The sequence below is a fragment of the Lycorma delicatula genome, chromosome 2 (genome assembly GCF_047948215.1).
Source record: "Lycorma delicatula isolate Av1 chromosome 2, ASM4794821v1, whole genome shotgun sequence".
NCBI classification, from domain to species: Eukaryota; Metazoa; Arthropoda; class Insecta; order Hemiptera; family Fulgoridae; genus Lycorma; species Lycorma delicatula.
In genome coordinates this window covers 219470358-219594384 of record NC_134456.1, presented here as the reverse complement: position 1 = coordinate 219594384, position 124027 = coordinate 219470358, and the positions used below count along the sequence as shown (strand labels likewise).

Below are 124027 nucleotides of genomic sequence, written 5' to 3'. Positions count from 1 at the left end.
ACAAACACTACATCTAGGTAGTTATGTCTACCCTAACAAGAGTGGTATCCAGAAAAAGTGAAAAGTATAACTATGTATAGTTATAACCACAGTGCAGCAGTAACTCAATTCTTTCATGTTGCAACTTATTTGTCATTCTACCAAGTTCTCAAAATCAAATATACCTTTAAGGTGTCTGGCGACATTGTGAAGCATAATACAGCTCTCTATTAGTTTTGGTACTCTTTCTAGTGATACTCGCACTCGCACACAGTTACCAAGAATTGGGAACCTGTGTTTGAGCTTACCAACAGCCTTTCTATTATGACTCTTTCTTTAGCACGTTTGCTGTTAAATTGATACTGAATGTCGCTTTCAGGTGTCTTTGGCTGGTGTGATCAGCGATCGAGACATACCATAGCCAGAGTCACCAAGCAAACAAGCAGTGCTGTCATGTTGGGAGATTATGTCCTGAATATCACTTCTCCATATTCTTGCATCTTGTGCAGAACCTGGCTGCTTGGTACTAATGCTTGTAAACTTTTCCTCTGCATCACCTGTAGCCTGATCACTTACACTGGCATAAACCTTGCGATTAATATATTCGTTCCTGAATACTGATGACTTTTTTTTTATTTCTATGTGGATGTAATCTAGTGCACCAACAAAAATTTGTAAATGATAGTGCATTTGCCACAGTAACTTTGCATTATTCATCTTTTGTGCTGTACTGGGAAAATGAATCCAGTTATGAGCTTTTTCAAGAGTACGACCCATAATGTTGTTAATACTTTTACACACTGTTGATTGGTTTCCTCCAAAATCTTCTGTCACTCCACTCTGAAATCCAGGATCAGCAGTATAACATAAAAATATTTCAATGTGATTTCTTGGGTTTAGTGCTTTTCCCAGAGTTTCTTCAAAATTTGACATAAATTCTGAAGTTTGAAAAATCAATACTTTCAGTCTCAAAACACATCAGTTCCTTGCTTCTAGTCATCAATCTTCTTTCTATATATGTTTTTCCCTCCCACACATACTTGAACATTGCCATGTCGAAGACAACTGACATGTACTGTCAAGTGGAGTGTGACCTACCTAAGACTGAAATAATAAAGTTGTAACTACACTTAAGAAGTTGTATTTTCACTTTATTCACGTGAAAACTTCACTTATTCAAGTGATATTATCACTAGCTTCTCAGACAAACAAAGTTGTAACTTACTTTTATTCACACCCAGGGAAGTTACAACAGAAATACTGTAGTGGTAGCATCAATTCCTTTTTATTCACTACCTGTTGAGGCAACAGAAACTTTCCTGCTGTCAGTCCAGCGCATTTATTGATATTTTTAGGTAAGACAAGTGAAATTTCACAGTTTGAAAATCATCTGATTTTCTTTATGAGTAATTTGTGAGTCAAAATGAGTGTAATTAACACAAAAGAGGAATACAAATAGATGTTTTACATAATGTTAACAATTTAAAAAATAACAAAATACTTTGGTTTAACCTTTTAATAACTATGAATGTTCTGGTACATTGGGACTCAAGTGTCTCTGCAAGGCGACGCATGAACCAGTACGTTGCGATAACACCTTATTTATAACACCTGTACATGAACGTTTGTTTTGTTAGTACTAGAAATGAACTCTGTTATGAATTTACGGTACTTTTTTCTATTTACAAATGATAACACATTCAGATGGCTGTGTTTTTTGTTAAATCCTTGAATCATATTCACCTTGCTATTTGAGAGAAGCATTTTGGTTATGTTTATGTTATTCAACGTGTAGCAAGTACTTTGTGTTGTAATGGGAAAAATTTTTATTTGTAATGATGAAATAATTCTGTGTCATTAATCCTGAATCAGACCTTGAAGATTCAGAGGAAATTAGTAGTAATGATATTACAAGGGATATCTCTGAAGTAAAGATCGCTGGGAAATTTCTCTCCTCAAGGTTGGTGAACCTGTGTCATTCATAGCCACAATAGTAATGTACACACTACCCCCCGGGTTGGTCTAATGGTGAACGCGTCTTCCCAAATCAGATGATTTGGAAGTTGAGAGTTTCAGCGTTCAAGTCCTAGTAAAGGCAGTTACTTTTAAACAGATTTGAATACTAGATTGTGCACTCCGATGTTCTTCGGTGGTTGGGATTCAATTAACCACACATCTCAGAAATGGCCAAACTGAGACTGTACAAGACTATGCTTCATTTACATTCATACATATCATCCTCATTCATCCTCTAAGTAATACCTGAACGGTAATTCTTGGAGGCTAAACAGGAAAAAGAAAGAAAGTAATATACACACAATGTTGTCTGTAAGTTGTCATGTTGTAGTATCTTTGATTACATGTGAGTTATTACGTAATAAAATGATTAGGAAAATTGATGTTGCCACAGACTGTGAAATACATATACGTTTTTTAAACCATCAAAACGTTATGCTGGCTGAAATTCATAGGCTTTTGATTAATGCATATGGTGATAATATAATGTAATGAGTGAAAGAAACGTCTGAAAATGGTGTCAAAGGATTAGAAATAACAAAATTAACGTGCATGATGAAGAAAATTCGGGGTGGCCCTCGATAATCACCAAGCTTGAAATATGTTGATGATGAAATTAGAAAAGAATGTCGCTCAACAATTTCTGACCTGGCCCTTCATTTTCCTGAGATTTCAAGAACTGTTATCGGTCGCATTGTTCATGACCATTTAGGCTTTAGAAAGGTTTGTGAACGTTGGGTGATGCACGTCTTAACAGTATGTCACAAAAATATCTGAGTAGGATCTGCGCTACACAGAAAAATGTGATGAGTTTCTTACAATTGTTACTAGTGATGAAACATGGATATTGTATTACACGCCAGAAATTAAGTGAACGACATCCTTAATCACCAACCAGACTGACAAAGGTCAATCTACAGCCATTTGGACACAAACTGAAGGCCTCAGTCTTTTAGGATCAGGCTGGTATACTGTTGATTGATTTCATGTCACATGAAATGACTATAAATGCAGAAGCTACTGCAAAACTCTACGTAAATTATGGCGTGCCATTCAAAACTGGCAATGTAGGTGGCTGACCAATGGTGTCATCCTGGTGCACAATAATGCACGTCCACATGTTGCAGGACATGCAACTTACTGATATGTATTTACTGATAACATTTGGATGGGAAGTTTACAAATCACCCTCCATGTAATTTGGACTTAGCTCCTTCTGATTACCATTTGTTTGAGAAGTTGAAAGAATTTTTGAGTGGTAAGCAACTGGTGGGTTACGATGAACTTAAAAATGCTGTTAATCAGTGGCTAAATAGACAGGCGGCAGAAGAATATGACAAGGGTATACTGAAGCTGACGTGTCGCTACGATAAATGTTTTAATACATGTGGTGATTATATAGAGTAGTATAAGGTATGCAGTTTAAGAAAAATAAAAAAATACCTATAAAGTTTTCAGAATAAATCTTTTACAATAAAACAGTCTTTACTTTAGAGGTAACCTCTCCTATAATATTAGGTGCGAGTGACAGTAACAGTTTCAACACTGATGAAGTAGCTTTTCAGGTTGGACCATACGACTACTTTGTGAACAAATTACAATTCGTGTGTTTCATAAACAGATTTGTAAACAGTGAACAGTTTAGTTTATAAATAAAATATTATGTCTTTAGAATAATTGAAGTTGATTTTATTTTTATAGGAAATTATACTTGAATTTTATATGGTTGCTGTTTTGTTATTAGAATGTGGTTTCCTGCCCTCAGGAAGTGTTGTTTTATTGGCTAAATTTTCTATTTAGTAAGTATTTAGTAGGTCTACATATTAATTTTTATTTTATTTTATGCTCCTTACACAAAGGAAGGAAAAACAGTACTGGTAAGCATACCTGTACAAAAATATTTTACTAATCAGTGCAACATTTATTTATAATTATGGATTCCACCTTCCTTGGGTTATTTGTGACCTTTTGTACAATTATTTAACAATAAGCAGACCCTAAGATAAAAAGCAGTAGAATTAGTTATAAGTATTATTAGGGGGAAAAATAAAAAAAACTCAGGCTGCAGGCATAGTTCACTTTGGAAATACCAGGAGATTAAAAGGTTAAAATTCATGTTTAGATTTTTAGGGTTGAATGTAGGCTTAACCAATTGCTACGGTTTAGTTCAAATGAAAATCTAAACAAACGCTAAGTTAAATCACAAACGCTAAGTTAAATCACAAACTATGTTAAATTACCTTGAATAATACGACTTCACAGAAATACAAACAGGAATAACAGCAACAAGACTATCTTCTGAAAGTTTATCAATAACAGTAATCTTTATTATCGGAGATTCCTTTAAGCTTATTTTCATCAGGCACAAACAAGAAACCTACAATAAACAAAAATATAAAAAAATATTTTACCCACTCTTAATAAAATGCACTCCAATCAATGGAAAAGTTTAACAGACTTCAAGAATTTTGATATTTAGCAGTTTTATATTGTTCTACACCCAAAATAATTGAATAGTTCAGTTTTTAAGTGCATGAGGTTATACAAAAATGACAACAAAAATCAGTTTTTTGTGAACTATCATTTGGAATTCATTTTTTGGCAAAAAAGTAGGTGCAAACAAAAAATAGACTGCAAATTTTCTACAAAGCAAATCTGTACATTTTTTGCTATTAAAGTGTTTTGTACTGGGTAAAGACAGAGATTTAATTTTTATTTTCTCACAGAAAGGGTTAACATTAATTTGTTGCTTTAAAAATGTATCACAGTCTTTCTTATGGTTAGACACGTGTAAAGCACCTGAATTAAGTGGCATGTATCACAGTTGCTTTTACTGAAGGTAATAATGTTCATTATACAATCAGTTCTTGTAGTGAATAGAATTAAGTTGTCACTTACAACTAAATATTACATGCTTTTAAGTGGGCTTGACAATGCTGATAATAATTTTTAGAGTCTGAATACATTATATGAAATCTGTGGCTAACCAATCAACTATACAAACTTATAAATTAAATACACTATGTTACACTTAGAATTCTATTTTGTATGATGTGTGTATGAATGTGTATTGTCACCTGAGGAAGCTTAGAGAATTCTAAGTGAAACGTAGTGTATTTAATTTATAAGTTTATATAGTTGATTAGTTAACCGAAGAGATTAATAAAGATATAAGTAAAATAAGTATTTTTATTATAATTCTATCCGATCAAGAAGAAAATAAACTTAATTACATTTAAGTTAATATTCACAAACACACACACACACACACACACACACACACACACACACACACACACACACACACACACACACACACACACAAAATCAATTTTTGTTATTGTATTTGTCCATATCCCCCTCTGTAGTTAGTATAGTACTGTATGAGTGGTTGGCCATATGAAATATTTTATTTTGATTTTTTGACTACATATTTTTATAATATGTGACAATTTTAATGTTTTTAAGTTTAATATGTTATTTTAAAAATCTTTATTAACTGACTTTGAGGGAAAGCCTCGAATGCGCTCTTAAAATAGAAAAACAATAAGCATAAGGTAAGAGGTATTATTGAATTCTGTACTGTAGGTGGAAAATTGTATTATACTTTTTTCTTTTGTCTTGGATATACATATATATATATAAAATATAAAGTAAGTTATAAGACTTAATATATTTGTTATACTATTATAATTACTATTATATTATAATACATATTAATATACTTAAAATAAAAACCTCCAAGTACAGAATATTGAGATAAGATATATCTTACCTTAATTTTGCCATGAAAGTATTTTTGCGAGATCTCGCATCCTCAGTCGATTGAAATATTTCAATTACTGCATAATAAAAATTAAAAATAATACTAAAATAATGAAAATTATGCGTTAATTTATTATACAACTGCTGCTATCTGTTGCAGTTTTTATCAGACACCAAACCTTTTCTCCCTCAAACACTGTCTGATTGTTTATCAGAATGAAATTTTGTTTATATTTATATAAACATGTATTTATTTTATTTATATAAAAATATATTTACTTTTATATCCTCTTTATTAATTTCTAATATTTCTAAATTTATGTTAATACCAGAAATAGAATGTTTACTGTTTATTAGGTGTTCTACCATATTAGATAAACATAATTTATTATTTTTGCAATTTCTATAATGTTCAAAAAATGTAGTTTTAAAAGACCACTAATAAAAAAAACTTTCCAAAAGACTGTAAAGAAACAGTAATGTGTTGGGACCTACGTGACCAGACCATAAATAACATCTCCCAAAATCATATTAAACAATTAATCACAGACTTCAGTGCTCAACTAAATACATCAACATCATCAGAAAATGGGCTGCCCAAAAGAGAACAAATTAAAACAGTCAAGAGACTCGTGGATCTCTGCAGAACCACAACCTAATCACAAAATCCATATATTTCAAGAGGAAACCTCAAAAACTCAAAAGCCTGGAAACAACCTGACTACACTAAAGGAAAATGGCAACTAATCATGTCTTCATGGACAAACACCACCACAAAGAGATCTACTATGTAAATGTCCTCTGAGGAGTAGACACTCAGATCACTACATGGTCAAAATTAAAATTAAATTCACACCCTAAAGTAAGCAACAAAACCAAGCCCCTAAAACTAAAAGAAAAATAGATGCTACTCAATTAATCAAGAATGAAAATTACCAAAAAGCAACAAAAAAAAATAACAATCACAGATAAACTCGAAAACTTAGTCAACAACCTTAAACAAATCGCAGAAGAATTGGCCCCAATAAAGCTCTGTAAAATGCATCAACAGTGGAACAGCGAATGTGATGAAACAGTGAAGATGACACATCAAGCATGGCTATTACACCAATTCCAAAAATCAGAAACAACTTTCCAAAATCTAATAAAACAGAGAAAAACTACCTGAATCCTAAGGAAAATATAAAGACATCATAAAGACACAATGAAATCAATATAAGAGGAATTCAACAAAATGCAGTTAAGAAACTACCACAAAACCTTTAAAGATACAAACCCTCAACCCTACTAATGAAAGATGAAAACTATAATCTGGTCCATAATAATACAGTGAACGTGAAAATCCTAGTAATTTTGACACCAGCACCCCAATAACAACACCACTGGAAAATACCAACCCTCCCACAATAAAAGAAGTCTACCAAGCATTAAGTGAGATGAAGAATTATAAAGTGGCAGGAGAAGATCAGACCTTCGTAGAGATCTGGAAAAATACAGGAAGAACGGCAAAAATTGCACTTCATCAACAGCTTATCAACATCTGGATCAAAGAAAAACTATGTGTACCGGAACACTGGATAACAACCCTCATCCACCTAATGCAAAAAAAGTGGCCAAAACAGACCCTAACCATTAAAGGGGGCCGGCCTCTGTGGCACGAGTGGTAGTGTCTTGACCTTTCATCCGGAGATCCTGGGTTTGAATCCCGGTCAGATCATTTATCTCATCCTCTGAAGCATGCCTAACAGCCCAGAGGTTTAAAAAAAAACCCATTCAAGGGTAATCCCGCACCCAGACACAACATACAAAATTCTTTCAAGAATCATTTTCAACAGGACCAGTTTACTACTCAAAAAAGAATTAGGAGAATACCAGGGTGGTTTCAGACCCTGGAGGAGCTGCCCAGACCAGATCATAGGTCTCAAGCTAATAATGGATTACAACAGAAAAAGATGCGGAGAAATGGTGATAACGTTTATAGACTTCAAGAAAGCATACAATTGCACGCACAGAGAATCTCTACCAAAAATTCTAAGACACCTTGAATTACATCCCAAATTAATAAGCATGATAAAACTGACCCTCATAAACACTAAGTCAAAAGTGAAATGCAGATGCGAACTCTCGGAACCATCTGAGATCAAAACAGGTGCCAAGGTGATGGACTCAACACTATTATTCAACTGTTCTCTAGAATTGTAACAAGGGAATGGATCAAAATATGCCACCTAAAATTAAAAATAGGCCAAAATATCAAAACAAACTGCCTTGGTTTTACCAACGACTTGACACTACTAGCAAACGAATTGATGAAGCTAAAATACATATTAAAACTTCAAAACATTGTTAATAAAATTGCCTCAAAATATCATTAAAAAAGACAGAAATTATGCTTCAAAAAAACAATACAATTAAAAAAAGTAAACATAAACAGTAATAAAGTCAAAACAGTAATCCAATTTAAACACTTTGGAGAAATAATAACAAACAACCTAAATGAAAAAACCTCAATGCAAACAAGAACAAACTAGTTAAAGGACAAAAATTAACCTGATACATTTAAAGTGAAAAGTCAATCCATAAATGCAAAAATAAGAAACGACAACACAGTTATAAAACTGGAAACACACATGCAGCAGAAACACTCTTCCAGCTGAATGAACAATCAAAGACCGACAGATTCCAGAAAATCAAAAGAATTGGAAAAACCTGCATCTATAAGTACCAAAAAGAAGGCCAGTGATGGATAGTATCCAACAAAATCATGTATAAAGAGTTAGAACCTATCACTTTACTGACATCATGCATAAGAGGAGACTAGGATACTTTGAATACATCATGAGGATGCAAGATTTGAGACTTCTGAAACATCTGGTGCAGTACAATTTTTGTTACAGTGTGCACACCTATTTTTGTGATTGTAAGTGTTTACGAAAAAAATCCTAACTAAAAAATTATTGGTTCTGAAAGGATGAAACGAAAAGCAATTTAATTATATTTTCTCAAGGTAAAAGAATGTGCAGTGGTTTATTTACATATATCTCTTCTTTCTATGAGAAAATTACCAATAAATTTGAACATGAAAAACTGTGAAATTCCACTTTTGGTCATTTTTTTCAAGAGACGGGGATGGCGTACACAGTTTGATTATTTTTCTATATGTAGGTATATGTTAGTAGTTTTACCAGAAATAATAATAATGGTGGTATACTTACCCCTAAATGTAATTTTTTAAAAAAATTCAAATTTTGGCTTCAAATAACTCTGAAGGACTGCTGATAAAAATCTCAAATTTGCACAACTTGCAGTGTTTTGCAGATATTCATGGCAAATAAAAACGTTTCTTGTGTATTGTATTAATAAAAAAGTTAAAACCTCTCAAAAATTATGAAAAACCTATTAAAAGCGATACCAATTTGACTCACTAAATAAGTGCTCCAAGGGGGTTTCTTGTCTTCTTGGCACTTAGTATTTTTATACTTATATTTTTTATATGTTTACTTGTAGTATAAATATAAATGTAGTATAAATATTTTTATACTACAGTTTACAAAGTGTCTCAAATTTCATCCTGTGTTTGGAAGTGTTTATTAAATAAATAAGTTATACTTAATATTATACTTGCAAATTTTAAAATCAGTTAAATTTTTACATTATTTTCATGTAATCTCACATAAAATAATGGAAGAACATGTTCCATAGGAAATTATGTGGATGAAGAGTGTCATTAAACAGTGTAAGGTGCAGCGCCAAAAGAACTCATTAAAATTTGTGAATTTGGCGATGAAAACCAATAACTTATTTTTTTATGTGTTAATTCAAGTGTCACTAATGTTTGTAAATATGAAAAAATGTTTTTGTCAAAATTCAGTCACCTGTATCGACAGTTTTGTTGTGACCCTTTGAGAACTCATAAAAAAACAGTTAAGAAAAACTTAAAGACAAATATTAGAGCAAGTTCTTAGAGAACACATTTTTCCAAATTTAAATTTAGTTTCTAGAAAGTCCCTTGTGTAAACTGTTTAAAAAAAAAGTATTTTTTCTCAGCAGAACAAAGAACTATATGAATGCAAAGACCAAGAAAAATACACTACCCCGCATTACAATATTGAACAAGTGGATGCTGCTTGCAGCATTTTAGGTGTACCACCTCCATTATGAACTAACTATAGTGACGGGTTGTTCTCACACAATTTCAAGAGAACTATCAGAAGAGATATCACAGCTGCTGGATAACCGTACTAAATAACTTTCATTGAAAGCTACAAAAACAGGGTATTTCATTAAAGAATAATTAAAATTTTACTATAATTTATTTTTTCTTCAATAGTGTTTACAAAAATAAACCAATATAAAAATGAATTCTTGTAAAAAGATGTAGCTACTCGTTGAAATCTCAGTTTGGGTACATTTTACAAGCATTTTTGAATAAAAAATGTATTAGGTTACTGGTACTGGTTAAGTTATCATTAAATTACGACCTATCATTAATAATTTTTAAAAAAATATTTGAAAAATATTGAAAACATAAACTTCAACAACATAGGGGTTAAATATAAAAAATGTAAAGTGTAAAGAAGACAAAAACCCCCTTTGGAGCACTTATTTAGCAAGTCAAAATGGCATTGCTTTTAACAGGGTTATAACTTTTTTATTAGTACAATACACAACAAACTTTTTTATTTGCCATAAACATCTACAAAAACACTGCAAGTTGTGAAAATTTGAGATTTTTATCACCAGCCCATCACAGTTATTTGAAGCCAAATTTTGAATTTAAAAACAAAATTAGTTTTCAAAAATTCATAAAAATTTAGGGGTAAGTATACCACCATTAATATTGTTAATAAACAATATTAACTAACATATGAAACTACTACTAACATATACCTACATGTAAAAAATAATTCAAACTGTGTACGCCATCCCTGCCTCTTGAAAAAAAAAATAACCAAAAGTGAAATTTCACAGTTTTTCATGTTCAACTTGGTAATTTTCTCATAGAAAAAGGAGAAATAGGTAAATAAACCACTGGATCAATCTTTTACCTTGAGAAAATATGATTGGTTTTTTTTTCATCCTTCTAGGACCAATAGTTTTTTAGTTATGATTTTTTCTGTAAACCCTTACAATCACAATAATAGGTGTGGACACCACACCACAACAAAAATGGTCACCACAGGAAAACTGCTTAAATAAAAAACTAAAAAAGAATAGTTAAAGGTGGTGAAACAAGTAAGAAATAAGTGGGTAAGTTTCAATTTTTTTTAATTGTTCGGCTTATGTTTGTTTGAGACACTTCAAATGGACTGACCCTTTTTATTATTTTAATATTTTTATTTTCAATTTTCATTATCCAATAATGGAATTATTTCAATCATGACTGAAGATGCGGGATCTTGCGAAAGTACTTTCATGCAAAGTTAAGCTAAAATATGTCTTATCTTAATATCAATACAAGGTGGTTTATATAATAGAATTTATAAATATATATTTTAAAATCAATTCTTTAAGAATCATGTGTGTGTGTGTATATATATATATATATATATATATATATATATTCATATATATATATATATATATATATATATTCATATATTAATGATAAATGCATTGTTTAAACTCAATCTGTTTTACTTTTTGCGTGTCAAGTGTTTTACCCTAGATACACATGGAATGTGCATATGTGTGAATATTATATATAAAATGCAAAATTATATTTAAGAACAATAAGCAGTCTTTTAAATACATCATAACATAATTTCACGAGTAAGTATGTTTAATTTCATAAATTGAATAATTTCATACAGAAGGTCAAACATAATTACAAGTATCATTACACAATCAACAACATGAAGAAAAAGTGGAAGATAAAAAGAATTAAAATATCAGATGTTTATCTCTTAATATTCTTCAACAGGATAAAAAGTCTGTAATGAAATTATTCCCTGAGAATGTCCCTAATTCTTTTATTGAAAGGTCTTGAATGTGAATGACAAGTTTATTAAATAGTTCAATTCCCATAAATTTGCTACTGGTCATTATTTTGCAGCCTACATTTAGGAACATACAATAAATTTTTCTGTTCCATATTACAGTATTTCATCTACTTTTGTATCGTTAGTCACATATTTTTCTATTTTCTTTCAGAAAATCTTATAAACTAAGGAGAAAGATAAACTTTCCTGCTGTTTAATCAACAATAATAATTTCTTTATTATCAAAACATAACAAAGGCAATCAATACCATTAATTATAAATTATAAAAATTAAAACAACCTATATTATTATTAAGGATAAATAGATTATTGAAACTGCAGAAAAATTTATTTTTTTAAAAGACATATTAGAAAACTCAGGTATTCTTTCAGTCCTTGTGATTTAAAACACTAATAAGAAAGTCGGGCTGAGATTCTCCTAAAAACTTCAATCTGAAGTCAGTTAAAACTGTATAAAAAGCTAAGAAATGGCAAACACATTTTTTTAAGCTGCAAAGAGAACAAAAGTTTTCTGATGTAGTAAACAAATACTTGTATAGGTAAATCATCTTGGTCCCTGTCATGATTACTAGTTCTACATGCGACAGTGATGCGTTAGGTACGTTTTTTGTTGGCTCCACAAAATTTGTGTTTATTTACTACTTTTACAATTTATGCCATTCATTCTTATTGGATGTTTTTTTGCATGGGTTGGATTTGTTTATTGTGCTAATAATTCAGGGTGTGACTATAAGATTTTAGATATTTATGGATCTCTACTGGTGGGTAGCCTACAGGCTATCCTAGTCATTAGGTTAGTAGGTGGTTACTTTGTTTCACCATCCTTACTGGGACTGGGCTTGTGCTGTATTATACTTTCTTTGTGTTGTTTTATTACTTATTTTTGTTGTTTTGTTCCTTTGATTAATATTTTGTTTCAGATAACTGTTGCTAGGAAGACATCTTATTTGTTGATTTGTTGCTAGCCTGTCATTTGCTGTTTGGTGGCTCTGGTTTGTTTACATTTATTATACTTTGTTTTTGAATACTAGTTTTTTTTTGTTGAATATGAACAAGATATATGACAGGGGCAAGACCAGGTAAGTAAGATCTTCTGGTGATGTGGTATCCGAGGAACAACAACAATGATGATTCTTCATTGTTGTCTGGTGATGAGGGGCTAAGGGCTGGACTGTCAGGGGTCTCTGCTCGTGGGAATACGGACTATGTGGTCCAAGATTTCCAGGAGGCTATTGGGAGTGCTGGGAGTTCCAGTCCTCTTTTAAGAGCTTTTGATGAACATTATGTGGCAGTATTACATGTGTTAGAGGGTTCCAGTAGGACCAGTAAAATGACCTTACGTGTAAGTTGGTTCAGAAAGAATTAAAGGAATTTTAAATGATCACGACTGCTTTGGTGAGCAGTTATGAGACGGTTGTGCCTAAGTCTTCTGTGGTTAAGGAGGTTTTTAATGTTCCTACTCGGGTGCCGCAGTCAGTGAAACCACGTGATGGAGTGAAGTACTTAATGGAAAGCATGAGGCCAGTTCATTTCATCAGCAACCTAAGGTCCTGTTTGTAAATTTAAAAGGAAGAGGCTGCAGCAAAGACTAGCAAGCAGATAAAGGATAACTTTCAAGTCGTTCTGTGTGACAAGAGATCGAACCTGAGGATTTGAAATATCAGAGACTCAAAAGGCGTTGGTCGTCGCAGATGACAAGGAAACTGTGAAGGTTATTTCAGACTCTCTAGAGGTTGGTACATCTGATATGAGAGTTGCTCCAAAGTGACTGAGATGCCCAAGAGTTATCATATACAATATTGATTGATGGCTGTCTGAGGATGAGCTACTGACTCTTTTGAGGCTGTGGAATACTCAGATGGATGAGGCTGCTTTCAAGGCCAGGTGTCTGTTGCTATTTAAATTGGGTAGGTGTGAGGCAGAGGTTTAGCATGGCGTGTTCGAGGTTACTCCTGAGATTGTTGATAGCTTCATGAATCAGGGCAGGTTTCTTCAACTTTTCTTTGTGTAGGGTTAGAGACTGACTAGTTAGATGTCTGGTGCTGCTTCAAGTGCTACCAATATGATCATATGGCCGAGAATTGTAAACAATTGGCAGTGGTTTGTGCACATTATAGAGATAAAGGGCATCAGCGTGAGGGGTGCCATGAGGGGTCTGAGTGTCCTATTTGCATTAATTGCAAGCGTTTTTACAAGGACTACTAGCACTCTGTGAACAGCAAGGAGTGTTCGTGTTATCAGAGAGCTGTATACATGTACATGTACTGTAATTTGATAGGTTTACATGGTTAGTTTTGGTCAGTTGAATGCACAGAGTGCATACACTATTCAGGTAGGGCTTGGTGAGGTTGCTTTTCATAGGATTTTGGATATTGTTTTATTGCAACATCCCTACATTGTTTCTGGTGATCTGCAGGGTTTCTCTCATTGGAAAAAGTTTTTTCATGGTTCTAATAGTATGTCTGCTGTTCTGTGCAGAAGAGATTTAGATTCTGTTTTTCTTCGACAGTTCTCTAATGAACATCATTTTATCGTTCATTTGGATATTCCGAACTTGCACCTTTATTTGCAGGTTCATATTTTCAGTACCATGACCCTGCTGATTGTCATCTTGGGGTCTGGGATAGGATCCTCACATTTTTTGGTCTGAGTCCAATTCTCATTGGTGCAGTCGTCAATGCTAAGTCACACTTGTGGCATAGTGGTCTCACCGATGTTAGTGGTGAGTTGGTTGAGGGCTTTATAGTCCAATATGATATGGAGGTTTTTAATGAACCTGGCAAGTTGCCCACCTATGTGGGTATGGTGAATGGATGTTGGTTGTTTGGTGGAATGAACACCGATGTTACTGTTGGTGGGTATATTCCTGCCAATGTTTGCAACTGGAGAGTGGTTGTAGATTTCTCAAGTGATCATCGATTAATTGTGTTGAGATCATTGGTGGTTTGCATAATCGTAACCGATGTGACATTCTGGTTGGGCGAAGTTGGCTTCTGCACAGGCATGCAGATTATAGGAAGTTTGTTGTCATTCTTTTGTCAGCTAGACTTTGCATTTTAGATCAGGGTTTGGACACAATTGGCCTAGAGGACCTGGGGGAGAGGTTAACAATGGCTTTATGGATGCTGCTGAGTACTTGATTTCCCGCAGTTCTGGTCGAGAGAGATTGGCTCCTTGGTGGAATACGAAGTTATCTAATATGAAGAAGGCTGTCTGTCATTTACAGAGGGCCTCTCAACGTGAGGGTGATCCTGAATGGTGGGAGGTTTTTATGGGCGAACAAAGGGATCGAAGATCCAGCTATTTTCATAAAGTCCAGACAGCCAAGAGGGACTCTTGCCATTCCTTTGCGGACGAACAGGAAAACAAGAATCCCTGGGGAGACGTGTATAAGGTTCTAGGACATAAATGTAGAAAGGACATTCTTCTGTCTGCTCTCTCAACCTGGCAGGGCATGGTTTTGGATATCTCCGAAATTTAACGCTGACTACTTGAAGATCTTCTCCCTGGTGATAGCAAAGCTGGAGAGACCGCATACCATCTTTGGGTGTGGCGTGAGGTTGCTTTGTTTCGCAGGGATGTATTAGCTGCAGAGATTGGTGAGGTCGAGGTGTGTTGGGCTATATGTATTCTTGGTAGAAGTAAGGTGCCTGGCTTTGATGGATTGATGGCTGAGCTCCTTGTTCGCTCGTTGGAGTTAACGTGAGAATTATCACACACGTATTTAATAAATTATTGTTTGGTGGGTTCTTCCCAGTGTGCTGGAAGAAAGGGATTGTAAAATTGTTGTTTAAGGGGGATGACAAGGATCCGGCTGTTAGTTCATCGTACTGGCCCCTGACGTTGCTACTGATTATTGGCAAGGTCTTTGAGAAGGTGTTGTATCTTCATATAAATGAGAGATTAGCCTTGCGTGGGTTGCTGATGGAAAACCAATACAGGTTTTGCCCCAAAAAGGCACCGGGGTTGCCATACTTCATGTGATGAATATAGTATTTGCCAGTGAGGCGGAATATGTCTTGGGGATCTTCCTGGACATTTTCAGAGCGTTTAACAATCTATGGTAGCCATCTACCAATTACAAAGGTGAGGATGCACTGAAATTGAACTGCAGGTGTTAAAAAGTTATTTCAGTCATCGGGATGTGTTGCTTTGCAAGGGCAGTGATTAAGTAGGGAAGACGCTGCCTAAGGGTTGTTCCCAAGGCAATGTGTTGGGTTCTCTCTTGTGGATGGTGGAATTTGACTCTCTTCTGCGGCTGAGGTAGCCCAGTGGGTGTCTTGTTGTGGCCTATGTGGACGATGGGCTCGTGCTGATTGAAGGATGCTCATGGAGGGAAGTCAAGCTCAGGCCCACTCGTGTATGAAGGGTGCTTGAGCTGTGAGCACTTCAACACCAGATGACTTTCAGCCCAGAGAAGACCACGATGATCAAAGGTCGTTCGGTGGAGAGTTGGTGAATTTGAGTATTGATCTCAGGCCATCGAATAAAGTACACTCAGGTTCAGAAATACCTCAGGGTGTATCTTGATGAGAAATTTTAGTTCAAAAGGCACCTTCAGTGCGTTGCAGAAAAGGCTTGTAGTGCCTTTTTCAGAATCCGATGTGTGGTCAAACCAGATTGGGGTCTCAATTTTAGGATCCTAAGCATCCTGTACACGGGCATGTGTGAGCAATTATGTTGTATGCTGTGCCAGTTTGGGCGAATTGGATGAAATTCTGTAGTTATAGATATACTACTGAGGGGCAATGACTATTAATATTGATAGTAACGGGTAGTTACTGGATGTAACTAGTAGTAACTGGTAGTTTCACAGGAGGCAGTCTTGGTAATTGCATGAGTGGAACTGGTTGATATTCTAGCTCTTGAGAGACAGAAACAGTATGTTGCTAGGAAGTTGGGTGAGTTGACTTCTGAAAAGATTCAGGAAATCGAGCAACATGATTATGATGTATGACAGGCTAAATGGGATGAGACTACTGATGGGTGATATATGCACGATCTCTTCCCAGACATTAGAAGCTTCTGGAGTGTCTCATGGGTTTCCCCTAACAAGTAGGTAACTCAGTCACAGGGCCTTCAGGAGCAGGTTGGCTGAATTCGGCCTGCTGGGATCGACCTGGTGGATTTGGGTCTGTGCCCGCAGTGTGGGATGCAGGACGATAACTTCCATGTGTTGTACGAGTGCGCAAAATACAATCTGGAGTGCACCACAGTAATTTGTCGACTGGATACAGTCAGAGCAATGCTTGACATCAGTCAAAACTGGAAGGGCCTGGCTGAATGGTCAGTGGTTACAGAATTTCTGCACTATTTGGCTAGGGAACGGATTGTTGAGGGGATCTAGGGTCCTGCTTGGTCTTGTTCCTGCGTACTTTGTTTTGTTATGGTTTCTTGTTAGTGTTGTTTTTGTTTTGTTAGCGTTATATCGGTTTTGGTCTTGTTATTAGTTTTATTTTTGTTTTGTTGTTTTCCCGTGTTTGTGTCGCATGTGAACTCATTATCTTTCAAATAGGTAGGTGATTCAGTTCCTTTAACAACTATAGTTATAAGTCTTGCTTGATATTAGAGACATGTTTTGTTATTTTTATTAATTATTACACCGATGGGAATGTCGCTTATGGCATTCTCATCAGTAGCATCCTGGGCAGAGGCGACAGAGATGTCATATGCCGAGGTTTATAAGCTAACCTCCGGTAAAGCCTATCAGGGCTAGGCATGGAGAGGGTGTCTTCCCCTATGGGATCAGGATGTATGTCATGATCGCTCCACCAGTCCACCATCTTTATCTATACTTTGGTATAAACTGGTTGACTACTAGATTTATTTATGTATTCATTGCATATACTTAGACACTTACATCAACAACTATTTTATTATTATAATAGTTCATATCCATTTTTAAGTTTCTAAAATATGATCAATATTATTCTTCTACAAACAGAACAGAAATATATTATAACTATTACACACAATTATACAACTTTCATACCACAATGTTTTCCTTCTTAATATTTGGAATACAAAGATTATTTGACACTGATTATCATTTAGAAATAAGCATTACTGAAAATAACTTATTCCCAACAACATAGTCCAAACAAATTGCAAAAGTTAGGATTGAATTAATGTATTTAAAATATGAATTTCTCAAATATTTTTTAGATACATTTTACAAAAAATCTTATATAAATAGAACTGATGATAATTTTCATGCATGTACACATAAGTATGTTTGTCTTGGTATAGAAGGCAATAAAAAACCCTTCATTTCCCACTTTTCTTAATAAACCTAGTTTGGGATTCTTGTCATTCTTGGGAATAGCAATCTCATGTATGTTAGTGATTGTCTTAACCCAGTCACCGATGATTTTTACAGATTTGGTGAATGACATAGATATACTGCAGTCCACAATATTGGTCTCTCACTGCAAAAAGTGGCAACTTTGAGATTCAGTTTTAAAAAAAATTGATTTATCATAAAAGAGGTTTTTTTTTTAGAAAAAACTCACATCATAAAACGACTGGTTATTTTCAATTTTTTACAGGTTCTTGCAATTTCTTGTCTAAAATGCTGTGCAGTGACATGATTTCCATCTCAAGGAGTTGCCACCAGTTTATCAGTGATTCAGAATCACTGATAATTTTCAGTACAAAATCAGTCCCTACTGTTCTTGAAATACTTGTGTGATTTTTCTTTGTCATCTAATTTTGTTTCTGCGCTAACAAAAAAAGTTGGTATCCCACTATGACTGGTTCACTGATTTTAAAAGATAATGCTTTTTAGTTTTTTATTTTCACTGAAAAATCAATAAATTTTCATTGTTAATTATAAAAATCATAATACTTGTTCTACTGACCCAACAATTTTTTTTTGTTGAGGTTTTCTTTTTTATTAGAAATTATGCAAAGTGTCATCATAAGGCCACTTTCTTACAAACTATAGCAGATGAGGGAAATCCAATGATTTACAGTGGTGTATATGATTATTTACATACCTGAACAGTTACACTTTTTCCAGATGGTCCTAAATTACCAGTCAGTGGTGTTACTTTAAATATTTCATTGGGATCGAAAGTAATCCCTGGAACTTTTTCCAGCTTGATACTGAAAGAGGAAATGAAAAGTTTAAAAATAAAATATAACTAAATAAATAAAGGATTTATAAATAAAGCATATTTATAAAATATATATTACATAAAAAAATCTAACAGGATTGAGCAGAAACACCTTACCGTTTTTAAAATAGAAAATGTTAGCACTGTGAATTAGGAATACTACTTTGGTAGAACTCTGATGGAGCTCAATTCATAAAGGAACAGTGACCTACAAACGATCATAATGTAACTGCGAATTATTTATTTAATGATTCTTCAGTAATAGTTTTGAAATAAATACAGCAATATAATTTTCCATCTTGTAACACTATCTTTAAGTAGTAATAAACTTTTAAGCACAGTCTTTCTTTTGTATTAGATATGTGTGTTCATTAATTACAGTTTTTATTATGTTGTAAGCGTAAATTCAATACCAGTTTTTAGTCAGAAATCGTATTTGATCATAAGCTGCTGTGATTTTGAATTTTAATAATTTTGATAACTTAAACATTTTATGTTCTTTTAACATAGAAGTAATGAGATTAAAATAAAACTGTATTTTTTAACTGGGACCAACTTACTACAACAAAATGATATTAGCCACAAAACAATGCATTAGCATCCAGTAAACTGTAACCAATAATTTTAATTTTGATGATTATGAAATGTATTCTTGTCAAATTAATCTTTTTCATAAGAAATTTATTTTATTTCACAATTATTTGCAAGATGTTACTTTCTGTTACATTCTAAGTATTGTGGAAGCAACAAGGTTTTAAAGAATGTTGTCTTTTTTCATTTATAGTTTACTTCTGCATTTGTACAAAAATAATTAAAAATCAAAATCATCTTTTAATTTTTAATATAAGTTATTAAAAAAAATCAAGACCAAAGATGTTCTAAATACCTAAAAAAGAAATCCATCCAAAAGTAAGTTTTATTATTGTGTTTGGGTGTTAATTTATTAATTTGATACTGATAATAAAATCAATAAAACAGTTTGCTATATATTTTTGATATTAATTTATGAAATTAGGTCAAAGCTTACAGTTAGGAATGTGATATGTAATACTTATAGCAGCAAAAAAAGGCAATCCTTAATGGGATTTTGAAGTAGAAGCTTCCAAATCAGCTAGAATGGAGGTCAGCTAAGAATATTTGTAGTATCTAAGATTATCATACATAAAAAATCTGTTTGTATTTTGTACAATAATGTAAAAGTTCTATGAACATTAGACCCTTAACTTTATAAAAAATATTTTAAGTACTGTTTCAAGGGAGAACAGACATTACTAAGGAGGTATTTACAATATAACCCCTTGTTTTTTTTTCTTCTAAATTTTACTGCAAACAAGGCATTTCAGGGGAAAATAATAAAAAATAAGTTCATTGAACCAACTTAAGTATAAAAGTGTTCTGGGAAAAGAATGGTACTGTACAATAATAGAAGAACAATATCAGTGGAAGTCATCAGTATCAGCTGTATTAAAAATTAAGCAAAACATGAAAGCATGAAATGTCTTTTGCAGAGCATAGAAGAGACAGACTGAAAGTAGAGGGCGATATTTTAAGAATGACTTGATAAATTATTATCAAGTCGCTGGTGGAAGGGAGACCATGTATTCAATCTGCTGTAAAGATAGTTTGAACACAGAAACTTCTCCTTAATCCCATCTCTTATTTATTCCACCTAAAGAAAAGATACATTAGCTGCAATTTTGTAATGAAGAATATTGTGAAAAATTAACAACATCCTTAGGCAGAACAACATATGTTGTTCTGCCTAAGAGCAGAAAATCTTACTGAAAAACGTAAAAATCAGAAAACACTCTAATATGCCACAAACAGAAAAAATTTCAAAAGGTCAAATTAAAACAGGTTATCACTTTTTTCAGTCAACAATAAGAAATAAATGAAAGAAGTTTAACATATCCTGTATTACATAATACCATACCTGAATGAAGTAGAATAATTTCCTTTGTTCTTTATAGAAAATGTCTTACTGACAGTCTGTTCAATTTTAATTCTATCAAAATTAATAAACTTATCTCCAGAATTATTAAACATAATATCAATTAATACATCATATGAGTCTATTTTAACCTGCAGCTCTCCGGAGTACAATAATTCTTGTAAACCAGTAGTATCATACACCTAACAGGAAAAATGTTATTAATGCTTGCTGTAATTAACAAAATTTTATTTAATAAATCCAGTTTACTCAATCAGACATTTCAAAACCAAACTATTTGATCATAAAATTCTATAATGTTCATAACAACTATTTCTATACAAAATTATTAAACATAAAATAAAGTGATCGTAGAGGAAAACATTATTAACTTTATAGAGTCAAATTCTCAACAAGGAATCACCCACCAATAATAAAATATCTCTAGAGAATTTTACCAGTCAGTCTATAGTCTGCTTGAACCTTTATATAGTAGGTTTGGTACTTCAGACTTACTTGACAATATACATATATATATATATATACACCATATATAATTATGTATTTATAGCAAAGCATCCTGTAGTATATAATTATTATCAATAATAAAATAAAATAAAACTAAATAAATAAAGGATTTATAAATAAAGCATATTTATAAAATAATTCAAAAGAAGGCACCCCTTCTTGTTAAAATCTGACTGTAAATTCTTAGGAGTAACATCCTTCTTTTTGAGTTTTTTAATAGAACTGATGAAGTCACTGCGAAAGCGCTAATGTGAGTTTTTAAAAAGAATCAGCAAGTGATATTTTAATTTTATTATTGATTATATATATGTATAATAATTTTCAAAATACCAACTAAGATATCTTAAATCTCTTACCTCTAAAGTAATGCTCTTTTGTACATTTTGAACATATGATGAAAAATATTCAAAATAAACCTTTTTTACAGTAAGAGGTTCAATAATTCCACATGGAGGTTGTATAACAATATCAGGATCAAAAGTCATAGCTCCAATAAACATCCATTTTAGAGGCAAGAAACAGTTATTTATTAAAAGAACTACCTTTGCATCTTTTCTGTGTAGTAAAACACGTTCAAAAAGTAGAATTTTTGGATCATATGAGAATTCTGGTTTAACACCAATACAAGACAACTAGAAAAAAACTACTTATAAAATTACATAAAACAAAAAATATAATAAAGGAATTTGATAAAAAATAATTATAAATAACAATAAATAATAATTCTTAAGTAAAAAATATTATACAAGTGTAATAAAAAAAAAAAAAATTTAGGCAAAATATATATAGAATTATTAACAAAGAGTTTACTTAATTTTAAATATAAATGGTTGCTTTATGCTATTAACATAATTTATACATCTCTGTGCTTATTTCAGCAAAGATTGTGACTCTGACATTAAATGGTTGTCACCAAGTAAAATTCAAAAATATGCTTAAAGGCAACATGTTACATTGTTATCACATATATGCCTAATTTAATATCGGCAGACGAACATGGTACAGCAACTCAGATGTAAGCTGGTGCAAGTATGCAGACGCACTGATACAAGCATCACTATCGCTGCACAGTTTTCCCACCATAGTGGCGCTGCGGCCCCACCAATCTCAGGCTCCAATAAAAGAGCGTGCACGAGAGTGAATTTTCAATTCATCGTTGACCACCACCTGGAGAAGACTAATAAGAAGAAGAAGAAGAAGAAGAAGAAGATGGAAGATGACACACAAGTTCCCTGGCCGCCTCAACGTGAGACCTCCCGGCAGATGCCAACATCTCCACCGGAGCAGCAGGCTTGGCCAGCCCACCAAGGGGGCTGCTGGACGTGGATGCTACCTTCCCACTCCAGCTCAGCTCACCGAGCTGCAATCACCCTGAGCAGCAGGAGCATCAGCAGCAGGAGCCGGCCCAGCGTGGGATCGCTTGGGGAGAACTGCCTCGACCATGCCGGCAAAGGATGACCGACGCCGACCTGACACTGTGGGGCCACCACTGCCACACTGTAGTAGGAATCCAGCTGCTGCTGAGAGAAAGCCTGGTTGGACTTTAATGGACGAGCCGCAACTCCCCGACTTCGCCGGAGACCAGCTTTCAGACCCAACAGCTCTTCTCAGAGCTAATGCAAAAAACGGCCCTTTTCAGGGATACCATAAGGTTAGTAATTACAACGAGCTGTCAAAGCCAATCAATGACAAAAACGGCCCTTTTCAGGGCTACTATATAAGTACCACATGTCGTTGAAGCCATTCGGCAACAACATATAATGCAGATAAATTAGTATAATATATTTATAATACGAGTACGGATGGATGGAAAGCCAAAATAAAACTGTAACTTTCTGATACATGAACAAGGTTAATATATATTAATATCCTAGTAACAGAATAAAATATCTAGAGATAATAAAATACGAGGTCTGTAAATAAAGTAATGAAACTGGTTCAGAAAAACTTTTTATTTACAATCAAATTTTACATCGATTCTATCACCTTCAAAATAGTTCCCTTGAGAAGCGACGCAACACTTTAAACAGTTTTCCCACTCTTCAGAGCAGTATTGGAACTCAGAAACCGGAATATCCTTCAGATGGTCGGTTACATTTATTTTTATGCTTTCTACTGCTCCAAAATGGTGTCCTTTGAGGTGTTTTTTTAAAGTCGGGAACAGGAAAAAGTTGCAGGGACTCAACTAAGGTGAATAAGGTGGTTGAGGAACTACAGGAATGTTTTTCTTTGCCAAAAACTCATTGATTTAGAGAATAGTGTGTACTCATTTTTGTAACGCACCACAAAAACTCATTTGACGAAAAGTTTGTTTCTGTCTCACGTGGCAACAATAGACTAAAAATATTAATACCTAATATAAATCAGCTGTTCATATAACCATATATGTTTACTAGTAATTTTATAGTGTTGCCACTTTGGCTGGCAAAAAAAAACTAGTCTCATTATTTTATTTACAGATCTCGTATACCAGAAATTACTATAAACAAAATTACTTTAAATTCCAAAACAAATATTATATACAGCCTATGCTGCTTAGACTTTCCTAATGATTCTCATGTCATCATTCATGCTTAAATCTTTCTGCAACACATAGAACAAACATACCTATTTACAGACAACAAAAATCCATATAAAATAATTTACTGGTTCAAATATGTTGATGACTGAAATACTGGAAACAACTATTAACAAACTATTAAAGATGTTAAGATTTCACACTGATGATGAAGTAATCATTAAAGTTTATATATATATATATATATATATATGTATATACATTAATCAATCCATACAGAAATGTAATACAAACAGTTTTGTTTTCCTAAATTGGGAATGTGAACCAGACACCAATGAATTTCTTAATGCCATCATTACAAACAACTGAAAGTCTAGGTGCATACAAAGAGTGTTCAGGTATGAACTGCCAGTTATGGAAAACAACTTTGCTCAGTCATGCCAACAATAGACAAGAAAAAATTACTGAAGGTGAAAAACTTCCACTCAATGTTGTCAAAGAGCATACAAAAATGGATGAATGAATAATTAATTAGTATCAGACTAGTTTAAATGTGTCTGGGAACACCAACTAGGCACTTAACGAAAAAAAGCTTCTGTACTGGTAATGGATAGTTTTAGGGGTCATATGAATGATTATGTAAAGTGAAGACTGATTGCTGGAAGGTGTGAGATCATGTTATTATTCCTGATAAAATGACATCTACTCTTCAACCTTTAAATATCTGTGTAAACTGATCATTTAAAACCATGCTTTCTTAAACACTATACCAACTTGATGGCCTACATGATCCATAAGACTATAATAACTGGTAAAATTAAGAAACTTTCTTTGATATAGATTTATGAGTGGATTATTGTAATTTGGTTAAAAATACTGTTTGCTTTAATTAACCCATTAACTGCTAGACATAGATGCAATTTTTTTCTAAATAAACTCTCTCTTTCATCTATTAAGAAGTATATAAAGCTAGAAATATCTTCATATCAACAACAAAATCAATTATTGCTCAGGAATAAAATGGTTTGTTATGTTATAATGATTATCCACATAAAAGCAACAAATTTTTACTAGGATTTGAACCTCACAAATTTCAGCTTCAAAAATCAGAAATTAAACAATTTATTTGCAACTATGAATTAACCATTAGACCAGCTGGTGGGCTGGTTTAATTTATATTTTATATATTAATTTTTATTTTAGCATTTTAATTTTTTAATGTTATTTTAAATAAATTAAAATTATTAATTTTAATTTACAAATAATTCACTTATATATATAGTCACTGAATGGCTTTGATGGAAGTGGCACTTTAAAACCTTCTAATACTTTAAACCTTCTGAAAAGGGTTGTTTGAGTTTTTTGAAGTGATGGCCCTAAAAAAGGCTGTTTGTGTGTTTTGTGAGGTAGCCCTGAGCAGTCTGTTGGATCTGGAATCTGGTCTCTGGTGATGTTTACTCGCTGTAGTCGGGGAGTTGTGGTACGTCTGTTGGAATTGGATCGAGCTTCCTCTCAACAGCAGTTGGGTCCTCACTACAGCGTGGCAATGGTGTCCCCAGAACTATGCAGTGTTGGCAGGCTCGGTGGTGGTGTTGGCAGTGTCGGTGTCTGTTGTCATCCACTGGTGTGGCCAAGGCGGCTCTTCCTGAGCGATCACATGCTGGGGCATGTGATCGCATGTGATGGGACCATCAGCTCCTGCTGATGGTCCCATTGATTGGCCTGCTGGCGAGGGCGCTTGAAGCCTGGTAAGCTGGGGTGGGAAGGTAATGTCCGCGTGCCCAGCAGCTCTCTTGGTGGGCTGGCTAGGTCTGTTGCACCTGCAGGGATTTTAGCATCCGCAGAAGAGGTCCCACGTTGGGCCAGCCAGGGAACGTTTTTCTTTTTCCATTTTCTTCTTCTTCTTCTCCAGGCAGTGGTCAGTGACAGTCAGCTAGTTGGTGACTGTTTCTGTATGGTGGGGAGTGGTGGCACTTGTGGCGCACAAGTGCCACATATACATATACTGTACTCCTGTTGAAATCTGAGCGACTAGCATTGCGATCACCAATATGAAGCTCAACATGTATTTGGCAACAATATATATTATTATTATAATTAATTCATCATATGTTTTGAAGCTTGTACATGGGAATATGAAATAGAAATTTTGTGACATAAGAAAAATGCCATAACTAACTGGGATTCAAACCTAGGACTTCCAGATGAAAGGCTGAGATGCTGCCACTCCACCACGGAGATCGGCCAATTAGCAATTATACTAATAATTTAGATATTTATTTTAAAACCTGGATACAATCATAACAATGAAAATTAATAATATCAGATAATTTCAACACTTAGATGACAATATAAAATATTAACTGTGCAAGTATTTTTATATTAAAAGGAAAATAGAGAACATTCAGAACACAATTTAATGAAAATAATGGAGAATTGAAATATAAAAAAAGAAATCAATCTAACATAACACATCATTAATAAGAAAAACCAAACGGTATAACAAATATGGAATAAAACTGGACAAAACTGAAAATGCTTTTTATAATAGGGAAATGTCCACTTAGAAAAATATTAATTTTTAATAGACATTTAGATTAATGCATGTTTAAACTCAATATAAATATATAACTTAAAAAGATTAATAAAAAAAAATATAATTATAAGTTAGCAATAATAATAATTTAAATTATACTAATTTGGGTACTTTTTGACAAAAGGATGCTTGCAACTGATAAGGGAATCTGTACTTAGTTAGTTAGTTATTAGATTACACCACTGAAAGGCTACATTGAAATATCAAAATAAATAAATAATATTATTAATATAATCTAACCAAACTTAACCTACACTTGCTTTGCTCACTACTGAAGGTTAGCGAGTGAAGCGAGCATAGGTAAGTTTGGTTAGGTTACATTTATAATTTTACATCCTATTTAGGTATTCAGATATCAAGTTTATCTTTATTAGCTAAGCGATGAATTTTGTTGTTATTATTATTATTATTATTATTATTATTACAGCGATAGTTTATCTTTACTAGCTAAGCGATAGCAATAGCCTTTCAATGGTGCCATCTAACAACCAACTGACTAACTACAGTGACAAACTGAATAACTACAGATCGTCTTATCGGTTGCAGGCATAGTTTTGAAAAGAACCCTGATTTGAATCACAGGAAAATCAATATAATTTTTTTTTTTATATCACAAAATATATTCAATACAGTATGTAATAAAGTAATTGAAGATCATCGTTAAATTAAATAGTGTGGTGGCTTAGAGCAAATATTAGTCAGAATTGTGACCTGCTGCAATAAAGTGACTGATTTTGCAGTTATTATATATACCATCAGTACAATATATTATGAGCGGATGCCTGATTTTCAGGTCTGCCATGTTTAGTTTTTCCTATGGTTTTTCAACTTTTCTTCAAATATTGCCAAATATCACTCTAATGGTGTGGTTTACAACAAAAATTTTAGGAATATGTATTTACTTAAAATTAGATTTATTACAATTTCAGCCCGATACCATATTAACAGCTTTAATATATGCAAGATATAAGCTTTTAAAATTTTCAGATTTTACATAAAAAATCATTGAATATCGCCCCAATGGTAGTAATAACAGTAAAAAGTGAAGTAATACCTTTTTATTTAAAATTAGATTTGCTGCAATTTGAGCCCAAAACCATTTTCGTAGCTTTGATATTTTGCAAGATATAAACTTTCTTAAATTATGACTATTTTAGTTATTATATGAACACGTAATGTTTAGATGGTTTTTGCTGAATATACCCAAAGCAGTTAATATTTAAATAAAAGTAACTTCATTACAGATCAATTTATTTGGCCATAAGACAAAGTTTTGAATTACATTGATATACAGAAAACAATTAGAATAAAAATTCTGTTTTTGTAATAACAAATAACTGTTTACAGTTCACAGACAACTTCATTGCCCACAGTGACCTTTACAGTGACAAAGAGATGTGTAAACAAACGCAATCTATTTATAACAATTTTTAGAGCGGAAGTGCTCAGCCTTTCAGCCACACTTTATTAATTCCTGCAGTTTTTACTTGCTTCTGGTATGGACATCCAAATCAATTGTCAAATCTTTATGTTTGTTTCTATCTAAATTTCACTGAAGTAGGTGGGTGCATCTTGCAACGATTTAAAAGTATAGATACTAGATTGCTAAATCCATCAATATTTATCTTGGACATCGTGTGTAGATGGTAGACTTTGCATCATCTTTAGTTGTTGTCCTTTTGCAAAGAGTTCCTCTCTGAAGTTGTTGACATTTCCTGAATTCTGTGGTACCATTGAACATAATGCATGTCAATTGCTGCATTATTTTGAATTCCTTTGATTGAGCATCAATTGGCTGAAATAGATATTTTGCAAAAGAGACACGCTTCAATATCTGATGGGTACATCTTCAATATCTTCCATGCTGTCTTTTTGCCTTAACCAGAAAATTGTGATGTGGTGTCTGAAGCTGTAATTGCATGGAAAAAGGGTTTTTTTTTTTTTTTTTTTTTTTTTTTTTGTCTTCAGTCATTTGACTGGTTTGATGCAGCTCTCCAAGATTCCCTATCTAGTGCTAGTCGTTTCATTTCAGTATACCCTCTACATCCTACATCCCTAACAATTTGTTTTACATATTCCAAACGTGGCCTGCCTACACAATTTTTCCCTTCTACCTGTCCTTCCAAAATTAAAGCGATTATTCCAGGATGCCTTAGTATGTGGCCTATAAGTCTGTCTCTTCTTTTAACTATATTTTTCCAAATGCTTCTTTCTTCATCTATTTGCCGCAATACCTCCTCATTTGTCACTTTATCCACCCATCTGATTTTTAACATTCTCCTATAGCACCACATTTCAAAAGCTTCTAACCTTTTCTTCTCAGATACTCCGATTGTCCAAGTTTCACTTCCATATAAAGCGACACTCCAAACATACACTTTCAAAAATCTTTTCCTGACATTTAAATTAATTTTTGATGTAAACAACTTATATTTCTTACTGAAGGCTCGTTTAGCTTGTGCTATTCGGCATTTTATATCGCTCCTGCTTCGTCCATCTTTAGTAATTCTACTTCCCAAATAACAAAATTCTTCTACCTCCATAATCTTTTCTCCTCCTATTTTCACATTCAGTGGTCCATCTTTGTTATTTCTACTACATTTCATTACTTTTGTTTTGTTCTTGTTTATTTTCATGCGATAGTTCTTGCGTAGGACTTCATCTATGCCGTTCATTGTTTCTTCTAAATCCTTTTTATTCTCGGCTAGAATTACTATATCATCAGCAAATCGTAGCATCTTTATCTTTTCACCTTGTACTGTTACTCCGAATCTAAATTGTTCTTTAACATCATTAACTGCTAGTTCCATGTAAAGATTAAAAAGTAACGGAGATAGAGAACATCCTTGTCGGACTCCCTTTCTTATTATGGCTTCTTTCTTATGTTCTTCAATTGCTACTGTTGCTGTTTGGTTCCTGTACATGTTAGCAATTGTTCTTCTATCTCTGTATTTGAACCCTAATTTTTTTAAAATGCTGAACATTTTATTCCAGTCTACGTTATCGAATGCCTTTTCTAGGTCTATAAACGCCAAGTATGTTGGTTTGTTTTTCTTTAATCTTCCTTCTACTATTAATCTGAGGCCTAAAATTGCTTCCCTTGTCCCTATACTTTTCCTGAAACCAAATTGGTCTTCTCCTAACACTTCCTCCACTCTCCTCTCAATTCTTCTGTATAGAATTCTAGTTAAGATTTTTGATGCATGACTAGTTAAACTAATTGTTCTGTATTCTTCACATTTATCTGCCCCTGATTTCTTTGGTATCATTACTATAACACTTTTTTTGAAGTCTGACGGAAATTCCCCTTTTTCATAAATATTACACACCAGTTTGTATAATCTATCAATCGCCTCCTCCCCTGCACTGCGCAGTAATTCTACAGGTATTCCGTCTATTCCAGGAGCCTTTCTGCCATTTAAATCTTTTAATGCTCTCTTAAATTCAGATCTCAGTATTGTTTCTCCCATTTCATCCTCCTCAACTTCCTCTTCTTCCTCTATAAAACCATTTTCTAATTCATTTCCTCCGTATAACTCTTCAATATATTCCACCCATCTATCGACTTTACCTTTCGTATTATATATAGGTGTACCATCTTTGTTTAACACATTATTAGATTTTAATTTATGTACCCCAAAATTTTCCTTAACTTTCCTGTATGCTCCGTCTATTTTACCAATGTTCATTTCTCTTTCCACTTCTGAACACTTTTCTTTAATCCACTCTTCTTTCGCCAGTTTGCACTTCCTGTTTATAGCATTTCTTAATTGCCGATAGTTCCTTTTACTTTCTTCATCACTAGCATTCTTATATTTTCTACGTTCATCCATCAGCTGCAATATATCGTCTGAAACCCAAGGTTTTCTACCAGTTCTCTTTATTCCGCCTAAGTTCGCTTCTGCTGATTTAAGAATTTCCTTTTTAACATTCTCCCATTCTTCTTCTACATTTTCTATCTTATCTTTTTTACTCAGACCTCTAGCGATGGCCTCCTCAAAAATCTTCTTTACCTCCTCTTCCTCAAGCTTCTCTAAATTCCACCGATTCATCTGACACCTTTTCTTCAGGTTTTTAAACCCCAATCTACATTTCATTATCACCAAATTATGGTCGCTATCAATGTCTGCTCCAGGGTAAGTTTTGCAGTCCACGAGTTGATTTCTAAATCTTTGCTTAACCATGATATAATCTATCTGATACCTTGCAGTATCGCCTGGCTTTTTCCAAGTGTATATTCTTCTATTATGATTTTTAAATTGGGTGTTGGCAATTACTAAATTATACTTCGTGCAAAACTCCATAAGTCGGTCCCCTCTTTCATTCCTTTTGCCCAGCCCGTATTCACCCACTATATTTCCTTCCTTGCCTTTTCCAATGCTTGCATTCCAATCTCCAACTATTATTAAATTTTCATCTCCTTTTACGTGTTTAATTGCTTCATCAATCTCTTCGTATACACATTCTACCTCATCATCATCATGGGCGCTTGTAGGCATATAGACGTTAACAATCGTTGTCGGTTTAGGTTTTGATTTTATCCTTATTACAATGACTCTATCGCTATGCGTCTTGAAATACTCCACTCTCCTCCCTATTTTCTTGTTCATCACGAAACCTACTCCTGTCTGCCCATTATTTGACGCTGAGTTAATTACTCTAAAGTCACCCGACCAAAAGTCGCCTTCCTCTTCCCACCGAACCTCACTAATTCCTACTATATCCACGTTTACCCTATCCATTTCCCTTTTTAAATTCTCTAGCCTACCAACCTTTTTTAAGCTTCTAACATTCCACGCTCCGACTCGTAGAATGTTATTTTTAACTTTTCTGGTGACCCCTTCCTTAGTAGTCCCCACCCGGAGATCCGAACGGGGGACTATTTTACCTCCGGAATATTTTACCAAGGAAGGCGCCTCCATTATTGCTTTTGAAAATGCAGAGCCACATTTTCTCAGGAAAAAGGGTAATGTTTGCAATTTGTTTTCTCCTAGCTCTTGGCAAATAGCATATTGAAAGTACTTACTTTTACCAAAATGCAACCTATAGTTGAAAAATATGCTTACCGGTATCACAATATCATCTATATCAACAGTGCTTATAAGGATGTAAGTTAAACCCTTTCATAATGCATTCAGTATATGAAGGCACATTCTCATATCTGCCTCTAACATGGGTGTAATGCTGCTTTTAGAAATGACAGATTTACTTTAGATAATGTATACTTCTTTGCCTTCTAGTATGTAGCTGCAAATTTTTCAATTAATAGGGTAAAAGTATTGTTTATTTTTTGAATTCTGAAGGAATGTAACAAAACTTTTACAAAGTATAGCTTCTCTTGTTACTTTTCTTGTATTTCCCTTCTCTTTTTTAATGGGTGTAGTTTCCTTCAGACTGTCTTTTTTGTAAATGTCACATTAAATATCTATTTTTGGTAGTCCTTAAAATTGGTTCTAAATTCATAGTAAGAACACTATATAATTATAATATGTAAAGAGATTCCTCATATCTAGGAAGTATGTATACAATGGCTGGTTCATCTTCGGTGTTGAAATTTGGTATGTCATGATCTTTGGTAGAAGACTGGCAAGGCAGTAAATCTGACTGATCATTAGTTAATTGGGGACAACTGCCCCCCTTGCCTTCTGCAACAACCAAATTACACACACTTCTATTTATATTCTTCTTACCATTACTGATTAATAAAGATATCTTTGTTTAAACAATAATTGCATTGGGTGTATTCAGTAAAAACCATCTAAACTTACAGGTTCATACCGTAATTATAAGTTATAATTTAAAAAGCTTGGACCTCGAACAATATTAAAGCACAAAAGTGATTTTGGCCCAAATTTTAGCAGATTCAATTCCAAATAAAATGCATAATTTACTTCTTGGTATAATTCCTACCACAGGGATGATATTCAACAATTTTCATAGAAAAAACTGAAAATTTTTAAAAAGTTAACATTTTACAATCTTATATCTCACAAAATATTAAAGCTGTAAGTATAGTCTTGGGCTTAGATTGTAAAAAATTTAATTGTAAATAAAACATATAACTACCACTTTGACATAACCCTACCATTGAAGTGATATTCAATTGAGAAAAAATTTTGAAGAAGTCAAAAAACCAAACAAGAAAACAAGGATGACGTCATATTTAAAAAAAAAATGGACTTATTAACTGAGCACCCCCTCCCCAAAAATTAATTGCATCAAGAACACCCTCCCATAAATTGATTGCACTTAGAAAATAAATGGGTAAAATCTGTCATTTTCCAACAGGTGACCTTTTCATTTCGCCATCACAATAAAAGTTTATATAGATTCAGCAGATAAAGAATGAAGGGATTTGCTGAAAATAACTATTAATTTTCATAAAAACCAGTGAACCACTAAATACAAATTAAAAAGAATAGACTCACAAAACAGAATACCTTAATTAGTCTAGGTTCTGGATTGTTCTTTATTGAGTAAACAAGAGTTGCACTATGAGTACCAGAACTTCTTGGACAGGCCCTGACCCTAAGTTTCTTGGTAGTATCACTCTGTAAGTAAAACAAAAATTAACTGTTAAATTAAAAAATTATCATTACACTACGTTGAAAACAACATAACAAAAAATAGCACTGTAAAATTATTAAAATGCTCACTTTAAAAAAAATACTGGAACACTTTCTTCCAGAGAACCTTTCAGAGTTAATTAATAACATATTTTTCAAAGGAGAGGAATTACATGATATGTGTATGACCTAAAGTTTGCTGTTATGTGCAATCTGTTTATTAAATATGACCTAATGTTTCTATCCACACGCCAAGCTAGTTCTTTCACTATCAAAATAACTAACAAAATACATATTATACAGAAGTCATACAAATCAAATAAATAATAGTATTAAAAACCAAATTAAAACACTCTGACAAAGACAGCAATGTAGTAGCAATTTACAAATTAAATTGCAACAATTCTTTTCTCTCATTTTACTTTGACATGCACATTCACAAATATCACTGAATTGAATTTAATAAGAAAAATTCTTTATACCATTTTGTTTAAAATGTTTCACAGTACACTATACCCCCTTAATATTTTACACTCGAATGAGCCTAAAATGACCAGCATACTGTTCCTTTGTCAAATACAAAGGAAAATTCATACAAGATTGTCTCTTATCTACCTGCCGAACTAGTTCAATAATATCTTCATAATGATTCACAATATTTTTACTACCATTATTATTATGATTTTTACCATTATTACTCAAATCTTGTAGCACCAATGATAAGAGAGATAATTTTAAAAACTCTCATTATCATTCCTCCTCTTTGGTGGAAGTTTCACATTTTCAGGAATCAGTCTGACAGTGTTAAGTTATCAGGATTACAAGGACTCTTAACTTCGTTGCTCATCTAACAGATTTGAAATTACTATTACATATTTAGTTTTCACATGTTTTTATGTATGTTAATAACACATGCATGTTTGTGTTCTAAATATATGGTTACTGTATATTAGTTTCATTAGCATTGTTTACTATATCTTTCTTCCAGCATATGTTTAATCTTTAACACACAATCAAACTTACATCTACATCATTAACCCTTTATCAATTATGTACTAATCAATCTTAAATGTGAAATCACCAATTTTGAAATTTTACTTACTTAAAAACTGGCAACAGTAAAACTTAAAGAAAAAAACCTGACTTTATTACAATAAAGGTGAACAGGAGAGGAAGATTTATGAAATTTAACAAGGCATTATTAATGCAGCTAATTTTAAAATAAGTAATTTTTAAAATACTGGACAAAGATAAAAAAGAAACAAGTTTTAAAACGCACTACTTAAAATTTTTTATAACAATTCTTACTATTCTTGAGTAAATCTGGTGGATAACAACAATAATTAAAAAGAATACACAGTAGAAGCCCGAAATAGCATGGTTTGAAATACTGCGATTTGTGTAAAATGCGGAGGAAATAAAATAAAATAATAATAACAATGTAATAAATAATAACAAATAACAATGAAATAAATAAAAAAAAAAAAAAAAAAAAAAACAGAAAAAATTCTGCAGAGCGTAGTAATGCAGTAGGTACAGGGAAACAAAGGCAAGTTTATAGTGTGAGTGTGGCGAGAAGAAAGAATTAGGAGGTGGATGAAAGAGAAAGATAAACTTATAAATTTCATGGACACAGGTGAAAGTGAGATTGGACTGCAAAGAAAAAACATTGAAAGTGAATCTGCAGAACATTTTCCTCCAGAATTCAACAGTTATAATTGTTAACAACATAAACGACCATTAAGTGTACAACTGCAATGAAATTGCACACTATTATACATTACTTCCTTCTAAAACTCTGGATGTGAGGAACACTGTTAATAAATGAAGAATAAAAATGAACAAGTAAAGAGTGATTTTGCTTTTTGTAGTAAATAAATCAGGAAGCCATAAACTTAAACCTGTTTGTATTGGGAAAAGTTGTAGTCCGAAATATTTTAAGCATGTTAACATGGCATCACTACCATTCTTGTACGAAAAATGCATGAAACATATGAAAAATGCAGGGATAACTAGTGAAATTTTTATAAAAAGATTCTATGAGGAATCTGTTCCATCAGTAAGGAAACATCTGTAGTCACTTAAACTTGAAGAAAGAACTGTCTCTTGACTGCTGTCACCTACTGATATGCATATGTCAGTCATGAGATGGCGATGTCAAGGTTATGTTCTTGCCAAAAAACACTATGACATTGATCCTGCCTTTGAACCAGGATATTATAAGGGCATCTAATGCTCATAACTGCCATGAACTGCTCATTGCTCTAATGAACTGTGACAACTAAATGGAAACTTTCCTTAAATCCGCCAATCTGAAAACAGTTGCGTATTCATAGGGTCTTGCATGGGGAAGCATTATTCCAGCTCAATTCAGAACTGCTGGAAGCATTCCAGTGAAGAGACTGTCACCAGAAGAAATTTTTCAGTTGCAGAATTCACAGCAGTGACGTACAGTCTGCCTGAAATGTTCAGCAATGTGAAATCATGATTGACGATTTGAATGATTGGTTTGATATTGGCAATAGTGAGCCAATTTCAGAATTGCACATTGGATAAAGATATAATTGATGATATCCATAACAAAAACAACGATGAAAAAGAAGATGATGGTGAAAATGACAAGGAGGCAGAAGAAGACATTCTAGATGTTTGTGAAGTGGTAACTCACACAAACAAGGTGATTTCATGGGTGGAGTGGCATAATGAATCGAACAGGATTCATCTCCTCCATCTCGCTGCAATCAAATAATACACAGAGAAAAAACGGAGTGCTTTAGTAAGTCAAAACTTACTGATGTTCTAAGACTGTGCAAAATTAATCTAGTGTAAATTGCTTAATATAAAATAGTAATATCCAGTATAAGATACTGGAAAATATTGTAATTTATTAGTGCATGAATATTTCCCTCCTCAACCACTGCGAGATCGAATTTTGCCACTTCTATGATCACATTTCAATATACTGTGATACTGTGGTATGCTTACAAAGTGTAGGGGTAAAACATGTTCCTAAACTACCACATTATAACAGGCTTCTATTTTATATATATATATATATGTTTTTCTCAGTCAGTAACTCTGGTAAATCACATAAATACTCAATTTTGTATATTTATGGGTACTATTTAAGAATGTGAAATATCTTCTTTATGAATGAGTAGAATATCAAAGTTGATAAAGAAGTGATTTAATAAGAATCTTATTGCAACATGTTAGCCCAAGTATAATTGCTGGATCATTATGTATGTTCGTTTAGAACTTGTGATATGTGGGCAGTATTATTTTTTTTTTTTTTTAATCCGTTGCATTCTCTTCATCTTTATGATTAAAAAAAAATGTTAGAATTATTTATCTTTGTTCTAATTATCAAAGAATTTCTTGAGATGATACCAAAAAATAAAATTTACTGCCCAGAAATAAATAGTTGGTCACATTTATAAATCTATTAAAATTAATTTAATAAAATATTACTATTACCTCAATTTTTAAAAATCTTGGTTTAAAATTAAAAGACTCTATATCTTCTTTTTCTTCATCATAGAATGCTATTGTCATTTCTACATCTAATTTAGAAATATTTACAAACTTGAAATATGTTTCCAATCCAAAATCACTGAAACACAAAACTGTTAGTTTCCAACTTAAATAGCCCTCAAATTGACTTCTGAAAAGCCAAACACTGTCTTGTACTTTTATAATTAGAATTAACTCTTATCTATTAACCTTCAACTGGTGAGGTGACGTCAAAATGACGCCGTGTGTCTCGTAGCTACATGATTCCCCCCCACCTTGATCACATAATGAAACATGCTTTGCAGTAGCAATTTGCAGAAGCAATTTGTCGTGAACTGGATGGGTGGGAAAATGAGGATTTTGATATTGATGAACCAATTACAGGTCAAAATAGGGAACAAGGTGCAAATGGTAATCAAGTATGGGCTACAGATGGAAATCGAGCTGGTAACTGTAGGAAATAAGGAACAGGCTGTTGATAAGAATGACTGTATTGTCAGCGAACATGACACAGATTCTGAGGTCGAAGTTTCAGGAGTTTGTGAAAATATAGGGACTGATAAACATGGGGAAGTAGATGAAAATTTTTATCTTAGTAAATCCAATTTTAGATGGTCTAAAGTAGAACTGAGAAGAAATGTCTGAGTTGCAGCACATAATATATTACCAATTGTTAACAGGCTTAAAATTTGAAAGTGAAATTAAAGTAGGCAAAAAAATTATTTTCCTTTCCTATTTTTACTGTATTAAAAGGTGGTTTAAAGTATTAAAGGTGTTTTAAAAACCTTTATTCACTTAACAATAAAACAAATTTAAAAATTTACTTAAAAATGACATAAAAAGTAACAAAAAATTAACGGCTGTCAAAATGACATCACCTCACCCCGCGTATGTGTCAGTGAAACGTCATCTCACCAACTGAAGATTAAAAATAAACAATAAAGGAATTAAGAAGGAAAAATACACTATTATACATAGTATTATAATTTTTTGATTTGTAATATAATTTATTATAAGTAATAACATTATACGATCAAGAATAACCAGCACCCATTATTTAAAATTTTAATTAAACATTCTACTTTGTGAAATTTGTGTTGTCAGTCAACTATTAGACAATTAGTGACTATATATAAATTAAAATATTTTAGAAAACATGCACACTGAAAATGAAAGAACACATAAATATAATATTGTAACTATATGAAAATAGGAGGAGAAAAGATTATGGAGGTAGAAGAATTTTTTTATTTGGGAAGTAGAATTACTAAAGATGGACGAAGCAGGAGCGATATAAAATACCGAATAGCACAAGCGAAACGAGCCTTCAGTAAGAAATATAATTTGTTTACATCAAAAATTAATTTAAATGTCAGGAAAAGATTTTTGAAAGTATATGTTTGGAGTGTCGCTTTATATGGAAGTGAAACTTGGACGATCGGAGTATCTGAGAAGAAAAGATTAGAAGCTTTTGAAATGCGGTAATGTTTTGAAATAGCAGAATGTTAAAAATCAGATGGGTGGATAAAGTGACAAATGAAGAGGTATTGCGACAAATAGATGAAGAAAGAAGCATTTGGAAAAATATAGTTAAAAGAAGAGACAGACTTATAGGCCACATACTAAGGCATCCTGGAATAGTCGCTTTAATATTGGAAGGACAGGTAGAAGGAAAAAATTGTGTAGGCAGGCCACGTTTGGAATATGTAAAACAAATTGTTAGGGATGTAGGATGTAGAGGGTATACTGAAATGAAACGACTAGCACTAGATAGGAAATCTTGGAGAGCTGCATCAAACCAGTCAAATGACTGAAGACAAAAAAAAAACTATATTGTTAACCAAAAGTTACAAAACCCTCATTTAAACAATTAATGAATTGAAAAAATTACCTTCAGTTTGGCACTATTGTCATTTTGTATAGCCTTAACAAAGTGTATGTCCTACTCACATTCAGTTTTTACCCATTATTGTTATCTAGATGCTGCTGCATGGGATATTCCAAGTGTTGTGGGACCATCAGATGTGTTTAATCTTACCCAGAGCTCTTTAGTTTTATTTATTGGTTTTAAAATTAACTTGTAACTGGCATCAGCTATTATGATCATTAGCCATTAATAAGTGTTATTTGATGATCTAGTGTTATTTATCTGATGATGAGGAAATTCCTTGAAAGCGCTTTCGGTTTATAAAAAAGAAAAATAATAAGATAAAATAACAGCTCTTATTGATTCTGCACTTTAGTGGATTGTGCTGAATTTTGTTTATGCTTTTGGTATTAATTAGTACAGAGGAAGGTATGGAAAAAAATCTATTTTACTAAATTAATATATATATATATTATATATTATAAATTCAATGAAAATAAAAACAAAACTGAAAAATATTACTAAATTTTTAGTTTAAATGTTTTTACTGGGTTTAAAATGAGTATGGTGTTGTAGGGTTTTTGTCTTTGTATATTTATTCTGAATTAGTACCGCTATTAGTCCCATTATTTATTCAGTTAGTACCAAATATAACATTCTATTTTGCTGTTCTGTCAAATAATTAAATAAAATGACTTTTTTTAAAATAAATATACAATTTTTAGAAGATTTTGCTAAGATTTTAAAAGTAATACAATTCTAAATTATAATTTTCAATTAATATTAAGTAATCAGATATGATATACATGGTTATTACCAACATAACATTCAATTATTCTAAATGTTGATTGCCTAGTCAATTACAATCAAAAAGGTAGGTGCACAACTAGATGTTACAACAGTCCTAAATACAAAATTTCGGTGTTCTAAGGCTAACAGTTTTTGAGAATGTGTAAAAGGTAAAATAAGACAGGCTTTGGAAATAAAGTTATTGTAATATACTAAGATCGCTTAATGTTTAAAAAAAAAAATATTTTTCGTAGTAAATTATTTCTATTTCTGAAAGAAAATTATTATAGTGACCTTTTTCTACAAAAAGTTAAATCAGTATAAGGCACCTAAGATCCATATTACTGTAGCTAACAAGAGGAAGGCATGGGCTTTCAAACTCGGATTTGAACCATACTGTGTGTATGAATAGTATACTGTTTATATGTCTTCATCACAAAATACTAACACGCAAGAAAAATGCATTCAACAAAAATGGCCCTACAACTCTCCTTAGCATTTTATATTAGTTTATATATTAATTTTGTTTCACATTGCTCAAGTAGATATTTGGTGTAAGCGAGAACGTGTCAAATCTGTAACCATGTACACACATCGGTTCGAATCTGAATTCCTATACATTTTTTAATTTTTTTTTTTTAATTTAAATATATTTATTTATTAATAATTATTAACCTCTGATAGTAAAAATTTTTGAATTAAAATGAAAAGTACATAAAATTTTATTTCACTAAAAACTTCTGATTTTTTTATACATTTTTTTTTTTGTATTGTTATTATTGAATCATTATTTATTGTTAAAATGTTTTTACAATCAGAGGTTAATAATTATTAATAAATCAATATATTTAAATTGAAATAAAAAGAAGTTAAAAAAAATGTATGTATATGAAGTCGGATTCAAACCAATGTGCCTCCCTCCCCCCTGTAACATCCAAATTATTTTTTTAATTAAAATTCTATTTGGATATAACTATACCTGGAACCAATGAAAATAGTTACCACTTATAATACATCATTGAAAAGCTCTCAACAACAAGGGCTTATTAGTGCAGTTAAGAAAAAGTTCAAAATCCAAATGTTTCAAAATTAAAACTCCACTTAATTTAGAGGTCTGACTGTATATACATTTTTGGCTCAGTCAATTGCATTCTAAAGGGAAGGTGGTGCAAAACTAGATGTTACAATAGTCTTAAATTCAAAATTTCAACATTCTATGGCAAACTGTTTTTGAGTTATGTGAGATAAATACATACATACGTATGTACAGACATGTCGAAACTAGTCAAAATGGTTCAGGGATTATCAAAATGGACATTTCTGTTGAAATCTGAAAATCAAAATTTTTCACACTTACAATACTTCCTATACTTCGTACAAGTAAAAAGATATTTAGTTTTTCTTACTGCTAAAAATGGATATGTGGTTTATAATTTAATTTTTTCAATTTAAATTTTTCTGCTACATCAATATAACTGAAGACACTGTACCAGGTTTCCTGCCATATCCAGCCAACTACAACAAATAACTCCACTGTATTGTATTAAATTCACCTCACTCTGTTCTTCTGTTAGCAGTTACCTTCAGTTTCTCTCACTTAAGATTTGTTTTTCATCTAACTGTTATACAATAAACAGTTAATTTAAAATAGTATATAAAAAATTAAAATTATATTAATTAATAAACCACTTACAAGTCCACATGTTTCTTATAATTTAAACCAAAAATGTCAGCATATAATTTAATTTGAAAATCCTAACAGAATCTATACTTATAAAAATGACTATCAGATGTCCCATACATGTCATCTAGAATACAGTTGTCACAAACTTAAAAAAATGTACTATAAATATAAAAATAAGATTCTGGATGATGCCCTCAGTACTTCTTCCTAAGATTATAACAATCAAATTCCAACATCTCATGCATGCATATGCTGCATGAGGACTAGACATTTTTATTCTGGGAATATTCATGTAATATATTAAGATAGCTTGGGGAACATGCCAAGACATCTTATTATGACATTCACTAGCTAACCTAAGGATATCTATGCCCTACACAAAATACTGATGCAATGTAATTCTCACAGAACTTTAGTTAAAACTTTTACAAACATGATTTACACGGAGTAAAGCAATAAATTTATATAAAATAAATGATCTTTAATCAAAATATTTGTGAAAATTCCCATCCTATTAATAATTTAAGAAATATACGTAGCACAAAACTATATTACCTTTCACTCCTGTTTTCTTTTACCATTACAGGACCAAAGTAGAATTTTTCAGTTCTTCTTATAAACACTAATTCACCAGTGTCACACTGACAAAAAGAGTCTAGAACCTGAACACAACAAATATTCTCATTTACTTGTGATATAAACTATACATGATATAACAAGTATATATGATAATATGTGTTTAGCTTACACAAAACTGAGACGGTGATAATATTTTTACACTGTTCAAACTAATTGACAAAAGTTTTGACAAATATGATTTTTTTAAAAAATAAACTGGATAAGTTTTTATATTAAACAAATAACAGCAAAACAACACAACAGCTAGTTCAAAAATTATAAATTATGTTTAAAGAAAATTTATACATTTAAAATAACCAAAAGTTGATAAAAATGAAGATTTATAAAAAAAAATTAGTAAGAATGAAGAAGTATCTATCTAGTTTTACATGTATGTATGTATGTATGTATATATATATATATATATATATATATATATAGCATATTTATATAGTAGCCCTGAAATCGATTGTTTAATTTTTTTAAAAATGAGATTTTCTTCAAAAAATTGTAAGCCATTTTCTATTGTCATGACAAATCAAACCACAAATCTTAACAAATTTTAAAGAACTTCCCATAAAACAGTAACGTCTGAAACAAAAAAATACTAATGCTATCAGGAATCTCCTTCTTATACAGGGAAGTAACTCCTGAATTTCACAGCTGTGCTGTTGAGAGAGGCATGACAGAACCATACTGTACAGAAAACACTAACATTTCAGTTGTAATCATAAGATGGAGTAGTGAACTACACGGTTCAATACTTAAGACTTATTTTGAACATAGGCTACATCATAATCCAGCAGTTCTTAACAGAAAGATAATATTGTTATGGACATCAAATTTTAGAGCCATAGCTTTATATTGAAGAATATGCCACCCAGTAGGCATTGGATGTTCAAATAACTAAAAGCATACACAATCTCTCCATAACATGCAGTCTTAGACATGATGCTGCTTTGGAATTTTATATGCAAACATGAGAAAAATATTACACACAGACCTCAAGTTTCATCTCCACAATGTGATGGCCAAACAGGAATTAAGTGAAATTTTTAATTCATAACTAAAATACCAGACTATTCAAAAATCTGTGAAACATTTAAAATAATTACTAAAGGCAGATAATTAGATAAATGGATTACATTAAATAAATGTAAACTTTTTCTTTTTTTTTTTTTACGTAACTTAAACAAATATTCAGTGTCCATCTTTATACATGTGGCAGATATTCACATGATATATTCCATTTTGGAATATACAGTACAGTATGACACTATAAATGTCATCCTATATATATAAAAATTTCAGTATATATATAATTTTCAGTCCATTAATGTTTTAGCAGTTGCATTAATACAGCAATACAGTTTTGAAGTTCTGTTAAGATCATCATGGAGAGGAGGTATAAAAATAGGTCCTTCCCAAATCTCCCCCAAAAAATCATGTGGTACTAAATTCAGTGATAGGGATGGTGACAGTATTTATACATCATAATCTTGATGTGTAGTCCAATCTAATATTGTGGCAAGTTTTCATCGAGGTAACATTGCACTTCATCAACACAATAAAATAGAAAGATTTTTGGTAAATGTATTCATCTCTATCTTTATTAAATTGTGATTGCTAATTTCTCAACAAGTTTCCTACAACAACTGACCATGCAAAGAATTTGGCCCAAGTACCTGACCTTCAAAATAGTACAAAATGTATATTATTATATTTAGTGAGTTTTTCAGCTGTTCAGTAATCTGCATGAAAATTTTGGTTATGTATCAAAAGTTACTTTGATAAAAATTTACAATCCACCACATATACAACATACTTATACTATTGATCTCAAACTTTTCCAGTAATCTAATGCAGAAATGAAAAAAAAATTCTGTACCATCAAGACTAAAGCGTGCTTTAATTGATGCAAGTAGATTAAACCATATCACATCTAATCTTCAGAGCCAAAGATTATGAAAAAAAAATCTGATGTGGACACCACATTGACTTCCTTGTACGCCTATTAAATTACATATAATTTTTATATATTTATATTTATTACTTTTTTTCATTTTTTGTTGTTATTGAATTACTATTTATTGTATTTTTTTTTTACAATAAGAGATTAATAATTATTAATAAATCAATATATCTAAATTAAAATAAAAAAGTTAAAAAAAGGAAAAAAGAAAGGAAGTGAAGTTGGATTTGAGCCAACAGTTATTGGGCTATAATTCTGGAACCAATGAAAATAAGAACCACTTATGATATATTGTTGAAAAGCTCTCAATGAGGGCTTATTACTGCAGTTAAGAGAAAGTAAAAAATTAAAAGTTTTTGGATTTTGGGCTATTTTTGGTCCAGTCAATTGCAATCAAGTGGAGAGATGCATAACTAGATGTTACAACAGTCCTAAATCCAAAATTTCAACATTCTATGGCTGATCATTTTTGAGTTACATGAGATACATACATATATATATATATATATATATATATATATATATATATATATATATATATATATGTATGTACATACGTCATGCTGAAACTAGTCAAAATGGATTCACAGATGGTCAAAATGGATATTTCCGTACTTCCTTGTACTTTGTACAAAGAAGTAAAAATAGATAATGTTGTACATTTAATAAATCTATTGTATTATTAGATAAATATATATAAATTAATATTAGTACATATATCAATTTACATATTAGGATATAAAAAAAAATAATAAACTCACTGAATATGAAAACACCACACAAATTTCATCTTTATCAAATTATGTCAACACATCAATCAAAAGAATAAAGAAAATTTTCATTAATAAAGATTAAAGAAAAGAAACCACATGATTTCTTTCTGCGATTTCGAAAGATGGGAATGTTCTCTGATCTCTCATTTTTTCCTGATAATAAATTAATTTCTAAATGATATAAGTATTTATTAGGAAAATAGCACCTGAAAATGTTTTTACATTACCAAAACTGCCCAATTTTTAACTTCAAAAATATTATTCTAAGAAGTAATTTATTTTTTCATTTATAAGGATCATTCAGAAAGTTCTCGACCTGACAAGGAAAACACAATATTATTTGGAAATTTAAACAATTTTTTACAATTACAGTCACCTTCCAATTTGATAATTTTGACTAATGACTGACACTTTTAATACCCTCCATGTAATGCAATTTGTCTAAAACTGCAAAGTAAGCAATTGTCTCAGCTTTGACCTCATCATTTGAAGTGAATCTTTGTCGAGCCAGCTATTTCTTCAGGATTGGAAAGAGGAAGTTATCACTGACAGCCAAATGCAGTATATGTGGAAGCACTTTAAACCATACATCATGGAGTTTTGTAGCAATAACCCGAGATGTGTATGTAGGCACATTATCGTGGAGAAAAAGCACTTTCTTTTTGGCCAGATGTAGATGTTTAGCCTGATTAGCCCCTTTCAATCGATCCAATAAGCATAATACTCCATGGTGATGGTTCTGCCTCTTTCCAGGTAGTCTATGAGCATCACATCACATAAACTAAAAAAAAACAAAGCCATAACTTTTCCTGTAAAAGGAATCATTTTCACTTTTTTTTGTACACTTTCACTTGTTCCCCACGTGCCCACTTTGTACTGCTATTTATGTATTTGTACTGCTATTTAGTCTCAGGTGTGTAATGGTGAATCCATGATTCATCTACTGATAAAAACGAAAAAAAAAAATCAGCAGAATCCATTTAAATACCATTGAGAAGGTTTCAGTTGAATGTGTTTCTGGTTGACTATTAAGAAACACAGCTCTTATTGAGAGGAAAGCTCTATCATATGCAAAATATTTTGTGAAGTGTAGTTACATTGAGATTTTGTAATATAAGCAAGCTCGCATACCTTCACTCAGCAATCACTTAACATTATACTGTATTTTTGTAACAATTTCATCAGTTGAAGCAGTTTTTGGGGTTCTGAACAATCATCATCTTGAATAAATGATAACCACATTTAAATTCAGCAGCCTACTTTTTTATTGTCGAAAACAAAGAGGAAGACTTGAAAGTGAAATTACACTTAGAGATTACAAGAGTTAGATTGAACTCTTTAAGTACAACATCCATCAACCTTCTAAAACAAGTACTTTATGCAGCTGCAACTTAAATTTTATCCATTTTCAGATAATGTTAAAAATTCATTGCTTTACTCCATCACCACAAGAAAGCAACTAAAAACATGCCTCTGAAACTTCACAGCATGCCATAAGTTTATAGAGGTTTATAAAGGTTTATAAGAGGGACAGTACAAATGAAAACACTGATTGGTACAAAATGAGTGCAGTTGAAAAGATTTCAAATACTTTTATATTTACATTATTTTTCTATATAATCACTATTTTGTTCCAAACATTTCTGATATCGTAAAAACAAACTTCTTCACAACCACTGCATAAAATTTTGTTGGCTGGGATTGTAGCCACTTTTGCCCAGAGACTTTCAACTCTTCAGTTTCCTTGAATTGTTGAGACACAAGAAATGGTAGTAATTGGGCAAGAGATCAAGGCTGTAAGAGGGATGATCAAAAATCTCCATCAGAATTTTTGAATTGTTTCTGTCGTAATTGCTAATCGTAAAGTGACGATTTTCTCTCACTTTTGTATTTACATGTTCAACAAGATTGTCCGAGTCTGGACAGCAGGCTTGCCACTTCTCTGTTCATTGTAAACATTTGAACACCCTTCCGTAAATTTATGACACCATTGCCTTTTTCAATACATTACCTACCTTGTAACATTGCAGGTTGCCTAGCCACAGCAAAATCTCATCTCTTCCCTATCATTTGCAACAAGCAGTGGTTCCTTATTTTGTTTTTTATTATCGGAAAAAAATCTGTTTCATCACAAGCTCTTAATCCATCAGTTGCAATACTAGAGGTGATGATTAATCTCCTTTCCTTTGCGATAAATACGTTAACGGTGACATTATTTATTAGGACAAGTCGTAGTTGATCTACTTAAGCCCATATATTTAAGCCCATATATTTCACTGAATTGATGGTGAGTTTCAGCAGCATTAAGTCCTCTTTTCTAGAAATCTAATCACTGATCAAACTTCACAATTGGCAGGATTTGTTAGTATCAACACTCATTTTTACACATTGTCTTGCAAAGGCAAACAACAATGAGCTGATGGAATGTGGCAGTTACTTGCCCAACAGACCACATAAAGCTACTGCACATGCACAAGCCAATAACTCATCAGTCCTTACTTTTGAACCGTGCCAGACAAAGCTCTTTGTGTCAGCTCTGTGTCAGACAAAGAACTTTCCAGACAACCTGGTATCATGGGATAAATTTTTGAATAAAACATAAAATATTTAGCATTCTAAATACTAAATATCCTTATAAGTACTAACTGCATTACAGCATTACCAATGGAAATATTACAGTAGGGTCTGTGTCTACACGAGGTATGTCACATATTCCTGAACATTTGATTGTATACTGTTTTCTACCTCTAGCAACTTCTATTACAAATTCATCTTCAAAGTAACCAAATGTTTGAGGAGTAAAACAAATTTTCCAAGTCTGTATCTGATTAGGTTCCAGCAAAACTCGTGGCTGAAAGAATCCTGGAGCTAGAAAAAAATGACATCAAACACATTTAAATTAAATAAGGCACACTATAATTTAAGAAGAAAGTTATAATACTTTACTAAGAGCTAGATTTCATTTTGGATAAGCTTCTTTAGAAACTGTCTCTAGAAAGTATGTACTTCCATTGTTGTGCTGATTTTTTAATCATAACCTTGTTGTTGAGTGTTTAAATAGTGCATATAATTTACCTACAATAACAATCTCGATAAGAAGCAGTCCATCTGTCGGTTGATCACCTCCCACCTCTTCCTCATGTTTTTATTATCCTTCATTTCTTCCACCTCAGAGAAATGATGCTAGGAGTTGGGCCAGCTGACCTGATTCCATATGTGGCTACCTTCAAGTAGCCAGCAGTGCAAACTGCTTCTTTATTGCAGCTTAGTGGAGTAGTGACTTTGTACACATGTGAATTAACTAGGGAATGTTTCCTGCTTCCTGCTGACACCAAAGTCCACACTAGTTAATTTTTAACATTTCATTATTTATTGTATTAATATTGTGTCCAGGAAATGATAATGACAATTCATTGTGCTCCCAGAAAAAAAAATCCAATTTAGTGTCTGAGTAGTCTACTTGGTAGAGCCAGCTATATTCCTTATCTGTCTATCTACAGAGTGGAGCACAAAATGATCCATTTGTTTTGGCAACAATTGTTTAGGTTATGGCAGAAGTGCCAGCAGTTCATGAATATTAGTTTCTTCTCTTTCTGAGTGTGCTGTTTGTGTATCATTCCAAGATGGATGACAAAGGAAGACTGACTGACTGATTATTGAACAGTACGTAAAGACTACATTGTTTTTAAATGAGATGAAAAGTGTGGTGCTTACACAGACTGTTTCGTTTCCCTTTTCCAACTTGGTGGTCGTCCTTATTTAAAACAATACATATATTTTATAAAAAATGTAATAATGACGGTCCAGTATTTGAGAGTAAGCATGAATGGCCTGTTGATGTTAATTCTCCACAGAATGTCAAAGCTGTCAGAACAGTGCTGCTGAGGAGCCTCAACAAATCAACAAGAAAAACAGCAGCACTACTTGGGATTTCTAGGCGATCTGTGCAGCAAATTTTAATAACAGATTTGCATTTGTATCTGTAAAAAATAACAGTTTTGCCTAAATTAATGGTTGACAACAAACATTAAAGAATGGCATTCGCTGAACAGGCTGTGTAACAAAATGTATTGTTGATCAATGTTTGATTTTCAGATGAGGCACATTTTCACCTAGACAAGGTTTTTAATAAACAAACTGTGCATTTATGGGTTTCCGAAAATCCACATGTTCTTCATGAAAAGGTGCATCACATTCCAATAATTTCAGTATGGACTGCTATCTCAAGTCATGGGGTAATAGGGCCATTCTTTTTTGGACAGTAAACAGTGAACATTTCCTAAATCTGCTGTAAAATAATTTTGTTCCTCAGCTTCTTGCAAAAGGGTTTTGATTAGAAAACGAGTAGTTCATGTAGGATGGAGCCAGACTACACACAGCTAATGTTGTTTTAGACTTCCTGCATGAAACTTTTAACACAAATGTCATTCAAACCAATTTCCTAATCGTTTTGTGCATAACAGAACTGGTCGCTGAACAGTTTTGATTTGAATCCGTGTGATTATTTAATTATCAATAATGATAATTAAAGGGATGTCTAAAAGGAATTCTAAAGGAAAAGATTTTCCTTAAACATCCTTGTACAGTGATCGAACTGTAAGAGCAGATCATTGAGGTGTGCAATGAGGTAAACGAGGATATGTGTCGTTGAGTTATTAGTTTGTCTTGAAGAAGTTGCTAGAAGTGATGGTGATCATATTGAAAACATGGTAAGCAGAACTTAATTTCCAAGCATACAGTAAACACATTGTATTTTACTTTTCTATATTGTGATTCAAATAAATATTTTTTAACAAAACCAAATGTTGTATCATTTTGTGCACCACTCTGGAAAAGTATTTTAAATTGTTTACTCATTTAAAATGTTTTTTGTCTGTTTTTTATACTGAATACTTCAGTGGGTCTAATTTTCACTCTAGTGCTTATGTATACAACTGATAATATTGTTGATATTTTTTCATGTGACTTGTTACAATGAAATGGTTTGTGAAAGGGGATTTTGTTGTTGAGACTTGCGTATGTATATTCTTTATGTTGTCAAAAAAGCTTTGACATGAATCTTTTGCACATCCAATGTAAACAATTTCTTTATTATTTATAAAGCAATAGGCAATTATAGGCAGAAAAAATAACAGAAAAATTTACATGCTTATTATTATATCCTACAATAAATGGAGAAAGTTTATGGAAGTCCATCGAATGTCTTCATTTAAATATAAGCATTGCAAAAAATATTCTGAAATTACCATATGATATGCTAATAAAAAAAAATTATAAAAGGTCAAGGGAGAGCTTTAGCTGAAAAAGTCTTTGTTCCATTAGTAATTCCTTTTCTTTACGATAAAAAATTTAATTAGTTGTAGAATTAGAAATAGATAAATTTTTAATTAAGCAATGTACTTACCTGTATCACTGTCTAATTTAACAATATCTGAGTTTTTTGGAGTTTGAATTAATTTGCGACGTGATATTCCACCTTTCATGGTTAATGATTTGCTTGGTGATTTGGAATGTTTTTGATTTACTTGTTTAATTTTTTCTCTACCCTAAATAAAACACAATATTATAAACTGTATTTTCTTAATTTGAATAAAAATGAGTAAAAATGGTATAATTAATGACTAATGACTAAAAAATTATTTTCTTAAATATACACATAATATAAAATAAACAACCACCCGCTCCGCAAACATAAGGTGTGAGTAAAGTAAGTTTAATATTAAACAATGTGTTGGACTAAAAAACAGAAAGATGAAAACTTAAGTTTACAAAAGCATAGTAGTTAAAAGTAGTATATTTAACGTTTTTATATAAAAAATGGAGCTGACCAAAAAAATATTTTTGAAAAAATATCAAATGAATAATCCATCAGGAACTATTTACAAAAAAATAAAAATCTATCTATGCAGTCTGTGTAATCCTTTAATTAGGGCAGCCTCTTATGTTTTGTTTTCTTATGAATATTCCAAAAGTCACCAGATATCCCATGCAGCTTTTTGGATTTGGATCCTTAGGCAGCTGCCTCCCTTGATTGTGATATGTGAGGTGTAGTCTTGTAAAGACTCAGGTCAACCATACCTGAGAGGTGTGGTTAATTGAAACATGACCACTAAAGAATACCGGTAACCATGAACTAGTATCAAATTTGAATAAAAGCAACTGCCATTATTAGGATTCGAACCTGCCAACTCTCGACTTCAAAATCAGCTGATTTGCAATGTTTTACCACTAGACCTTTTATAATGATGTGCTATATCTTTCTAGCATGAGGTGAATCCCTACAACCGTACAGTTTTTCCTTTTTAGTAATGCTATCCTTTTTTTTGGGCATGGTTCCAATTACCTAATAAAGAAAAAATACTGTCAGTAAATTGTCATTTCAAATCATTTATCTTATCTACATGAAAAACTGTTGAATAATAATCAATGAGAGACTCAGAATTTAACAGTTACATTTCTCATGGAATGTTTAAGTTTTATTGATTGCTGCTAGAGTAATACTCATTTAAAATAAATTATTAATATATGAGGAAGTGCGATATGTCTACTTTTAAATGCAAAAGTATTATCTTTTTAAATTAAAAAAAGTTCTTTTATTAATATTTTGTCTCTACATATAAAAAAAGTAATTGTAAGAAAATCTTTCACTATTGTACAGTGTTATACAGAGTATTACACAAAGTTTTACTTGCTTCTGTACTGCTTTGTTGCTCTTTTTAGTCCTTCAGGGCTGTCCTTAAGTTGCTTCAGCCACATCCATAATGTGAACAATTAATTCCTCATTAGAATGTATTTTTGTTTGTATACAATATTTTTCATCCATACCCAAACAAAAAAATCTAAAATGTTAGATCAGGTGATCTTTGAGGCCAGGAATGTGGACCTCCGTGACCAATTTATTTCTCAGGAAAATGATGATTTAGGTAAGAGGAAATGGCACAAGAGAAGGGAAGGTAAACAAACCCATCATGCTGGAAGTATACTTTGTGTTTCAGCACTAGAGAAATGCCTTCAAGCAGCTGTAGCAACCCTTCTTGAAAAAAATGCAAGTAGACCTCAGCATTTAAGTCGCCAGGTAAATAGTTCAAACAGCTGATTATGAAGAATGCCTCACCATACTCGGATACTAAATCGGTGTTGAAAATTGCCTTCCACCGTTATATGAGAATTTACTCCTGCCCATGTGTGCTCTTTGCATAACTTGACGCCATCTCACATCTCAAGTGAAATTTGCTTCATCTGTAAACAAAACATACTTGTAGAAGAGTAGTTGATTTTATTCCACCAGTTGCAGAACTCCAAGCAAACCAAACCATCTTTTGGGTGTAGATGTTAAACTGACTGTTAATGATAAGGATAAAATTTGTTTAAATGTCCTCAAATCATCAAATGCAAAACTATGATCTTCTTAGAAAGACGTCTTGTTGTACTGACGTTGGGACTGTGCTGAAATAATAATTTCATCAATGGACAGTTCATTGTAGCTGGTACGAATACTAGTTAATGAACCTGTTTCCTGAAGTATGAAAAAATCGCACTAATTGTTTTGGGATCTGGATTCCTGCGATTCAGAAAACATGTCATATTCTACTGCAGCAGCTGTAGCATTACCATTAGACACACCCAAAATGAGTACCATATCAACATATTCCTCTGTTGTAAATAAGTACTGTATTACTTCAATGGCAAATCGATCATGTTCAAAAAAAAAACTCACAGAAAACCTTTGCTAATGACAGCACAGTTCACATGCCCAATATACTTAATGTACCTTACAAAATGATTTAAACACTGATGTAGTATGCGCATTGTTGATCGGCTATTTTTATTTTATTGACATTTTTTAAATAATAATTTTTCAAATAATTTATTGTATTTCTGTCCTTAATTCAAAAATTATTATTATTAAAGTAATTTTGATGTATTATTTTTATTTTACAATTGTATAACTTCCAGTTTTTTTTTTAATTTTTTAACGGCAAATTTTGCTTTCAAATTTTTCACATCACCAAAAAAATAAGTACTTTTCTGACAAATGTAGTAATGTACTGTTGCTAAATACAACTTGAATTTTTTTACCTTTTATTACTTTATTCAATTTATCTTAGACTATTTTGGTCATAATTAAATTCTCTACAGATTTTGTTATGTGTTTTATCACACATTTAGCAAAGTTATTGTATGTCAAACATAAAAAATAGGGTTTTTACCCTAATTTATTGGTTTTCCACTTTATTTCTCAAAAACTACTTCAGAGACAGTTCTGGGAACTATTTAATTTGATTTTTCAAGTCAAAAACCATAAGAAGTCACTAATTCTGCTCCTTAATAAACATCCTAAAAATGTCAGCATGTCCTCATTTCACTGGGGTAGCTGAAATGCAAGCAAAATCTTTCACTAGCCATAACTTACAAAAGCAAACAAAGCTTTTTAGGATAGTTAACATGAACCTTTTCTATTATTTTCACAAGAAGAATAGGTTATGAGAGTCCCAGGAGAACTTCGTAAAACTTTGTGTAATTCTCTGTTTAACACTGTATATATGCATATAAGTATACTGTACATACTTGCATACAGTACAATTTATATATATATATATATATATATATATATATATCTGAAAGAGTCTAAAGAGCTCTTCACATGCCTATTACATTCACATAGTTACTTTATGTTGTCAATGATTTGATTCATTTAAGTCCCTGTCCTGGTAACTCAGTAAATATTTACTGCTATCCTACAAAATTAATGTTCTATGAATTTTTGAAGAGTATTACTAAGGATTATCAAGGACTTGAATAAACCCTCCATCAAAGATCCTCACAAGAGACATAAAAAAATCAAGTAAATAACTACGAGAAGACTTGAATCCTTTAAAATAAATTACCACCTGAGTGGGTGGTAGATAAAAAAATGGACAAATTTCAATAAAAATTTATTTTATTTATCAGCAGTCGTCAAACTCAAATTCAATTCACTAAACCGTTTTAGAAAACTTTTTTCAGTTTTACATCTAACAGTGACTCAGTGAGTTAGGGAATGAAATTGGCATTTTCAAGAATATAACTCCTGACAGATTTATGGAATAATAAAAATAATAATAAGTAACAAAAAAAAAATAATAAGAAATGCAACAGAGAAGTTACAAAAATGAAATACCAGCAGTAAAATTATAAAATCTATTAAATAATAAATAGTAACTAATTAATTAAATTTACTCATAAAACGTAAATAAATTAGCTACAACTTACCGAATGTTGAACTAAAGATGATTTGCTTAAATGTGAGGTTTCAGGTGTTCCAAGTAATGAGGCTTGATCAACATTCACTATTGTGAATTCATTAGCATGAAGCAGAAGTACCCTATTATCTGGTTTTTTTACTGCTAAATAAAGAGACTGTAGTTTCGGTAAAAATGAAGAACCTTCATAGTGCCCAATTTCAACTGTAAAATAACCCAATAGTATCAAATATTAAAACCCCTAAAAGCAGCTAATTTACTAACAATTTTTAACTGTTTGTTTTCCTTATCAAATCACTTTACTGGTTTGATGTACATCTCTGTTTCTTTCTGTTCTGTGTAAATATTTTAATCTCAACATAGATGTTATACCCAGAATCTTTAATTATTTGATTTAACATATAATTCATTATTTTGCAACAGAAAAACGTACATTAATTTTTTCTTTACATTATTAGTCCTAAACTTTCTTACAGATTAGGCACTAGTACTAAGGAACAAAAAACATAAGATAAGAATCACTTTTTATGAAAATAATGATGTTCACTATACAGTCAATCTTGGTGAGATTTTTTTTTTGAGAGTGAACAACAAGATTGGTTTATCAAACAGATAATGAGAGAAAGAAAGTGCCATACAATAGAAAAAAAATCATTAAATTCTAAATGAAGTTGCAAAAAAAGATACATTAAGGGAATTTTTATTAATGTAAAATGAATAGAAAAAGATTTTAATATAAAATAGAAAGGGCTCGCAAACAGTGTATGAATCAACACAACAAATAAAAAATGTTAAAAATAAAAAAAACTTTAATTAAAATGTACATAAAATAAATGAGTATGAGGTGTCATCAAAATTACCTGACCTTGTAAATATTTGCATAACACCATGAAGGTCATGCTGAAAGTCTTTTCTGATTATAAAGGCATGGTTCATCACAAGGTAAGCTTTTCAAGGATAAATTGTCAATAAAAAGTACTATATAACTATTCTTCAATGCCTAAGAGATGCTATCTCTTAGGAGCTTTGGGAAAACGGCAACTGGAAAATTCATCATGACAATTCTCAAACTCATGCATCACTACTTACCCTGAGATTCTTGGCAAAACACAATAGAGCAAAACATTTAGCAGTAAATATGCTAATTTTTCATTGAGATGGAAATGTACACCTAATGTAAGATAAAAAAAAGTGCACCCATCTGAATCATCTTGTTTAATTCAAACAGTAGAAGAGATAAAACTCAGTCACCTAGCAAAAATGATCTGAAAAATCTTCATGTACTAGGTGACTGATGTGCTCTTTCTTCAATAAAAAAAAAGCTAATTGTAGATGAAGATACAAAGGTGAAGTTTTCATGGAGGGAACATACAATGAAAAACAGAATGTATATTCAGTAATTCCAACCCAAAACACAGAGAATACATAATGAGCTTAAACACCCATACTTGTTGTATAGCAACAGTAAAACATTTTTGAATGACCATACCCATAAAAAAAGATTATGAAGAGGATATTAAGGTTGTGATTTTTTTATGGCTATTTAATATTGTTTGATCTGACAATTGCTAAAGAGAGGCCTCATTACTTTCTATCAAAATGTTCACTGCCAAGTTAGATCGATACTCACTTGTAGAAAATCAAAAAACTGTTATGATTGATTAACATTTTTAGAGCCATACACCTAATAACAAAGTACACAACTAAACCAAAATTTGACACCATAAACAGGGTAAGTAAAGTTGAATATCTTTGTACAACTTTTTCCCTTAGGGAAAATTACATATTTACCAGATCCCTTAATAAATTATTAACCATACAGTTTCCTGATTCTAAGTAAACTGATTTATAATATGTAAGTATATGCCAACACATGCATAAAAAAGAATTTTTTCAACAAGATTTAAGCATTTTTATGATCAGGAAACCTCAAAATGCTAAGAAGTTTGCAATAAGCACATGGTCATGTTTAAACTAACTGCTTTCCTTCTATTATAAAATAAAATAAAATAAATGAATAATAAAATATTTGTTAAAATTTGTCATTTATTTTTTATAAATTGTATGATAGAATTTTCATTTAAGATCGTTTTACAAAATATACATTACTTAAAATTAGCAAATAAAAAACTAAGCATTTTACAAGACGATAAATCAGCATACTTGTATGGTACAAATTTGTATTTGTAATACTTTTTTACTTGGTGTTGCTGCTTAGGGGAGAAAATATTAATTAAAAATTAGGCAAACTTTTTTTTTTCTAAGAACTAATATAACTAAGAAATAATATGTGAGGCTCAAAAAAAAAATTACTGACAAGCAAGTATAAGATGTATCTTATCTTATACAGATGCAGCATGTTTCAAAACATGGTTCTAAAAGTTATGTGCTTGCCATGACTGTGTGTTAACAAACAAAATAATAATAGAACTCATAATTTATATCAATTAAGTAAAATTTTAATAAATAACTTTTTAATTTATTTATAATATAATATTTTTTTCACATAATTTTTATTTCTTTAGAGAATGTTTTTTTTAACATTATGTTTATTACAAAATAAATTGAATTACCTTTTGATTTATTCTGTAAAACGCAATCACCAAATCTTCTGATATCATGACAGTAATTTTTTTTATAATTGAAAATCCACATGGGAATACCCAAATTTTCTGGTTGTGATTGCTGCAACAAGAAAGATATGAACAATAGGCTAGATTTATGTAAAATTAATAGTTTTATGTAGTTTTTCATATCTTTTTTTAAACAAAATTATTATGTGTGTTTATTTTCTTACAGTATATAAGTGAATAAGCATTTAAGGTTTTGTTCCTTTTTCAGCTCAAATATTTTGTATTTCCTTGTTTTTAAAGTTTTTATATAAATGCAATATAAGAAGCAAAATATTTTGATATCTCTTTGGAATTCAAAATGATATTGACAAAGAAAATGACAATTCTCCAACTCATACATCACTACTTACCCTGCAATTACATTGAACAAATCTGTCGTTCAACAATTTCCCTGCGATTTAACTAGTCAATTATTATTTTTTTTTTTTTGTAACATATATACTAGTATTTGAAAAGCTTCTTCTATTCTTATGTAAAAGGTTCATTATTCATAAATCTAAGATGAAAAATAATTGGTAGTAATTGTTAAAGAGATAATTTCAACTGACTGTATGTTGGGTATTGCAGCTCCATCAAGAAGTTATCAACAACCCACAGCAAGGAGATAAGTGTAAATAATACAATGCAATACAATAAAAAAAGTCAACATAAATATATGTAAAAAATATGTTCTCAAACACCATTCATGGTGTGCAAGTACGCACACACACAAAATTTATATTTTTATGTAAAAATAATATAAATCTAAAAAATTTGATCTTTCTTTAAATATTTCCATTTTATAAAACATCATTCTGTAAACTAATTACTCAGAAGAACAAAATTAAACTTTTTTTCTTTATCACCCATTATTTTTTTGGGAGTAGCTAAACTTTAAAAGAAATCTAAGAATTTACATGCACCCAGGGCACTATTCAACGTACCTAAAGTAAGATAGTTATTTTCCTTTTGTGTATGGTTATCTGGAACATCCCTCTTCAGTGTCCAACAATAATCTGTGAGCCTTCTTGCACTCCAATGTCATTGGTAACTGTTTTCCATGAGTGGGGTTTGCTGTTGGAATTGTTCCACATGCTTGTCACTGATGCCACAGATTGGTCCGCAAAGAAATCCAGGTGTGAATCCAAGAAATTAATTTTTAGGTATATATTACACCCAATATTTTTTATGATTAATAATTCGCCCAAAATGTCCCAGAAGTCAAGGCATTTATGAATTCCTAAAAGGTTTTGCAAAAGACTTTTAACTAACTTCCACCTCACTTTTCAACTTTGCTTAAAAATTCATTGAATTGTCCATCTCTAACAAAGCTCTTATTTGGGGAGTGATGAAAATTTCTTCCCTGATTTTAGCATGAATAAAAACGAGGAATTTTTTTTTAAATAATGAAATCTAGCACCTCTTTTATAAATCACCTTATTTTGGAAAAATATGGAGTTGAGGGAAAATAATCATTTCCACATTAACTGGTGGGGAAATGATTACAGAAAATGGTGGGGAAATGTACAGAAAAATGTTGAACATGAATGTACAACATTTTTCTGTTGAGGCCTAAGTGGTTCACACTTTGGCCATTCCTTTCTGATATAATGTTTTATCTTGTCCCTAAGTCCCATTCGCACAAAACACAGCATAATTTAGTGTAGATGAGCTGCAAATCATTAACAACACAATAACTAAATTGCAATATATATAAAATAATTCCTTGTACTGATTTTTTTCAACACAATTTTCATATTATCATAAATTTCTTTCATGTTAGTTCAATAAGCTAATGCCACAGAAGGAAATTAGTTGTCATTGTGCAAGGAGAGACTTGTTTTCAAATAATCAATGAATAGTTTCTATTCTGCAGAGTTATATTCATGATGAAATGCATCCATGGCAGAAAAAATATTGTTATAGTTTACTAATTTCATCAGAATATAAATCTTGAAATTCTCCCTGACAAGTATAAAAGAAACAAACCTTACTGACAGTATAGTGAAGATTCCAGCATTTCCGTTAAGATCCCAAAAGCTTGGCTTCATTCTTTAACAACTTCAAATTCTGAACATGGTGGTTCAATTCACCTTGGGTTATCAGACGAAGTTAATAGAAGATTCTGCTTCAAAACTAGGATCATCTTGCTCTGCATTCTGTGAACTAACTAATACTTCCGTAACTAACTAATATTCCAATTCATCTTCTAAAGTTAGATGTGTTGGAGGAATATGGTACTGGTAAGTCCTAACCATGAGGCACTGGCCTTATAGGAGAGATAAATTCAGTACCGCATTGTGTTTAGATTTACTACTTATTCCTTTTATCTTATAGAAGCTGACATGTCAGAAACCACAGTAAATTAATAGTCAGCACATACACTACAACCTTCATAATATTATGTTTGTACCCCACCCTCTGCAAGAAATTATTTAAACATTTTTATATCTATAAGTAATCCCTAAAAAAATAAATAGAATTCTTCAAAAGCAATTATTCAAAAATATTGAACACACAAAAACTGAAAATTCAGATTGCATTTTGAAATTCAGTATAAAAAGTTCATTAGAACACAAAACTTTCAGGTGGCAAAAACTGTGTTTATTAGTGTTATTATTCATCTAGTAGATTTCAGGAAAGAGATTGAATGTTTTCCTGAAGTTAAAGGTTACCGACTAAAAATTTTGTATTAAAAAGTGAGGAAGAAAGAGAAAATTCGTTAACGAAAAAATAATAAGTTTAACCTTCATGTTAAAATTTTAATAGTAAACAATTTTTTCTGCATTGCATTATGTGGCACCAAGGTTAGTGAAAAAATAAATAAAGTTACACTTTATACTCAGCAGAGTTAGTTCCAAAAAAAAATTTGCATTTCCTTTTAACTGTTTTTATAAGTTAAAATATACTTTACATACACAAATAATTATATTTGATAAAATGAAACTAGTTTCATTACACTATTAAAAAGAGACAGAAAGATAGAAAGTTTTAGTTCATTATTATATGTTGTTCGTATAAAAATACAGCAATACAGATATGAGTGTGTAAGTTAACAACTACTCAGAAAAAAACTGACTTGACTGACTATTCCAAATGCCATATGTAAATGAATAAAAAATATTTAAGTGATGATCATTAAAATATAAAACTAGTTTATTATACTGCCAATAAATAAACTACTACAAAAACAAGCTCAACAGGAATTGATTTGCTCAAGTCTGCTCCACAGTAGCAGACTTTTATAATACAGAGCATTCAGAAAGTCGCTGTGGAGTATGCTTTAGAATTATGTGGAGGATTCTATTCTTTTGGTATTAAGTTGGTTGCCCTGTGGATCTGTTAGGCATTGCTAAGTAATAAACCAAGACGTCAGTTGGTGAGTTGCGATTGAACGTCTTCATTTTGTTTTGTTTATTGGAATCTATAATTGCAACATAAGATGAGAAACATAATGGTTCTTTTGGTGAGGAACACATTTTTCTTGCTGAACAAATCTTTTGTGAAGATGAAAAGAATACAGATTTAATGAAGCACAAGTTTTCTGGAAAATTTTCAAATAAATTTTCCTCACCACAATGCAGTTCAAACTCTTATCGAAAAATTTCAGGCAACAGGCTCTGTTGAAGATTCTGATGAATTACATGAACAATCTTTACACAAAACGAAGATTGGAGACTGGGTGAGTGAGAGTAGAGCACACATTGTGGGTACAAGCTATTTTAAAACTACAGTTAATACTGATCATTATACTGCTGTTTAAAACAAACTTTAGTAGTCGGTTAACGCAAGTGGAAATCTGCCATGGTTGGTTCTAACAAGATGGTGCAACAGTGCATACAGTTGACACAAAATGTCTGGTGAACATATCAGTTCAAGGGGTTTGTGGCCTGCATGATCACCTGATCTGACTCCAACAGATAGCTTTCTATGGGGGACAGTGAAAAAAGCAGTGCATCGCAACAGACCATGAGGGAATGACAAGCTAAAAACTGCAATAATGGCATATGTACAAGACATTGTAGTAAATCTGCTGGTTAAAGTATTTGAAAATAAATTGAATTGTAAGCAGTGTTGTACTGATGTTGGAGGAGGTCATTTTCAACACTTTTTATAAACTATTCCCATTACTGTAATATCTGTTTCAATAAAATAATGAAATAAAGATACAAAGTAATAATTAAAAAAGTTTCATCATTACACTCCCATAATTCCAATGTACAGCAACTTCTCGAACACACTGTAGTATACTTACACTATAAAATCACTATATATTAACAAAAAATTCATTAAGAGCATTCATTCCTGTCTGTCAATAGGTTATGATAAACTATTCATATTATAAATTTTAATCAAAATAATACATTTTCATTTGATGGTGTGTCTTTAACTTCTACTGAAGTTTCTTTTGTCATTTTAGTCTCTCCTTTATTCTTTTTACTAGATGTATTCCATGAAGATAGTTTCTTACTTAACTCGTTTACATCCTGTAACCAAAAAAAAGATTTAAAACAATAATAAAAAATGGCAAAAAACTGGCTTAAAAAGACAGTGACTTAAAAAAAAAATGTTAATAAAAAGTTTAAGTACTTCAGTTTGAAATAAATGAAAACACAAACATCTAATTTAATTTGCATTTGTAAAATTAAAAAAAAATAATAAGTTAATTGCTCCACAATTAATTGCCATTTATCACAGCTGATCAGACACAAATTGAATTGTGCTTTTTATGACATCTTTAACTATTTTAATCTGCATGCATTTTATTACTTCTTTCCTCTTACCAATGACAAAAGAAATTTATATATTTGAACTACTGATCAAATTATTGTAGTTGGTTATCTTTATCAAGAATATTATAAAACCTCTCAGGATTTATTGGATTTAAAATGTTCCAAACAAAAGATACTTCAATTCCATCAAAAAACAATGTGCAACTGCTAGAGAATTTTCTTTAAATGCAAGACTTTTGTATAAATTCAGTGGGCCAAGTTAATTTATGTTGAGGCATTTTCAGAAAATAAAAGTTGTTTCTATAGAAAGCTTTTAATGTATAAAATAGTGATAAATAGAATGACTATAAGAAAAGTTAAATACAAAGTTGATCCACTTAACTTCATTTGCATCTTGCAACATTATAATGAAAATGTACACACAGTGTTTCAGTTCACTTATATTCAAAATTAATTTTTTTAATAGAAAATAAATTTTTACATTTTTGGGCTACATATGGAAAATATTTTTAATAAAATATTATGAAAATATAATATATATATTAAAACATTTTTTTTGTTTTCCTGGGCGAAAAAAAATTTATCATTATCATCGCCTGGACATGATAAATTTGTTGTAAATAAATAGATATTAGCAACTGACAATTGAAAATTAATTAAAAACTAAAACAGCAACGTAAAAATACATCTTAAAATGAAAATTCAGTAACATGTGCTAAAAGCAAATTAAAACCACAGTGGATTAAACATTAAAAAAGTAATCTAAAAAAACTAAAATTACCATCTGACATACATCAAATGGTATACACACTCGACAAGGACCATATAAATAATTAGATTCTTGAATCAAGATGCACGATCTTCATAAATCTCAAGACAGTTTGATAACATCATTGCACTGTTCCCCAACATATTTCACATGTCAGCCCATAGTTTAAACTTACGATGCAATGCCGCTTAACAGATACAATTCACAAGGATGTGGTACACTATTAGTTGGCAGTTGCAGTGAGCACAAAGGGGTACATCTGTTTGTGTTATCAGATATCCATGAGTGAGCTTAGTGTGACCTACTCGCAAATGGCAGATAAACTCCTCTTGACGGTTATTTCTGCACGAGGAGCTCCACAGTGAAACACTGTTATTAACTGAGTTCATGGTATCATTCCTATCACTTCACCACTCACTATGAACCATCCTCTTCAGGAAACAGACCAGATCGTTCAAAATGATGCAATCAGTGAAAAGAGGCTGGAAACAAGCCTCCTTTGCTGCACTATCAGCATGCTCATTGCCTGAAATCCCAATATGGCTGGGGATCCAGCAGAAGCTTACAACTGTATTATGGCAGTTTATTTGTGAAATAAGATGCTGAATCTCATAAACAACAGGATGTATGGAGTACACATCACTAATTACCTGTAAGATCACGGAATCCAAGCACACAAGTACATGTTGAAATATTGGGCTAATAAGGGCTAAGCCCTTATTAATATCAAACAGCTCTGCAATGAAAATACTGATGAAGCTGTAAAGGCCAAACATGTATATTTTGTTTCCAATCACAAAACCACAACCAACAGAATAATGTTTTTAGTCATATAAATTATAGCATCAGGATTCACAATATTTATAACATTAAAAAATTTGTTTCGTAAGATAACTGGATTTGTGTTCTTTTTATGATGCAGACAAAGACCAAAGCAGTAAGGACTAAATTGTATATTTAGAGCTGAGAAAAGGCGCTGAGCTCTGATGCCTAGTGGAACAGTAAATCTTGGCTGTTCCCGGTATCGATTAACATGCTGGTTGGAGAATACCGCATCAAAGATTGAATGAGTTGGTTACATTTTAATCCGAGCCATATAGGAGCATATCATTTGCTTTCACCTATTCCAAAGAGATGGCTCGCCACTGGCCATCAGCAGACTTACCATGGGGCTTGAGCAAAATGCAGCCATGAAAAGATGGATTGAATCAAGCATATTTAGAGCAGTGGCCTGTGCCAATGAATAAGCTACGCAGCCACAGTCTAAGCAAGAATGGACAAGAGCTAGGTAGCACAACATGCATATGCTATCAACTACCCAATGGGTATTAAACAGAACCATCAGCATGTCTACCATTTTTAGACATTTTACCTTCACCTTCAAATGTGTTAGTCATGTTAGTTCATGGTCTAACAACATTAATAGATATCTAACCCATGTGCATGCCTCAAGCCTCAACTGGTTCACCATATAAAAACCCGGAAAAGCAAATCAATTTGTTTTTCTGAAGAAAAATGAATCTAGTAGATTTACAGCAAAATTCTAAGTGGGTTATTATGTTCTAAGAAGCCTCACACCTGTAGCTAACAATCTACATGCTATGTAAATAGAAAAATCATCTGCAAATAAAAATCATTGTAATGGGTTTTCACACGCAGTTTGTTACAATATTTATGACTATGGTAAACAAAGTAACACTTAGGGCACTTCCCTGAGGTACTGTGTTTGCTAGTGTGAAATTTTCAGACACCGTCATTCTAACTCAAACTTAAAAGGATCGACTACTGAGGAAACCCCTGATAAATACGAGGATATTACCTTGAATACCCCACTCATGAAGTGTACTTAGTATTCCTCCCCTCCATGTTATGTAGTACTGCCTTTTGCAAATCAAAAAAAACAGCAACCAGGCGTTGACGAAATGAAAAGATGTTAAAAATATAACACAAAAAGTTAGACAATTTACTTTTATTGTTTTATTATAAAATCATTTATTATTCAATAGTACTAAGAGAATCAGATTGACAGTGATTTAAAATATGTTCTGATCTAAAAACAACTAATACCAACTAACTACATGAATATATACATATATACTGTGTTTTCTATGTAGACAGCATTTTTTTTTTTATTATATTTTACATAATTTTCAACATTCATGTAACATTTTAATGCAAAATTTCAGTTTTCTGGATTCTAATTTTTTATCACAAAGCATACAAAATATAGAAAACATTAAAAATACCTAAGACCTGCTACACTTGCCTCATAAGATAACAACTTTTAAATAATTACAATTTGCAATCTTTTTTTCATTGTTACATTTCTCCATAATAATTATATTCTGATTTTATCTTTTAACTGCAATATTATAGCTTAATTCTATATCCTTAATGATCTGTCTCAGGAAATACTATTTTTGTCTTTTTTTTGCAATTTATTCTGCATGGTTATCTAATTCAGAAATTTTTCAACACAAATGGAAATATTTTTTAAAAATCCACAAATTAAATTGCAAAGACATAGTTATTAATAACCTAGCATCATTAAAATTCTTATGTAAATGGAAAGAAATACAATTACACAGTTGTGGTCAGAAAATTCAGACAGTTTACTCCGCACAATTATTTTAAATAAATAGAAAAAGCCTAGGATTACAAAAGTGATTATTACAAAGCATGATTCTTGTAGGCCATGATAGGGAAGAAAAAACAAATTTTGTAAAAATTTACTCTGGGAGGTGTGGTATTAAAAATAGAATCTAAAGGACATCAATAATTTATTCAGCAGTGAAAATTACTTTGAAAAACTAGATAAAATAAATAACCAACCACAAAATACACCAATAGTGCAAAAAACTATAAATTCTCAATTGTACGTGTTCTAACCTAAGGTAGACCTGAAGCACATTCAACCATAGATACAAGCAATATGATGACATATAGGTACTGCACAGAATCAAATTTTGAAATTATTCATTACATAGAAATACATACATCAACAGTATTCACCTTGGAATATTTTACACACAGAATCTAAAAACCAACAATTATACTATTACGCAGTTCAGTGCAAGGAGACAGACTTTTCGTTTTCAACATCCTCACTATTTGCCAATCAGAAACACACTGATTTTCAGAGTACAATGCATTACATGCATTTGATTAACAACTTAATTGTGTAAAACACGCTCTTCGAGCAAAGTGGTAAGTTGACTGGATTGCTGCAGTAGATAATAAACTTCAATACATCAAAGATACTGTGTTGCCATGGGATTCTTCCCTGCAGTAAAATTTACCAGGAAGAAGTGGTTCTCTACCAACTGCTGGTAGGAAATACCAGAACCACTCATGGGTATCTGATAACAGCAGAAAACATACCACTATGAGTACCGTGTGACTGCTACTTGACTGTGTGCCACTTCCTTGTGGATTGCATATGTTATGCGAAGGCCACATAACACAAGCTTCAAGTTTCACCCCTCTCATCACTGTGACTCACTGCATAAGCACATATGAAAAATACACAAATACAAATTCAACAATCTCAAGTTGGGGTTATTTTGTCTGTTGTCAGCCGTAAATTGAGCGTAACTGAAGAACGACTCAACCAATCTTCATCAAATTTTCATATCCACACAACTTCAGTCAGATAAACTACTACAGCATACCTAAATTTTAATGAAATGCATTTAGTAGTTTTGGAGATTTTCAAGCCACAATATTTTATACATGAATGCTTTTTTTGAGATTTTTGAGCCCCAATACATGAATGGTATTTTTGTAATTCTTATACTGCAAAACTTAAGGAAAATGTATTTTCACCCACAATTCCACCATACTTTTCTTCAAAAAGTCAGTAAAAAAATATGATATTTACTTTTATTCTTTTAATGAGATTTTTGCCAAATTTGTATGCATAGAGATAAACTGTATTATTATACTTCATATAACATGTTGTTGTACGTTATTGGTACAATGAAGGACATTAAGAGATCGATAAAATTATAACAAATTTTCACAACTTATCTACTCTTTAGTAACTTACTATTTACAAAATAAGTAAATTATATGCCATAAACAATAAATTACATTTACAATAACCAATGAAAATTAATTTTGAATTTACAAATTAATTATGACACTAAAATTGCAATTGCAAAAATCAATAATAAAAAAGCTTGCGTAAATTATCACTGCAGACAGGAGTGGACAAAAGGTCGCACAGAAATTAGTTATATATGCATATCAAATACATTGCATGTAGGAACTGAAACCCCCAGACACTGTTAAAAGAATAAGGTACTGCTGGTGGTTTATCAAGCAAGTAGAAGTAATGGGATGGGCATACTGGATGTGCTTTTTAGTGATGACATGTACTTTCAAATTAGCAGTTACATCAATAGTCAACACAAAATCCACACATCTTATATGAATTGCTGCTGCACTCACAAAAGGTAGAAGTTTGGTATGTGATTTCTTGACAAATAGTAGGCCCAATTTTTTTACTAAACCCTTGGCAATCCAGCATATCAGGAAATAATTTTGCAATTTGTAGTTCTTCATCAGTCTGATGAATGCTATTGTTAACTATAACAAGATGGGGCAATGTGCCATACATCCAAATATACCATGGAATTTTTGGAAGAAATGTTTAGTGGTCACATGATCTCAAAAGGTTTGTGGCCCCCTCGTTCTCCTGACTTATTGTCATCAGGCTTCTTTCTCTGGGGTTTTTTTTTTGAAAGGACGTGTATATCAATCAAACCCACATATTCTGCAAGACCTGGAGCGAGCCATTACTACACAGATGAATTCCAATAGCCCTGATGTCTTTTGAAGGGGGTCAAAAATATGGTGTGAAAGGTTCAGAGCTGCCTTCAGGAAAATGGTAGACATTTCCAACACTTGCTTAAGACATTACCAGTTGTGTATAACTACATTCCATGAATCAAATGAAATGTGAATATTTCTGTATTATAGTAATGATCGCATTGTACTAATTAGAAAAGGAAAATAGTTTTCTTCTGTAAATAGGAAACTAGACTAGTTATGTTATCATTGCCCAGAACAAAAAAAAAGAAACAGCAATAAAAACTAAAACTAAAACTTACAACTAATAACACAGACATAATATCATTAAAAACTAACTTAAAGTTAATATTGCTGACTGAATCTTAACAATAGATGAAAAAAAAATAAATAAATAAACATATAGAATTTAACAAAGTCAACTCACTCATGCAACTCACCATCAATAACTCACTTGTGTGTTGCGATGGTTCAACTCGGCAGTTGCATTATAAAATTCAGTGATGATAGGATGTCTAGAATACAAATCTTCTAAAGTTTGAAATGCACTACATGAGTCACTACAAATAAGGATATGACAGTATTTTGGGTTAATGATATTCAAAGCCTTATTGATAGCTTATAATTCAACAGTAAAAACACATGTAATACAAGGTAGACCAAATATATAGGTCCTGTCATTAACAACAAATGCGCATCCAACAATAACATTCTGTTTCAATCCATCTGTGTACTACTGAATGTGGGCTTATTTTGGAGAGAAACTGGTAAAATATTTGCTGAATAATGATAGGTGCTGTTAATTTTTTATTGTATTGGTAAGGTCAACAATAAAATTTATGAGGTTGATTCTCCATGGAGGAGGATATGAACAGAGATAAGTTGGAAAAATAGAATATGTGCCAAAATTTAAAAATGTGTACCAAATGCCGGGTATGAACACCCATTAGTGCTGTATAATGTGGATGTTCCTTATATTTTTGTAAATGAGGATTCACAAGGACTGCTTTAAAAATTTGGTGATTTGGTTGTCCTGTAAGATGCGTAGAGTAAGATGCTAGAAGTTGGTTTCCGTCTATCCCAAAGTGATGGCTCATAACAGTCAACAAGTATGCTTGTGACAGCACTTTATCTAAAGACACCTGTAGCAAGATGAAGAAAAGCATAATGTACAGTAGCCAGCATTTTAAGTATGGTATGACACACTGAAGAGTAAGTGACACAACCATAATCTAAATGGAAACGAACTAAGGAATAGTAAAAACACAATATACATGATCGATCAGCTCCCAATTGGTGTTGCTAAGGACTTGCAGCATATATAGAAGTTTTGGAACATTTTGTTTTTAATTGTTTGATGTGTTTGACCCATGTAAGATGGCTATCAAAAAATAAACCTACAAACTTAACATCAGGAGAGATAGTAATTAGCTCTCCGTTAAGATTTACAGAATAAGATCCTGCAGGTGAGAAAAGAATACTCATTTTATTTTCTCAGGTGAAAATGTGAAGCCAGTAACTTTGGACCAAGCTTCAAGATGAGATATAATGTTCTGTAGTAGTCTCTCTGCTGTGGCTGTTGAGCAGGATGTGATATATACTTGTATATAGCAAAATCATCAACAAATAACAAACATGAGACAGGTAGCTACACACATTTAGTAATATTGTTGATGGCTGTAGCAAACAAAGTGGCATTTAATACACTTCCTGGAGGCACTCCAACCTCCAAGGTGACACTATCCAACACAAACACGTAAAGTTCGGTCATTTACAAAACTGCTAATAAAGGCAACCATATTGCCCTTGACTCCTAATTTTTTTAGGGTGTTTAGAATACCACATTGCCAGGCCATGTTGTACGCTTTCCTGATATAAAAGAAGGTAGTGATGAGGTGTTGGCTAGAGTAGGATAGCTGTCTCCAATGACACTAAATGATCAATGGAAGATTGTCCTTAGCGGAAACCACACTGTTAATAAACCACTATAAGCGCATAATAGGTTTATAGTGCCAAATAGGGAAGGTGCGAGAGCATACTGAGACGAATGCTGTCAGGTCCAAGGGAGGTATCACGTGACAACACATTGAAGCAGAAGAGCATTTCATTCACCTACTGAATCACTAACGTGTTATGACAATGTTTCCATCTACATTTTATTCCTCTGAAATTCGTTTGTATATAATGAAGAAGTGAGAGACACTGAACAGAAACAATCTGCCAAGTTAGTTGTAACTGTAGAAGGTGATGAAAAACGTTCTCCTTTGTGGTAAAGTCTGGGAATAGATTGTTTCTGTGATCTGCAAATAGCATGAAGCTTCTTTCACACAGTAGACATGGAAGTAGTGTATGAGATGGTGTATGTCTATATATTTTGTCCATGACTTTTTCCCAGCACCTAAAAGTAACTGACAACATACCGTTCTAGCCTTACAGTACAAATTTAGATATTCATTTGAAGGCCTGTGGTTAAATTTATGCAGTGCCTGCTGTTATTTTCTAATCGCATTTGGCAGTCATCATTCAATCAAGGATGGAGGACATCTAGGATTTCCAGATGTTTGTGAAATGTCAGCATTTTTGAGTACCAGGGACGTAAAAGAGGTAATTTGATCAAGGGTGTCTGCAACATCATCATACTCTGATGGGAAGACTTTAAGGTAACTGTTCCCTTCTGTCTTTTCAACAATCCATCTCTGTGGCCTTTTGTTCACCCCATGATCGAACCAAACAATAATAATTGGCCTGTGGTCACTGCCGTAAAAGTTGTCACAAACAGACCAATTAAGACGAGGGAGTAAACTTGGTGAGCATAAGGAGAGGTTGATGTTGGACAATGTATCAGACGATAATGACATGACTGTGAATGATCAGAGGTCCAAGTCTTGTCTCTTTCTCTGTTTATCATATTTCCTCTAGAGGAGCAAGTCCAATGAAATATGGTGGGCATTAAAGTCTCCTACTGTTAACAACAGTGATGGAATTTGTGTGAGGAGATTTGATATATCAAGAGCATTGAACTAAGAGTTTGGTGAGGGATACAAATAGCACATATGCAAAATGAAGGGGACAGAGATTTTTATAACAGCAGAATGAGGGTCATTTCACATAAAATAGCAACTTCACTACTCTCTCTATTGTTTATGAGACAGTTGTATCTCTCACAGAAATAACCATGCATCTAACTGTAGAAGGTACATTTCTTGGAAGCACATTATTAATGATTCTTGTATGGGCATCAATACTCTTAACATCTGCAATGCGGAACCAAAGACCTCAAATGTTCCACTGGATAATATTCATAAATAAAGGTAACTATAGATACAGATAAATATTAGAGAAAAATTAATTGTATGTGATCTGATTTTTCTTTTTAGAATTTTTAATTTTAATAAACCTTGATGCTCTAGGGTCAGGCGGTTTCTCAATCATAACCTCCAGAATACAAGGTGATAGAGGGGGAGATTTTGAACAATGGGAAGTTGCAGACAACAACCCAGGATACCTTTATTCCGTCCATATTAGTAAGGCATAAGAGAGATTGACTGCTCATCATTACATGTTTCAATTAATATTGATTAATTTCTTGATGTTTGGTGGATCACATCATCCTGTTACTGCTTTGTTGATCAGGACAGCGAGACCTTGTGAAACCTTCCTGATTATTTCGTGTAAGAATGAATCTAACATTTTTAAACTGTGAATGGGTGCATCACAATTTACTTTATTTTCCACACTACTGATATCCTTATCAAACAACACTGATCAAGGCCTTTCCAAAAGACTTTTTTTGGTGTTTTTTTCAGCTATCAACCATCACAGATTTTTCTTGTGGATTACAAATGTTGGTCCCACGTCTCCTGGGTAAATATAGGAGCACCTCTACAGAGGCTAGAGCTAGACACTGGGTTCACCCAAGTGCCTGGAAGACATCGTTCACGACTCATTACGTAGAGCCATTCACCCATCGGAATGATAGTTTACACCTCAGGTTATGGTTACTTTCATAAGGTGTTGCAACACCACCAAGAGAATGTGTATGAAGAAATAGTGTAGGATGTTGTTGTGCAGTTGTGTAAGGGTATGTTGTAATCTGTGTAGTGCTCTTGGTATAGTGTATGTGTATAATGTTCAGCAGCTCGAGTTGTAGTAGGAAGAACAGGTGCAGAGGCTAGGACCGTGCGGACACCAATCCCCAGTTTTAAAATGTGAATCCCCTTTGGAGAGTAAATTACAAGCATATTATACATAAATTACAATAATTTCAAAGTAATTTGAAATTGAAGGTAATTCAATTATAAATTACTTTTAAATACATTACTTTTGAGCCAATACAAGTCAAATGAACAATTATTCATATGACAGATGGCAGAAAGAAAGAACAAAATTTCATTATATTGATTTTACAGTTTACCTTGATTCCTAAAAAGACAGAAAGAACTACAATCAATAACCTAAACAACACAATTTTTTTAAATTATGTAACATAATATGTAACTTTAATATTATAGGGGAAATAAATGATATTTTTTTCAGAAATATACTTACAACAGTGTCATGTTTATTCCAAGTTTCCAAAACAGATAATATAATTTCAAGTTCTTTTTCATAAGCACCAAATTTTGAAATTATTTCCGTTAAAACAGGATTATCTAAAAAAAATTATAAATTACACGTAATTCAAGGGAATAGTGAACAGAAACACAAAATAAGATGACCTAAAGATAAATTAGTTTATAAGAGACAAAATAATTGTTTTTTTTTTTTTTGTTATCATAACAACTATTACAAGTGATCAAAGTAATGAGGTAAATATCTTGTCACCAGATTTCTCCAACAGTTTGTGGCACCTTATGAACTTTGTGGTAGTCCTAAAAAGGGCTGTTTTTGTGCCTGAAGAAGTACCCCTAAAAAGGGCCGTTGAGTTCGGTTGCTGGGCTCAGGAGATGATGGCTCGGTTTTACAGGTTCTAGTCTGAGAGTTGCGACTTGTGCATTGGAATCAGACCAAGCTTCCCCTCAATGGCAGTTGGGTCCTACTACAGTCTGGTCCCTGGGGTCCCACAGTGCTGTGTTAGTGTCAGTCATCTTCCACCAGGGCGGCTGAGGCAATTCTCCCTGAGCAGTGCTTGTCTGGTTCCAACACTATGCCTCTATCAGGCTTTGTGCCAGCAGCTGGCTTACTTCTCCAGCAGTTATGTTGAAATCTGCAGAGAGATCTCATGTTGGGCTGGCCAGGAGACTTCTTCCTTCTTGTTCTTCTCTTGGTGGTAGTCTGGGAGAGAATGCTTTTGTATTCCTGTATTGCTGCTTATAAAGCTGCCGGTGCCAGCTTGGTAGGGGAAACATATGTGCAAGTGCATATGTGAACTGCGACTACCCCTGACATCTTACCGCCTAGTGACATGCTTGCTGATATGAAGCACAGCATCTGGAAACAATCTCTTGACATCTAACATTAAGAAAATTTAAATAGCCCTATAGCATAAATCCAAGAAAAATAACTTCTGATTAATATATAAATAAATAATAAAGAAATAATATAAGAACTGATTAATAATTTGTTTTACATAAGTAACACAACACTTATGGCTGACTTGTTCCTTCATTCTGTTGTGTTGTTTTGAAAGGATTTCTGGTCATCACGTCTACATAGCAGCAGCACTTATTCAATATTTATTCTGGTTTTTCCATTGCGTAGAACATATGTTTTTTCAAAACTCTGAAATTTCACCCAGAAGATTAGATAGAAATGGGTGAATTCATTTCTAACATTAAAACTTGAATCCATTTTACACTAAGAACTGTTTAATGTAGTAAATATTTGTACAAGTAAGGTAAAACTATTATTATAAATCATAACTATTATTTATTACTGAATGTATAAAAAAAGTGTAATAATTAATTAATTGTTATGGTATGAATCATTTTCTTATGTTCTAAGTATTTTGTAACACTTGTATGTCAACAGAAAAGCTCTATTTAAAAATTACCGTAATGCTATTAAAAACAAATTAATTAAAAGGATTTTTTTTATCACACAGATGTTCTTTTTCTCTTTCACAGCTTTACCATTAGCGAGACATTATCACAGCAAAGCGATAATTTTTTTTATTCATTCATCCCAGAATTAACCAACTTTAAAATGTAATATTCTGGTCAGATCTTTTAACATTCCCATTGAAATTTTTTAGATACAGAAACAAATGGGGAACACTCAGAGTAGTAAGAGGAATCATATATTTGGTTTTAGTCAAATGAAGAGAATAGTTGTTAAGAGTTTAAGCAGGAATAAGAAGTCAGGGATTGTTATATAAAGCAGTAACAACATCATAATTTTAGTGAATTTGGAATTCAAATGAGGTGCAGTTTATTAAGACCTCATAGTAGACAATATCTATTACTGGACCTTATCACAATAATTTAACATGAAAAAATACTCTTTCTGTCCTAAAAAAATGGTGCACATGATCTTGCAAGTTAACTTAAATTTTTCTTGAATCTGTGCAATTTCAATTAAGTAATGCACCTCCACCACATGGAATATTGTTTTGATTATGGATTCGTATGAGATAGGTCTTGTGAACACAGCCAACTTGCTTTGTTTTATACTGCACTAAACACAAGTTTTGGTACTTCAAAAGTCTGATATAATTTCATGGTCTTTAAAATTTCAGATAAAGTTAAGGCAATAACTAAAAAATTTGTCTATTCTAATTAATTTTATTCACCAGTATATACCAAATTATCACTTATTGAAGATGACCACTTATTATCTACATTCTCACATACTTCATTGAACTGCCTGATCATTTCATTACTCATGGTATTTTCCATATATTTCATAAATTGGTTGATGAATTTCAGTTGTTTCCCCAGTTTCCTATATTTATAAAAAAAGATTAATAGACAATATTTCCAAGCCAGGAGGCTCTATGTTCGATTTTAACAATTTAAAAGCACAGAATGAGACACAAACAAAAATTTTGTTTTTTTAATGATTGCTGTGCTGCTATAAAGGAATTTGTTACTTACTTACATTCTGAATATGTGTCATAATTTTGTAATTTATGATTTTTTATGAAAATAAACAATTATTATCATTATTATGTGTTTAAAGTTTGGCTGTACAATGATTTATGTTATGAATAATGATTAATTGATCCCAATGTTTTTTTAATGCTTTCTATATAACATGTTGATCGTTTCTTGTTACAAACTCCATTACAACTTTGCCAGTAAGTCTGCAGAACTGGATGGTTCAGCAGTCAACAAACTATGTTTACAGTTCTAAACATGATCTAACCTAAAAGTGAAATGAAAATAGTAAAAAATAAAAAAATAAGCATGAAAACATTATATTTAAGTACAATTAGATTTGTAATAAAGAATACTTTCAAAAAAAGGTGGGTTTACGAATCACGCCGCTAGGTAGCAGTACTTGATAGTATTAGGTAGCATACAAAAACTTGTCTAGTGATAATAGCCGCTAATAAAACACAAAAACATGAACAGTAGGAAAGTGTTGCAAATGTATCAACAAAGATTTGTTACATAAAACAGAAATAAATTTTATAGGTAAAATTTTTATTCTACAATTAGAATTATTTGTACTAATCGATGGAGAAATAAAAAAAAAGTTCATTTAATAATAATATAAAAAACGTGTCCACAGATATGATAAAAATCGAGGATTATTACACTTACAAAGTAATAAGCGCAATATTATCACGAATCTTCAACTCATGAAGGTCATTACACTAGTTTTATTAAAAAAAGAAAAATATGGTATGAAGTGAATGATATGACTAACAAAAAATGTATTTTTTATTTTTTTGTTTTTTGTTTGGGCGAAAAATGCCTGGGCGTTATCATCACCCGGTAGTTATTAGTAAAAGGGTAAAATAACTCCGAAATAATAAACTATACAAGGTGTAAACGTAATATTAATCATATAATAAAAATTCACTAAAACAAGCCAAGAAGACAAAATAAAACTCAAAACTAATACCACAGACAAAGTTGATAAAAGATAAAAGTTAAAATAATAGATTAAAGAAAGCATATAAAACTTACCTAACTCCTATGGGTTGTGCAAAAATCCCCTCCCGGATAGTAAAATTAAATACTTAGAACCAAAAATCAAATTGAAAATAAAGGTTAAAATTATTTAAAAAAATTCTCCTTACAGAAAAACATATATGAGCATATTAAATCCTTTGCAGTAACCCGGTACTATGCAAAAAGAGAAACATCCGTTCCAAAATCCCGCTATTATTGCACAAGATATCACGGATGTTTCTGGGTATATTAAACCGACGACACAAAGCCGCCTAACATATGCAGTCCACGAGAATGTGGTCCACAGTCATGCGGCAGTTGCATCGTGTGCACAGGGGCGGGTCTTCTCCTGACATTAGGTATTAACAAAAAAATTGGCCGAGAAATTAAAAAAAAGTATATTTGTTTGTTCTAGAAAGGCAGTAAATTTTAATAATAAATCCATAAGATAACAATCAGTAATTCATAACAAAAATAAAAGAATAATCAAAACAGAGTGATATAAAAAAAATTACAATGAAATTGTAAACCGTACAGTAAGAGTCTAGCAGATATCATTCCTTCTGCTCAAAAAACAAAAATTTCTGTAATATAAAACAATAACAAAATGATACTGATATAAAAAGAGTTAAAGACACTACATTTGTAATATCAAAATCTGTTATTAATTTAGTACTGTCTTTAAAAAAAATACATGTAAAATATATGTAATAGACAATAGATATACTCTTACAGTCAGATTTCATTTATATGTAATACATATCACTTTTACAAAAATAATACAAATCTTATAATTATTTGTTGTTTAATAAATGAAATTGGGCTGGTAAGAGTTTCATAACAAATTTTTTCTTTTATTTTGATTATTATACGGAATGCTTAAACGTTGTATATTATCTATTATTGTATATCTATTGTCTTATTACATATATTTAACATGTATTTTTTTAAACAAAATTCTAAATTAATAACAAATTTTGATGATAGAAATGTAGCATCTTATCTTTTTTGATATCAGTATCATTTTCTTAAAAACTGTTTTATTTATTATACAGAAAATTTTATTTTTTGAGTGGAAGAAATGATATTTGCAAGACTCTTACTGTACAAATTACAATTTCATTGAAATTTTTTTTGGTATAGATACTTCAATGTAAAGTTTTATATTATACGTGTTGATTGGATATTTAATTTTGAACTAAATGTTAGAGCTGCTCCCTGGTGTTGAGTAAAACTTATTTCAGAACTGAAAATTAAAAATGAGAAATGTTAATTTACTGATAGAGGAGAAGGCAATGCCATTTGGACTGAAAAAGGCTGCTGACAAAAGTTATAAATGTTTGAGTTTGTATATAATGCCAAAAGATGTGATCAAACATACAAATGTTACAAACAATACTACTGGTATTATTATTACAGTAATAATTAAGTAATATATATTATCAGTATTATTTTAAGAGTAACAAATTAGTACCAGCAATAGCTTTAGGAATAGATTTTTTGGTGCCTGGTTGCGACTTTTCTTTCTTTGATTTTGGTGTACCATCTTTTTTTTGTTTACTCTTCTCAACAGTTTTCCCTGCTTTTGAAGATTCTTTACTATTAGGACGTGACTGCAAAATAATACAATACAATTTATTGTAAACTTTATCACTTAATTACAACTTCTGAACAACATTAATCTTGTCAGTTTAAGTACAAAAAATAAAGAATGTCAATGGATGACTAAAATTAATCTAAAGTAAATGTAAAGTTTCGTTAAAAAAAAATTCTAAGTATAAAATAAAAATACAAGTAAAGTTAAACAGACACAAAAATCTAGTCATATAAATATATATATATATATAAACAATATCTATAAAATGAAATCCTTACAATGAAATCCAGAATTATTCTTGTTATAATTTTAATTATTAAAAAAAAGTTAATCCTTTGTTAGAGACCAATTGTATTTGTTTTGTACTAAAAATATTAGGGTTTACTAGTATTTTATTTATTTTGGTTCTTTGCTTGATTTATAAAAAAATAATAATTGTTGTATCAAATGTTGAAAGTAAGAAGCTTCTCATCATTTTTAAAAATTACTTTTTTATTATTTTTCCCCCTTATTCCCCAATTGTGATGCTTAGACAGGTGGGAGGAGTGACACAATTTGATACAACAAATAATGAATACACAGATGAGGGACAATCAGGATATTATCTATAGGAAAATAAGGGAAAATCAATTATGATTTTTGGGAACATCAATACCAATAATTAATGTGACAAAGTAAATATTGCTGAAGGAGCAAACAAGAGGAAGGGGAATTGAACTAATCAAATGCCATAATAGTCCAGGCGGTTTTGGGTGAAACGTATTCTATATGATCGCTAATTTTTATTTTAATTCCAGAATACCATTAGAAACAATCATTTTGCTATGTGCTAGTTGAAAAAGGTGTGCTTCAATTTTCATTAAACAAAATTTTAAAAAACATAAAAATAACCATTTCCCTCAATAACTGTTCATTATAGAAAAAAGATAGAGAAAAAGTTCTGTTATTAAATTTTACACAAAATCATAAGTTGCAAATTAAAAAATATGTTACTTATGCAAAAATAGCAATACTGTTGAAAGCAAGATTTTTGGGGAATTCTTTTTGAGTACTTGTATTATACATAGGACCATCAGATTTTGTCTCAAAGAACGTTTTGATATGATAAAGCAACACCAAATTTCAACAAAATTTGGTCTGACAGTTTTTGCACAATAATTTGCAATCCAGATTTTAAAAAAATGTGATTTTTCCAAATTGTGTAGAGTCAGAAATAGTCTCTAGATACTTGAATATCTAATCACATATAAAAGAGCACTTAAACTTTCAAATGCATTTTGAAAATTTTAAATTGGTCAGTTAGGAGAGCCTAGGGAATATTTCAAACATACTTACAATTTTTTTTATTCAATTTGCAATTGAATATCTTCATGAATTTTTATCTTAATTAATTTAAAAAGTACAGTTTAAAAGTACTCAGAACTCAGCGAGTACTCACTGTACTTCTTTAAAAAAAAAACAAAAAAACAAGGAAATTCGTCTACTAGAAGCTGAGATCACTATTGATCTATGATTTATGAGCGCGTCACTATTTTGAATGTATGAATTCAGTTTTGAGCTGACCAGAGCGACTGAGCATTGGTAGGGGTAGCTACCCCACCTCCATCGCACATACATTTTTCATGTAGCCCGAGTATTTGCAATCGACATTTTATCTAGGTTGTACATGATTGCAAAATTTACACTCGGAAATGACTCGGAAAGATGAAAGTATTTGTTGAAAAAAAAAAGGCTCTATTGCACTGTTTCTTTGTAAACGGTGTTTACAAACAACTTTGTCAACTTTGATTGGTTATATTTCCAGAGATAATTAATGAATAGACTTTTTTATTTTTTCAAAAGAAGCATTTTTTTGAGTACTTTTAAGATGTTTTTTAAAATTAATTTAGATAAAAATTAGTGAAAATATTAATTTGTTTAAAAAAGCAAAAAGATTGGAAGTATGTTAGAAAATTCTCATGGCTCTCCTAATCTTTAACAGATTAAAAATTTTCAAAATTCATTTGTAAGTTTGAGTGCTCTTTTATATGTGATTAAATTTTTAAGTATACAGAGGCTTTATTTCAGGTTCTACACAATTTGGAAAAATCTCTTTTTTTTAAAATCTGGATTGCAAAATTATTGTGTAAAAGTGTTACACCAATTTTGTTGATATTTGGCGTATTGCTTTATCACATCAAAAAGTTCTTTGAGACAAAATCTGAAGGTCCTAAGTAAGTACATGAAAAAATTTCCAAAATATCTTCTTTTTTTCCATTTTTTGACAGTTATTGCTATTTTTGCATCAATAAAAATGCATCATTTTTTGATCTGCAACCAATGATATTGAGTATAAAATTTAATAACCAAATTTTTTTTGTCAATCTTTTCTGTAAAATAACAGTTTTATATATATATTAGTTACTCTTCAATTTACATTTTATAAATTTACCTTTTACATATTTTAATGATATAAATTGAAGAACAACTTTTCCTGAGGGTGGTTGAATGACCAAAAGCACTAGAAAAGAGACTGCGGATGAATTGTTGGTAAGGTTGACTTTCATTTATTTATATATAAATAATATTATATACCACTGTGTCATGTTTAAAAAACTTAAGTTACTTAGTTATCTAGGAAAAAAGGAAAAAATGGACAGTTTTGAAATTTTTTTTACATTTTGTATTATAAATATCTATGCACACCTTCAACTGGCACATAACAAAATAATCATTTCTGATGATATTCCAGAGGCATTAAACCAAAAATTAGCAGTCATGTAGTAAAAGTCCAAACATGCCCATTTTAAAACAAATACTGCCTGGGCTATAAGGTAATGGAAAATGAACATTTTGGTTGTAATTCTAAGTTATCTAAGAGAGAAAAAATTGAAGCACAGGAGTAAGGAATACTGATCTCAAATAGGCCATGGATATACAGTTAAAAAAATAATTAAGAGTTAATGGATATTATATAAACAAAACTAATTTATTTTTACTAATTTCACGAAGGGTCTCTTTTTCCTCATTTCATAGATAAGGGGAAAAACAATCATGATAAAAGAATTGATATTTTACAAGAAGGCAACAATTGGCAAAATACACAGATATATATATATTTTTAATATTGTTAAGTCTCACATATACGTTGAATTTAATTTAATACTATATAGTCCGAGAGGATTTTATTAGGGAAGAAACAATAGAATTTGTAGCACATGTGCAATAATAAAAACTGAATAAGAATCATTATTTTCAACTGTACGAGTGATAAAAATATTCTGATCATGGCCTATAAAAAAAAGGAAGTATTGTGTAAATTTGGTTACCATCCTATTCAAAATAGGGTTGTGAAGTGATACAATATTCCTGGCACTTTTTCCACAGTTGGAGTGATCAGAGGAAGTACTGGTTTATTAACAAACTATTCTTCCAGCTCTTTCAAGCCAGAAGAATAAAAATTAAATGTCAACCACTCCTCTGTAACTCATAATGAATATTCTATGATGTCAAAACAGCAATCCTTTGGTTTTAACTTCATCTTGGCAAAGAGAATTAAAGTCATAGGCATCTAAATTTGACAAGAACAAGGGGTTATGAGCAACAATCATATTGTTGCAACTGAGAAAATCATGCGTTTTGTAAGCTGTGTGGGTGGGAAGACTGTCATGACAAAACACCTAATTATTTTTTTTACCATAGTCAAATTAGAAGGACATTTCCAAACTTTATCTAACACAAATATCAAAGTACATTTAATTTAACTAATTTTGACCTACCTTAGAGAAAGAGACATTACTATTATTTTTATTGTACATCAATGTATGAGATGAAGTTGTGCAATTGTATACACTTTTTTCCATCTCTTTTGCATATGACAATGCCTTAATATTTTATAATTCAAATAAAACTATCTTTCTTCTTTATGGTAGTCATAAAGATATAGACAATAAATATTACTTTAAGTCTTAATTTTCATAAAATTAATTTTACATTATTTTGTCTTATTTGGGTCAATATCAACTATATATTTTAAAATTACATATGATTGTATTTCCGCTATCTAAAAATAATTGTGCACGTTCCACTATAGAACATGTTAAATAAATATTAAACATTTAGATTTAATAACTGACAAAAAATTCATATCTTTTTTAAAATGTATATGATCCTAGGAAGAAAATAATTTAAGAGTAATATAATGTTTTGTCCAATCTATAATTGGATATTGTTTGACTATTTGGGTAGGAATTTATGACTTCCATATAAAAATGGTTTCATTATGCAAAAAACAATATTAAAATAATTATTAATAAAACTGAACTTCATACAAGTGTAATGTTTTTCCAGTGCTCATAATACATTCTAAAAGGACTTTAAATGTATCCAACACACAGAAAAATGTTTGAAAAAAAGTGAAATAGTAATCAATACGTTAATTATACGTTTAAGAAACATATAAAATAAATATTTATAATTAGTTGTCCACATTTATCTAGACTTAAATGGCAATTTTGTATGTTCTAAATTAATAAATTCCATTTTATTTATTAATTCTGGTAACAGTCATATCAATCATAACAAAAGGGAAATAAACCCTTTGATACCAATTTTTTTTTAACTGAACAACACAACTTATCTTAATTCAAATATACTGATTTAACGTACGGATATTTGTTAAATTTTTGGTACAAGTTGATATTAAAGCAATCCATCAATTTAAATATCTATTTTAGAAAAATCTACAATTCAATTTAACCAGTTAAAAAGGTTAGAATTTGAAATTAATTATTAAAATAAGACGAGCTTACATCAAAACAAGTTTCTTCTTTTCAAGATGATATATTGACATTTCCTTGAGTATTCAAAACACTTAACATATAAATTTAATAATTTATGTGCAAAGACAAGTGACTTTTATTACATAATTACGCATAGTTTTTGTTAAGTTTATTTAAATTGTGGTGTAGATTTTGCATTGTAATCTCTTGGTAAAAACATTCAGTTCAACTTAAACCATTTGTTTTACCTCTGCAATTTTATTTTTATTTTTTTATTGAGAGTTAGGTAACATGGTGTGAGGATTGCCATGTAATTGGATCCTAAATTTGTGTAAAAATTAAGATGCAGTAAGAAAAAAATTACACGATTCATTACAATTATGATTTTGTTAACTGCATTTTAACTTCAGTTGTCCAAGAATTTAATCACCTTAATTAACTAAAAAATTTACTGAACTACAAAATAAACCTTTTAATTTTAAGTTTTATTAATAGCTGTTTCTTCAATAGTTTAATTAACAAATTTTCAATGTTCCTGTTAATTTAAAACACCTTGGATCTCCTACATAAATGATCGAATAAGTGATTTGTAAAGATTGAAGATTTATCACTCTCACTGCTGATTGTTGCTGACAATGATATGTATGAGATAGTTCCAATTTTTTATAATTTTATCTATCATTTCTTTATTTTAAGAAATGATAGAATAGTAATTGGAAAAAAAATTGTCTTATTAAAATCTAAGGACTAATTCACATCTGGTAATAAGAATTTTTGATTTTAAACAAAAACCTACTTCTAAAAGTATATATTTCAAATTCATCAATAAAAAGTTATATTTCAATAACAATAAAAGTGTTATAGCTATAAAAAATATATATCAATATTACTTTCATCTCAATTTTTTTATTATGAAAAATTCTTCTGCGTTCTGCTAATTTTTCATTTCTAAATAATTTTTTGCTATCATCATCCAAATTATCGAACTCATCAGCAGACATTTCGTCCATTTCATTTATTTTTCTCTCTTTCTCATTTCTATCATTTTCCTCTAAAAAAAAAAAAAAAAATAAAATAGAAATAACCTTTAAAACAACGTATATCATTAAAATAATTTCAAACATTAGACTAGTATTTAACTTATTTTATCCCGATGTTCTTTTCCAGGTTATGATGAATCAAGGTTATCTGTAAAGAGACATTCATGCTATAATCAAAGCCTTATTCTTAAAAATTATTACATTATTCATCTCTTTAAACTGTAATTATTAATTTTTATTAGTAGTATTAAGAACTACTTAAGTAGTTTTCAAAAATAGCAAACAAAATATTTAGTTATTTATATTTAAGTAATTCCCAAAATACAGTAAAATATTCATATAAATTTCAAATGGAATGGAACAAATCATGAGATTCTAAAATGTATTTCACTGACACGATATGAATACTAAATACCAAACAAATATACAATTGCTATGGCGTTACAACCTCAGCCTCCCTCTATTCATAACAAATTATAAAAACATTTACATTTTTCAATGCACAGAATAAAAAATATAAATAATTTGTTACAAGGAAGGCTAAAATGTAATGCATAACTCACAAATGAAAAGAGATAGTACATTTTATTTTACAAAAACATTTATTTTTCCACTTAGTCACCAATTACAGCTAGACATTTTTTCTAACAGTGAACCTATTTGCTCATTCTGACAATGAAGAAATGCCAGCAGACTTTCCTTCATCCACAATCTGACTGTGTCCTTCAGTTCATCACCCGTGGTAAAATGAATATCTTTAATATCTCATTTAAATTATGAAAAGAAGCTGCAGGACCCTTAAACTGATGAATAAGGAAAGGGTGGAATAGGTTAAAACTTCAATTTCAGTTGGCAGTTGCATGTTATGTGTGTGGCTGAGGATTATCATATCGCAGAATTATCAGCTTTGTAGCTTGTCGAATATGACACACTCTTAATCATGTGTTTTAACACCTCTATGTAGAGCACAGAACCTATCTGGCTTCCAGGTAGTCAGTCACATATACATATTTGGAAATCTCAGAACACTGTCAAGAGAATTTTATTTGCAAAGAGTTATATTCTGATTTTTTTTATTGTGGCAAACCATAATGCTGGTATTCTATGCACTGCTGTTTTTCTTTTGAGTCAGAATAATGGATCAAAATTTCATATCCTGTCACAATATTGAAAAGGAACTCATTTCCCTTGTCAAGAAACATTTCAGATGCTGTTTTCACCATTCTATTCAGTGTTTTTTTTCTATGTGAATGGCAACCACACTGAATAGATTTTAGGGCATAAAAATTGTGCCATAATGAGTCCTACTTACTCTTATGCTTATCTGGGTTCTGATGCAATATTGTGTGATGCGATGATATTTTTAAATCAAATCTGTCCAATATGATGTTATGAATGGAATTATCATTGATGCAGTTCATCGCAGTCCAGGCATCAGTTCATGACATCTTTCTAAATGGACTGGAGTTTTGCATTTTATGGTTTGGAGGGCAGTCAAATAAAATAAGTTTTATCCTAAACAGCCAGTTCAACATGTATACCCAGGAGATGATCTACTTTGCTTGGAGTTCTGCAACTGGTGGAATAAGAACTGGCAAACTGCCAACGCTACATATGTTTTGTTTACTGACGAGGCAAATTTCACTTGAGATGGTGTCAAAACTTATGTTATGAACATACATGGAGAGAAGTAAAAATTTTCAGCACCAGTTTTATGGTGCAACCTTCTTGACAAACAGCTGTTTGGACTGTTCATATTACCTGGTCACTTACATACTGAGGTCTACCTGCACTTTCTTCAAGAAGAATTGCGGCAGCTGCTTGAGGATGTTCCTCTACAGCTGAGATGCAAAGTATATTTCCAGCACTAAGGCACCCCCTCCACTTCTCTTGTGCTACTTTCACTCACTTAAATCATCATTTCTGAGAAATTTAACGGTTGTAGAGGTCCACATTCCTGGCCACCAAGATTGCTTGATCTAACTACCTTTAATTATCATGTCTGGGTATGGATGAAAAATATTCTACACAAAACAAAAATACATTCTCAAGAGGAATTAATTGCCCGCATTATGGATGTGGTTGAGCAACTTAAGGATAGCCCTGGAGAGCTAAACAGAGTAACAAAAGCAGTACACAAGCATGGCAAGAAATGTGTTGAAAATGGGCAGAATCAATTTTTGAAAATTCATCATTATAAACTGATACTAAAAATGCACTTAGGTCTAGTGTATAGTTTCTAAATAAAATTTGAATTGTTCTTATTATTCTTTGTTGTATTCAACTTACCTTAACCATTTTGTTCAGAATTAAATTCTCTACTAGTTTTGTTTAACAATTTATGTGTTTATTACCTATTTAACAAAGTTATTGTATGTCAAACATAAAAAACGGTTTTACCCCAGTTTGTTGGTTTTCATCTAAAATTCCACAAAAACTACTGCAGATATGGTTCTGGGACTTATTTTATTAAAATTTTCAGGTCAAAAACCATAAGAAAACACTAATTCTGCTTCTCAATTAATGTCCTAAAATTTCATTATGAGCACATTCATTACGTAGCTGAAATCAAAGTGAAATTTTTCACTAGCTGTAAATTGCAAATAAAGAACTTTAGAATATAAGTCTATATGTACTTGTATTATTTTCAAGAGTAGAACATGTTATGAAAGCCCTAGGAGAACTTCATGATATATATATATTTTTTTTTGTCTTCAGTCATTTGACTGGCACGATGCAGCTCTCCAAGCTTCATTATCTAGACTTGTCGTTTCATTTTGGTATACCACCTACAATACATTCCTAACAATTTGTTTTACATATTCCAAATGTGCCTGTCCTTACAATTTTTCCCATCTACCTGTCCATCCAAAATCAAAGCAACTATACCAGGATGCTGTAAGATGTGGCCTATAAGTCTGTCTCTTCTTTTAGCTAGATTTTTCCAAATGCTTCTTTCTTCATAAATTTGCCACAACACCTCTTCATTTGTCACTTTATCCACTAATCTGATTTTTAACATTCTCCTGTAGCACCGCATTTCCAAAGCTTCTAATCTTTTCTTCAGGTACTCCAATCATCTCATAAAAAGTCAAAATTAAAATCAATAACAAAAACAAAATAGAAATCCATGTGAACTAGCTATCTAAAGTTATGTAACTGTAGAGAGTTGAAGTATTATGAATTATCAATGTCTGAAGAAGTGCTGCTATCTACAGCCTTTTATGATAGAGTCATCCGCATACCCTGTATGTAGTTTGATCAAATTAAATTTATTTTTATATTTATAATTGTAAAATCTTTCTAAAATGTCAAAAACCCTATTATTTGTATTAATATTGTATTTCTTAATTTCCAGTACTTCTAAATTTATATGAAAATCGGATATTGAATGTGTATTATTAATAAGATGTTCAGAAACATTAGAGAAACCCAATTTTTTACTTTTATAATATCTAAAGTGTTCATCAAATCTAGTTTTAAAGGATCTAGTGGTTTTATCTATATAAATATGGTCACAATTATTGCACTTTACTTTATAAATACCACACAACTTGTGTAGACCATATGAAGCTGTATGTGTATTATATTTTAAATGTTTTATTAAATGGTTATTTTTTCGGTATGCAGGCTTAAATAAATTTTTATCATAAATCCTTGTTATGTTTTCAACACTTACCAGTATATACATATTTTAAACATACATTGTCAATTTTTTGTGTTATTTATTGGTAATAAATATGTATTATTTTTAATTTTGACATTACTTTATTGTATATATATTTGTTTATTGTATATATTATAATGACCCCGAAAGGATCGATTTTAGAATAATAATAATAATAATAATAATAATAATAATAATAATATATATATATAAAATTGATTCCTAAAACTTTTCCATGTGAAATCTCTTTTCTCCGAATATATAATCAATGCCCACTCCCTCTAATGAAGGCTGCCAGAAATGAGGAGTAATATTAATTGATCGTTTATTTAATTGATAATTTATTAAATAAGCTTATCTTAATGCAATTAAATATGTAATTTATTTACCCAAAGTTTTTTGTTCTTCTTCATGCCTCTTCATAAATGATTTCACAGAATCAAATATTGAAACAAAATAAACATTTTGATAACTGCATGAAATTAGTAAAATTAATAAAGCTGTTATAGTATCATTAATAAAGAATGAATGTAATGTCTCGATAACAACACCTTTTACTTTTTGCAACCTGAAAAAAAATAATTTATTTATGTATTAACAGGAGTTGTTTGTTGGCTATCATTAACAGGGAAGTTATATATTTATCTCTGTTACCTCTTCAGAGTATTTTATTCTTATTAATATTCACATTGTGTAACTCATGTTCTTTTTCATCCCTTTTAATTTTTTTAGGTTATTATAAAAGATAATTTATGAATAAATTTTTTATGAACATTTCGTAATTTTATTACAAAGTTATCCAGGTGATAATACACGATTTTGATTGTTCACCAGAAAAAAATACACAGATTGTTTTTCTAATAAAAAAATAACTTTTTCCAAAGTATTGACACAAAGCACAAACTTAATCCCAGCAATAAAATTCAGGCAAACAATTAGCATTTTGATGATTCACATTTTTTTATTATATGCGAACACTCCCACTTCAAGTGTGTAGTAATCATATTTAAATATTTTTAAAATTCCACTTCTACATTTCCCAATTAAATACATCCAAAAAAAAAAAAAATAGTTTGTATTTTTGAGGTTTTTATAAAATAATTTATTTCAAAATATCACACATCTTCAGTTATATGAATATCATATTCAAATTATTAATGGATGGCTGATCTTATATAACAGTGCAAAATTTAAAAATGAATGACCTTGAATATCCTATTTTTAATACTACAAGGATTCTGTATGATTATGATCCATCAGAGGGGCAATATGAATATTTGATAACAAATGTGCAAGTTCTGCTCAGAGTTCTTAGCAATTCAACCTTTGATAACTCAATTTTTTTTTTTTTTAAAATACCTTATATTTTTATAAAATGAAGCTGCTGCTATTTCTGTTGATTCTCTTTTCCTGAAAAGAAACCACATATTGTCAAGTATTGTATCTGTCCCAAGAAATGACATTAATTGAATTTAATATTTTATATTACTTTATACAGGTGAAAATTAAAAGTTAAAAATAAATATTTTCCTGCTAATACTTGGTTTCATTTTTTACTAAACTAATTTTTTAAGAATAAGAGTATATAATTAACCAAATGTTCAAAAGGATTATTAATATAATAATACGTAAAGCATAGAATGCTTTCTAGTCAAAACAAAAAAGTGACGTAAAAAAATTTACGTATCGCTAAATTTTTATACTCTACCATTATTCAATAAATTCAGAATTTATATTTGTTTAAGACTAATATAAATAGTCAATGAGGGCAATATATAATGTTCTCTTAGACACAAAAAAAGTAATACCTAATAAGGTATCACTATACACAAATTCTTCTTCAAAAGACATTAAAAAGATTAATTGATGAAGGAACAATATTTTCTGGAAGTTAGTTCCACAAGTTTACAATATATACATATATATATATATATATTACAAAAGATTATGTTTGCATATACTCCTAAATGACATACCTTCAAGTTTTAGAAAATTACTGGAGTTCTACAGTTTTCAGTATAGACAAGATAACATTGTAATGATGCTAAATATTTTATATGTTTTAGTTACACAGTTTAAGTAAACTTTCATTATATGATAAATTTCAGAAAAGTTTGGAAGCTTCATATGTTATCTTTGAACTTATTCTATTAAAACAATGACCTTTATGAAATATGGATATATATATTATACCAAAATTCAAGTTTTCATCTTTTACATATCATTGATTTTTAGATTTTACTGAGGGTCTCAACTTATAACTCATATGTCAATGCCCTCATAATGAAATCCTGATAATTTAATTGTTGGGTCTTGAGAATAATTTTTTTATTTATAAATAATAATGAGAACAGTTAAACCTCCATACAGATTATTGCTCTATGAAATTTTTTTATATAAAAATTGTCTAACCACTTAACTTTTATAATTCATTAAAATAATTTTAAAAACTAAGATTCCCTTAAACTTGTTCCCCAGCACACTGTTATGTCTGCAACAGAGTGCTTATTTTAATATTACTTTTAATGGTCAATAAATTAACTAGCTCGTGGGAGAGATGGTATATAGCCAGTTAGTTAAAAAATCATCTGTTGTGCAGGCACAAAATTTCACGATCTATTTACTATTAAGTTTTAGTGTGCCTCTGACATACTTAAAAATACTATAAATGCCAAAAAGAAACTGGGTATACAATGTGAAAAGTTCTTTAATTTTATGTATTTAGCATGTTGACATCCTACTGTCACTAGCATTAATTATAATGGCAATGAACAAGGTAAATTTAAAAGCGACTAAAGTAAACAATTTAAACAATTCATTTGGCTTACTCTCTGCTTATAGTAGTTTATTAAGCCATTATTTTAACAATAATATATTATCTTACCCAGCCAGTAAAATATCTTTGAAATCGTTTAGTGGAATATTCATGAATGTCAAAGAATCCATATAAAGTAGTGGAGCATAATTATACTCAGGTTTTTTATCTTTTTTTGCAGTACCTGCAGATTTTACTGTTGACTTAGCAGTCCCTTTCTTTCCTGCAGATTTTTTATTATTTTCTTCTTTTAGCATCAATAATATATCAAATTTGCGTAATAGCTCGTAATAAGGATCATCATTAACTGCTAAAAAGATTTAAAATCATTTTATTAAAATAAAGTTAAAAAATAAACACACTTATAAAAGAAACCCATTGAATACTGAAATTTTAGCAAAACATACACCAACTTCTTTTAATATATAAAATTACACTTTCACCACAATTTTGATTCCTACAAGCTGCTCACAAACATGAGGAGCTTACATCAATACATTCAAAGAAATCAACATCCCTATGTATCAGCTGATATTTCCTTTGCAAAACGATTTTACCCGTGAATAATCTGTAGTAGTGTAAAATTGTATAAGTTATATATAAATTTCACCATAATAATCTATGTTTTCATCTTCAGTTATTGAAATTCTTTTTTATTTTTATTATTGTCACAATTGTTGCATCCTTCGCTGCTGTCACCACTATAATTATAAAAACGATTTTTTAATAATAAATAAATATGCTTAATAAAAATAAATTTTTTTAAATTTTGCTAATATTACCCAAGTTTACCCTTTTTTATGAAGTTCTTACAGGGGAAAAAAGATGGATTTTAAGTGAAAAAATGCAGTGAATATACTTACAATATAGATATTTTTTGCTTGAAGTAATAATTACAGGAACTAGTCCTGCCTACTGCAATATTTATGGCAATTGAATATATACAGTATTTGAAAAATAACTGGAAGTTACTGTGCAGTTCCAAAAACTTATTTAAACCTTCTACGTTAATCTTCCATTAGGCCAATATGAACAGTAATTGTATCAGATGCAAATAATCTCTCAGATTAACAACAAAAACATCATCCAAACATAGGTGTAAAAAGACTAAAACAGTTCAGATCGTTAAATTATTTACTACGAACACTAAAGCCAGAAAAAACAATCTATCTAATAGCAATCAATAATAATTAATAAAAACAGCAATATTATATGCTTGATTAATTATGTCTATAATAAAACTTAGGCACTTGAATAATGTTCATTATTGTCATTTTCAACTGCAGCATCTTTTACACACCATATTTGCATGCTCTCAACAGAAGAAAATAGTGACATTTTTTCAGGTATATTTAGAATATCAGACTTTCTTCAGTTCACTGCACTTGAACACTTTATCTTTCCCTAATGACAAGCAGTAGCAGCTTTATTGTCTTGATGAGGTATAGCCTGGAATTTCTGAAGTCTCTGCTGAAGTTCTAGTGCATTCCGACTGTTTGACTACTTCGCCTTTGTATTATTTCTAGACAGAGTTCATTTGACAAAGCCTTCAAAAAGAATTGCACTCCTGCTTTTAGTATTTCGGTCTGGGTTATTGGTCAAGAAAATTGTTAGAACTGATTCCTACCATGGTTGAACAAGGCAAAAAAAAAAATTACTAATGGCCATTCACAAACATATCTGCCGATATTGTATGTTATGCCCATGTGCACTAGATCTTTCGTAGAATTGTAGTCTAGAATATTTTGAGCTTTCCCAGTCTCTTCATCAACATCATCATCAAAAAGCATGCTTGAAATTAGGAGGAAATTCTTTTCCTTTCTTGGCACAAGAAATTATGTGAGCAGTTTTGTTGAAACAAAACCATATAAGTTTTCTCAGCTTAAGATTATGTATTCACAAATTCTGACGGGATTTGTGTCTTGTTTTTTCTTATTGTCCCCAAGAATGACAACTTCTTCTGCTTTTGGTACTGAAGTAGTTCAATAATGGAGAACAAATTCTCACAGGTAACATTCCTTCCTGCTCTAAATATTTGTTCTGCCAGTCTAGTAACAGCTTCCAGTTTATTGCTTATGTCATACAGATTCTCAAGCTGCTTACCTGCATCAATCTCCAAATTGTAGGTGTAAAACATTTTAGAGCCTATGAGTGCACATATCTTCACCCTGTATTTATGGGGTTTAGAAGGAATATACTGCTGGAAGGAGCACCTTCCTTGGAACCCTTCCAACTTTTCGTCTGCTGTAATGTTGGTTCCTATGGAATAAGACCTTAGACAGTTTACCACAAATATAGTAAACATTTCTCAGACAGTTGCAAGTGTAAATTTTTCTTTCTTTTTTAGTATCAAAATCATCAAAAAGAAGACACCTAATGAGAAACTTGAACCTCTTGAAGGTCAAGACAAAACTGTACTATCTCCAAAAACCCATCTTCACCCCACAACTCTTAACGACTGCTTGTTGCTTCTTAAGAGTCCTGAAAGAACAGTAAGCTGATAAAAGCTTTATTTCAACCAAGTCTGTTCTTGCATCCCTTTCACACTGAAACCGACTTTTTATTTTTTCAATACATTTATTAGTGTTCTGTAATATCATTTCAAGAATATCTTTTGAGAAAATGCTTTTCCAACACTCAAGTGGTTTGATTCAAAGTATTCCCAAGAACTGCTGGTAGACGCAGTAGAATATTATGAATTCCTTGCCTAACTCTTGAAGTCAGTTTGTTGTTTTACCTTTACCAATGTAGCCCTCTTCAGTTTCCTCTTCTTCACTGTTAGATGCTTCTTATTCATTGTTTGAGTCTCGTTCTCTTTCCTTCATGCAATCTTCCCCATCTGAATCTGACTCTGGTTTGTGTTGTATCCCAATGTTTGAGATATCATGTAAGCTGACTATAGAATCGAGGATTGGAGTGATGATGATGTGGACAATTCTTACACTATTCTTTTCATTGTTCACTTTTTGTAAATACTTATTATGTTCTCATTAATAAATATTGTTACATCATTTGAAAATAAGTATGCTTATTTAAATCGAGACATAACAAGTGGTGACAAGGAGAAAAAGAAAAACTTTTGTGCACATAGCAGTTAACAAAAATGTTGGTGTCCCACAGGTTTGTTTGCATGTTCAAACTTCTCAATAAATTTACCAATCAAATTCAAACTGTTTAATCCATAATATTCATTTATAATTATAGTGCTGTTTTTTAAGTCTATAAATATTGCAAAAGATAGCTGTATCAATATCAACAAACCTGCATAACCTCAAAATGAAGGCCAAACAACTTACCCAGTCTTTGCAAATGCAACAACAATTTCAAACGATGTTACAACAATTCAACATTAATCAAAATCCTCAATCAACAATTCAACGTAGTATGTAATTTTGAATAATTTGACAAAGTTAAAGGAAATTTTCAACAATACAAAGAAGGATTTGATAACTTTCTTATTATGAAAGGATTAGAAGCAGATAAGGACATATCGAAAACAGTCCTTTTAAATATTAAAGGCCCTGAATACTTTGAGCTACTAAAGTTATCAGTAGTAGCCAAAGAACTACTTATCCTAACTTATGATGAAATAGTACAAACTATGAACGAGAAACTATTAACTGAGAAAAAAAAAATGTTTTAGTTGAGAGTCATAAATTCCTATCACAAAAACAAGGGTCTAATCAACCAATTCAAGATTTTGTAACAAAATTACGTAAATTTATTTCAAAATGTGAATTCCAATGCGAATGCAATAAGTATCAGAGGGCTTTCCAACCAAGACGTACGTCATCAATTGTTGCTAGATAACCCAAAAACTTTTCAAGATGCAGTTTCAAAAGCCCAAATCTTAGAGAAGCATCATTACTGGCTAATAAACAATTTGATATCTCAATAGAAAATTCCTTAACCATTGTACACAGAGTTTCTGGACCACAAAGTAGGAGTACAAGCAATTTTACCTCAAAATCTAGATACACGACAAATTCAAGATATTATTATAAGGAACACCCAAAGTCCTCCACCAAGATTCACATCAAGTTCTTGACTTAATTTAAAATATTTAGGAATCAAAGGACTCTGCTTAAGATGTGCCAGGAATAATCATACTTTGTCCCAATGTAGGGTTGACCAATCTAGATTAAAACATGAGTACTGTAAACTGCGAGGCAGTCACGTTGATATAGTGTGCCTAAAAAGACTGATGTCCAAAAAGAATGGTGTTAAACAGTAAATGCAGAAAATTCCTTCTCCACGATCAATTCACAATCTATGAAATTAACAGTCCAGATCAAAACACAGAAAAATACTTCATTCAAGTAAAAATAAACAACAAAATCCAGCAGTTTGAAGTGGATTCTGGAGCTGGACAAACGCTATTAAACAAATCAAATTTTGACAAACTAAACCTGAATACTGAACTTCGGAATACCAACATATGATATTTTGCTTGTACACCACTGGGAGTAGCCAAGGTAGAAGTTTAGCCAAGAAGACTTTACATGGTTCCAAACAATTTTTCTCCACTCTTGGGTCATTCCTGGATAAGGCACCTGGGCATTCACCTACAAGATACTGACACTAAAAAGTATAATACCAATTCAATATATTCAGCATTACCGACCAACATAGAACATGCAATCTTCAATAAATACGCTAATCTGTTTGAAAGATGAGTTGGCAGATGAAAAAACATTACAATTTCTCTCAAACTAAGGAAAAATGCGGAACCCGTAGATTTTAAGGCTAGGGAATTCCTCATGGTCTCAAAATAAAGGTAGACCAAGAACTCAAAATACTTAAAAACCATGACATTATCTTAAAAGTCCAAGAAAGTGACTGGGCATCTCCGCTAGTCATGATCCCCAAGCATAATGGTACCATACATCTGTGTGTTGATTGCAAAAAAGGGGTGAATCCCCAACTACAAGATGCGTACTACCCTATACCAAAAATCAATGACCTTCTTACAAAACTCAATGATTCTTTGTATTACTGCTCCCTAGATCTAGTTAAAGTATATCTTCACGTACCAGTTGATAAGGAGAGTGCAAAAATTCAAATGATTATTACTCATAAATGAAGTTATGCCTTCAATCGCCTCAATTTGTAATCAAACTGCACCAAATGACTTTCATCTTGTCTTGGACAAAGTCTTGAGGGGACTCAGAGGGGTTATAACGTACTTTGACAATGTAATAATTCATGCAAAAACATAAGAATGCTAAAAAAACCTGACGACTTGCCTTGATAGATTACAAGAGTTTGATTTACACCTGAACAAAGAAAAGTTTGAATTTTTCAAAACTAAAGTTCAATACCTAGGCTATTTAATTGAACTAGGAAAAATTTCCAAAGATCTGACTAAAGTCACAGCCATTATAAACACACCTAGACCAGCAAGTCAAGAGATTCTTAGGAATGGTTACCTATTATGCAAAGTTTATACCAAATACCTTGAAACTTACTTATCCACTGAGATTACTTCTTCAGAAAAATCACAAATTCCACTGGTTCTCAAAATATGAAGCAGCATTTATACAACTGAAAAATTAAATTGCAAGTGATTGTGTACTAACCCCATTCAATCCAGACCTTCCACTACAGTAAACTGCAACGCTTCTCCGACAGGCATATCGGGAATATTTTAACATACAATAAATGAAGTAGACAGGCCTATTGCTTTTAGTACTCGTTCTCTAACAAAAACAGAGATGAATTATAGCCAGCTTGACAGGGAGGCACTAGCAATTGTATTTGCCCTAAAAAAATTCTATTATTATAAAATATGGGAAAAAGTTTATACTGAATACCGATAACCATTCACTGACTTACATTTTACATGAAAATTCAAAACATCCAGCTATGACATCCACAAGACTTCTACGCTACACAACTTGGCTCACAAACTTTGACTATCAAATCTGACATAAACGGACAGAAGAAAATGTTCATATTGATTTTCTGTCCCGATCTTCTATTCAAGAAAATATTTCCCAAATTGGACAGTATATGGAAGATGAAGTATCTCTAACTTCTAATGAAATAACCTATAACATTTCCTACAAAACATTAAATTACAAAACTCTTGCCGAAGAAACTTCATGTGATGAACCGTTATCAAAACTGAAATCAGACCTCTTGAATGGCAGAAATTATGATTCTGAGTATTACCTTCAAAGTGGCATCATCTTTAAAGAGCAATGAGTAGTTGTACCAATTTCAATGCATCAGATAGTTCTCACAGAACTCCATCACACTCACACGGGAATTCTAAAGATGAAACAATTGGCCAGACAATAATATATTTACTGGCAAGACCTAGATAAAGACAGAAAATCTTGTCAGAACTTGTTAAGACAGTGGAAAAATAAAGAAAAACCCTTCAAAAGCACCTATCCAACAATGGGATGAAGCCTCAGAAAATTTTGAAAGGGCTCACATGGATTATGCTGGACTGTTTCAAGATCATCACTTCTTTATCTCAGTTGATGCAAAGTCCCGATGGTTGGAAGTCCGTTACCCCAATAATGCACCGACAACAGATTCAAACATTCAATACATATACCCTCAACTCATGGCCTACCAATAATACTGGTCTCCGACAATACAACAATCTTCAAAAGTGAAATCTTTTAAAATTCTCTTCTGAGCACAGCATACACCAAAGTTTATAGTACCAGGTCATTCTGCTACCAACGGTCTCGCCAAACACAATGTACAGACTTTCAAGCAAACATTACAGGCAATTACTTCATCTAAAACTACCAAAGAAAAAATTCAACTAATCAAAGAAAACTAATCAAAGAAAAATTCAAGAACTCTTGATGTGATATAGATCTATATACACCTCTCATCTGGTAAATCTTCATCAGAATTATATCTAAAATGAAACCACCACCATCACCATGAACACCATCACTCCCAGAGCGTGTCAATTAAGCATGGGAGATTGAGTACAAACAAGGTGGTACCCCTTCACTGGCAGACCAATGTGGAGACTTGGAACTGTAGTCCAGAAGCTTGGAAAACTTCACTACATGGTTAAGCTCGTTGGTGACGGATACTCCTTAAAGAGACACACTGATAAATTACTATTTGTCTCTATCGATTCAAAACCAAAGAAAACAGTGACATTTGCTCTGTCACTAAGCACGTATGACAAACCAAGAAGAGATCCCTAAGAAGGGCTCCACCTGGTGCCTTCTGAGGCTGTGTGGGAACCTCAAGACCTCCACCCAGTGCCTACTGAGGTCATGCGGGAACGTCAATAGCAACTGGGAGTGCAGCAACAACCTATTTATAGATGATGAGAAAGGGAATGTAAACTGCCAACAAGACTGCAAGACTACGACATCCTTTTTAAACTTTACTAGTTTTTAATTAATAACTTTATGCTTTAACAATTTAAATCAGTAAATATGTATATAAATTCAATTTTTTTTCAATAAGCGTGGGAGACTATTGTATCCCAACATTCGAGATATTAATGTAAGCTGACTGTCTAATTGACGATTGGAGTGATGATGTGAACAGTTCTTACAACATTCTTTTTATTGTTAACTTTTTGTAAATACTCATTAATAAATATTGTTCTATAATTTGAAAATGCGTGTGTTTATTTAAATAGAGACATAACAATTCGTCTTCAAAATTTTCATTTGGGTTAACAAAATGAAAAATATGTTGTTCATGTACCATATTATGAGAAAAAAGAAGAAAATGTTGGTAAATCACATATCATCAAACACAATTGGCTAAAATTAATCTGTTAAATTTTTTCTGGAAATAATGCAAAATTCTAAACTAAATTCTAACAGTCATTTACAATTTACAGTCACATTATTGCACAACAGCTTGGCGGAATAAAATTGTAATAAATAAACCTCACAACTGGGCACAACTCATCTCACAGATTAAGCGTTCACTACAGCAGACTGCCTAATATTGAGAGAAACTTCTACATGCTCAATGCATACAAGATGATCGAGGGGGAAGGTACACAACTTCAAGAGAATACCACCTGTGACAAAGAAAAGATTTTGCTTTTCATCTTGGACATCGTCATGTGCCTGACAGAAGATTAATAAAAAAAAATTTTAAACAAAAAAAAAGAAAAGTAAAATATTAATGTAACTAGAAAAAATTACAGGTAGAAACAAAAAGTAAACCTCCCCCAATGAACACTCTGCAAGCTAGCTAAGAAGTTTTGAAAGGCCTACTAAACAATATTGAGTTGCAAGATCGTTGTTTGGCGCCTATAAATATGAATCCTGTAGACCAATATTTGGAAAATTGTAAATGTTACTTTATTGCTCTGCTTATATTTGGAAATGTGCATTTTTTACTAAAAACAAAAGAAGTACTTATTCTTAAAAAAAATACCACCTCTATCAAACTAGACAACATACTGTTTTTGTGAAACTCAGAACTATATTTCAACTTATGAAAAAGGGCCTTATTTTTATGCTACTGGTGAATTTTTAATAAATTACCAAACTGTTTTAAAAACTTTTACACTAATTTATTTAAAATAAAATTAAAATATTTTATTATAGACTAACAATATTATTATAAGAAATTTTAAATAATGCTAATTTAACAAAAAAAAAAATGAAACACTGAATTTTCTGCATCAATTCGATGTGTATATAAATATGTGGTGAAATTATTTTGTCCATATTTATTTGTTTTACATTTAGTATCTTTATGTATTTACCATAACATTATTTTGTGTTTATATTTTAACACAATATTTTTACTTAGTAATTAATTGTGTATTTTGTGATGCTGCTCTGATCAAAGGTTTTACTACGTCTTCCCTTGATTCATTCAGGCAAATGCAAGAGTTCCCTTTTTTTATCTATGAAGTAACACATCTACCCATATAGACCTTGATGCGATCTATATGATATATCATTATATCGATCAGAATAAAAGGATTTATTTATTTATGCTATGTAGAATTGTAACTGTCACAAGAACAATGTAATGTAAGAAAAGAAAATCATTTTTGTGCAGTGTTTATAGTTTTCCAAGCTATATGTCTTTGTGAAATTTTTTCTTATGTCATATGAAATTTTGTTATCATTTTACTCAGGATACAAAAATCAAATAAATAAATGCTTAAATAAAATCAATGGGCAAATTTGTCCACAGAATGATTTACTCTTAGGTGTGAATAATTGCTCTTAAGTATTACAGATTCATGAGAATGTTTAGATTTATTTATGCAAAATTAAGGTATACACAACTGTAAAATCAGTCATCTTGTACGATATGAAAATTATAAATACAACTGGAACAGGAAATTTACTCAAGATAGAAGAATTTTAAGAAGGATTTATGGTCCAAAGGCCACAGACTGAAATCAAATAAAGAAATATACAATAATACTGAAAACCTGGAAGTAACAATAAGAAAATGTAGACTAAAATTCTATGGACATATGGTCTGAATGAAATAATCAAGGCTTAACAAACAGATCTTCAATAAATTCTTGAAAACAAAGGTCAAGAAGATGTTAAACAGATGAAAAGAGAGCTCAAAATGTTCAATATTCCAGAAAAGACTTCTTAGACTGAAAATAATATTTTAAGATGGAAAGAATAACGAACTTCTGGAAGAAAAAGAAAAACTATACAAAATTATATTTGCAGGGACCTTGGAAGGCCTTTGCGTGAAAAAAAATTTTAATATGAGGGAGTAAACTTGGTGGGCATAAGGAAGGTCAATGTTTGACTATACCAGTTGATGATGACAAATATGCATGATCCATCATTTAGTAGGCAGAGATCCAAGTCCTGTCTCACTCTGTTTATGATATTTCCTAGAGGGCAACAGATTGTTAAGCCCAATGAAATATAGTGGGAATTAGAGTCTCCTACTATTAATGATGGAGATGGTATTTGGATGAGATAAGAAGATAAATTAAATACATACATTATTAATATGTATTTCTAGTACTCAACAAAATTTATTTTCATTCCCTTTATGATTTCATATTGTTTACTGTGTAATTTGTTACAGTATCTGCTATTTAGTTGCGGGTAATTATGCATAACTGTTTCTCACAGAAAGTAATATGATGATTACGGGATGAAATTTTAAGCCTAAAAATGATTTGAAGCGCATAAGAAGTGGCAGCAGTAAATGTAACAAAAATTATTCTTGGGTTTTCTATGCTCTAAATTCAGGCATTGAGGAAATTGGAAGAAAAAATAAGTGAAATGTCACTGAAGAGAAAGTTTTTAGAGGATAAGTGGAGATTGTATGGTGAATAAAAACTATAAAAGCCTAAAAAATGAGAGCAAAATAGAATACCAAAGTAATAGCAGTTATATTAATTAACATTTTATAGTATTAGATCACTTTTTAGTTGACCAATTAAAAAATTGTTTTCCTAATATTTATGATACAATCTGTTCAACTAGTGAATAATAAGCAAACACGCTATGGCCCGATGAGATAGGATGATATATATGACATGTAAATGAGACTCAGGCTGACCATGATACGTACAACTAATTGAACCTCAACCACCAAAATAGACCAATACCCACCCAATGTCTATTATTCAAATCCATATAAAAGCAACTAAATTTTACTAGGATTTGAACCGCAGAACCTTCGACTTCGAAAATCAGCTGTTACTTTTAGATAAAGAAATAAAATAAAAGTAATAAGACGATTTGAATAACTGATGAATTTTTTTAAATATTTACCCATTTTTCCTTCTGTAAATTCTGCCTGCAAATCAGGTGAATTGTCAACAACCAGAAAAAAATATGCTTCCTCAATTAACTGTCTGACACGCACAGCTGTCTGAGAACGACTATCAATCAATTCTTGAAGTATAATTTCATCTATGGTCTTGGCAACAAATGACAATTTAGTAGCTGCTTTATTTGCCCATACAACATAATCTAAGAAAAAGTAAAAGAGATTTCCAGTATAATTAGTATTCTTTTTTATGAATACAATTAGTAACAAATACACATGTCTGAATAAAAAATAAATATAATGTCTGCAAAGTTATGAAAATAATCTCAAACATAATTTAATCACAGGATTATTCACAAAATTTATTCAATTGCTTTCATAATACCACTCCACTGATCTCTGAGATGGAATAGTATCATCTTTGCCTTATATCTGGAGGTTCTGGGTTCAAGTTGCAGCAAAGGATGGTACATTTCACATGTTTTCATTGTCATCCATCAGTAAATGTTATTGGGTATTTTGCTGTATAAATAAATAGATAAATAATCAATATAAACTAAACGAACAGATTTATTTTTTTGTGGAAAAATCCAAAACCTCATAAAATTTTATATTAAAAATTTTATTTCTTTTAGTTGAGAAATCAAACTGTACAATAATTCTTTCACGAAGTTTCCACACAAGGGTATAAACAAATAATTCTCTGACTGTAAATTCTTAAAAATTTTAATTTTTGTAGTAAAATGACATTTCTGTGTTTTTACATCATGTTTGTAAACTGAATTTTAATGTGAAATTTATAAAACATTTTACCAATAGACAAGATATCTTCCATTAGAAGTTATTCCTGGAAAATATCTACAAAAACTTACTACAAGTTATATATACATAAAAAACTCTTCTAATCATTCTGTACAATATAAACTTTCAACATTTACAACCATAGAGTACAGACTACACATCTCTCTCGTAAAGAAATTAACAGGATGAACTACGCACAAAATAAGTTGTTGAAAGTTACAACAAAAGCACCTGCATAGAGTTTAGAGTAAGCCTCAGAATATCACAAATGACAAATTCAAAAGATTCACTTAATGACCAACCGCACTGAAAAAAAATTGTTTATCTATAAACTAGAACAATAAATAAAATAAAATACACTGTCAGATCAAAACATGCATAAATTATACAATTTTAATTATATGGCATCTAAAATAAGCCTGCTCTAAATACAAGATCTAGTAAGACAAAAAGGGTAGTGCTTTTCACAATAATACAAAAAGTGTATATAAAAGCAGTTAACCTAACATAACCTACCACTTCTTAATCCACTTTTACAAACAACCTTCTTCACACAATTCATAAATCAATGCAAAAAATCAACACATGAAAATAGTAGAGGATGAAAATTAGATATTCATGAGCAACTCAAATTATACAAAACACAAAAAAATATAAAATGGATTAAAAATAAATTTAAATTATGTACACTTTTTGAGCATATATGAACAAATATTCTTGAAAACCAATCAATTAACATTGCCATATGATAATTCTCAACATATCTAGTCGTACTCTTCGAATGATTCTGATCTATAATGACTACTAGCTCAGACTAAGTAAAATTTTTTATCTGCTTTATCTTATAAACCTTAAACTTTCACCTTAAAATAAAGTGCGCTGAAGTCGATTTAATAAATATTTAAAGATTCTACGATTATATAATGGTGTCCAAAAAGCAACATCACAAACTGCTTAATAAAAGTTGCAGTTTTACCTCAAAAATATTATGTAAATATTGATCAAATTTTTGTTTTTTACCCAGTTAATGTGTGTAATATGTTTTAATCGATTGCTAATTAATTTAACTGATGAAGAAGCATAGCTTTGTCTAAAAATATAAGGTTATCAACTTAAGCTAATCAGTACGTATTACATAGTAGTAATCAGTATACTAATCATTCATTAATATTAAATACGCACTCTATGACTAAGGTCTTGTACATTTGCCGACTCATACTTATGGAATCTGGTAATATTACAACAACAAACTCTTATATTTTGATAGGTTAGTATGTTTTTATTCATTTTTTGCTTTACTTTCCTAGCTATTATACTACAGAATAATACAGGAAACTATTGTATGGGTAAAACCTAATTCTTTATTCTTTACAGTTCTTCATATTTTTCAGTCATATGAGTCTTAAAAAAGAAAAAAGAACCACACTTGTTTATGTATGAGTGCATGTGTATTTTTTTATGCTAGTACAATCTACAACTGATCTACTCTACAGCCATTTTAATTATGTATCACTATATTTAATAATAAGACAGCTTTAAAATTTTTAGTCTAAAATTTATTCTCTGATCAAAATATGTTCTAGATTTCATTCCAAGTGAAAATCATTTTTATGTTTATACAATTTTATTTGCACATTACACATACAGATTTATCCACTATATTGTGCTGCACAGATTGTGTTATATTAGATTCAGTCTATATGAAATAAAAAAAATATATATATATTTATGTGCCTATACAATTATGTGCACATATTATTTATTACGCTTTATAATCAACTTATTATTGGATGAGATTATTACAAATTAATTTAAAAAAAAAGAAATAAGTATTATACAAAATTATTTACAAAAGGTTACAGTTATTTTACGCTAAATATTTTTCTTTTTAAGCCGATAGAAAATACAAACCTACAGAAGGTGCACCATGAAAAATAACCACATCACCACCAATCTCATCTTCATTGACTTGGTCCTGTTCAGTCTCAGGGGTTTCTCTGTAGAAGAAACTTTGAGAATCAATGTTGGATAAAAATTCGACAAACTGTTCTTGATGGGCAGCTACATAATCTGTAAGAATTATTTGAAAGAATCTCATCTCACATATGGAAAAAAAGTACCAGTTATGAAAAAGTAAATCCTCTGTTAGTATACTGACGTTAAAGAATTATTAGAATGAATAATAAATAGAAATTCACATAAACAATTAAACAAACTAGATCTGCCAAGAGTTTACAAACTTGACTGGTGGGATTGCAGTACGTTCTATACAGGACAAACAGGATGCAGCTTTCTGCAACAATACAAACGCCACATAAAAATATTTTACCACTGAATCCAACTTGCAAACCATCTTGGTAAAACAAGTCATACATGAACAACAAGAAGAAGAAAATCTTACACATAAACAAGAAAGATCCAATTCTGTCATATTTGAACACATCTAAATAATCAAAACAGCTAATTAAATAAACATTGTTTAAAAGAACATTAATTTTTAACATATAACACTTTTCATACTAAAGTCAAATGTGTGCTACATCTAAAGATACACTCAGTAATTACAGGAGTGTCTAATAAAGCTGTACATAGAATGAAAGATAACTCATACACACAGTTAATTTTTCATAACTTTTACCTTAAAATAAACTTTTAGTGCAGATAATTTAAAAAATTTCAATCTTAAGACACAATAACATAACAAAATTAGATCAATCAAAGTAAAATATAACTAAAATAAAGTTGTTAAATTTTCTCTCTGATAAAACTACGAGGGTAAGTCAATTGATATCCGCAATTTAGTTATATTTTTGTTATATATGTTGGTAGTTCTGTTGTGTTGCGTAGATGACGCATGCGTGGTTTAATTGTTGTTATGTCTGTGCAAGTTTGATGCTGCTAGGTCAGTTCCATTATCGCTGCCCTGCCTATGGCTGCTTAGCTTTCTGTTTGCACCAAAGAAGAGCAACGTCAGTGATACGTTTTTTGTGGTCAGAAGGTGTACCAGGGGGCGAAATTCACCAAAGACTTTCGGTACAGTACAGGAACAGTGTGTTGCTGCAATGGAATGTCTACGAATAGATTGAAAAATTAAAAAATGGTCGCACAAAGGAGCCGGACAACCGTTTACCACCACAAATGAGGAAAACATTGAGCGTGCACATGACATGGTTTTCTTAGACAGACAAGTAACTATTGATGAAGTGGCACATCATCTGCAAATTAGTCACGGTTCTGCCTACAAAATCATCCACAACAGAATTGGGTTTCATAAAGTATGTGCAAGATGGGTCCCAAAACAACTCACACAGTTGCATAAACAAACGCACTTGGGCATCTGCCAAAAACATTTGGATCACTATGGTAATGAACAGGACATCTTCTTAGAAAGAATCATCACCGGTGATGAAACATGGATCCATCATTACGAGCTGGAGAGTAAATGGCAGAGTATGAAATGGAAACATCCAAATTTGCCCATAAAAAAAAAAGTTCAAGACCCAACCATCCGTAGGAAAACTGATGCTTATGATTTTCTGGGACTCACAAGGCCCAGTATTGGAACATTATGAGAAAAGGAGAATGACAATAAACAGTGCGCGTTACAGTGAGATGCTTACTGCCAAGCTAAAGCCTGCAATTCGAAGCAACCACCGAGGACTGCTATCGAAAGGTGTTGTGTTGTTGCACGACAATGCCCGTCCACATACTGCTGCTCACACTGCTGAAATGTTCCAGAAACTCAACTCTGAAGTACTGGCTCATCCTCCATACAGTCCTGATCTTGTCCTTTCTGACTACCACTTGTTTGGTCCAATGTCAAAAGGCATTAAGGGGCCGTCGATTTACCTCGGACGAAACAGTGAAAGAAGCAGTACATTCCTGCCTCGCAGCTCAACCGAAAACTTTCTTTTATGAGGGCATCAGGAAGCTTGTGCAATGATGGACCAAGTGCGTTGAAATGCAAGGGGACTATGTTGAAAAATGGTGTACATGTAAGATTCCTATTTGTATTGCAATACAATTTATAACTACATTGCAGATAATATTGACTTACCCTCGTACTAGAGGTAGACAATTTTCAATATTCTCATCACATTTTCTGAATAGTAGATTGTTAAAGATAAAAAAATTCATTTCCAGTTCATCATAATCTGATGAAGGGACTATAATTTATAAATTAGTTCAGTAGAAATGTACTAGTTAATATTATAGCTTTGAAATTATAAAAAGCAACTATGAAATGATAAAAAAACTAATAATTTTGAAAACTATAGGATTTTATGAAAGTACTTATAAATGACTACATTTTAATTTCAAGCAATCGAAATAAGTGCACAGGTGCTTATACCCACAAAGGGTAGTTTGATGTAGTCAAATAATGCTATAGAGCATAAAATAATGAAAGACTAAGAAAAATAAGATTTTTATGAAGTCTACTACGACTTTTTCTAACAAACAAATCAAGATTATTTTAATACAACTATTAATCAGTTCTTTAAATCACAAATTTAAATCAAGTTAAGGATGATTAAACAATTTCATTAACAAACATGAGTATATAGAACAATAACTGATTATCCAAAGGCTACAATATTACTGAATAATCTAATTTTAGTTTAACAGAAGATCATAGACATGTAAGATTGGTGCATAGAATACTGAGGGTACCTGAAAAAAAAAAAAATCAGAACTGAACCAGTGTATTACAAATATATTTAACAGTATAAATCAAACTAAGTTGTCTGACCTAGTAAAATAATTAAATCATAGATGGTACTGACTACACCCATATATTTTTAAGAAGTATGTAAAAGATATGGTCAAAAATGCTTAAAAGAGGATGAAGTGATCAGCAGAGAAGAAAGAAAGGTCCACACAAAACTGTTTCTGGGATGAATCATAGGATATTCAACAGATGATTTTTAAATTATGTTGTAAATTATAGTAATGATCACTAAAAGAAAGGATTGAATTAGTAAAACAGTACAGGTACTTAAGTGTAATGTTAAAAGATTAGTATAACAGTGAAAATGAAATAAAAAATAGAACAGCAACACCTATAGTCAATATCAAAAGTTAAATTTTGCAGGATCCTGCATCATCAGTCAGTACAAAATTCCAAAATTTCATCAAACAAAAACCAAAAATAAGTAAATAAAAACTACTAACGACTGATGATGAGGGATCCTGCGAAAGTCGACTTTGGGAATTAGTTTTTTAGTTCTGATACTGTGTTTGGCGGTTATATTAGGATATTTTGCACTGTGGTCAGTATTTTGATGAATTATTTGAATTTTCACAAAGTATCTGTTATATTCTTAAATAGATATTTTGTCAACCAGAGAGATGGTTCTCTCTTTGCATACAGCATACTGTAATGAAATAACTATGCATAAACAAAAATAAATATTATATTTAAATATGATATTATATTACATTTGAATATCAGCAAGTCTGAACACAGTTTCATGCATGCAGGACCATCTAACAGGTATTTACAAAGCCACTGCAGTTGTTGTTTTGATTTAGTAGTCATTTGCCTGCTGGTGAATGCAGTTGGAAATGTCCGCGACAATTTCTCCTGCCAGTTGTGAAGTGTGAGCTATGATTTAATTTTTGTGGGCAAATGGATCTTCAGCTGCTGAAATTCATCGGGAGTTGTGCCTAGTGTATGGATCTACAGTAATGAGTGAAACAAAGGTTAAACAATGATGTTGAGAATTTAAAAATGGCTGCACAAATGTGAACGATGAAGAGCGGAGTGGCAGGCCCAATATTTAGACCAATGAAATCGTTGAACAAGTGAACCAAAAACTGCGGTGTGATTGGCGACTGACGATTAGTCAGTCCTTACAATTAATCTAATTGTAAGGCTAATAAATACAATTTATCAGCCTTATATTAGGCTGATAAATTTCCACATATTGGGCGTACCTCTATCTACACAATTGTCACAGAAAAGCTCGAATATCACAAATTGTGTGCAAGAGTAAAGAATGTGCAGTGGACGAGCGTTTTTGGACCGCTATCGACAAGATGGAGATGATTTGTTTTCCCACATTGTTACGGGCACCGAGATGTGGATATCCTATGTTTCACAGAATCAAAACAACAGTCAGTGCAGTGGAGCCATTCAAGTTCCCCAAAACTGAAAAAGTTTAAGCAATCTCCATACTCGAGTCAAAAAATGTTGACTACTGTTTTTTCGGACGAAAAAGGTGTCATTTTGGTTGATTTCATGGAACATGGATCAACAATTACAGCTGAAGTGTACTGCAAAACACTCAGAGATGTACAATCCAAAATCGACGATGCAGTAAACTGTCGTCCTGCGTAATTTTCCTTCTCGATAATGCACGTCCTCACACTGCTGCTTTAACCAAAAAGAAGATTTTTGTTAGGAACCTTTTGACCACTCTCCATATAGTTCTGATCTTGTACCTAGTGACTACTTCCTCTTCTTGTATTTAAAAAAGTGGCTTGGTGGACGACAGTTTGAAAACAAGGAACTCAAGAATGCCATTGTCCACTGGTTCAATCCCAGGCGGCAAATTTCTATGCACAAAGGGTTAAAGAAACAGGTGCAGCATTAAGAAAAATGCTTAGAACTGAATGGCGATTGTGTAAAAGTGAAGTAGATGCACAGTAAACTAAAAAAGTAAGTAAAGACCTTTTCTCAAAAGTTAATTTTCTTTAATGACCAAACGGCCCTTACTTTATGAATATGCCTCACAGTACCCATTATCAATAAGGACAATAAATATTTTAAAAAAAGTAGTTTTATCCTCTAAGAAACAGTATCTCTCCAGTATATAATGGAAAAAGCATAATTAACTAATACTTACCACATTTTAAATAATGCATTTTACATTTGTCGCATTATTCTTGCAATCCATTTGAATCAATGAGAATCAAAAAAATAAGTTAGCCCTACTATAGTGAAGTCAAGTTTAAATAAACATATTTCAGAAAAAAACAATCACATTTTTCATAAAGTATTTATAAAACAAATTAGGTGGTTTAATTTATATTTGTTGATCACTTCTAAACATTTTTTAGACAATTTATTGAGAGGTTTTTAAAGAACCAGAAAAGAGTGTGTTTTTAGAATCTCTCATTTAGAAAATCCTACTAAACTGATTGTATAAAATTAGACTGATTTCAGGATTATCGTAACCAGCATGTTAACTCTGTTAAATATTCAGTGAAATTTAAGTTATTATGAACAAATTTTTGTTACAATATTTTGTAAATTTACTAATAATTACATGGTAGATGTGGTGGGAATAGGGATTTGTCCGGCTAGATTTTATCTGTATTGCCAGCAGTTTTATCAGCAAATAACATATTTACTTTTATACTTACAGGATAAAAAGAAACCCAAAACAACACTGCGAAGGAAGGACTAACTGTTGAAGGATTGGGAATTAGTTCCTTCTATAAAAAAAACATTTTTTTAAATTCTAATAAAAAAGATCTCCTCATCAAAACTTTAATTTTCTATCAAAAACAAGATTGCTCTCAAGAATAATAAAATCCACATTATGTGTACTAGGAAAGTGAAAAGTGAATTAGTTTCCTGTTACCTTCTTCACCAAACTAAATATGCTATTACAAATTATTATCTAACCCCACTAAAATATCTGTGATATTCAATCCAATAAACAGTTACCCTTCACACTGTACGGCATAATGATTAGCTGTAAAATGAACATCATTACTTCAGGGAAAGTGACTTTGATTAATGTTGCTTGTACATCAAGATGCTTCTTTTCAGACATCACAGGGACACAACAAAAAAAAAAAGGTTTTTTATAAGAAAGAAAGGGACAGACAGAGCAAAACAACACATTAGGAAACTATTTCTGTGGAAAGAATACAATATACACGGACTGTATTCATTCTCTTTGTAGAGGAAAGATCTGATTTTAGAAAAACAAAAAGAAAAATTCAATTAAATCAATTATTTTTTGACAAATTTAATATAAACTTGTGTAAAGAATAAATAATTAATAAATCTATAGGTAACTATTATTAAATGACACTAATAGTTTGTCCTTGTGTACACAAAAATTATTATTTGGATAAAGGCAGATGGAAGTAAATTATTTCAAAATAACTTTTCTTACATAAGGACATATACTGATATAAATCAATTGAATGATTAAACATTATGTCATAAATGTGACAGAATCAGAGTTTTACACATTTTTTTATTTTGTAAAAAAGTAAGGTAGGTGTATAACACACATACACGTACTACTAGTCATCCTTATGAATAAATAGCTTACCATAAATTCTTGAATGCAAATTGGCAATATCATTAAGTTCAAACTGAAGTGAACTATCAGTGGCCAATATCACATCTTTACTGAATTCAGAAGGCTTTCTTACTTCATCATCTTCTGAAAAAAAAAATTGTGTCTTTTAAATAAAAACATTAACATTACATTAACTCCTATTCTATTATCTTTTGAAAACAATAAAACTCTGTTCCTTGAACAGTCGTTCAGTTTTAAATGGGTAGGGTACTGTGTGCCATTATAAAAGAAGTCAGAATACTGAAAATTTTATTTTTAAACATGCAAGAGCTGCAAAATTATCACCAATTGTTTATCTAATAAGTGGGTGGAATATTAATTCCACCCACTTGGGGGTACCCAAGTTGGGCACCCACTTGGGGGTAAGTGGGTGGAATTATATTAATTAAATGAATAAAAAAAACAGTCTTTAATGTAATAATAGACATTTTCAATTTTTAACAGATGTGATGAATCAAAGAAACCAATAATAATGCAGTTTAACACAAGTATATAGCTAACATCATATCTAACCACCTATTAAATAGATACCAACATACTTTTAAGAAATGAAAAAAAAAAGTTTAGTACTATTAATTATACTCAACATATTATTAATTAACCAAAACAATTTTAAAATGACTACTAGAATTACTAAAATTCTGATCCTCTGAAAACAGAAAAAATCTTAATGGAAACAAACTTTACAAAATGAAACTTTTGTCCAAAAATAATTTATGAGATTTAATTAAACTAGGGAAAAATGCAATTATAGATAAAAGTATGAACCCTCAATGAGGAAACTGTGATTTGTTTTTAACCCCTAAATTGTTGACAAAAATTTCAATTGTTTGCTGCTTGACACTGTGCGTTACTTCATAGTTTTTATACTACCCATCCACTACAGCAAAGAAATGAAATTATTTCATTTTTTTTTAAAGCAAGCAACCAAACAGGTTGCTATAATGAGTGTAAGTAATAGAACGCCACACTACTTCAAACTATGAAAAACATTTAAAAATTTGAGAAAAAGCTAAAAAATGAAAAAAACCAAAAAAGTTCACATTGTAGTACTCAGAAGTAACACAATCTTAAACATATAAGTAATAACAAAATATAAATAAATACATTACTTGCTAAGGGACCCACCACAAAGGCCCACTAACAGGAAAAATATGAAATCTGAACAGATATGAAAATTTATTTTTCAGAAAAATAAATTTCATAATACTTAGTTCTATAAAAATAAAATAATTTATGTATATGATTAATCAATATGCAAGAAGGCCTATTATTAATGGTTCTGAAAAATTAAAGGAACAGAACAAAATTAACTCTAATATGAAATGGATTTCACTAATTTAAAAATTTACATCACCTTCAACCACTCAAGAATGTGGAGCACAGTTATGCAGCAGTTAATCAAGAGATATATTAGTACATCACCATCACTACCCTTAGGGGAAAGACATCCACCTTGTGACATTACTGGTAGCCACACCAACCCCTCTGTTAGAATATCACCACACAACATGAGCATTCCATGCATTAATTTAAAATACTTCAAATGCATATCATAACATTATCCTTTAAGTTGTTCATAAGGAACTATTTAGGCTATTGCATTGACAACTTTCACAGTAATTCATTAGCTTTAATATGAAGCAATACTATTCTGTACATGTCCCTTTATAACCAAATTAAATAAATTTGATGTTTTAATACAAGGCTCATTAACCTAGTCTGTTTCTTTCCAAAATTCTGCAATAATCCTCTCCTCCTCTATTCATCTTATAACATCATCATTAAAATTTGATCATTACACCTAATTTTCAACACCTTCTGCAACAACACATTACAAAACCCTCTTTTGTTTTCTATTATATTATATTTTTTCTATTTTTCTACTACCCATGTTTTCTTACCATAAAGTGTTACATTCATTACAAATATTTTTATGAATTTTCTTCCAATTCTTAGATCTCCATTTGTTGCTAGCAAACCTTTTTGAATAAAAGCTCTTCTTGCTTATGTTGAATAATGATTCTACAACTTCTAATATACTGTATTCTCATACATCAATATTTAATTCCTCATTGTGTCTTCCTTTCAATAATAATCAACAAACTTCAATACTTTTTTTTGGTTATTAATTATTTTGGAATTCAATATCTTTTCTAATATATACCCATGTTTTTAAAAATCTCCAGCAACTCATTTTTGGCAGCTGCTAAAAAAAAAACTGTCATCATGTCATCAAATGGATAACATTGTTTTGTGACACATTCTGATCTTATTCAACTGAATGATGCAAAATTTGTACCTTAAATGAAAAAAATAATGGCTTCCTAGAAACTCAGGACTCAATGTCTTTAATGTAAAATTTTAGACAGCTAAGACAGTATAATAAACACCCTTATCTGTCCTATAGTGATATTTTCAAATTGCTATAATAATGGTTTGTGCAATAAATCTTTTCTAGTAGGGTAAATATGATTTAGAAACAGAACTTTTTTTTTTTAAATTAGGACCTGAAAAATAAAATACATAAAAGTAGTAAGATAAAGTTTAGGAAAAAGTTGTTTATAGGGAAAAGTGCCAATTTTACTTTGAATATTCTTGACTATTTGATAATTCCTATGTATAATTTTGGATAGATCTTTCATGGATAGATGTTTCTTGGAACATCTTTCATCCTGGTGATGAAAGATGTTCTTGAAAATATAAATTATAAAAAACATAGCTGGAACATATGTGGTGATTTGAAAGTTATAGCTATTTTATTAGGCATGCAGTTAAGCTATACTAAAAGCACATGTGTTTTCTTTGCGAATGGGACAGCCGAGCTAGGGATAAACATTATGTAACATTATGAGTAGAAGAAATGAGACAACTTAACTCCAAATAGAAAAAATATTATTCATGAGCCCTTAGTTGAACCCACAAAAATATTTTTACCCCCTCTCCATATCAAGCTGGAAGTAATGAAAAATTTTGTAAAAGCAATGAAAAAGGATAATCCTGGATTTTTGTACATCAGGCAGAAATTTCTGAATGTAAGTGAAGGAAAAATTAAAGAAGAAATATTTGTTGGTCCTCAAATAAGAGACTTTGTCAAAGATGATGTATTTAATTCAAATGTTAAATAATGTAGAAAGTGCAGCTTGGGCTTCATTTAAAGAATTTGCAAAAATTTTCTTGGCAAATAAAAATCTGACAATTACCACGATACTCTTAATAAACTTCTTTCTTCATACAGAGTTAGGGGATGTAATAAGTCTTTGGAAATACATTTCCTCCACCCACACCTGGACTTTTTCTTGGGCAACCTTAGAGATGTAACTGACATTTCCACGAAGACATTTCAGTGATGGACAGCCGCTACAAAGAGAAATGGAATACTAACATGCTAGCCGATTACTGTTGGACAATAATTCTGAATGTGCCTGAGGCTATTTATTAAAGAAAAGCATCAGTGAAATCATTCTAACACAGGTACGGTGATGCAAAATTAAAAATTTTACATATTTTAACTATATTTTCCCTTAATTTTTTTTAAAGTGTAATTTATTTAAAACTAAGGGTGACAGAAAAATGTTATTTACAGATCTGTAATGTAAACAAAAAAGCAATTCAGGAAATTTTATCACACTTAGAGAGACATTAAATTTTTTTTTGTCTTTCAGGTAATGAATTTAATTCTCTTGTTTGTAAGAAGTGTCAACAATAAATAAAACAGATGTAATTGCATTTACAAGAAAGAAAAAATAGATCCAATTATAGAAGTTAGTGATTGTTGTGAAATCCTTTTATTTGTTCACTGTATATATTTGATTATACACAAAAACTAAACGCATTACAGTAGTTTAGTTAATGTAATCTAGTGACATTGTATCAAGTGTGTTTTGCATGTAATAGTAATCACTACTTTATATCATCCTGTGTTTTAATTTTGTAGTACTTTTTCATTGATTGCCATCTTAATAAATTCATGAGCACTACAATTTCATTTAGATGCAAATTCTAATTAACAACATTATACTCCCACTTTTAATCATCAAACTGCAAACATACACAGATATTAAATTACTAACTATTCCAAACTATAAAATAAAATACTGTGTAAAATGAACAGGAACAATGCGTATTAGCAAATATAATTGCAATGAAATGGGCTTAATATAGTGTTTCTATACTGTATCAGGCCATTCATCAAGGTCAACTTTCTTTCCTAAAAAAAAGAAAAGTTGTTTGAAACTTATTATAAATCTTTGTCCTAATTTACTGACTAACTGATAAATCTACTTAGCATTAAAACATTAATATCCAACAGGTTCAAGTTAGCTATTAATGTTTTGAGTTAATCAGTTTAATTTTTAGAACATGGATATACCTGCAACACTCACAATCAGAATCAGTTATTTTCTACATAATAACTTTAAGTGGTAATGACTGTAAATAGTTATTAATAAATGATATAAGTATGCACAACAACAAAATTCTTATCTAATTTTGTTATCAATAGATATTGGATGCTATTCATGACATGTTTTACATAACCACTTAGAAAAAAATAGTCTAGCGGTTCCAAAACACTGTGGACCCCAAGGATAGCAGTCTAAAAATTAACAGATTTGATGTAAAATTAGGAAAAAGACAGTTAAGTAAAAAGAAATAGTTTTACGTAGTAATAGTTGGGTCTGAACTGTAACAGAAGAATCGGTATCCTCTTCTATTCCATTATTTTCTAATGGTACTCTCTTAACCAGTTCATCATAAAGATCAAGTACTTTAGGAGAAAGTGATGTTGAAAACTGTTCATGAGTAAGATAAAGTTCACTTGTATTATACAGTAAACATAAAATACGTAAAGCAGCATCTTCTTTAAGTACGAGCCTGTAATCCAAAAAATTATTTCAAAGATTATGCAGTAATAATATAAATAACAATTTGATTCTTATTTCAAAGTAAATATTTTTTTATTAACATTTTTAATTTCATGCAAAAGAACATGAATGATGGTTACATGTGGATTCATTTACATAAATAAAAAGTTGAGGACTGTGGAACGCAAGTATAAATAAGTGAATAATGACAGAAAAAATTTTCTGAGCCAATTCTCAGCATTCTTATTGATGAAAAAGTCAATGTTATATTATACAGGTCCCACTTAATTTTTTTCAGATATGTGAACAAGCAGATTTTCCGCTACTGGGCAGACAATCATTTTCAGCTTACTGAAATGCCACTTCATTGTAATCATATATCAATTTTTTATGCTGTAGTTAATTTTTGAGTCATGAGCAATTTTTTTTTAAGAGAATTAAAAGCAGCTTTGATAACTTAGCTTATTATTTGGATATGCAGAAAAATTTCCTTGCAGTAGAGTTAATTCATTATAGAAAGAGCTTTGTTAACATTTTGGTATCGATTAGATTGCACTACTAAACGTATAACAAAAATGGTTTACAGTGGAATATAGTTGAATGGATGTAATGGAAGAAATGTTTCTAAAGTAATTATTTCAAGAATTGATCTCTTAACCTACCTACTCATCTATCTGTATCTGGGGCTATTTGAAAATGAAGAAAATCTGTGGTGAAAGAGGCTTCACACTAACTGAAGGATGTAAAACTGAAGATTTTTAATGAAACAGCAGCGATATCAAACAACATGATAGGGAAATGAATGTTACAACTTGAAGGATATTTAAATATTTGTTAAATGAAGGATATTTATAGGAATATGCAGTTTATTCGTTTATTCTGGTAATTGCATTTAATTCTAAAATAAAATTAATCCTTACTTGTGTAAAGCGGTATTAATGAAAATATTGTGCTAAAAATCCCTTATGTTAGTCTTTCATTGCAACATCTGTATGATTAGCATAATCGGTAATTTCAGTGTAAAACTGTTTTTTGAATTCCCCAAACCTTTCTACAAATTCTGGTTTAGCATCTTAATTTTCTGCCATATTGAGATTAATGTGTATGAGTATCCTGTTTCTGTAGGATGATTACATATATCACATCAATTTTTACTCAGAGAAAAAAGAAGTTGTAAAAATGTAGGTTATGATTTTAAAATTATAAATATATCACAGAATGGTTGTAAAAATATTGACTGACACTGTAATCAATTAATGTTGGGATGCTCTAGGCAATGTCTTTTCAAGAAAATTAATTTCTTCATGTATGATTCACGAGGAGAATGTTATTAATTATAATAGGAAAATTAGGCTTCAGTCAAATTAAGTTAAGAATGAGAATAGATTTACTTGACTAAATTAAGTAAAGTTAAGCTTAAGGCATGGATTTTGGTAAATTTACATTATACATTATTTACATAATAAATAAGTGAAGTTTAATTGAATTTAGTTAGATTTGGACCAGGTTAAGGCTAGGTTAGGTAACTAACAATTCCATGTACTGAACTTCATACTTTTTCCAGTTTAGCCTCCAGAAATCACCATCAGTTATTGCTTTAGAGGATGATATGTATGAGTGTAAGTGAAATGTAGTCTTGTATAGTCTCAGGTCGACCATTTCTGAGATGTATGGTTAATTGAAACCCAACCACCAAAGAACACTAGTATCCATGATCTAGTATTCAAATCCATATAAAAGATTACTGCCTTTACTAGGAATTGAACGTTGGAACTCTCGACTTCGAAATCAGGTCATTTGCGAAGATGCAATCACCACTAGATCAACCTGGTGGGTAATTTGATTGATTTGATTTGTATGCCATTTCTCCCGCCACCACAACATTCAGTCGCCCAAAAGTATAAGAACGAATGTCTGTGCTACAAACAGCTACTGAGCCTCGAATCAGTTTAGCGACCAGTGTCCTAATTAGCTCCTATAGCTAATCTAATTGTGTGAGCGAACTAAGCATGGAGCCACACACCACTTGCTTCGTGTCCCACCACTCACTTGTCATATATTCTAAAATGGGTAGGTGCACCCTGTCAACTACCAAAATATAAATGATATTCAATAAATTAAATTTATCACGTCTAGACAGCAATTCACTGCCACGCCTAGGTTACTGAATGCCGGCAAGTACCTGTCCACCAATATTAAAATGCTTGGAGCTTTATTTGGCTGATGGGCAGCCATAACTCTTGGGTAGCTTCCCACAACAGTGAGGTAGGAATCTTTCCCTTAAATAAACTATTGATGCTGGTTGAACAAAGCAACAGGATCAAGGTACACCCACACGGTTCAACAATGCGACTGGACCTTTCTGCAGATGCACAACTCATCAGCTGCCAGGCGGAACTGAAACAAATATTGGTTCAAGTTCGCATGGCTGGAGAGCACCTGGGCACCCGTTGCCCTTAAAATCAAAGGAGAGGCATACCATCCCTCCAAGTCCTGTATAAATCTATACAAGGACCTTCCCTTAGTCATGGTGTGCTTTGCTGCCATTCATCCATCGCAAGGCTGTGAAGCCTCCTCCTCAGGCAGGAGATGGGCAAATGAACAAAATTTAGAACAGGTGCATTGTGATCACTGTTCCGCTCTGGTACAGGCCTGGCTAGAAACCGCATCCCAAATACCTCGGCCTCCCTGCCTCTTCGCAATCTTCCATATGGCTGCCTGAACTTTTACCATTAAATCGATTGGGAGAAACTTTCCCAATATGGTGGTAGCCTCTTAGGAGGTTGTTTTAAAAACAGCAGTGAGTATTAACGGTGAGTACTAATAAGTGCTCTATTTCTGTACAACCTATGCACCCAAACAAAAGCAACATAAGAGGCCATACTTTTGAAGACACCTTGGTACACCATGTACAAATGACAGCCCGACAGCCCATAATCCTTCTGAGCAATCCTCCTAAGCTTGTGCATCACATAGATGGTGTCCACTGCTACTTGCCTAATGTGGTTGCTAAACAGCAACTTCTCATCGAACAAAACACCTAGGTACTTATGAATCCTAACTCGGCTGATCACACAGCCTTTATACTTAATACTGGGGTTACGACTGTATGATAATTTGTCTGCACCCTTGAGAAGCATAAACTTCATCTTGGGCACAGAAATTTTTAAATTTTGAATGTCCATCCAAGCCCTCTGCGGTTGACAAGGCCGCTTGACCCAGCCTTCTAGCTGCGGTCGTCAGTTACCACGAACTAACAGGACACAGTCATCGGCGAAAGCCTGGGCCGTGACCCCTTCCAGGAATGTCAGTCACCAAAAATCTGTCGAATACCAGGTTCTATGGATTTTTGGGACTGACATTCCTGGAAGGGGTCATGGCCCAGGCTTTCGCCGATGAGTATCTCCTGTTAGTTCATGGTAACTCACGACCGCAGCTAGAAGAACAGGTGCAAGCAGTCTTGTCAACCACAGAGGGTTGGATGGACATTCAAAATGTTCCAGTGGGTAAACTGAACTTTGTATTATATCAACATAACTTAACGCTCGCTTCAGTCACTAACATTGTCTAATTAACCTTAAATATTAAATTGGGCAATTGTTAGCTGAGTCCATAATTGCATACAATAACCAACTATTTAGTTAAAAAATAATGAAAATTACACATGTAAAGTGCTGAATTATGAAATTTTCATTGATGGTACTGTATAACGTATGAGGGACATAACTTGATGAAAGGAATTTCTGACAAAATTTCAATTGTAATGAGTAACTTAATTCCTAAATAAGGTATATTCCAAATTTCATCAAAATTGGTAGTTTGTCAACAATGCCTTCATTTCAGTCATTGCCAGTAATGTACACAGGATGACTCATATATACAAATATATATAATTTAAATTATTTCTTTTAATAACCTTACTCCTCTATACCAATACAAATTAATTTATATTTAATAGATCAACTTAAGTACAGAATAATTGAAATAGGATAACTTTGTTTCATTACGTAAGCAGAGGCGCTTTTGTGAACTTTATTTGCATCACCAGCTTTATTATATATAAATAATATCATAACACTTATTCATTTATATTTTATTTAAAAATTTTATTAAAAAATTGTTAATTAAATTAAAAATTTTAAATTATAATCAAAACGTAAAATATAAAAAATTGTTTAAAAAATTATAAAGATTAATTAATTAAAATTAATATAAAAATTATTTTAAAATTAAGTTAAAAATTAAAATGTAAAAATTTTTACATAAATGAACAATATGATGTCAATATAAACAAATAAATTAAAATTAAAACTAAAATAAAGATAAAAATTAAATACAGATAAATTAAATATATGATTTGCATATGTGTTTCTGTTTTAATCTTTTATTTTTTTAACTTTTTAATCTTTTAAATTTTATTTTTAATCTTTTAATATTTTTTATATTTAATATGTAAATATAAATGTTACCATAATTATCAAAGTTTAAAAAGTTTTTATATACAACTGATGATGTGGAAGCCTGCGAAAGTACTCCTGCTGAAAAACAACAAAATAAGGTAAAATATTTCTTAATTCTGTACTTGGGTGGATCAGGTTCATTTACATTATATATATGAGGGTTGTTCAATAAGTCCTTACAAAATCCAAGAGATGGCACTTGTAGTTTGAAAACGGTTTGTTTTTAGTAAGTGTCATTTGTCACTAGAGTGCAGTTAAAATTTCAGCTGTATCCATAACATGGTTTCACATGGTGTCACAGTCGATTGAAGCAACTAGCTATTGTTTATTTAGAAAAATGTGTTTCGATTGGTGATTAAACACGTATTAAAAGGCTTAACACTGAAAGAGATCAAAGCTGAGTTGGATGAAGTTCATGGCACATCTGCTCCTGTTTGCAACAATTGGGTAAATGAGTTTAAACGTGGCTGTACATCCAAAGGTGAACATCATTCAAGACATCCAGTGGAAGTGATCATCCCTGAAATGATTGACAAAATTCATCATATGGTTTTGAGTGATCACAAGTCAAAGTGTGTGAAATAGTTGAGGCCACAGGCATATCTCAACGTACAGTGTTTTCAATTTTGTATGAAAAATTGGATGTGAAAAAAGTTTCCGCAAGATGATGCTGTGTTTGCTCTAAATGGAGAATAAACGCAATCATGTGGTCGACTCCTAGGTTGTTTTGAAGCTTTTCCGTTGCAATCGTGATGAGTTTTTGCAACGATACATAACTGTGGACAAAACATGGATGCACTACTAAATTCCAAAGACAAAGGAACAGTCAAAACAATTGGGCTCTGAAGAAGGTGAAGATGGTGAAATCAGCCCGCAAGGTGATGGCCACAGTTTTTTGGGATGCATGCGGTATCATCTACACTGATTACTTGGAAAAAGGACAAACAATAACTGGAGAATATTATGCATCATTATTGCACTGGTTGAGCGAAGTAATAAAGAAAAAAACGTCCTCATTTGTAAAAGAAAAAATCCTCTTCCATCAAGACAATGCACGGGGGCATAACTGTGCAGTTATTACAAGATTAAAGATTGAGTTATTACAACATCTACTGTATTCACTGAATTTGGCCCCCAGTGATTTTTTATTTATTTCCAAACTTGAAAAATGGCTCGGCAGGCAACAATTCACATCCGACGAGGAGGTCATCACCCAAACAGATGCTTATTTTGAGGACCTTCTGAAATACTTCATTTTGGATGGCTTAAAAAAGTTGGAGAAACGCTTGGAAAAGTGTATAGAGTTTAAAGGAGATTATGTTGAAAAATAAAAAAGATTTACACAAAATAATTTGTTTTCCATCTTTTTCTAAGGACTAATTGAATGACCCTCATGTATGTATTCCAGTTATATTATTCATGTATTCCATAATAATAAAATCAGGCACTAAACAATTATAAAAAAAAAATTATAAACAATTTCATAATAAATTAAATAAAGACTGATCAATTACTTATCAAAATCTGTAAAGTATATCTCAATTGGCATTTTTCCAGTATTACGAATCGTGATATATTTTGCATAATTTTCTGGAAAAGGAAATGTTGCCTCAAAATCTAGAAACTGTTCACTAATTTCAAGTGAAGGTTCTACACCATGGCCAAGAAGATGGATACGTATAGGTTCAGGATTTGACTTTATGTTTATAAAAAGATAATCATCAAATTTTCCCTGAAAAAGAAATTTCATTAATCTTCAAAGATCTAAAACAGTTTAATAAGTTATAATAAAGTAAAATCAAAATTTAATTTAAAAAAACAGATTACAGTAAAACTACTTTTTGAAGAGGATGTTTACAGAGTTCTAGATAAATTCAATAATTAACTATTAAGCTACTTAAAACTAGGTTTGAAGCAGTGAATATTTCTCTCTATCATTTTGTAAAAAGAAAGAAAAGCAGAAGAATTCTACTAATTCTAAATCAAACTTTATGGTACAGGTACAGAAATAAATCACTTATTAGCAAATTCATTACTGATAAAATAATTTGACTAATACCACAATTTTATCAAATAGAATAAATATATATCATTTTTTGTTAAAATAAATAAATGTATATAATATAAATTATTTTATCCAAACATACAAATAATCATATAACCACATTGTAATCCAATTTGAAAAGGTTTAATACATCATGTGATTCATGTATTCTAGTGTAGAGGATGGAGTGAGTTTAAAATGAGAGTATTTTTTCCTTAGATATAGCAGGTGTCCTAAAAAATGTACACAATCTTTTACAGGTAATATAACTACCAAATCATTTTCATTTTTTTCAGGTGAGATTGATTAAAATAATGGCTACATCAAGAATAAGCTTTAAGGAAAGGAAATTTATTCTTACATTTTACAGAGTTTAGAAGTTTAGGCAGAAGGAACTGTTTAAGATGTTAACAAGAAGCATTCTGAAAAACGATGGATATCCTTCACTCCACAACAGAAAAAGAGGTCGTCATAAATGTATCAGTAATCTAGAAAACTTGTTTGGCAACTGGCTTATGAGACAGTGACTTTCAAAACTGAGCATCCACCACATTTTAAGTGAAAATGAGAATTCAATTTTACAACTGGTATAATATGGAGAGGACAATCAAATCCAAACCAAATTGTTTAGCATGACAAGGCCACATTCATATTAAATGGCTCATCATAATCATAATTACAGTTACTGGACGACTGACAGTCCTCGTTTGACAGTGTAACACAATGTAAACTCATCAGGTGTTACCGTGTGGTCTGGTTTGTTAGTGTTTGGATTAATTGGACCTTTTTTGAGAATACTGTGACTGGTAAAGATTACCTGAGCTCACTGCCGGAATCTGTTATGCCACACATTCAGGAGATATTTGGGAATGAAGAATGGTACTTCCAGAAGGATGAAGCATCACCACATTACTATTGTGGTGTGAGGGCCTATCTTGATGGAATTATGGTAAACTCTGACCTTTTTTAATCATTGTGAGTACTCTTCTAGTTTTAAGTCAATAAGAATCATAGTTTTGCAACTAGAGGAATGTGTGAAAACTGATATTTATGATATGAAATATAACAAACAAACAAATAATTTTTCATTCATATTTTAATCTGCACAGTACAATAATAATAATACATTATTATTGTTTAGATTTAATTTACTAAGTATTTGGTATCGTTGGTATTAATACAATTGTATAAATAAATTTTCACTTAATTTAAAAAGTGTAAATCCTAGTACTTTCAGAGCTGTTACTCCATCTTCAGCGATTTTCTAAAAGATGTTAATTTAAATTCAAATCGATAATCGTTTTTAAATTAAATTGTTATGTTCATAATAATCGGTCGTCGAGAATAAAATAAATTTGTACGTCAATAAGACAGTAATTTATATGTACTAGACATGTTTATAAGATGTTTGTAACTAACATTACATAATAGTTATTACACAATTAATTTTATTCTTGACGACCGACTATTATGAACATAACAGTTTAATTTAAAAACGATTATTGATTGGAATTTAAATTAACATCTTTTAGAAAATCCCTGAACACAAAAGTACTAGGATTTACACTTTTTAAATAGTTGGTATGTGGAAATTTAATTTATACAATTATTGTTGTTATTGATAGCAGTACATTCTAGGAGAAATGCAGTAATATCATCTGAATGTGGAAAGCAACATTTCTGTGAAATTATGTTCTCTTGTTTTCTTTTTTTTTAATGTTGTTAAATTAAGTAAAAAAAATGCATGTTATTACTAGTAATATCTATTCAGAATAAGTATTTTAATTAAAGTAAGTTTTTAATAAATGTTTTTTAAATCATAAAAAATAATGGATAGATTAGAAAAATGGACAAACTATAACACTGGAAAAATTAATTTAATTTGTAAAAAAATATGTAGCAGAGGCTTAGCTCAACCATGTTTGAACTTCTATAAAAATCAAATTCTACAGCAAAATATTGTAGTGTCCAAAAAATGATTCAATAGATGTTAAATAAGCTAAGATGAATAAGTATGAGCCAATTTCTACTCGAAGAGGTTCAGACTTCCTAAATTGTTGATTCGTTGTTAGATAACAATATTTGTGAATTAAAATTTCAAAATAATTAAGTATTTTTAACCCTCAATTACTAAGATACTTCTATTGACCTTTATTATTAGGATGGGTGAAATTTCACCCAGAAATCTTTTTCTCTATATTTTCACTTTATATTTTATTCACATTTATTATCATTCATTATATATCTTAATAAGTATCTTAAATAAAGTAAATCTTTATTAAGATTAAATAAGTATCTTTCAGTTGTATTATTTAATATTTAACAAAATATTATCGTGTGTATTTTCATAAAAAACAGTCTACTTTTACCATATTCTGATTTGGCATTTTTTAGAGGGGAAAAAATAGAAAATGCACTATTTAATTTTTTTTTATAATAACTTTATTCTGTATATAGTTAAGTATAAAAATATAAAATATTAACATATTACTAGGAATGATAAGTGCTTAAAAATTAGATACTATAAAACTACATAAAGGACGACTTTTACGTTCATCTTTTGTAATTTAGCACCTTTTACAAATTGTCTTCCTGTGAACAAAGTTATGACATTTTGAGCATCGAACTGCATACTTTTTATCCAATTTCGCAGGGCAGAGTTTGCAGCAGCCTAGTCTGGCACTAGATGCAGTAGTTGATGAAAGTGTCGTGGTCCTCTCAGATGTACTGGTCCTGGGAACAGCAGCTGACTCCTCTTCATTTATTTTCAGGACTTCTTTCATTTTGTACCTGAAGTGAATTTAAAGGTTTCTCCATTGGTCTTCTCATAATATGCGGTCGAACAAGCTGCTCACCAAGGTTGTACAGGAACTGAAGGTGATTGACTGCTATTTGATTTCTAGCAGCCTTGTATGCATTTATTCCACCAGCATTCGGTGTGCCACAAAAAACAAAATGACCATTGCTGTATTTCTCTGTTACAGGAATATGTCTTACAAAATTTGTCAAAAACATCCACACCTCCTTTAGTGTGGATGTAATATTCAATTGACAGGGGTTTTTTGTTTCACCTAAAGCTACTCTATCATCCACGGATGACACCAGAAGCACAATTTTACTTTTTTCTGGTGAGTAAGACACAAGCTGAAATTTATTGTATAAAAGACAAAAACTGAAATCTCTTTCACGATTCTTAGTAATAAGAAGCTCTGCTAGTACTTCGGTTTTATCTTTCCTTAATGTTCCTACCACAGTAAGTTTGTGATCTTGGAGCATCTTATCTACCAGAGGGATTGCAGTAAACCAGTTATCGGTTGTCAATTAGAAGATGAGATAGTAAGAGTTCCCATCACACTTCAAGACAAGCTTGAGCCCATACTTATCTGGCTTATTAGGAATGTACATCCTAAATTTACAACGGCCACAAAAAGCTAAATTTGCTCATCAATGGTAACTTCACAAGAAGGTTGGTAGTGTTTTGTACACAAAGAAATAAACTTATCCCATAGCCATCGAATATGTGTAAAAGGGTCTGTTGTCTGTTGAGTGTTTTTTGTTTCCCTGTCATCGAATCATAAACAATTGCTAATAAATTTAAATCTTACCAAAGACATAACACTTGGAAAACTTGACCACCAAGATTTCCCCATAAGAATTCGGCTGGCATATGATTGTCTTGTTTTGTTCCTGAAATGGACATCAAATGAATAAAAGCTAAAAGTTCAGTTGTGTCAATTTCGCCAATTCATCCTGGATCCCGGGAGTATTTTTTTTTTTTTCAATAGTGATCTCAATATTTTTGCTATGAATTATATATTATCTAGCATTATCTTTTTGAAGTAAATAATCCAACAATCAAGTTTCATTTTTAGCATGCTTAGCCTCACCTATTGGCCCAGGGATAGTTTGAATTGCAATTCTAGCTGGTATCCTGACGATAGGCTTGGTTGTTTCAAATTTTTTTACCCTTTTTACTCTCATCTACAGGTTTTATTAGTTGTAATATAGCTGAATTATTAGGCTTAGGATGCCACAAGAGATCTACATTTTGTGCAAGTTTAGATTTAGGCCACCTTTTTTCCTTCTTCATTGGTGTATAGCTGGAACCTCGGTTGTAGATGTTGAAAGCAGTAAAAGGTCTACATCTGATTCATTTGAAAAAATAACTGATTGGGAAAAAAGTTTGGGTCACTATCACTATCACCTATTCTGTAATGTTCATCAGAATGAACATCATCGTCTTCAACTAAGTTTGGTTCTGAGATAAAAGATTCGTCTACTTCATTGTCTGAACCACAATTCTCAAAAATGACATTTTTTCTATCAACATCACTTAGTTTATGCCTAAACGACATGTTTATTTTGATAAAACACAGACATATAAAAAAACACAAAACTAAAAAAATTATATTGTTACTAGGATGAGTGAAAATTCACCCAGAGTCTCCATACAGAGTAACGCACAAACAA

General features: G+C 31.3%; 2 protein-coding genes across 2 annotated transcripts; both read right to left on the bottom strand.

Annotated features, from left to right (window-relative positions):
* Positions 1–17663: 17663 nt before the first annotated feature.
* On the bottom strand, positions 17664–22781 carry LOC142320068 (hydrocephalus-inducing protein homolog). Its single transcript, XM_075357744.1, has 5 exons — positions 22695–22781; positions 21695–21970; positions 20814–21013; positions 18761–18869; positions 17664–17696 (listed from the first exon to the last, which is right to left on the bottom strand). The coding sequence occupies exons 1-5, from the start codon at positions 22779–22781 to the stop codon at positions 17664–17666; spliced, it is 705 nt and encodes a 234-aa protein (XP_075213859.1).
* A 19500-nt stretch (positions 22782–42281) lies between these two features.
* LOC142320067 (uncharacterized) lies at positions 42282–122833 on the bottom strand. The gene is made up of 17 exons (XM_075357743.1): positions 122348–122833; positions 119028–119245; positions 112852–113063; positions 108159–108272; positions 101776–101934; positions 99066–99266; positions 88411–88651; positions 85916–86094; positions 81710–81870; positions 75937–76075; positions 70951–71054; positions 60453–60575; positions 56050–56161; positions 53487–53680; positions 49639–49780; positions 46897–47102; positions 42282–42395 (listed from the first exon to the last, which is right to left on the bottom strand). The coding sequence occupies exons 1-17, from the start codon at positions 122831–122833 to the stop codon at positions 42282–42284; spliced, it is 3105 nt and encodes a 1034-aa protein (XP_075213858.1).
* Positions 122834–124027: the final 1194 nt, after the last annotated feature.

Bases quoted from the DNA above. Each gene is read 5' to 3' on its own strand.
- LOC142320068 (XM_075357744.1), bottom strand. From the start codon at position 22,781: ATGGTCGAGGCAGTTCTCCCCAAGCGATCCCACGCTGGGCCGGCTCCT. The intron at 21,014-21,694 runs GTAAGAGATTTA...TTTTCCTGTTAG, and splicing joins AAAAGAGCATTACTTTAGAG to GTGTATGATACTACTGGTTT. The intron at 17,697-18,760 runs GTATGTAAATAA...TTCTGTTTGTAG, and splicing joins GAAAAAGTGTAACTGTTCAG to AAGAATAATATTGATCATAT.
- LOC142320067 (XM_075357743.1), bottom strand. From the start codon at position 122,833: ATGCTCCAAGATCACAAACTTACTGTGGTAGGAACATTAAGGAAAGAT. The intron at 113,064-119,027 runs GTAATTGATCAG...TTTGGATTACAG, and splicing joins TACTTTACAGATTTTGATAA to GCTCGTACTTAAAGAAGATG. The intron at 99,267-101,775 runs GTTTGTATTTTC...ACTTTTTCTTAG, and splicing joins TCATGGTGCACCTTCTGTAG to ATTATGTTGTATGGGCAAAT.